This window comes from Phyllobates terribilis, unplaced genomic scaffold, assembly GCF_046119375.1.
Source record: "Phyllobates terribilis strain yellow unplaced genomic scaffold, ASM4611937v1 Scaffold_2__4_contigs__length_985480577, whole genome shotgun sequence".
Lineage (NCBI taxonomy): Eukaryota > Metazoa > Chordata > Amphibia > Anura > Dendrobatidae > Phyllobates > Phyllobates terribilis.
The window spans coordinates 26,171,189-26,315,367 of NW_027362762.1; the positions used below are offsets into that span (position 1 = coordinate 26,171,189).

General features: G+C 55.4%; 2 protein-coding genes across 7 annotated transcripts in view; both read right to left on the reverse strand.

The window, feature by feature from the left end:
* Positions 1-56,556: 56,556 nt before the first annotated feature.
* LCMT2 (leucine carboxyl methyltransferase 2) lies at positions 56,557-117,250 on the reverse strand. 4 transcript variants are annotated; one of them, XR_012264398.1, is made up of 15 exons: positions 117,120-117,250; positions 115,735-115,835; positions 115,292-115,416; positions 114,983-115,064; positions 114,558-114,756; positions 101,615-101,774; positions 97,589-97,778; positions 95,545-95,652; positions 92,256-92,352; positions 88,823-89,059; positions 88,272-88,475; positions 73,955-74,092; positions 66,546-66,733; positions 66,278-66,413; positions 56,557-56,750 (listed from the first exon to the last, which is right to left on the reverse strand). XR_012264398.1 is itself a non-coding variant. In XM_073661217.1 (15 exons), the coding sequence occupies exons 2-15, from the start codon at positions 115,750-115,752 to the stop codon at positions 56,580-56,582; spliced, it is 2,010 nt and encodes a 669-aa protein (XP_073517318.1). In that variant the 5' UTR covers positions 115,753-115,835; positions 117,120-117,250; the 3' UTR covers positions 56,557-56,579. The 4 variants fall into 4 exon arrangements, 3 of the variants coding, with proteins under 3 accessions (XP_073517318.1, XP_073517317.1, XP_073517319.1); XM_073661217.1 differs by having other exon boundaries at positions 73,955-74,052; positions 101,615-101,771; XM_073661216.1 differs by having other exon boundaries at positions 73,955-74,052.
* A 7,917-nt stretch (positions 117,251-125,167) lies between these two features.
* Positions 125,168-144,179, reverse strand: part of LOC141190376 (aldehyde dehydrogenase family 3 member B1-like) — a 320,040-nt gene continuing 301,028 nt past the window's right edge. For all 3 annotated transcript variants that reach the window (XM_073661221.1, XM_073661219.1, XM_073661220.1), the window contains 4 exons: positions 143,117-143,503; positions 138,901-139,067; positions 126,048-126,147; positions 125,168-125,740 (listed from right to left, as the gene is read on the reverse strand). In XM_073661221.1, coding sequence (XP_073517322.1) covers positions 125,547-125,740; positions 126,048-126,147; positions 138,901-139,067; positions 143,117-143,503 — 848 coding nt within the window. In that variant the 3' untranslated portion in view covers positions 125,168-125,546. The remainder of the gene's footprint in view (positions 125,741-126,047; positions 126,148-138,900; positions 139,068-143,116; positions 143,504-144,179) is intronic.

Genomic DNA, 144,179 nt, shown 5'->3' on the forward strand with positions numbered 1-144,179 from the left:
GTACAGATCCCGGTACAGATCCCTGCGGTCCCCACTGCTCCCAGTACAGATCCCTGCGGTCCCCACTGCTCCCAGTACAGATCCCTGCGGTCCCCACTCCTCCCGGTATAGATCCCTGCGGTCCCCACTGCTCCCGATACAGATCCCTGCGGTCCCCACTGCTCCCAGTACAGATCCCTGCGGTCCCCACTGCTCCCGGTACAGATCCCTGCGGTCCCCACTGCTCCCGGTACAGATCCCTGCGGTCCCCACTGCTCCCGGTACAGATCCCTGCGGTCCTCACTGCTCCCGGTACAGATCCCTGCAGTCCCCACTGCTCCCAGTACAGATCCCTGCGGTCCCCACTGCTCCCGGTACAGATCCCTGCGGTCCCCACTGCTCCCGGTACAGATCCCTGCGGTCCCCACTGCTCCCGGTACAGATCCCTGCGGTCCCCACTGCTCCCGGTACAGATCCCTGCGGTCCCCACTGCTCCCGGTACAGATCCCTGCGGTCCCCACTGGTCCCGGTACAGATCCCTGCAATCCCCACTGCTCCCGATACAGATCCCTGCGGTCCCCACTCCTCCCAGTACAGATCCCTGCGGTCCCCACTCCTCCCAGTACAGATCCCTGCGGTCCCCACTGCTCCCAGTGCAAATCCCTGCGGTCCCCACTCCTCCCGGTACAGATCCCTGCGGTCCCCACTGGTCCCGGTACAGATCCCTGCGGTCCCCACTGGTCCCGGTACAGATCCCTGCGGTCCCCACTGGTCCCGGTACAGATCCCTGCGGTCCCCACTGGTCCCGGTACAGATCCCTGCGGTCCCCACTGCTCCCAGTACAGATCCCTGCGGTCCCCACTGCTCCCGGTACAGATCCCTGCAGTCCCCACTGCTCCTGGTACAGATCCCTGCGGTCCCCACTGCTCCCGGTACAGATCCCTGCGGTCCCCACTGCTCCCGGTACAGATCCCTGCGGTCCCCACTGCTCCCGGTACAGATCCCTGCCGTCCCCACTGCTCCCAGTACAGATCCCTGCGGTCCACACTGCTCCCGGTACAGATCCCTGCGGTCCCCACTGCTCCCGGTACAGATCCCTGCGGTCCTCACTGCTCCCGATACAGATCCCTGCGGTCCCCACTGCTCCCGGTACAGATCCCTGCGGTCCCCACTGCTCCCGGTACAGATCCCTGCGGTCCTCACTGCTCCAGGTACAGATCCCTGCGGTCCCCACTGCTCCCAGTAAAGATCCCTGCGGTCCCCACTGCTCCCAGTACAGATCCCTGCAGGCCACACTGCTCCCAGTATAGATCCCTGCGGTCCCCACTGCTCCCAGTACAGATCCCTGCGGTCCCCACTGCTCCCGGTACAGATCCCTGCTGTCTCCACTGCTCCCGGTACAGATCCCTGCGGTCCCCACTGCTCCCAGTACAGATCCCGGTACAGATCCCTGCAGTCCCCACTGCTCCCAGTACAGATCCCTGCGGTCCCCACTGCTCCCGGTACAGATCCCTGCTGTCTCCACTGCTCCCGGTACAGATCCCTGCGGTCCCCACTGCTCCCAGTACAGATCCCGGTACAGATCCCTGCAGTCCCCACTGCTCCCAGTACAGATCCCTGCGGTCCCCACTGCTCCCGGTACAGAACCCTGCGGTCCCCACTGCTCCCGGTACAGATCCCTGGGGTCCCCACTGCTCCCGGTACAGATTCCTGCGGTCCTCACTGCTCCCGGTACAGATCCCTGCGGTCTCCACTGCTCCCGGTACAGATCCCTGCGGTCCCCACTCCTCCCAGTACAGATCCCTGCGGTCCCCACTGCTGCCGGTACAGATCCCTGCGGTACTCACTGCTCCCGGTACAGATCACTGCGGTCTCCACTGCTCCCAGTACAGATCCCTGCGGTCTCCACTCCTCCCAGTACAGATCCCTGCGGTCCCCACTGCTCCCAGTGCAGATCCCTGCGGTCCCCGCTGCTCCCGGTACAGATCCCTGCGGTCCCCGCTGCTCCCGGTACAGATCCCTGCGGTCCCCACTGCTCCCGGTACAGATCCCTGCGGTCTCCACTGCTCCCGGTACAGATCCCTGCGGCCCCCACTGCTCCCAGTACAGATCCCTGCGGTCCCCACTGCTCCCGGTACAGAACCCTGCGGTCCCCACTGCTCCCGGTACAGATCCCTGCGGTCCCCACTGCTCCCGGTACAGATCCCTGCGGTCCCCACTGCTCCCGGTACAGATCCCTGCGGTCCCCACTCCTTACAGTATAGATCCCTGCGGTCCCCACTGCTCCCGATACAGATCTCTGCGGTCCCCACTGCTCCCGGTACAGATCTCTGCGGTCCCCACTGCTCCCGGTACAGATCCCTGCGGTCCCCACTGCTCCCGGTACAGATCCCTGCGGTCCCCACTGCTCTCGGTACAGATCCCTGCGGTCCCCACTGCTCCCAGTAAAGATCCCTGCGGTCCCCACTGCTCCCAGTAAAGATCCCTGCGGTCCCCACTGCTCCCAGTACAGATCCCTGCGGGCCCCACTGCTCCCAGTACAGATCCCTGCGGTCCCCACTGCTCCCAGTAAAGATCCCAGCTGTCCCCACTGCTCCCAGTACAGATCCCAGCTGTCCCCACTGCTCCCAGTACAGATCCCAGCTGTCCCCACTGCTCCCAGTACAGATCCCTGCGGTCCCCACTGCTCCCGGTACAGATCCCTGCGGCCCCCACTGCTCCCGGTACAGATCCCTGCGGCCCCCACTGCTCCCGGTACAGATCCCTGCGGCCCCCACTGCTCCCGGTACAGATCCCTGCGGCCCCCACTGCTCCCGGTACAGATCCCTGCGGTCCCCACTGCTCCCAGTAAAGATCCCTGCGGTCCCCACTGCTCCCAGTAAAGATCCCTGCAGGCCCCACTGCTCCCAGTACAGATCCCTGCAGGCCCCACTGCTCCCAGTACAGATCCCTGCGGTCCCCACTGCTCCCAGTACAGATCCCAGCTGTCCCCACTGCTCCCAGTACAGATCCCAGCTGTCCCAACTGCTCCCAGTACAGATCCCAGCTGTCCCCACTGCTCCCAGTACAGATCCCTGCGGTCCCCACTGCTCCCGGTACAGATCCCTGCGGCCCCCACTGCTCCCGGTACAGATCCCTGCGGCCCCCACTGCTCCCGGTACAGATCCCTGCGGCCCCCACTGCTCCCGGTACAGATCCCTGCGGCCCCCACTGCTCCCGGTACAGATCCCTGCTGTCCCCACTGCTCCCAGTACAGATCCCTGCTGTCCCGACTGCTCCCAGTACAGATCCCTGTGGTCCCCACTGCTCCCAGTACAGATCCCGGTACAGATCCCTGCATTTCCCACTGCTCCCAGTACAGATCCCTGCGGTTCCCACCGCTCCCGGTACAGATCTCTGCGGCCCCCACTGCTCCCGGTACAGATCCCTGCGGTCCCCACTCCTCCCAGTACAGATCCCTGCGGTCCCCACTCCTCCCAGTACAGATCCCTGCGGTCCCCTCTGCTCCCGGTACAGATCCCTGCGGTCCCCACTGCTACCGGTACAGATCCCTGCTGTCCCCACTGCTCCCAGTACAGATCCCTGCGGTCCCCACTGCTCCCAGTACAGATCCCGGTACAGATCCCTGCAGTTCCCACTGCTCCCAGTACAGATCCCTGCGGTCCCCACCGCTCCCGGTACACATCCCTGCGGTCCCCACTGCTCCCGGTACAGATCCCTGCGGTCCTCACTGCTTCCAGTACAGATCCCTGCGGTCCTCACTGCTCCCAGTACAGATCCCTGCGGTCCCCACTCCTCCCAGTAAAGATCTCAGCTATCCCCACTGCTCCCAGTACAGATCCCTGCGGTCCCCACTGCTCCCGGTACAGATCCCTGCGGTCCCCACTGCTCCCGGTACAGAACCCTGCGGCCCCCACTGCTCCCGGTACAGATCCCTGCGGTCCCCACTGCTCCCGGTACAGATCACTGCGGCCCCAACTGCTCCCGGTACAGATCCCTGCAGGCCCCACTGCTCCCAGTACAGATCCCTGCTGTCCCCACTGCTCCCAGTACAGATCCCTGCTGTCCCGACTGCTCCCAGTACAGATCCCTGTGGTCCCCACTGCTCCCAGTACAGATCCCGGTACAGATCCCTGCATTTCCCACTGCTCCCAGTACAGATCCCTGCGGTCCCCACCGCTCCCGGTACAGATCTCTGCGGCCCCCACTGCTCCCGGTACAGATCCCTGCGGTCCCCACTGCTCCCAGTACAGATCCCTGCGGTCCCCACTCCTCCCAGTACAGATCCCTGCGGTCCCCACTGCTCCCAGTGCAGATCCCTGCGGTCCCCTCTGCTCCCGGTACAGATCCCTGCGGTCCCCACTGCTACCGGTACAGATCCCTGCTGTCCCCACTGCTCCCAGTACAGATCCCTGCGGTCCCCACTGCTCCCAGTACAGATCCCGGTACAGATCCCTGCAGTTCCCACTGCTCCCAGTACAGATCCCTGCGGTCCCCACTGCTCCCGGTACACATCCCTGCGGTCCCCACTGCTCCCGGTACAGATCCCTGCGGTCCTCACTGCTTCCAGTACAGATCCCTGCGGTCCTCACTGCTCCCAGTACAGATCCCTGCGGTCCCCACTCCTCCCAGTACAGATCTCTGCGGTCCCCACTGCTCCCAGTGCAGATCCCTGCGGTCCCCTCTGCTCCCGGTACAGATCCCTGCGGTCCCCACTGCTCCCGGTACAGATCCCTGCGGTCCCCACTGCTCCCGGTACAGAACCCTGCGGCCCCCACTGCTCCCGGTACAGATCCCTGCGGCCCCCAGTGCTCCCGGTACAGATCCCTGCGGCCCCCAGTGCTCCCGGTACAGATCCCTGCGGTCCCCACTCCTCCCGGTATAGATCCCTGCGGTCCCAACTGCTTCCGGTACAGATCTCTGCGGTCCCCTCTGCTCCCGGTACAGATCCCTGCGGTCCCCACTGCTCCCGGTACAGATCCCTGCGGTCCCCACTGCTCCCGGTACAGATCCCTGCGGTCCCCACTGCTCCCGGTACAGATCCCTGCGATCCCCACTGCTCCCGGTACAGATCCCTGCAGTCCCCACTGCTCCCGGTACAGATCCCTGCGGTCCCCACTGCTCCCGGTACAGATCCCTGCGGTCCCCACTGCTCCCGGTACAGATCCCTGCGGTCCCCACTGCTCCCGGTACAGATCCCTGCGGTCCCCACTGCTCCCGGTACAGATCCCTGCGGTCCCCACTGCTCCCGGTGCAGATCCCTGCGGTCCCCTCTGCTCTCGGTACAGATCCCTGCGGTCCCCACTCCTCCCGGTACAGATCCCTGCGGTCCCCACTGCTCCCGGTACAGATCTCTGCGGTCCCCACTGCTCCCGGTACAGATCCCTGCGGTCCCCACTGCTCCCGGTACAGATCTCTGCGGTCCCCACTGCTCCCGGTACAGATCCCTGCGGTCCCCACTCCTCCCTGTACAGATCCCTGCGGTCCCCACTGCTCCCAGTGCAGATCCCTGCGGTCCCCTCTGCTCCCGGTACAGATCCCTGCGGTCCCCACTCCTCCCGGTACAGATCCCTGCGGTCCCCACTGCTCCCGGTACAGATCTCTGCGGTCCCCACTGCTCCCGGTACAGATCTCTGCGGTCCCCACTGGTCCCGGTACAGATCCCTGCGGTCCCCACTGGTCCCGGTACAGATCCCTGCGGTCCCCACTGCTCCCGGTACAGATCCCTGCGGTCCCCACTGCTCCCGGTACAGATCCCTGCGGTCCCCACTGCTCCCGGTACAGATCCCTGCGGTCCCAACTGCTCCCGGTACAGATCCCTGCGGTCCCAACTGCTCCCGGTACAGATCCCTGCGGTCCCAACTGCTCCCGGTACAGATCCCTGCGGTCCCCACTGCTCCCGGTACAGATCCCTGCGGTCCCCAATGCTCCCAGTGAAGATCCCTGCGGTCCCCTCTGCTCCCGGTACAGATCCCTGCGGTCCCCACTCCTCCCGGTACAGATCCCTGCGGTCCACACTGCTACCAGTACAGATCCCTGCGGTCCCCACTGCTCCCGGTACAGATCCCTGCGGTCCCCACTGCTCCCGGTACAGATCCCTGCGGTCCCCACTGCTCCCGGTACAGATCCCTGCGGTCCCCACTGCTCCCGGTACAGATCCCTGCGGTCCCCACTGCTCCCGGTACAGATCCCTGCGGTCCCCACTGCTCCCTCCCTGCGGTCCCCACTGCTCCCGGTACAGATCCCTGCGGTCCCCACTGCTCCCGGTACAGATCCCTGCGGTCCCCACTGCTCGCGGTACAGATCCCTGCGGTCCCCACTGCTCGCGGTACAGATCCCTGCGGTCCCCACTGCTCGCGGTACAGATCCCTGCGGTCCCCACTGCTCGCGGTACAGATCCCTGCGGTCCCCACTGCTCCCGGTACAGATCCCTGCGGTCCCCACTGCTCCCGGTACAGATCCCTGCGGTCCCCACTGCTCCCGGTACAGATCCCTGCGGTCCCCACTGCTCCCGGTACAGTTCCCTGCGGTCCCCACTGCTCCCGGTACAGATCCCTGCGGTCCCCACTGCTCCCGGTACAGATCCCTGCGGTCCCCACTGCTCCCGGTACAGATCCCTGCGGTCCCCACTGCTCCCGGTACAGATCCCTGCTGTCCCCACTGCTCCCAGAACAGATCCCTGCGGTCCCCACTGCTCCCGGTACAGATCCCTGCTGTCCCCACTGCTCCCGGTACAGATCCCTGCTGTCCCCACTGCTCCCGGTACAGATCCCTGAGGTCCCCACTGCTCCCAGTACAGATCCCAGTACAGATTCCTGCAGTCCCCACTGCTCCCGGTACAGATCCCTGCGGTCCCCACTGCTCCCGGTACAGATCCTTGCGGTCCCCACTGCTCCCGGTACAGATCGCTACGGTCCCCACAGCTCCAAGTACAGATCCCTGCGGTCCCCACTGCTCCCAGTACAGATCCCTGCGGTCCTCACTGCTCCCAGTACAGATCCCTGCGGTCTCCACTGCTCCCGGTACAGATCCCTGCGGTCCCCACTGCTCCCGGTACAGATCCCTGCGGTCCCCACTGCTCCCGGTACAGATCTCTGCAGCCCCCAATGCTCCCAGTGCAGATCCCTGCGGTCCCCACTGCTCCCAGTGCAGATCCCCGCGGTCCCCACTGCTCCCGGTACAGATCCCCGCGGTCCCCGCTGCTCCCGGTACAGATCCCCGCGGTCCCCGCTGCTCCCGGTACAGATCCCTGCTGTCCCCGCTGCTCCCAGTACAGATCCCTGCGGCCCCCACTGCTCGCAGTACAGATCCCTGCGCTCCCCACTGCTTCCAGTGCAGATCCCTGCGGTCCCCACTGCTCCGAGTACAGATCCCTGCGGTCCCCGCTGCTCCCAGTACAGATCCCTGCGGTCTCCACTGCTCCCGGTACAGATCCCTGCGGTCCCCACTGCTCCCGGTACAGATCCCTGCTGTCCCCACTGCTCCCGGTACAGATCCCTGCGGTCCCTACTCCTCCCGATACAGATCCCTGCGGTCCCCACTCCTCCCAATACAGATCCCTGCGGTCCCCACTGCTCCCAGTACAGATCCCTGCGGTCCCCACTGCTCCCAGTACAGATCCCTGCGGTCCCCACTGCTCCCGGTACAGAACCCTGCGGTCCCCACTCCTCCCGGTACAGATCCCTGCGGTCCCCACTCCTCCCGGTACAGATCCCTGCGGTCCCCACTCCTCCCGGTACAGATCCCTGCGGTCCCCACTGCTCCCAGTGCAGATCCCTGCGGTCCCCACTGCTCCCAGTACAGAACCCTGCGGTCCCCACTCCTCCCGGTACAGATCCCTGCGGTCCCCACTACTCCCGGTATAGATCCCTGCGGTCTCCACTGCTCCCAATACAGATCCCTGCGGTCCCCACTGCTCCCGGTACAGAACCCTGCGGTCCCCACTCCTCCCGGTATAGATCCCTGCGGTCCCCACTGCTCCCGGTACAGAACCCTGCGGTCCCCACTGCTCCCGGTACAGATCCCTGCGGTCCCCACTCCTCCCGGAATAGATCCCTGCGGTCCCCACTGCTCCCGGTACAGATCCCTGCGGTCCCCACTGCTCCCGGTACAGATCCCTGCGGTCCCCACTGCTCCCGGTACAGATCCCTGCGGTCCCCACTACTCCCGGTACAAATCCCTGCGGTCCCCACTGCTCCCGGTACAGATCCCTGCGGTCCCCACTGCTCCCGGTACAGATCCCTGCGGTCCCCACTGCTCCCGGTACAGATCCCTGCGGTCCCCACTGCTCCCGGTACAGATCCCTGCGGTCCCCACTGCTCCCGGTACAGATCCCTGCGGTCCCCACTGCTCCCGGTACAGATCCCTGCGGTCCCCACTGCTCCCGGTACAGATCCCTGCGGTCCCCACTGCTCCCGGTACAGATCCCTGCTGTCCCCACTGCTCCCAGAACAGATCCCTGGGGTCTCCACTGCTCCCGGTACAGATCCCTGCGGTCCCCACTGCTCCCGGTACAGATCACTGCGGTCCCCACTGCTCCCAGTACAGATCTCTGCGGCCCCCAATGCTCCCGGTGCAGATCCCTGCGGTCCCCACTGCTCCCAGTGCAGATCCCTGCGGTCCCCGCTGCTCCCGGTACAGATCCGTGCGGTCCCCGCTGCTCCCAGTACAGATCCCTGCGGTCCCCGCTGCTCCCAGTACAGATCCCTGCTGTCCCCGCTGCTCCCAGTACACATCCCTGCGGCCCCCACTGCTCCCAGTACAGATCCCTGCGGTCCCCACTGCTCCCAGTGCAGATCCCTGCGGTCCCCACTGCTCCGAGTACAGATCTCTGCGGTCCCCGCTGCTCCCAGTACAGATCCCTGCGGTCTCCACTGCTCCCGGTACAGATCCCTGCTGTCCCCACTGCTCCCGGTACAGATCCCTGCTGTCCCCACTGCTCCCGGTACAGATCCCTGCTGTCCCCACTCCTCCCGGTATAGATCCCTGCGGTCTCCACTGCTACCAATACAGATCCCTGCGGTCCCCACTCCTCCCGGTATAGATCCCTGCGGTCTCCACTGCTACCAATACAGATCCCTGCGGTCCCCACTCCTCCCGGTACAGATCCCTGCGGTCCCCACTCCTCCCGGTATAGATCCCTGCGGTCCCCACTGCTCCCGGTATAGATCCCTGCGGTCCCCTCTGCTCCCGGTACAGAACCCTGCGGTCCCCACTCCTCCCGGTACAGATCCCTGCGGTCCCCACTCCTCCCGGTATAGATCCCTGCGGTCCCCACTGCTCCCGGTACAGATCCCTGCGGTCCCCACTGTTCCCAGTGCAGATACCTGCGGTCCCCTCTGCTCCCGTTACAGATCCCTGCGGTCCCCACTGCTCCCGGTACAGATCCCTGCGGTCCCCACTGCTCCCGGTACAGATCCCTGCGGTCCCCACTGCTCCCGGTACAGATCCCTGCGGTCCCCACTACTCCCGGTACAGATCCCTGCGGTCCCCACTGCTCCCGGTACAGATCCCTGCGGTCCCCACTGCTCCCGGTACAGATCCCTGCGGTCCCCACTGCTCCCGGTACAGATCCCTGCGGTCCCCACTGCTCCCGGTACAGATCCCTGCGGTCCCCACTGCTCCCGGTACAGATCCCTGCGGTCCCCACAGCTCCCGGTACAGATCCCTGCGGTCCCCACTGCTCCCGGTACAGATCCCTGCGGTCCCCACTGCTCCCGGTACAGATCCCTGCGGTCTCCACTGCTCCCGGTACAGATCCCTGCGGTCCCCACTGCTCCCAGTACAGATCCCTGCGGTCCCCACTGCTCCCAGTACAGATCCCTGCGGTCCCCACTGCTCCCAGTACAGATCCCTGCGGTCCCCACTGCTCCCAGTACAGATCCCTGCGGTTCTCACTGCTCCCAGTACAGATCCCTGCGGTCCCCACTGCTCCCAGTACAGATCCCTGCGGTCCCCACTGCTCCCAGTATAGATCCCTGCGGTCCCCACTGCTCCCGGTACAGATCCCTGCTGTCCCCACTGCTTCCGGTACAGATCCCTGCTGTCCCCACTGCTCCCGGTACAGATCCCTGCTGTCCGCACTGCTCCCAGTACAGATCCCTGCTGTCCCCACTGCTCCCAGTACAGATTCCTGCGGTCCCCACTGCTCCCAGTACAGATACCGGTACAGATCCCTGCAGTCCACACTGCTCCCAGTACAGATCCCTGCGGTCTCCACTGCTCCCGGTACAGATCCCTGCGGGGTACAGATCCCTGCGGTCCCCACTGCTCCCCGTACAGATCCCTGCGGTCCCCACTGCTCCCAGTACAGATCCCTGCAGTCCCCACTGCTCCCAGTATAGATCCCTGCGGTCCCCACTGCTCCCAGTACAGATCCCTGCTGTCCCCACTGCTCCCGGTACAGATCCCTGCTGTCCCCACTGCTCCCAGTACAGATCCCTGCGGTCCCCACTGCTCCCGGTACAGATCCCTGCTGTCCCCACTGCTCCCAGTACAGATCCCTGCGGTCCCCACTGCTCCCAGTACATTTCCCGGTACAGATCCCTGCAGTCCCCACTGCTCCCAGTCCAGATCCCTGCGGTCCCCACTGCTCCCGGTACAGATCCCTGCGGCCCTCACTGCTCCCGGTACAGATCACTGCGGTCCCCAATGCTCCCGATACAGATCCCTGCGGTCCTCACTGCTCCCGGTACAGATCCCTGCAGTCCCCACTGCTCCCAGTAAAGATGCCTGCGGTCCCCACTGCTCCCAGTACAGATCCCTGCAGTCCACACTGCTCCCAGTATAGATCCCTGCGGTCCCCACTGCTCCCGGTACAGATCCCTGCTGTCCCCACTGCTCCCAGTACAGATCCCTGCGGTCCCCACTGTTCCCAGTACAGATCCCTGCGGTCCCCACTGCTCCCAGTAAAGATGCCTGCGGTCCCCACTGCTCCCAGTACAGATCCCTGCAGTCCACACTGCTCCCAGTATAGATCCCTGCGGTCCCCACTGCTCCCGGTACAGATCCCTGCTGTCCCCACTGCTCCCAGTACAGATCCCTGCGGTCCCCACTGCTCCCAGTACAGATCCCTGCGGTCCCCACTGCTCCCAGTATAGATCCCTTCGGTCCCCAGTGCTCCCAGTACAGATCCCTGCTGTCCCCACTGCTCCCAGAACAGATCCCTGCGGTCCCCACTGCTCCCAGTACAGATCCCTGCAGTCCCCACTGCTCCCAGTATAGATCCCTGCGGTCCCCACTGCTCCCGGTACAGATCCCTGCTGTCCCCACTGCTCCCGGTACAGATCCCTGCTGTCCCCACTGCTCCCAGTACAGATCCCTGCTGTCCCCACTGCTCCCAGTACAGATCCCTGCGGTCCCCACTGCTCCCAGTACATTTCCCGGTACAGATCCCTGCAGTCCCCACTGCTCCCAGTCCAGATCCCTGCGGTCCCCACTGCTCCCGGTACAGATCCCTGCGGCCCTCACTGCTCCCGGTACAGATCACTGCGGTCCCCAATGCTCCCGATACAGATCCCTGCGGTCCTCACTGCTCCAGGTACAGATCCCTGCAGTCCCCACTGCTCCCAGTAAAGATCCCTGCGGTCCCCACTGCTTCCAGTACAGATCCCTGCAGTCCCCACTGCTCCCAGTATAGATCCCTGTGGTCCCCACTGCTCCCGGTACAGATTCCTGCTGTCCCCACTGCTCCCAGTACAGATCCCTGCGGTCCCCACTGTTCCCAGTACAGATCCCTGCGGTCCCCACTGCTCCCAGTATAGATCCCTGCGGTCCCCACTGCTCCCAGTACAGATCCCTGCGGTCCCCACTGCTCCCGGTACAGATCCCCGCGGTCCTCACTGCTCCCAGTACAGATCCCTGCGGTCCCCACTGCTCCCAGTACAGATCCCTGCGGTCCCCACTGCTCCCAGTACAGATCCCTGCTGTCCCCACTGCTTCCAGTACAGATCCCTGCGGTCCCCACTGCTCCCGGTACAGATCCCTGCTGTCCCCACTGCTCCCAGTACAGATCCCTGCGGTCCCCACTGCTCCCAGTACAGATCCCTGCTGTCCCCACTGCTCCCGGTACAGATCCCTGCTGTCCCCACTGCTCCCAGTACAGATCCCTGCGGTCCCCACTGCTCACGGTACAGATCCCTGCTGTCCCCACTGCTCCCAGTACAGATCCCTGCGGTCCCCACTGCTCCCAGTACATTTCCCGGTACAGATCCCTGCAGTCCCCACTGCTCCCAGTCCAGATCCCTGCGGTCCCCACTGCTCCCGGTACAGATCCCTGCGGCCCTCACTGCTCCCGGTACAGATCACTGCGGTCCCCAATGCTCCCGATACAGATCCCTGCTGTCCCCACTGCTCCCGGTACAGATCCCTGCGGTCCCCACTGCTCCCAGTACAGATCCCTGCTGTCCCCACTGCTCCCGGTACAGATCCCTGCTGTCCCCACTGCTCCCGGTACAGATCCCTGCTGTCGCCACTGCTCCCAGTACAGATCCCTGCGGTCCCCACTGCTCCCAGTACAGATCCCGCTACAGATCCCTGCAGTCCCCACTGCTCCCAGTACAGATCCCTGCGGTCCCCACTGCTCCCGGTACAGATCCCTGCGGTCCCTACTGCTCCCGGTACAGATCCCTGCGGCCCTCACTGCTCCCGGTACAGATCACTGCGGTCTCCACTGCTCCCGGTACAGATCCCTGCGGTCCCCACTCCTCCCAGTATACATCCCTGCGGTCCCCACTGCTCCCAGTACAGATCTCTGCGGTCCCCACTGCTCCCAGTACAGATCCCTGCGATCCCCACTGCTCCCAGTGCAGATCCCTGTGGTCCCCACTGCTCCCAGTACAGATCTCTGCGGTCCCCACTGCTCCCAGTGCAGATCCCTGCGGTCCCCACTGCTCCCGGTACAGATCTCTGCGGTCTCCACTGCTCCCGGTAAAGATCCCTGCGGCCCCCACTGCTCCCGGTACAGATCCCTGCGGCCCCCACTGCTCCCGGTACAGATCCCTGCGGTCCCCACTGCTCCCAGTACAGATCCCTGCGGTCCCCTCTGCTCCCGGTACAGTTCCGTGCCGTCCCCACTGCTCCCAGTACAGATCCCTGCGGTCCCCACTGCTCCCAGTACAGATCCCTGCGGTCCCCACTGCTCCCGGTACAGATCCCTGCAGTCCCCACTGCTCCCAGTACAGATCCCTGCGGTCCCCACTGCTCCCAGTACAGATCCCGGTACAGATCCCTGCAGTCCCCACTGCTCCCAGTACAGATCCCTGCGGTCCCCACTGCTCCCGGTACAGATCCCTGCGGTCCCCACTGCTCCCAGTACAGATCCCTGCGGTCCCCACTGCTCCCGATACAGATCACTGCGGTCCCCACTGCTCCCGGTACAGATCACTGCGGTCCCCACTGCTCCCGGTACAGATCACTGCGGTCCCCACTGCTCCCGGTACAGATCCCTGCCGTCCCCACTGCTCCCGGTACAGATCCCTGCGGTCCCCACTGCTCCCCGTACAGATCCCTGCGGTCCCCACTGCTCCCCGTACAGATCCCTGCGGTCCCGACTGCTCCCGGTACAGATCCCTGCGGTCCCCACTGCTCCCGGTACAGATCCCTGCGGTCCCCACTGCTCCCCGTACAGATCCCTGCTGTCCCCACTGCTCCCCGTACAGATCCCTGCGGCCCCCACTGCTCCCGGTACAGATCCCTGCGGTCCCCACTGCTCCCGGTACAGATCCCTGCGGTCCTCACTGCTCCCGGTACAGATCCCTGCGGTCCTCACTGCTCCCGGTACAGATCCCTGCGGTCCTCACTTCTCCCGGTACAGATCCCTGCGGCCCCCACTGCTCCCGGTACAGATCCCTGCGGTCCCCACTGCTCCCGGTACAGATCCCTGCTGTCCCCACTGCTCCCGGTACAGATCCCTGCGGTCCCCACTGCTCCCGGTACAGATCCCTGCGGTCCCCACTGCTCCCAGTACAGATCCCTGCAGTCCCCACTGCTCCCAGTATAGATCCCTGCGGTCACCACTGCTCCCGATACAGATCCCTGCGGTCCCCACTGCTCACGATACAGATCCCTGCGGTCCCCACTGCTCCCAGTATAGATCCCTGCGGTCCCCACTGCTCCCCGTACAGATCCCTGCGGTCCCCACTGCTCCCGATACAGATCCCTGCGGTCCCCACTGCTCCCCGTACAGATCCCTGCGGTCCCCTCTGCTCCCGGTACAGTTCCGTGCCGTCCCCACTGCTCCCAGTACAGATCCCTGCGGTCCCCACTGCTCCCAGTACAGATCCCTGCGGTCCCCACTGCTCCCGGTACAGATCCCTTTGGTCCCCACTGCTCCCGGTACAGATCCCTGCGGTCCCCACTGCTCCCAGTACAGATCCCTTTGGTCCCCACTGCTCCCAGTACAGATCCCTGCGGTCCCCACTGCTCCCAGTACAGATCCCTGCGGTCCCCACTGCTCCCGGTACAGATCCCTGCGGTCCCCACTGCTCCCGGTACAGATCCCTTTGGTCCCCACTGCTCCCGGTACAGATCCCTTTGGTCCCCACTGCTCCCAGTACAGATCCCTGCGGTCCCCACTGCTCCCAGTACAGATCCCTTTGGTCCCCACTGCTCCCGGTACAGATCCCTGCGGTCCCCACTGCTCCCGGTACAGATCCCTGCGGTCCCCACTGCTCCCAGTACAGATCCCTGCAGTCCCCACTGCTCCCAGCACAGATCCCTGCGGTCCCCACTGCTCCCGGTACAGATCCCTGCTGTCCCCACTGCTCCCGGTACAGATCCCTGCGGTCCCCACTGCTCCCAGTACAGATCCCGGTACAGATCCCTGCAGTCCCCACTGCTCCCAGTACAGATCCCTGCGGTCCCCACTGCTCCCGGTACAGATCCCTGCGGTCCCCACTGCTCCCAGTACAGATCCCTGCGGTCCCCACTGCTCCTGATACAGATCACTGCGGTCCCCACTGCTCCCGGTACAGATCACTGCGGTCCCCACTGCTCCCGGTACAGATCACTGCGGTCCCCACTGCTCCCGGTACAGATCCCTGCGGTCCCCACTGCTCCCGGTACAGATCCCTGCAGTCCCCACTGCTCCCCGTACAGATCCCTGCGGTCCCCACTGCTCCCCGTACAGATCCCTGCGGTCCCCACTGCTCCCGGTACTGATCCCTGCGGTCCCCACTGCTCCCGGTACAGATCCCTGCGGTCCCCACTGCTCCCCGTACAGATCCCTGCTGTCCCCACTGCTCCCCGTACAGATCCCTGCGGCCCCCACTGCTCCCGGTACAGATCCCTGCGGTCCCCACTGCTCCCGGTACAGATCCCTGCGGTCCCCACTGCTCCCGGTACAGATCCCTGCGGTCCTCACTGCTCCCGGTACAGATCCCTGTGGTCCTCACTTCTCCCGGTACAGATCCCTGCGGCCCCCACTGCTCCCGGTACAGATCCCTGCTGTCCCCACTGCTCCCGGTACAGATCCCTGCTGTCCCCACTGCTCCCGGTACAGATCCCTGCGGTCCCCACTGCTCCCGGTACAGATCCCTGCGGTCCCCACTGCTCCCGATACAGATCCCTGCGGTCCCCACTGCTCCCGATACAGATCCCTGCGGTCCCCACTGCTCCCAGTATAGATCCCTGCGGTCCCCACTGCTCCCAGTACAGATCCCTGCTGTCCCCACTGCTCCCAGAACAGATCCCTGCGGTCCCCACTGCTCCCAGTACAGATCCCTGCAGTCCCCACTGCTCCCAGTATAGATCCCTGCGGTCCCCACTGCTCCCGGTACAGATCCCTGCTGTCCCCACTGCTCCCGGTACAGATCCCTGCTGTCCCCACTGCTCCCAGTATAGATCCCTGCGGTCCCCACTGCTCCCAGTACAGATCCCTGCGGTCCCTGCGGTCCCCACTGCTCCCAGTATAGATCCCTGCGGTCCCCACTGCTCCCAGTACAGATCCCTGCGGTCCCCACTGCTCCCAGTACAGATCCCTGCGGTCCCTGCGGTCCCCACTGCTCCCAGTATAGATCCCTTCGGTCCCCACTGCTCCCAGTACAGATCCCTGCTGTCCCCACTGCTCCCAGAACAGATCCCTGCGGTCCCCACTGCTCCCAGAACAGATCCCTGCGGTCCCCACTGCTCCCAGTACAGATCCCTGCAGTCCCCACTGCTCCCAGTATAGATCCCTGCGGTCCCCACTGCTCCCGGTACAGATCCCTGCTGTCCCCACTGCTCCCGGTACAGATCCCTGCTGTCCCCACTGCTCCCAGTACAGATCCCTGCTGTCCCCACTGCTCCCAGTACAGATCCCTGCGGTCCCCACTGCTCCCAGTACATTTCCCGGTACAGATCCCTGCAGTCCCCACTGCTCCCAGTCCAGATCCCTGCGGTCCCCACTGCTCCCGGTACAGATCCCTGCGGCCCTCACTGCTCCCGGTACAGATCACTGCGGTCCCCAATGCTCCCGATACAGATCCCTGCGGTCCTCACTGCTCCCGGTACAGATCCCTGCAGTCCCCACTGCTCCCAGTAAAGATCCCTGCGGTCCCCACTGCTCCCAGTACAGATCCCTGCAGTCCCCACTGCTCCCAGTATAGATCCCTGCGGTCCCCACTGCTCCCGGTACAGATTCCTGCTGTCCCCACTGCTCCCAGTACAGATCCCTGCGGTCCCCACTGTTCCCAGTACAGATCCCTGCGGTCCCCACTGCTCCCGGTACAGATCCCTGCGGTCCCCACTGCTCCCGGTACAGATCCCTGCAGTCCCCACTGCTCCCAGTACAGATCCCTGCAGTCCCCACTGCTCCCAGTACAGATCCCTGCTGTCCCCACTGCTCCCAGTACAGATCCCTGCGGTCCCCACTGCTCCCAGTACAGATCCCTGCAGTCCCCACTGCTCCCAGTATAGATCCCTGCGGTCCCCACTGCTCCCAGTACAAATCCCTGCGGTCCTCACTGCTCCCAGTACAGATCCCTGCTGTACCCACTCCTCCCACTATAGATCCCTGCTGTCCCCACTGCTCCCCGTACAGATCCCTGCGGTCCCCACTGCTCCCCGTACAGATCCCTGCGGTCCCCACTCCTCCCAGTATAGATCCCTGCGGTCCCCACTCCTCCCACTATAGATCCCTGCGGCCCCCACTGCTCCCAGTACAGATCCCTGCGGACCCCACTGCTCCCAGTACAAATCCCTGCGGTCCTCACTGCTCCCGGTACAGATCCCTGCGGTCCCCACTGCTCCCGGTACAGATCCCTGCGGTCCCCACTGCTCCCGGTACAGATCCCTGCGGTCCCCACTGCTCCCAGTACAGATCCCTGCGGTCCCCACTGCTCCCAGTACAGATACCTGCGGTCCCCACTGCTCCCGGTACAGATCCCTGCAGTCCCCACTGCTCCCAGTAAAGATGCCTGCGGTCCCCACTGCTCCCAGTACAGATCCCTGCAGTCCACACTGCTCCCAGTATAGATCCCTGCGGTCCCCACTGCTCCCGGTACAGATCCCTGTTGTCCCCACTGCTCCCAGTACAGATCCCTGCGGTCCCCACTGCTCCCAGTACAGATCCCTGCGGTCCCCACTGCTCCCAGTATAGATCCCTTCGGTCCCCACTGCTCCCAGTACAGATCCCTGCTGTCCCCACTGCTCCCAGAACAGATCCCTGCGGTCCCCACTGCTCCCAGTACAGATCCCTGCAGTCCCCACTGCTCCCAGTATAGATCCCTGCGGTCCCCACTGCTCCCGGTACAGATCCCTGCTGTCCCCACTGCTCCCGGTACAGATCCCTGCTGTCCCCACTGCTCCCGGTACAGATCCCTGCGGTCCCCACTGCTCCCGGTACAGATCCCTGCTGTCCCCACTGCTCCCAGTACAGATCCCTGCGGTCCCCACTGCTCCCGGTACAGATCCCCGCAGTCCCCACTGCTCCCGGTACAGATCCCTGCGGTCCTCACTGCTCCCAGTACAGATCCCTGCGGTCCCCACTGCTCCCAGTACAGATCCCTGCTGTCCCCACTGCTCCCAGTACAGATCCCTGCGGTCCCCACTGCTCCCGGTACAGATCCCTGCTGTCCCCACTGCTCCCAGTACAGATCCCTGCGGTCCCCACTGCTCCCAGTACAGATCCCTGCTGTCCCCACTGCTCCCGGTACAGATCCCTGCTGTCCCCACTGCTCCCAGTACAGATCCCTGCGGTCCCCACTGCTCACAGTACAGATCCCTGCTGTCCCCACTGCTCCCAGTACAGATCCCTGCGGTCCCCACTGCTCCCAGTACATTTCCCGGTACAGATCCCTGCAGTCCCCACTGCTCCCAGTCCAGATCCCTGCGGTCCCCACTGCTCCCGGTACAGATCCCTGCGGCCCTCACTGCTCCCGGTACAGATCACTGCGGTCCCCAATGCTCCCGATACAGATCCCTGCTGTCCCCACTGCTCCCGGTACAGATCCCTGCTGTCCCCACTGCTCCCAGTACAGATCCCTGCTGTCCCCACTGCTCCCAGTACAGATCCCTGCGGTCCCCACTGCTCCTAGTACAGATCCCGGTACAGATCCCTGCAGTCCCCACTGCTCCCAGTACAGATCCCTACGGTCTCCACTGCTCCCGGTACAGATCCCTGCGGTCCCCACTGCTCCCGGTACAGATCCCTGCGGCCCTCACTGCTCCCGGTACAGATCACTGCGGTCCCCACTGCTCCCAGTACAGATCCCTGCGGTCCCCACTGCTCCCAGTACAGATCCCTGCAGTCCCCACTGCTCCCAGTATAGATCCCTGCGGTCCGCACTGCTCCCGGTACAGATCCCTGCTGTCCCCACTGCTCCCGGTACAGATCCCTGCTGTCCCCACTGCTCCCGGTACAGATCCCTGCTGTCCCCACTGCTCCCGGTACAGATCCCTGCGGTCCCCACTGCTCCCAGTACAGATCCCGCTACAGATCCCTGCAGTCCCCACTGCTCCCAGTACAGATCCCTGCGGTCCCCACTGCTCCCGGTACAGATCCCTGCGGTCCCTACTGCTCCCGGTACAGATCCCTGCTGTCCCCACTGCTCCCAGTACAGATCCCTGCGGTCCCCACTGCTCCCAGTACAGATCCCGCTACAGATCCCTGCAGTCCCCACTGCTCCCAGTACAGATCCCTGCGGTCCCCACTGCTCCCGGTACAGATCCCTGCGGTCCCTACTGCTCCCGGTACAGATCCCTGCGGCCCTCACTGCTCCCGGTACAGATCCCTGCGGTCCCCACTCCTCCCAGTATACATCCCTGCGGTCCCCACTGCTCCCAGTACAGATCTCTGCGGTCCCCACTGCTCCCAGTACAGATCCCTGCGATCCCCACTGCTCCCAGTGCAGATCCCTGTGGTCCCCACTGCTCCCAGTACAGATCTCTGCGGTCCCCACTGCTCCCAGTGCAGATCCCTGCGGTCCCCACTGCTCCCGGTACAGATCTCTGCGGTCCCCACTGCTCCCGGTACAGATCCCTGCGGTCCCCTCTGCTCCCGGTACAGTTCCGTGCCGTCCCCACTGCTCCCAGTACAGATCCCTGCGGTCCCCACTGCTCCCGGTACAGATCCCTGCAGTCCCCACTGCTCCCAGTACAGATCCCTGCGGTCCCCACTGCTCCCAGTACAGATCCCGGTACAGATCCCTGCAGTCCCCACTGCTCCCAGTACAGATCCCTGCGGTCCCCACTGCTCCCGGTACAGATCCCTGCGGTCCCCACTGCTCCCAGTACAGATCCCTGCGGTCCCCACTGCTCCCAGTACAGATCCCTGCGGTCCCCACTGCTCCCGATACAGATCACTGCGGTCCCCACTGCTCCCGGTACAGATCACTGCGGTCCCCACTGCTCCCGGTACAGATCACTGCGGTCCCCACTGCTCCCGGTACAGATCCCTGCGGTCCCCACTGCTCCCGGTACAGATCCCTGCGGTCCCCACTGCTCCCGGTACAGATCCCTGCGGTCCCCACTGCTCCCCGTACAGATTCCTGCGGTCCCCACTGCTCCCCGTACAGATCCCTGCGGTCCCCACTGCTCCCGGTATAGATCCCTGCGGTCCCCACTGCTCCCGGAACAGATCCCTGCGGTCCCCACTGCTCCCCGTACAGATCCCTGCTGTCCCCACTGCTCCCCGTACAGATCCCTGCGGCCCCCACTGCTCCCGGTACAGATCCCTGCGGTCCCCACTGCTCCCGGTACAGATCCCTGCGGTCCTCACTGCTCCCGGTACAGATCCCTGCGGTCCTCACTGCTCCCGGTACAGATCCCTGCGGTCCTCACTTCTCCCGGTACAGATCCCTGCGGCCCCCACTGCTCCCGGTACAGATCCCTGCTGTCCCCACTGCTCCCGGTACAGATCCCTGCGGTCCCCACTGCTCCCGGTACAGATCCCTGCGGTCCCCACTGCTCCCGGTACAGATCCCTGCGGTCCCCACTGCTCCCAGTACAGATCCCTGCAGTCCCCACTGCTCCCAGTATAGATCCCTGCGGTCCCCACTGCTCCCGATACAGATCCCTGCGGTCCCCACTGCTCCCGATACAGATCCCTGCGGTCCCCACTGCTCCCAGTATAGATCCCTGCGGTCCCCACTGCTCCCCGTACAGATCCCTGCGGTCCCCACTGCTCCCGATACAGATCCCTGCGGTCCCCACTGCTCCCCGTACAGATCCCTGCGGTCCCCTCTGCTCCCGGTACAGTTCCGTGCCGTCCCCACTGCTCCCAGTACAGATCCCTGCGGTCCCCACTGCTCCCGGTACAGATCCCTGCGGTCCCCACTGCTCCCGGTACAGATCCCTGCAGTCCCCACTGCTCCCAGTACAGATCCCTTTGGTCCCCACTGCTCCCGGTACAGATCCCTGCGGTCCCCACTGCTCCCGGTACAGATCCCTGCGGTCCCCACTGCTCCCAGTACAGATCCCTGCAGTCCCCACTGCTCCCAGCACAGATCCCTGCGGTCCCCACTGCTCCCGGTACAGATCCCTGCGGTCCCCACTGCTCCCAGTACAGATCCCGGTACAGATCCCTGCAGTCCCCACTGCTCCCAGTACAGATCCCTGCGGTCCCCACTGCTCCCGGTACAGATCCCTGCGGTCCCCACTGCTCCCAGTACAGATCCCTGCGGTCCCCACTGCTCCCGATACAGATCACTGCGGTCCCCACTGCTCCCGGTACAGATCACTGCGGTCCCCACTGCTCCCGGTACAGATCACTGCGGTCCCCACTGCTCCCGGTACAGATCCCTGCGGTCCCCACTGCTCCCGGTACAGATCCCTGCAGTCCCCACTGCTCCCCGTACAGATCCCTGCGGTCCCCACTGCTCCCCGTACAGATCCCTGCGGTCCCCACTGCTCCCGGTACAGATCCCTGCGGTCCCCACTGCTCCCGGTACAGATCCCTGCGGTCCCCACTGCTCCCGGTACAGATCCCTGCTGTCCCCACTGCTCCCCGTACAGAACCCTGCTGTCCCCACTGCTCCCCGTACAGATCCCTGCGGTCCCCACTGCTCCCGGTACAGATCCCTGCGGCCCTCACTGCTCCCGGTACAGATCACTGCGGTCCCCAATGCTCCCGATACAGATCCCTGCGGTCCTCACTGCTCCCGGTACAGATCCCTGCAGTCCCCACTGCTCCCAGTAAAGATCCCTGCGGTCCCCACTGCTCCCAGTACAGATCCCTGCGGTCCCCACTGCTCCCGGTATAGATCCCTGCGGTCCCCACTGCTCCCGGTACAGATTCCTGCTGTCCCCACTGCTCCCAGTACAGATCCCTGCGGTCCCCACTGTTCCCAGTACAGATCCCTGCGGTCCCCACTGCTCCCAGTACAGATCCCTGCGGTCCCCACTGCTCCCGGTACAGATCCCTGCGGTCCCCACTGCTCCCGGTACAGATCCCTGCAGTCCCCACTGCTCCCAGTACAGATCCCTGCAGTCCCCACTGCTCCCAGTACAGATCCCTGCTGTCCCCACTGCTCCCAGTACAGATCCCTGCGGTCCCCACTGCTCCCAGTACAGATCCCTGCAGTCCCCACTGCTCCCAGTATAGATCCCTGCGGTCCCCACTGCTCCCAGTACAAATCCCTGCGGTCCTCACTGCTCCCAGTACAGATCCCTGCTGTACCCACTCCTCCCACTATAGATCCCTGCTGTCCCCACTGCTCCCCGTACAGATCCCTGCGGTCCCCACTGCTCCCCGTACAGATCCCTGCGGTCCCCACTCCTCCCAGTATAGATCCCTGCGGTCCCCACTCCTCCCACTATAGATCCCTGCGGCCCCCACTGCTCCCAGTACAGATCCCTGCGGACCCCACTGCTCCCAGTACAAATCCCTGCGGTCCTCACTGCTCCCGGTACAGATCCCTGCGGTCCCCACTGCTCCCGGTACAGATCCCTGCGGTCCCCACTGCTCCCGGTACAGATCCCTGCGGTCCCCACTGCTCCCAGTACAGATCCCTGCGGTCCCCACTGCTCCCAGTACAGATACCTGCGGTCCTCACTGCTCCCGGTACAGATCCCTGCAGTCCCCACTGCTCCCAGTTAAGATGCCTGCGGTCCCCACTGCTCCCAGTACAGATCCCTGCAGTCCACACTGCTCCCAGTATAGATCCCTGCGGTCCCCACTGCTCCCGGTACAGATCCCTGCGGTCCCCACTGCTCCCAGTATAGATCCCTTCGGTCCCCACTGCTCCCAGTACAGATCCCTGCTGTCCCCACTGCTCCCAGAACAGATCCCTGCGGTCCCCACTGCTCCCAGTACAGATCCCTGCAGTCCCCACTGCTCCCAGTACAGATCCCTGCGGTCCCCACTGCTCCCAGTATAGATCCCTGCGGTCCCCACTGCTCCCGGTACAGATCCCTGCTGTCCCCACTGCTCCCGGTACAGATCCCTGCTGTCCCCACTGCTCCCAGTACAGATCCCTGCGGTCCCCACTGCTCCCGGTACAGATCCCTGCTGTCCCCACTGCTCCCGGTACAGATCCCTGCGGTCCCCACTGCTCCCGGTACAGATCCCCGCGGTCCCCACTGCTCCCGGTAGAGATCCCTGCGGTCCCCACTGCTCCCAGTACAGATCCCTGCTGTCCCCACTGCTCCCAGTACAGATCCCTGCGGTCCCCACTGCTCCCGGTACAGATCCCTGCTGTCCCCACTGCTCCCAGTACAGATCCCTGCGGTCCCCACTGCTCCCAGTACAGATCCCTGCTGTCCCCACTGCTCCCGGTAGAGATCCCTGCTGTCCCCACTGCTCCCAGTACAGATCCCTGCGGTCCCCACTGCTCACAGTACAGATCCCTGCTGTCCCCACTGCTCCCAGTACAGATCCCTGCGGTCCCCACTGCTCCCAGTACATTTCCCGGTACAGATCCCTGCAGTCCCCACTGCTCCCAGTCCAGATCCCTGCGGTCCCCACTGCTCCCGGTACAGATCCCTGCGGCCCTCACTGCTCCCGGTACAGATCACTGCGGTCCCCAATGCTCCCGATATAGATCCCTGCTGTCCCCACTGCTCCCAGTACAGATCCCTGCTGTCCCCACTGCTCCCAGTACAGATCCCTGCGGTCCCCACTGCTCCTAGTACAGATCCCGGTACAGATCCCTGCAGTCCCCACTGCTCCCAGTACAGATCCCTGCGGTCTCCACTGCTCCCGGTACAGATCCCTGCGGTCCCCACTGCTCCCGGTACAGATCCCTGCGGCCCTCACTGCTCCCGGTACAGATCACTGCGGTCCCCACTGCTCCCAGTACAGATCCCTGCGGTCCCCACTGCTCCCAGTACAGATCCCTGCAGTCCCCACTGCTCCCAGTATAGATCCCTGCGGTCCGCACTGCTCCCGGTACAGATCCCTGCTGTCCCCACTGCTCCCGGTACAGATCCCTGCTGTCCCCACTGCTCCCGGTACAGATCCCTGCTGTCCCCACTGCTCCCAGTACAGATCCCTGCGGTCCCCACTGCTCCCAGTACAGATCCCGCTACAGATCCCTGCAGTCCCCACTGCTCCCAGTACAGATCCCTGCGGTCCCCACTGCTCCCGGTACAGATCCCTGCGGTCCCTACTGCTCCCGGTACAGATCCCTGCGGCCCTCACTGCTCCCGGTACAGATCCCTGCGGTCCCCACTCCTCCCAGTATACATCCCTGCGGTCCCCACTGCTCCCAGTACAGATCTCTGCGGTCCCCACTGCTCCCAGTACAGATCCCTGCGATCCCCACTGCTCCCAGTGCAGATCCCTGTGGTCCCCACTGCTCCCAGTACAGATCTCTGCGGTCCCCACTGCTCCCAGTGCAGATCCCTGCGGTCCCCACTGCTCCCGGTACAGATCTCTGCGGTCTCCACTGCTCCCGGTAAAGATCCCTGCGGCCCCCACTGCTCCCGGTACAGATCCCTGCGGCCCCCACTGCTCCCGATACAGATCCCTGCGGTCCCCACTGCTCCCGGTACAGATCCCTGCGGTCCCCACTGCTCCCAGTACAGATCCCTGCAGTCCCCACTGCTCCCAGTATAGATCCCTGCGGTCCCCACTGCTCCCGATACAGATCCCTGCGGTCCCCACTGCTCCCGATACAGATCCCTGCGGTCCCCACTGCTCCCAGTATAGATCCCTGCGGTCCCCACTGCTCCCCGTACAGATCCCTGCGGTCCCCACTGCTCCCGATACAGATCCCTGCGGTCCCCACTGCTCCCCGTACAGATCCCTGCGGTCCCCTCTGCTCCCGGTACAGTTCCGTGCCGTCCCCACTGCTCCCAGTACAGATCCCTGCGGTCCCCACTGCTCCCGGTACAGATCCCTGCGGTCCCCACTGCTCCCGGTACAGATCCCTGCAGTCCCCACTGCTCCCAGTACAGATCCCTTTGGTCCCCACTGCTCCCGGTACAGATCCCTGCGGTCCCCACTGCTCCCGGTACAGATCCCTGCGGTCCCCACTGCTCCCAGTACAGATCCCTGCAGTCCCCACTGCTCCCAGCACAGATCCCTGCGGTCCCCACTGCTCCCGGTACAGATCCCTGCGGTCCCCACTGCTCCCAGTACAGATCCCGGTACAGATCCCTGCAGTCCCCACTGCTCCCAGTACAGATCCCTGCGGTCCCCACTGCTCCCGGTACAGATCCCTGCGGTCCCCACTGCTCCCAGTACAGATCCCTGCGGTCCCCACTGCTCCCGATACAGATCACTGCGGTCCCCACTGCTCCCGGTACAGATCACTGCGGTCCCCACTGCTCCCGGTACAGATCACTGCGGTCCCCACTGCTCCCGGTACAGATCCATGCGGTCCCCACTGCTCCCGGTACAGATCCCTGCAGTCCCCACTGCTCCCCGTACAGATCCCTGCGGTCCCCACTGCTCCCCGTACAGATCCCTGCGGTCCCCACTGCTCCCGGTACAGATCCCTGCGGTCCCCACTGCTCCCGGTACAGATCCCTGCTGTCCCCACTGCTCCCCGTACAGATCCCTGCTGTCCCCACTGCTCCCCGTACAGATCCCTGCGGCCCCCACTGCTCCCGGTACAGATCCCTGCGGTCCCCACTGCTCCCGGTACAGATCCCTGCGGTCCTCACTGCTCCCCGTACAGATCCCTGCGGTCCCCACTGCTCCCGATACAGATCCCTGCGGTCCCCACTGCTCCCCGTACAGATCCCTGCGGTCCCCACTGCTCCCGATACAGATCCCTGCGGTCCCCACTGCTCCCAGTATAGATCTCTGCGGTCCCCACTGCTCCCCGTACAGATCCCTGCGGTCCTCACTGCTCCCGGTACAGATCCCTGCGGTCCTCACTGCTCCCGGTACAGATCCCTGCGGTTCTCACTTCTCCCGGTACAGATCCCTGCGGCCCCCACTGCTCCCGGTACAGATCCCTGCGGTCCCCACTGCTCCCGGTACAGATCCCTGCTGTCCCCACTGCTCCCGGTACAGATCCCTGCGGTCCCCACTGCTCCCGGTACAGATCCCTGCGGTCCCCACTGCTCCCAGTACAGATCCCTGCAGTCCCCACTGCTCCCAGTATAGATCCCTGCGGTCCCCACTGCTCCCGATACAGATCCCTGCGGTCCCCACTGCTCCCGATACAGATCCCTGCGGTCCCCACTGCTCCCAGTATAGATCTCTGCGGTCCCCACTGCTCCCCGTACAGATCCCTGCGGTCCCCACTGCTCCCGATACAGATCCCTGCGGTCCCCACTGCTCCCCGTACAGATCCCTGCGATCTCCACTGCTCCGAGTACAGAGGAGATTCAAACAGGAGAACAACTTGCAAGTGGCCACTTTAAGTAGCTTTCTCATGATTGCATATACCTGGCTATGAAGTTACAAAACAAAGTGCTTTAGTAAGTCAGTAAAAAGTAGGTAGGAGTATTTAAAACAAGAAAATGATAAGGGTGCCCATACTTATGCACCTGTCACATTTTGTTTGAATGCAGATTGCACATTTTCTGTTCGTACAATAAACCTCATTTCAAGGCAGAAACATTACTGCGTCCAACAGTTATTACATATATCAAACTGAAATAGCTGCTGCAAAAACACCAATTTTTATAAAACATTAAGCTTAAGATTAATAGGGGTGCACAAACTTTTTCATATAACTGCATAATAGATCCCTCTGTGTGTAATGACTCTATATAATAGATCCCTGTGTGTAATGACTCTATATAATAGATCCCTCTGTGTGTAATGACTCTATATAATAGATCGCTCTGTGTGTAATGACTCTATATAATAGATCCCTCTGCGTGTAATGACTCTATATAATAGATCCCTCTGCGTGTAATGACTCTATATAATAGATCCCTCTGTGTATAATGACTCTATATAATAGATCCCTCTGTCTGTAATGACTCTATATAATAGATCCCTCTGCATGTAATGACTCTATATAATAGATCCCTCTGCGTGTAATGACTCTATATAATAGATCCCTCTGCGTGTAATGACTCTATATAATAGATCCCTCTGCGTGTAATGACTCTATATAATAGATCCCTCTGTGTGTAATGACTCTATATAATAGATCCCTCTGCGTGTAATGACTCTATATAATAGATCCCTCTGTGTGTAATGACTCTATATAATAGATCCCTCTGCGTGTAATGACTCTATATAATAGATCCCTCTGCGTGTAGACTCTAGATCCCTCTGCGTGTAATGACTCTATATAATAGATCCCTGTGCGTGTAATGACTCTATATAATAGATCCCTGTGCGTGTAATGACTCTATATAATAGATCCCTCTGCATATAATGACTCTATATAATAGATCCCTCTGAGTGTAATGACTATATTATAGATCCCTCTGCGTGTAATAACTCTATATAATAGATCCCTGTGCGTGTAATGACTCTATATAATAGATCCCTCTGTGTGTAATGACTCGATATAATAGATCCCTCTGTGTAATGACTATATAATAGATCCCTCTGTGTGTAATGACTCTATATAATAGATCTCTCTGTGTGTAATGACTCTATATAATAGATCCCTCTGCGTGTAATGACTCTATATAATAGATCCCTCTGCGTGTAATGACTCTATATAATAGATCGCTCTGTGTGTAATGGCTCTATATAATAGATCCCTCTGCGTGTAATGACTCTATATAATAGATCCCTCTGCGTGTAATGACTCTATATAATAGATCCCTCTGCGTGTAATTGTAAGGTGGCCCAGCGAGGTAGTCGTGGGCAAGCTGTAGCCCCCTCTCGCTCTGGCACCCTACAGACAATACGTGTCCTCCCTCTGAAGTGTGGCTGTGTATGTGGTGCTCTTCACTTACTTCAAGCCATCCGATCGCGGCTGTCTCCAGGCATTTCTCTTCTGGGACCAGGGCAGCAATAAGTTCAGAGGACACGAGGTTCTTAACCAGAACTTGGACTTTACTTGGGGAAGAGGAATATGTACAATATTTACAGTCAGATATAATGGATAAGCCCCGACAGGCAATCATCTCTCTCACAGGCGCTGTTAACTGCTTCAGCCCTGGCTCCCTCTTTAAGCGGAGCATCTCTGTGGCTATAATCCCTGGCCCAAGAGACTCCTCTGTATTGACAGTGACCTGGATCCGATATCTGTCCCCCACGTCTTAGCCTGGAGTCCTATTTATCTTCCTCTGCTTCCTGCAGACTAGAAGTGCCCCGTGTCCTCACTACGCTTTGATGAGTTTCTCCGGCGGGCTGACAGGACTCGTGCTCTTGTGTGGGGAGACTTGCACACTGGGATCCCACTGTCTGAGGGTACGGAGCACCCGTCTACCCTAGCAGCCCTATAGTCAGGCTGTCTGAACAATTCGCTGTCCCAACTCGTACTGAAGAATCCCTTCCTGATTCTGGAAACTAAACAGGGACTTTCCTAATATGCCCACCCTCAGTGAGCTGTCATCACAGAACTTTAACCCATCACTGTCTATAACTCTGCTGGCAGACTCAACCTGACATCTGCACCCAGAACAGTGGCATCTTGTGGCTGTTTTCAGGTACTACAGCCCAGAAGAAATTATACCAGAAACAAGCTCTATATCCCTCTAGGCTTGTTAAGGGCACTAGGTTCCACCTCTACTCTACTAACTGGACCACTAAAGCTAACCCCCTTAGCTTGGTCTACCACAGTTGGGGAGGTCTGACTTCAGGACCACTTCCTTTAACTATCTCAGTACCAAGGGAAGGCTACGCCCTTCCCCACTATTACATTCCCCGACACTTTAATGTTGGTCGTCCCTGACCACACTAAGCAATAAACATCAATCAAAAGCTATGAAATTATGTTACATTACTAAATTTTACTAAAACACTTTCAGTAAACGACTGGTCCTGAGGTCATTTTCTTGGATGGAAGACCGGCCCTTCTCGGTTAAGGGCCCCGGAACAGTAATTCAGGACAGTCCATTTTCAACTTTTTCAGAGGTACCGGTCCTCCTTGGTAAGGACCCTGGAAACGAAGTGTCCATGTCCACATTTTTAAGTCAGGTCAACACCTCAATAGCCCCCAATCCCCTCCTGGGGCTGCATTCTGAGGCACACAGTCACAGGTAACACCCTGTGAGTCTCTTTTCTTCCTGGCCCTAGCGGGGGTCACCGGTTCTTCCCGCCAGGCCGCAAGTCTCTTAGATTTGGAGGATATCCATCCTCAAGGTGTGCCTCAGCGGTTTAAATTCCAGCAGAAAAAGGCGCAACAAGCGCAACAAAAAGAAAACAAAAGTAAAAACAAAAAGAGCAGCTCTCCTGGGCACGCAACTTTTGGGTGCTGCTTAAGGCCTTCTTGGCCTAGGAGGTAGGGGAACAGTCCTCCATATTTTTTTTTTTTCAACTTAATTCAACATGGGGCACTCCGCCCCCATTGGGAAAAAGTCCCAAGAACAGGACCACATTCCGGTGGGTCCTAGTAGGAGAAGAGGTGAGAGGTCAACGGACCTTTTAGCCTACTCACTTCTTCCGGGCCTCCCGTCGCTCCTTCATGAAGGCGGCCCATGCCGCAGACGAAGGTGGCTTCCTCCATTTCCACAGCTGATCGGGGTATCTGCTAGGCCCGGGGTCTTCGTCTGAGGACGTAGCACTGCCACAACCGACCTGGGTAGGGCCGTAGCTGGTAACAGAGAAATGATGGACCTCCTGACTGGCACCAGCCTGAGTCTCTCTGGCAGTCCCTGGCTCAACTGCCTCAGCCTCTCCTGGGTGTTGTGATGCCGACCCCTTCTCTGGCACCTCACTAAGGAAATCAGCCTCCTTGTCGCTTGCGACATCCTCCTCCTCGTCGCTCACAATATCTCCCCACTGCCGCCTCCTAGGCTCCTCTGTTGGTGGAGTACTGGCCTTAGGTGGGGACAGAAAGCCTTTAGGGGCTTCCCTAGCCCAGCGCTGTTTAGCCTCCCTTTTGGCCCTCCTCTCGAAGACCTGCCGGTCCTTCTCTAGGACGTCTTCCCATTTATATGGACGGGTGACCGCAGCTGCGTACCACCCCCTTGCACATTCACATTTTACGAAGAGGACAATGTCCCCTTCACGCAGGTTGTGGAAGCTATCGGGCAGGTACTCGCTTTTGATGGCTTCCCGGCTGATAAACACCTCATGCCCAGTCCACTCCTCCTCGAGGAACCCGAATCCCTCGCAGACACGGAACTCCACAACCCGCCCCCGGGTCTGGGAGTCCTCCACTGACTCCCTCCGCGCCGCATTGGACCCCTCTAGCCAGCCTCGTAGGAAGGTGTCGGTCCACCGCCGCTGCTCCCGCGAGGTCATCGGAGGGTCGCGGGTGGCCCACTGTGGAGTTCCGTGTTTGTTGTACCTCTCTGCAGAGGGGGAATGTAGGGCCTCCAAGGCCAATGACCAGAAGCTCTCTTGCGGGGCCTTTCTTTTAGGAGGCTTCTCTTCTGCTCCGCCTCTCGAGGGCCTGAGGGCCTCTGTTGTCGCCGAGGCTGCTGGGGCAGGTTCTACAGGGGTGACCGGCCGCTGGGGCATGGACCGCTCACCTTCTCTTAGCTCCGCTGCAACGATTGCTCCGGCCCCTCCTGGGTGTTCTCCTCCCTCAGCCGAGGGGGACGACTCCTCCGGTATCCGGCTCCAGCACCACACACGGAGTTCGTGAAGCAGCAGGCCCAGCACCGGATCGAGCCTAGTGGCCCACTGAACAGCCACTGGGGGTAAAGACAACGGTTCGCGGGCAGCGCCCGCCGGCGAACGGCTTCCAGCCGCGGCCCCTGGGGTAACAATATGCGGGGGTTCCAACTCTCCGGTCTCTTGCACGCCGTTAGGCCCTGAGGCTGCCATTCTTGCAAGACGTCCGCTGCCGGATCTCCTTCTCCTGACGTGTCGGGACAGAAAATGGCGCCGGTCGCTTACCGTCCTGCGCGTCCAGCTCCGCCTCTTCCTAAGCCGGACCTCTGACGCGACCGCCGCATCACTCGTCACTCTCAGCCGCTCCGCCTTCAGCCGCGCCCCTTCTCTGTGCGCGCTGATACTCACGGGGCCGGACTGCACTTTACGCCGCGCCCTCTTCCTTACTGGACGTCCCATCCTGGGACGCATCTTCACTGCTGGGCCCATCCTTTTTCTGGCTGGAACTCGTAGGGGCTGGACATCTTTTCGCGCTCTCCGGCGCCGCCCACTCCCACGATAGGCGGTTCTTCTCCCAGACTTTACCGCCATTGTCACCATCTTGGAATCCATGCTTCGGGCCGCAAGCCTTCCAACACTTTCTCCTCAGTGTTCTGTGTCGGCTCTTCCCCGCTTTCTTCATGCGAGGAACTCGCATCCTGCCGACTACGTCAAATGACTCTATATAATAGATCCCTCTGTGTGTAATGACTCTATATAATAGATCCCTCTGCGTGTAATGACTCTATATAATAGATCCCTCTGCGTGTAATGACTCTATATAATAGATTCCTCTGCGTGTAATGACTCTATATAATAGATTCCTCTGTGTAATGACTCTATATAATTGATCCCTCTGTGTGTAATGACTCTCTATAATAGATCCCTCTGTGTGTAATGACTATATAATAGATCCCTCTGCGTGTAATGACTCTATATAATAGATCACTCTGCGTGTAATGACTATATAATAGATCCCTCTGCGTGTAATGACTCTATATAATAGAGTCATTGCCCTGACAGCACAGTACAGTGGAGGATCAGGAAGCTGCTCCTCGGACCCAATCTTTTTTTTTTTTCCCTGTGTGGAGAACAATATTTGCCCCAAAGAATTTTAAGGTGAGATGTAGTCTGCTTTATATACCAATTTTGAGTTTATTATGTCTGTGTACCCCTGTGTGGAGAACAATATCAGCTCCAAAGAATTTTAAGCGGAGATGTAGACTGCTTTATATACCACAGTAGAAAGAAAACCAATTTCTATTTTATCATGTGTTCCCCTTTGAGAACAATATCTGCACCAAACAATTAATTTCAATAGAGTATAAGTATTATAATGAGGACCGACCCCTCTTCCACTACAGCCAACCCGGCAGATGGAGACACTATCAGGAGTGTTCACATTTTATAAAATTAGGGCGTAAAACTACCAAAGTGGCATCAATTTCACTAGAGTAGTAGTATAATGGAGACAAAAACCTCTTCCACTGGAGCCAACCCAGCAGATGGAGACCCAATCAGGATTTTCCAAAAATTAACAAAGTAGCATCAATTTCACTACAGTAGAAATTGTAGAATTAGGAACGACACCTCTTCCACTACAGCAAACCCAATAGATGGAGACTCAATTAGTAGTGCTCACATTTTAAAAAATTTGAGCCTAAAACTACCAAAGTGGCATCAATTTCACTAGAGTATAAGAAATATTGTTCACATTTTAAAAAATTAGGGCCCAAAACCTGCAGCAGCAGCAGCAAGAGAAGGCACAGAATTTATATCACAGACTGCAATACCACGAGATCAATGCAGCACACTCAAAACTACAACGTCGCCTACTCTGTACAGTCTGCGATTCCGGTGCAAAAGTCCTTGGAGATCCATGACTTGTTCATCTTGATGAAAGTTAGGCGGTCTACACTTTCATGGGACAGCAGGGTGCGCTTATCATAGAATCATAGAATGGAAGTGTTGGAAGGGACCTCCTGAGTCATCTGGTCCAACCCCCTGCTCAAAGCAGGATTCACTAAATCATCTCAGACAGATGTCTGTCCAGCCTCTGTTTGAAGACGTCCATTGAAGGGGAACTCACCACCTCTCGTGGCAGCCTGTTCCACTCATTAATCACCCTAACTGTCAAAAAGTTTTTTCTAATATCTAATCTGTGTCTCCTCCCATTTAGTTTCATCCCATTGCTTCTAGTCTTTCCTTGTGCAAATGAGAATAAAGATGATCCTTCTACAATGTGACAGCCCTTGACATATTTGTAGACAGCTATTAAGTCTCCTCTCAGTCTTCTTTTTTGCAGCTAAACATTCCCAAATCCTGCAACCGTTCCTCATAGGACATGGTTTGCAGACCAGTCACCATTCTGGTCGCTCTTCTCTGAACTTGATCCAGTTTGTCTATGTCTTTTTTAAAATGTGGTGCCCAAAACTGTACACAGTATCCAGATGAGGTCTGACCAAAGAGGAGTAAAGACCGATAATGACTTCACGTGATCTAGACTGTATGCTTCTGTTAATACATCCCAGAATTGTATTTGCCTTTTTTGCTGCTGCATCACACTGTTGACTCATGTTCAGTCTATGATCTATTAGTATACCTAAGTCTTTTTCACATGTACTGTTGCTTAGCTTTATTCCTCCCATTCTGTATATGCTTTTTTCATTTTTATTGCCCAGATGTAGTACTTTGCATTTTTCCCTGTTAAAAACCATTCTGTTGGTTGCTGCCCACTGCTCCAGTTTATTTAGGTCTTTTTGAATCCTCTCTCTCTCTTCTCTAGTATTAGCTATCCCTCCTAGCTTTGTGTCATCAGCAAATTTAATCAGTTTACCCTCAATTCCTTCATCTAAATCATTGATAAAGATGTTGAACAATACAGGTCCCAGGACGGAGCCCTGTGGTACCCCACTTGAGACATTCATCCAGCTGGATGTGAAGCCATTTACAACCACCCTTTGAGTCCGATCACTAAGCCAGTTTTGAATCCACCTAACAGTTGCCTGGTCCATTGCATACTTGGTCATTTTTTCAATAAGGATGGTGTGAGATACTTTGTCAAATGCTTTGCTGAAGTCAAGATATACTATATCTACAGCATTTCCCTGATCCACCCAGTCAGTGATTCTGTCATAGAAGGAAATTAAGTTAGTCTTATCCGTCAAGACACCACCAGCAGCGCTGAAGACGCTTTCTCAGAGAACACTGGCTGCCGGGCATGACAAGATCTCCAAGGCGTGAGAGGCGAGCTCAGGACATTCATCCAATTTTGAAGACCAAAATGTTAAAGAAAAAAGAAATGTGGTCTTCCAGCAGACCTTCGATAAAATTAAGCTTTTATTAGGAACATATAAAAGCAACCATGTCACAAGGACAATACACGGGATACAAGGACACAAGACATGATAGTCCCAACGCGTTTCAGCTAAGTATTAGCCTTAATCATGGGATAAAGTCACTGTGGGACATAATGGTGTATATAGCTATGCATCCAAACATGGCTCCACCTAGACACAGATGGTAAATAATTAGTTAATTACTAGGTAGGAGTTCGATTAAAAGTGACAGGCCAGTAGAACAAAATACAGAATAAAACCACTATACTTCACTGACACTACAAAAGAAAAACAGTTATACAGAGTTTATATATATATATATATATATATATATATATATATATATATATATATATATATATATATATGAATCATGGAACAGAGTAACCTGAAAAGAGTACGAGAGTTACCTTAAATGAACAGAATTATTTAAGAAATCTGGTATTGATTTTCTACTACAACATTATCGATTCTGATTGAGAATTAGTATGAATAACGTCTCTTTGAAAATAAATATTTAATAAATGTAACTATAGGCATATACATATCTTTGTTATAATAATGTCTCATCATCATATTAAATTCTCCCCCAGAGATATTTGGAATTGCAGGAGAAAACCCGAAAAAAAAAAGGGGAAAAATGTTCTTTTTTTTTTCCTTCCTCTTTCCTTTCTTCTTCCAATTTATGTATATTGTAATATTAAGTCTTGTCTGGTGTTCAGACCTTGCGGTATTCTAGTAGCTAATCTAAAGATCCAAAAGGATTCTCTATTGAGAATTTTTCTCTTATATTCTCCTCCTCTAAAAGGTTTATAAACTTTCTATGGCTGTAAATGTAAAGCCAGACACATCTCCTCCATGTGTGCGCTGAAAATGTCTGGATAAAGACTAGCGATTAATGATTTTTGGGTTGCCAGCATCAGGGCTATTCCACTGTCGGATCAGCTCACACAGAAGCCTCCAGCTGTTAAGGATCCAGTGAGCTGATTTTTTCTCCCTTTCTCCCTTTCCTACTACTGTGGATGGTTGATCTTGCTCCCTGGCTGAGCTACCTATTGCTCATATATAATGGCTACACTACAGGAGGACCCTGATATACAGGTCAAACGTCAATGTAAATTGGCTTCTATTTTCAATACTCACACGGAGATACAACCAAACTCCACAGACAATGATTGTAAAAGTCTTATGAAACAGTTGGAGTATAAAATGAAGAGAGAAACCCGATTATGGTGGGATTCTACATTTCTTAAATCGTATATATCTAAAAATATGATCCCCCGAGGACTAAGGAGAAATAAATATTGCACCTATGCTTATTCTGGTATGTTTCAAACTGAACGGAATGATATTTTGTCGGCTTGTTCTATTAAATTAATGTCACTGATTGTTAAATTTGAGGACCAAGAACTTATTACAGTCAGAGAAGACATTAAAGACATTTGTGGTTCTCTGGATAAACATACTAAACTACTGGATTTTACCTTCTTGAATGATAAGATTAATAAAAACATTGAGAAATTGGAAAATTATATAACCGATCTAAAAAAATCTCGTGACTATTTGAATAATGAAATCTATTCCTGGAGGAAATCTGTTTTGAAACGAGAAGGGAACTTAAAGAAAAAACGACAAAGGACTGTTAGTTTTGGTAATACAGATACATCAATCTACTCCCCCTCCTCTCCATCGCATGATTATATTTCTGACACCTCATCAGATGCCAATAGTGGCTCTTCTTATGATCTGAGACCCAGAACCTTCACAAGGTCGGCTTCAAAAAACGACGACGCAGAGGGGGTAGGAAGCACAAAAAATCCAAAGAAACCTCCCTCCAAACAACGATACAGGACGGGACATTAAATTGTGAAATCTGGAACTTGTCCAGTTATATTTTGACTCAGAACCAAATGTCGATTTTATCTAAAGGTTTGAGCTTCTCACCTTCTCGGAAATTTGATTTTTTCAAAACAATATTGGATGTCAATAAGTTTACTCGTAACCTTACTGTTAAAAGTCATTTTTTCTCCATATCTAATAAAGATGAACATGAACCTGACACTCCCCGCTGCTTGGAGGATTGTCAGGACTCATCTTCATCTTTATTTAACAATACAGCTACTAACTAGAGATGAGCGTTGTTCTACTCGAACTGTTCGCCAATCTCAAATTCGAGCTGTTTTGGGCGGTGTTCGAGCCGTTCGGCGAACACGAACGATTTGAGAAAAATTCGGCTGTTCGAGGTTATGTTCGATAACTGTTCGTGCACCAAAATCATAACAGGATTTTTTCTCAGTAATGATGAAAATTAATGTTAATACGCAGTTTGAGTGTACAGCGGGGTGGGGGGAGGGGCAGGGGATGGATCTCTGCAGGAATAATGAAGATCTCCATTTTTTTTTCTCTTTCCCGCATTTGCAGTGGGGAGGTGCAATCTGTCAGCCTATCAGCAGCGCACACACGGAGCAAAGTGCTTTTTTTCATACAAGCAAGGGCATGTGTCATTGGCTGTGTATGTCACATGTCCTTGCCCTATAAGACCCAGCCATTTTCCCCGTCGCCACCATTTTCTCACTGCTGCAGCTGCGTGTTAGACGGCACCGCTGTTGCTGTGTGCGCTATACCTTGTTAATTTCAAGCCAATTTTCGCACAAATCTACAGATAGCTTGGGAGTAGGGAATAGTTGTGATTGCAGTCCTTTTAAGGACTAGGTTACATCAGTTCCTATGACTTTTATCAGGGAGGTCTGTGCTCTTAAATAGATAGGTTGTGGGAGTAAAGACTAACTGTAATTGCAGTCCTTTTCAGGACTAGGTTACATCAGTTCCTATGACTTTTATCAGGGAGGTCTGTGCTCTTAAATAGATAGGTTGTGGGAGTAAAGACTAACTGTAATTGCAGTCCTTTTCAGGACTAGGTTACATCAGTTCCTATCAGTTTTTGCCAGGCAGGTCTGTGCCAGTGCTGTGCAAGTTTTTTTCACAGCATTTGGCTGAAACTAGCAAAGCTAATCCTTTTTGGCCTATTGCAGAGTGTGTTAGTCAGTGGAGTAGCCTATCTCTGTTGCAAGATATACCACCTGTGTATAGAATACCAATTTTTTTACTGCACCTAGTGAAGTAAAATCTTTTGGGCATAGCATCATTCTATTAGTCCATCTATACTGACCTCCATCAGGTTGCAAATTCAATATAATTTTTTTCTGCATCTAGTTCTGAAAAAATATTTGGCCTTCTAGCAGTGTGTGGGATTTGTTCTATTAGTCCATCTATACTGACCTCCACCAGGTTGCAAATTCAATATAATTTTTATCGGCATCTGGCTCTGAAAAAATATTTAGGCTTGTAGCAGTGTGTGGGACTTGGTCTATTAGTCCATCTATACTGACCTCCACCAGGTTGCAAATTCAATACAATTTTTATCTGCATCTGGCTCTGAAAAAATATTTGGCCTTCTAGCAGTGTGTGGGACTTGTTCTATTAGTCCATCTATACTGACCTCCATCAGGTTGCAAATTCAATACAATTTTTATCTGCATCTGGCTCTGAAAAAATATTTGGCCTTCTAGCAGTGTGTGGGACTTGTTCTATTAGTCCACCTATACTGACCTCCATCAGGTTGCAAATTCAATACAATTTTTATCTGCATCTGGCTCTGAAAAAATATTTGGGCTTCTAGCTGTGTGTGGGACTTGTTCTATTAGTCCATCTATACTGACCTCCACCAGGTTGCAAATTCAATATAATTTTTATCGGCATCTGGCTCTGAAAAAATATTTGGCCTTCTAGCTGTGTGTGGGACTTGTTCTATTAGTCCATCTATACTAACCTCCACCACCTGTGTATGTAATAAAATTGTTTTACTGCACCTAACCCAGCCAATACTTTAGGGCTAATACCACAGTTTGGCCACTCAGCTCTGCTCGGTTCCCATCCATTGTTTTTTGTGCAAACAACTCCAGAGTTGTGAATTAGTTAACCACCAAAATGAGTGGAAAAAGGCCTGCTGCTGGTGGAAAGGGGAATAGGCGTGTTGGGAAGGGGAAAAAAGGTTGTGTCCGTGGGGTAGGTGTTAAAGCAACAGTAACATCTGCAGAAGAAAGACCATCTTCCAGCCAAACTAAGATGTCTACTTCTTTTTAGCGGACAATGTGATAAGATCCCTTTCTTACGGCCACGCCAATCGCTACAAATTCCAGATGAGGCACAAAAACAGCAGGTGCTTCAACGGATATCAAGTGCTACTTTAAGTGGGCTCTCCTCCACCTCAACTTCAACATCACAAATACTCCAGTCCTCAGAGGTGTCACCCCAATCGCACTTGCTTCCTCACAGCTCCCAAGTCTCCAGCTGCCCATCTGTGTATGGGGTAGAACAGATGGTTGAGTCTGCAGAGCTGTTTAGTCATACTATAGCCTGGGAATCAGAGGTCGGCTCCAGAGCTTCTGTGAATCCAGACGAGGAAATGATCGGCACTGATGCCCAGAATCTTTAGGAGTCGGATCCAGGACCAGAAACAGAAGGTTCTGACCATAATGTAGACCCTCGTTCCCAAACTATAACTCCTGTTGGTGGAGACAATGAGGAAGACGATGATGAGACTCAAATACCTGATTGGAGCGACAACTTTAGTTTTTTGTCAGGGCAGGAACAGGTTGGCTCTGAGGATGACGGGTGTGAGAACACACAGGGTGATGATGACTAGGTTGGAGATCCCACTTACTGTCAACCCACAGTCAGCCAGTCGATGAGGTCAGCAGAGGAGGTGGAGGAGGATGCTAGTGGCGACGAGGTCAGGTTGCGCCTTCCTGGACAGAGACGTAGTACTGGTAGCACGTCAACAACTGCATGCTCAAACACAACTCTGCCTCTGACCACAAGTCGTGGTGGCTCTTCAGGTCGCATGGGTGCTAAGCCTTGCATAGCCTGGGCATTTTTTCAGATCGATAAAGATGACCCAACTCGTGTTATCTGTAACATTTGTCAGCAAAAGCGAAGTAGAAGCCAAAAAATACATAGTTTGAGTACTTCATGCATGAACCGGCACATGGATATGAAGCATAAGTTGCAGTGGGAAGCTCACTGTGCTACAATGCGGCCTGGCCGGGCTAGGCAGGGACGCCGTTCCCCTCACCTCTCCTCTCTGTGCCCGGCGTCCTCCTCCCGCTCTGCTGGCAGCGCGCGCTGCTTCCCGGCCACTGTGCTTAGGGCGCGCGCGCTCTCCCTCTGTTAAAGGTGCCGCACGCGCCGTCCTAAGGAGTCCCCGGCCAATGGCCGGAGGACCTCACCATATATAAGGCACCTCCTCCAAAATGGAGGTGCCCGAGCAATGTTGTTGCAAAGCCTTCACTCTGCTTCAGCCCTCAGGTCCCGTTACCAGTTACCTGCCAGATTCCTGCTTGTTACCTGCCAGATTCCTGATTGATACCTGCCTGATATCCGTTTACCTGCTTGCAAGCCTGCGGTCCGACGGTCTGCCTTCCGACACCTGTCAGTCTGTCTATGGACCAGCCTGCCTGCTCACCTGGGAGCGCTCACCTGCTACCTGTCTGCTAGCCTACCTGGAGGCTCCGCCGTCACTTGCCGTGACCACCTGCCTGTCCAGAGACTCTTGCCTGCTCACCTGGGAGCGCTCACCTGCTACCTGTCTGCTAGCCTACCTGGAGGCTCTGCCGTCACTTGCCGTGACCACCTGCCCATCCAGAGACTCTCGCCCGCTCACCTGGGAGCGCTCACCAGCCACCTGCCTGCTGTGCTTCAACCCAGAGACTGTCCCTGTCACTTGCCGTGAGTACCTGCCCTTCTACCCAGAGACTGTCCCTGTCACTTGCCGTGACTACCTGCCCTTCTACCCAGAGACTGTCCCTGTCACTTGCCGTGACTACCTGCCCATCGTCCCCGGGAGCCACCCGCTTCCTTACAAGGATCGCCCTCTTGTATAGTTGCTCAGAGGTTCCGCCTCCCAGACCCGTTACAGTTTGCACGGGCCATGGAACCCGGTGGCACCCAAGCTCCCTCGCTCTCGGACCTATGTCATGAACTGTCCCGTCAGAGGTCCCAACAGGAGTCCATCCTGAGTCACCTGCGGACTGTCAACTCTCGTCTGGACACTCTGACTGCTCCACCTGCAACCAAAGCTAGTGTCATGACTCGCAACCCGGCAGCGCCGCTGCCTACCAATACCATGGTATCCTGTCCTGGACCCCGGCTTTCTGCACCTCCTCGCTTCGGAGGTGACTCCGCTCAAGCTCGGGGCTTCATAAACCAGTGCACCCTGCACTTTGAACTCTTGTCCCACCAGTTTATCTCCGACCGGTCCAAAGTGGCCTTTATCATGTCCCACCTCACGGGGGAGGCTCTGGCTTGGCTAAATCCTCTATGGGAGAGAGGAGACCCCCTGGTGTCCGACTTGCCAGCCTTTCTCACGGCTTTCCGGAAAGTCTTCGACGAACCCGGACGGAAGACCTCATCCGCATCGTCTCTGCTACGCCTCCGTCAAGGAAATCTCACCGTGGGCCAATATGCCATACGGTTCCGTACCCTTGCTTCGGAGCTGGCCTGGGATAACGACGCTCTGGTGTCTGTCTTCTGGGAGGGTCTGTCCGGCCATATTAAAGATGAACTCGCCGGTCGGGACATTCCTACAACTCTCGACGACTTAATTACACTTGCCACCCGGATTGACATCCGGTTCCAGGAGCGCGCCAAAGAGGTCACCCGTGAGAGGAGGTTTCCACGTCTAGCCCCCACCTTCCAGAAACCCGTCACTCCTTCCGTTACTCCCCAGGCACACTCACCTGAGCCTATGCAGGTCGACCAGACCAAGATGGTCAAAACCCGTCAAGACTTACGCCATGCCGAGGGGAGCTGCTTCTACTGTGGCAGTAAGGAGCACCGGATCCGTACCTGCCCGGAGAGGTCGGGAAACGCCTGTGTCTAGGATCGCTCAGAAAGGTCGTCCTAGACAAGAATAAACCCTCTCCATCTCTGCTGCTGTCAGTCTCTATCATCTGCGGGGAGAACCGTTATTTTGAACTAGCCCAACTTGACTCTGGAGCTGCCGGAAATCTCATTTCTCAGTCTCTGGTAGAGAGATACCGCATTCCCACCAAACCTCTAGCTGTACCCTTATCTGTCGCTGCCGTAGATGGGGGCCTCTTACCACATCCCATCCAACTCATCACCGAATCCATAACCCTGCAGGTGGGAATGCTGCACTCTGAGAGCATCTTCTTTCATGTTCTGCCTGGACTCTCTCACGCCCTCTTACTAGGCCTACCTTGGCTTCAGAGACATGCACCCGTCTTTGATTGGCAGACCGGAGAGGTCCTTCGCTGGGGACAGGACTGCCATAAGACTTGTTTAGTTCCCGTCCACCCTGTCCGTCCTTCTACTCCAGCCAATCTACCTGGTCTTCCGGCTCCTTATTGGTCGTATGTGGACGTCTTTAATAAAAAGGAGGCAGAGACATTACCCCCTCATAGACCATACGACTGCCCAATCGACCTGATACCCGGCGCTACTCCTCCCCGTGGGCGCATTTACCCTTTGTCCGCTGCTGAGACCCGATCCATGTCTGAATATATTGAGGAGAATCTGGTCCGGGGGTTCATCCGGAAATCTACTTCCCCGGCGGGAGCAGGCTTCTTCGTCAAAAAGAAGGACGGCTCACTCCGTCCCTGTATAGACTATAGAGGCCTTAACCAGATCACGGTGAAGAATAAATACCCCCTTCCGCTCATTCTGGAATTATTAGACAGTCTGAGGGGGGCTAGAATCTTCACCAAGCTGGACCTCCGTGGGGCGTATAACCTGGTCCGTATCCGTCAGGGGGATGAATGGAAGACGGCATTCAACACCCAGGACGGCCACTATGAATACCTGGTAATGCCCTTCGGTCTCTGTAATGCTCCTGCCGTCTTTCAAGAGTTGGTCAATGACATCTTCCGGGACCTTCTCTACTCCTGCGTAGTGGTGTACCTGGACGACATCTTGGTCTTCTCTCCGGATCTCCCCACACACCGGAGGGATGTTCGTCAGGTTCTGCTCAGGCTCAGGCAGAACCACCTCTACGCTAAATATGAGAAGTGCCTCTTTGAGCAGACCTCGCTTCCGTTTTTGGGCTACACAATTTCTCAGACTGGCCTACGAATGGATCCTGAGAAACTGTCTGCCATCGAGAAGTGGCCTCGACCAGAGGCGTTGAAGGCTATTCAGCGGCTCCTGGGCTTTGCCAACTACTACCGCCTCTTCATACCGCACTTCTCTTCCCGGACTGCCCCTATCTCTGCGCTCACCCGTAAGGGCACTAATCCCAGAGAATGGCCGCCCAAAGCAGAGGAAGCCTTTCTTTCCTTAAAACAGGCTTTCTCTTCCGCCCGGTGCTGCATCGCCCGGACGGCAACAAACAATTCTTCCTGGAAGTTGATGCCTCCTCCTCTGGAGCCGGAGCGGTACTTACCCAAAAATAGTCTTCCGGGAGAATGGTAACTTGCGGCTTCTTCTCCAAACTCTTCTCCTCTTCCGAGCGCAACTATTCTATAGGAGACCGAGAGTTATTGGCCATTAAGCTGGCATTGGAGGAGTGGCGTTACCTGCTCGAGGGGGCTCTTCACCCGGTAATAATTTACACGGACCACAAGAACTTGGCTTACCTCCAGAGTGCCCAGAGACTTAACCCGCGCCAAGCCCGGTGGTCCTTGTTTTTTGCTCGCTTTGATTTTGTTCTTCATTTTCGCCCGGCTGACAAAAACATCAAAGCTGATGCCTTGTCCCGATCCTTCCTGGTGTCTGATCTTGAGGAGGAACCTAAACACATCATCGATCCCGCCAGAGTAATGCAGGTGGCCCCCGTGAGTCTAAATCGTCTCCCTCCCGGTAAGACGTTCGTAACGGTACCTGATCGGGAGAAGATTCTACACTGGGGTCACTCGTCTAAGCTTGCTGGCCACGCCGGTCAGAAAAAGACCCTCCAGCTTATCACTACTGGTGGCCTACCCTGCACAAGGACGTAATAGACTTTGTTTCTGCCTGTGTGTCCTGTGCCCGCAACAAGGTTCCGAGACACCTACCAGCCGGTCGCCTCCTTCCTCTTCCAGTACCTGCTGCCCCCTGGCAGCATATAGCTATGGACTTCATAACAGATCTCCCTGTCTCTGCCGGTTGTACGGTCATTTGGGTGGTCGCTGACCGCTTTTCCAAAATGGCTCATTTCATTCCCCTGCCAGGCCTCCCGTCTGCACCCGAGCTGGCTAAAGACTTTATCCGCCACATCTTCCGTCTCTATGGCCTGCCCCTCCACATCGTGTCGGATCGTGGGGTCCAGTTCACCTCACGCTTCTGGAGAGCCACATGCAAGCTGCTAGACGTCACCCTGGACTTCTCCTCCGCATACCACCCACAGTCCAATGGTCAAGTGGAGCGGATCAATCAGATCCTGACCAGTTACCTCCGGCACTTCGTTAATGCCCACCATTCAGACTGGGTGGATCTCCTACCATGGGCCGAATTCTCTTACAATAACCACGAGAGCGAATCTTCCTCCAAATCCCCGTTTTTTGTAGTCTTCGGTCAGCATCCTCGGATCCCATTTCCCGTCTCCACCTCGGTGGACAATCCGGCTGCGGAATCTCTCGTTAGCGAATTTTCCTCCATTTGGGAGAGTACCCGATCCGCACTCCTTCAGTCGTCCGAGCAGATGAAAAAACACGCTGACAAAAAACGCCTGGATCCTCCACAATTCCGTCCTGGAGATAAAGTCTGGCTCTCGTCCAAGTATGTCCGGCTCAAGATTCCTTCCTACAAGTTAGGGCCTCGGTTCATCGGCCCACTGGAAGTTATCAAACAAATCAACCCTGTGGCCTATAAATTGAAACTCCCGGCCAACTTGCGGATCCCTATCTCCTTCCATGTATCTCTCCTCAAACCCGTGGTACTTAACTCTTTTTCCAAGTCTACAGGTACGCCCCCTGCTCCGGTTTCCGCTGAGAACGAGTTTGAGGTAGAGAACATTCTGGCCACCAAAAGGGTAAGAGGAAAGACCTTTTTTCTGGTAGATTGGAAGGGGTTTGGTCCTGAGGAGAGAACGTGGGAGCCCCGGGAGAACATCCATGCCCCTCTCATCCTTGATAAATTTCTGTCTGGCCTAAAAAAGGGGGGGCCTAAAGGGGGGGGTACTGTAGCGCCGGCGTCCGGGACGCCGTTCCCCTCACCTCTCCTCTCTGTGCCCGGCGTCCTCCTCCCGCTCTGCTGGCAGCGCGCGCTGCTTCCCGGCCACTGTGCTTAGGGCGTGCGCGCTCCCCCTCTTAAAGGGGCCGCGCGCGCCGTCCTAAGGAGTCCCCGGCCAATGGCCGGAGGACCTCACCATATATAAGGCACCTCCTCCAAAATGGAGGTGCCCGAGCAATGTTGTTGCAAAGCCTTCACTCTGCTTCAGCCCTCAGGTCCCGTTACCAGTTACCTGCCAGATTCCTGCCTGTTACCTGCCAGATTCTTGATTGATACCTGCCTGATATCTGTTTACCTGCTTGCAAGCCTGCGGTCCGACGGTCTGCCTTCCGACACCTGTCAGTCTGTCTATGGACCAGCCTGCCTGCTCACCTGGGAGCGCTCACCTGCTACCTGTCTGCTAGCCTACCTGGAGGCTCTGCCGTCACTTGCCGTGACCACCTGCCCATCCAGAGACTCTCGCCCGCTCACCTGGGAGCGCTCACCAGCCACCTGCCTGCTGTGCTTCAACCCAGAGACTGTCCGTCACTTGCCGTGAGTACCTGCCCTTCTACCCAGAGACTGTCCCTGTCACTTGCCATGACTACCTGCCCTTCTACCCAGAGACTGTCCCTGTCACTTGCCGTGACTACCTGCCCATCTTCCCTGGGAGCCACCCGCTTCCTTACAAGGACCGCCCTCTTGTATAGTTGCTCAGAGGTTCCGCCTCCCAGACCCGTTACACCCAGGAAGAAGTGGAGGACGAACTGATGGAAGACTCATCAGATGAGGGAGACCTTGATCACATTTCTGTTGTGCGAGGTTGGGGGGAGGGCAGAGGAAGGAAGCATGATTGTTACCTCGCCACCAACACAACAGGGACTTGGTGCTCCTGGATGCGCAAGACACGAGTGCCTTCTTTCTGCACTACCTGCAACATGACCCTCGAATTGTGAGAATTAGAAATAATCCCGACTACTGGGTTGCCACACTGTTAGATCCCCGGTACAAAAGTAAATTTGCAGAAATTATTCCTGCCATAGAAAGAGATGCACGCATGCAGGAGTATCAGCAGAGGTTGTTGCAGAATCTTACATGTGCTTTACCCCAAAACACTAGTGTTGCACGTAGTGAATCTCACAGTTCCAACTTGCCAACCGTGGGACCGTCAAGTGTTCAGCACTCAAACCATAAAAGAAACACAGTATCTGCTGGTAACATCAATTTTGCGGAATCATTTCACTACTTTTTTAGCCCATCCTTTGCAAGGCCACAGGAGACAAGAAGTCTGACACATAGTCAACGCCTAGAGACGATGGTACAGGAGTATCTCCAAGTAAACATTGAAGCCATGACTGTGTCACTGGACCCTTGCTCTTTTTGGGCTTCCAATCTGGATAAATGGCCGGAGCTCGCCACTTATGCCTTGGAGATCTTGTCATGCCCCGCAGCCAGCGTTCTGTCTGAACGTGTGTTCAGCGCTGCTGGTGGTGTGCTGACAGATAAGCGCACGCGGCTCTCCACTAATAATGTAGACAGACTCACGTTCATAAAGATGAACAAATCATGGATTCAAAACAACTTTTCTACCCCTGTGTCATCCTGGGGAGAGTAAAAGCTTGATGATTTGTTAAAATCACCTCACCAACCGTTTTAAGCTTTCAAATTACTAATCATGTTTATCTGTATCTTGGCTGGAAAATAATTTGGGCCTTGTAGTAGTGTGCAGTACTGATTCTATTAGGCCATCTATACTAAACTCCACCAGATTTAAAATTACTAATCATGTTTATCTGCATCTTGGCCGGAAAATAATTTGGGCCTTGTACTGCAGTGTGCAGTACTGATTCTATTAGGCCATCTATACTAAGCTCCACCAGATTTAAAATTACTAATCATGTTTATCTGTATCTTGGCTGGAAAATAATTTGGGCCTTGTAGCAGTTTGCAGTACTGATTCTATTAGGCCATCTATACTAAGCTCCACCAGCTTTCAAATTAATAATAATTTTTAGGTGCATCTAGCCCGGAAAATAATTTTGGAGCTCCTAGATGCGCAAGACACGAGTGCCTTCTTGCTGCACTACCTGCAACATGACCTTCAGATTGTCAGAATTCAAAATAATCCTGTCTACTGGGTTGCCACACTCTTCGATCAACCTTTTCATTTTAATAAAGAACAAAAGAAATGGTAATTTTTGAAATTATAAGCATTAGCAGGTTATTAGAAACTGAAATCAAACAGTTTTCAACTCAAAACTTTATTCTAGGTGATGTTACATTTGCACATAGGACCCCTTGTTCGAAAGGAGCTTCTGAACTCTCTCGTCCATTGAATTTGTCAGGTTTTGGATGGTTTCTGCGTCAACTGTTTTGCATGAGGACAGAATACCCTCCCAGAGCTGTTGCTTAGATGTGAACTGCCTCCCGCCATCATAGACACTCCTTTTGATGATGCTCCAGAGGTTCTCAATGGGGTTGAGGTCAGGGGAGCATGGGGGTCACACCATAAGTTTGTCCCCTTTTATGCCCATATCAGCCAGAGATGCAGATGTGTTATGTGCAGCATGAGACGGTGCATTATCATGCATGAAAATGATCTTGCTGTGGAATACACGGTTCTTCTTCTTGAACCATGGCAGGAAGTGCTGTTTGAGAAACTCCACATACATTCAGGGATCCTAAAGGGGCCGACAATCTCCCTTCCCATGATTCCAGCCCAAAACATTACTCCACCTCTTCCTTGCTGGCGCCGCAGCAGTGTTTGCATGGGGTGTCCATCAACCAGCCATCCATCTGGACCATCGAGCGTTGCACGGCACTCATCGGTGAACAAAACAGTTTTGATGTCAGTCTTCATGTATTGTTTGGCCCACTGGAGCTGTTTCTGCTTGTGTACAGTGGATAGAGGAGGTAGACAGGATGGCTTACGCACAGCTGCAAACCTCTGAAGGACCCTGCATCTTGTTGTTCGGGGGACGTTGGAGGCACCAGCATCTTCAAAAACTTGTCAGCTGCTATGACAAGGCTTTTTTGCCGCAGCTCTTTTAACCTGACGTAATTGCCTGTAGGAAAGAGTCCTCAATTTTCACTTATCAGCATGCACACGTGTGTACTGTGAATCAGCTACATACTTCTTGATTGTGCGATGATCACAATGAAGTGTCTTGGCAATGTTGATTGTAGTCATGACTTGACCTAAACACTCCACAATTTGTAGCTTCTCAGCAGCCGACACATCCTTTTTCTTTCCCATTTTGGCAGAAAATGTAGGCTGCTTAATAATGTGGGACAGCCTTCTTAAGTAGTCTTGCCTTTCATTGGACACACCTGCCAAACTAATTAGCACAGGTGTCTGCAATTGCTTACAGTGATATAAAGAGCCCTGACACACATCACCATCAATGAGTTTAACTGACAAACAAAAAAATTCTTACCTTATCACTCCTAAACACTTTTTGCATAATAATTTGGAACACAGTGTACATGTGCTTTTCCACAAAACACCAGTGGTTCACGTAGTGAATCTTACAGTTCTAACTTGCCAACCGTGGTCTGTATGCAGTTGTTCAATAAAGGGCCCAAAATTAAGATAACATAGACGGGAGAGGTCTCTATGAATAAGAATTCCTAAGTATTTGATACCCTGTGAGGGCCAGGCAAAGTTGGACTGGATGGAATCCTGTATGGATTTGGGGAGGGAGACATCGAGGGCCTCAGACTTCGCTGCATTGATTTTAAAATTTGACCATGTAACAAAGTGATCTATTTCAGCCATAACAGCAGGGATGGATATATGTGATTGAGTGGTATACAGTACAGACCAAAAGTTTGGACACACCTTCTCATTTAAATATTTTTTCTGTATTTTCATGACTATGAAAATTGTACATTCACACTGAAGGCATCAAAACTATGAATTAACACATGTGCAATTATATACTTAACAAAAAAGTGTGAAACAACTGAAAATATATGTCTTATATTCTAGGTTCTTCAAAGTAGCCACCTTTTGCTTTGATGACTGCTTTGCACACTCTTGGCATTCTCTTGATGAGCTTCAAGAGGTAGTCACCGGAAATGGTTTTCACTTCACAGGTGTGCCCTGTCAGGTTTAATAAGTGGGATTTCTTGCCTTATAAATGGGGTTGGGACCATCAGTTGTGTTGTACAGAAGTCTGGTGGATACACAGCTGATAGTCCTACTGAATAGACTGTTAGAATTTGTATTATGGCAAGAAAAAAGCAGCTAAGTAAAGAAAAACGAGTGGCCATCATTACTTTAAGAAAAGAAGGTCAGTCAGTCCGAAAAATTGGGCAAACTTTGAATGTGTCCCCAAGTGCAGTTGCAAAAACCATCAAGCGCTACAAAGAAACTGGCTCACATGAGGACCACCCCAGGAAAGGAAGACCAAGAGTCACCTCTGCTTCTGAGGATAAGTTTATCCGAGTCACCAGCCTCAAAAATCGCAGGTTAACAGCAGCTCAGATTAGAGACCAGGTCAATGCCACACAGAGTTCTAGCAGCAGACACATCTCTTCAACAACTGTTAAGAGGAGACTTTGTGCAGCAGGCCTTCATGGTAAAATAGCTGCTAGGAAACCACTGCTAAGGACAGGCAACAAGCAGAAGAGACTTGTTTGGGCTAAAGAACACAAGGAATGGACATTAGACCAGTGGAAATCTGTGCTTTGGTCTGATGAGTCCAAATTTGAGATCTTTGGTTCCAACCACCGTGTATTTGTGTGATGCAGAAAAGGTGAACGGATGGACTCTACATGCCGGGTTCCCACCGTGAAACATAGAGGAGGAGGTGTGATGGTGTGGGGGGGCTTTACTGGTGACACTGTTGGGGATTTATTCAAAATTGAAGGCATACTGAACCAGCATGGCTACCACAGCATCTTGCAGCGGCATGCTATTCTATCCGGTTTGCGTTTAGTTGGACCATCATTTATTTTTCAACAGGAAAATGACCCCAAACACACCTCCAGGCTGAGTAAGGGCTATTTGACCAAGAAGGAGATGGGGTGCTACGCCAGATGACCTGGCCTCCACAGTCACCAGACCTGAACCCAATTGAGATGGATTGGCGTGAGCTGGACCGCAGAGTGAAGGCAAAAGGGCCAACAAGTGCTAAGCATCTCTGGGAACTCCTTCAAGATTGTTGGAAGACCATTTCCGGTGACTACCTCTTGAAGCTCATCAAGAGAATGCCAAGAGTGTGCAAAGCAGTCATCAAAGCAAAAGGTGGCTACTTTGAAGAACCTAGACTATAAGACATATTTTCAGTTGCTTCACACTTTTTTGTTAAGTATATAATTGCACATGTGGTAATTCATAGTTTTGATGCCTTCAGTGTGAATGTACAATTTTCATAGTCATGAAAATACAGAAAAATATTTAAATGAGATGGTGTGTCCAAACTTTTGGTCTGTACTGTATACTAGGACATTATCAGCAAATGCAGAGCACTTGTACTCGGTGCCTCCCACCTCAATCCACCTAATATTGGGGTTATGGCGAATTGATGAGAGCAGGTGCTCCGTCACTAGGATGTATAAGAGAGGGGACAGAAGACATCCCTGCCTGGTCCCATTGGTGATTATGAAAGGTGATGAAAATGTTCCATTTATCTTCAGCCTAGATGACGTATTGCGATACAGGGCCGTGATTTTGCCTATAAAAGGGTCCCTTAGACCCCTACCCCAAGCCTTTTAAGAGTATATTATATGGCGTGCCAGGAGACTCTATGGAATGCTTTCTCAGCATCCAACGAGAGTATCTAATTACAAATTTTTAACTGCATCTAGCCCAGAAAATACTTTGTGCCTAGTAGCAGTGTCTGCTAGTCAGCGGATTATCCCGGCTGTTAAGCAAGCTACACCACCTGTAGTTTGGACACTTAATTTTTTCAAAGGAAATGCTTCGGGACCACGGGATACTCAGTGAAGAGCATCAGGAGGCACCCCAAGGCATAGGGGCTCGGACTGGCAGTAGGATGCCTTGCGGTGGACCGCCGAGCTCGATCCTTATAAAAGCTTTTTAACTGCAGCAGCTTTAGTGGACGCTACTGGAGCTGGAATTACGCGGCTGCTGGCATGAGACTTGCCCTCCAATAGATCCTTGTAAATGGATTTAAAGTGTATTCATTCAAATTAGAGAGACAATTTAAATTAAAAAGCTTAGAGCTGCCTCCACCACAGGGGGGCTCGCTCGACCCACCAGCGGACAGGCACCAGTATTGGGAGAGGGGGGCTGGCTGTCAGGGTTCAGCGCGGCTCTGGCACAAACCCGGCGACACGGAGGTGGCACGGGCAGGAGCGGACTGGCCGTGTCGGCTTCTCACTTTTTGGATTTTAGAAGGGCATGACATGCCTATATCTGTGTCTCCCCCTCCTTTTACTCCTCCACCTCTTTTCTTTTCGCATGACTATATGTACTTGTCACTTTTCCATGTGTTAGTTGTGTCTTCTGAGCAGTTTGTCAGCTTTTGGACACCTTTGAAGGTGTTTTCTATGTGTTTCTATGTGTTTTTGTTTGCCTGCCATTGGTTTTAACGGTGTTCGACGAACCGAACCGAACACTACGGGGGTGGCTCAACACTAATACTGAATGTGATTTATTTACTGAGTGTTATAATGTCTTACCTCTCAAAGAACTGCAACAGTCTATCATTCTCAGGGATCTGGAGAGTGAATCTGTTTTTCCTGATATTTCTCTGAACTCTACTTTTCATCTAAAAAATCCTTTCTTCTATCGTATAGAATCTAGACCACAGGTATTAGATTTATTCCAAGATCTAAGTGAAAAAAGACCTGGCTAAACTAGATCGAGCACCTAATATACGAACCTCTAATATAACTTTTGAGTTAGAGAGGCTCTTCAGGAATTAGATAGAAATAGAGATCTTTTAGTACGCCAAGCTGATAAAGGCGGCAATATAGTTATTATGAATGCTGGTGTTTATAAAAAACTAAATATTGAGATGTTAAACAATCAGGATATATACAGGAAAGTAGCATCTAATCCCACATCTCAGGTACAAAAAGATTTGTTGTCCCTTTTGAATGAAGGTTTACATACGGGTGCTATTACTAAAAAAATATTTGAGCATTCATATATAGAGCACCCAGTAGTACCTACTTTCCACTCATTACCGAAAGTGCATAAAAATGTTTTTCCACCTCCTCTTAGACCGATTATTGCTGGCATAGGCTCCTTAGGTGAAAAACTTGGAGCCTGGGTGGATCATTACCTCCAGCCACTCATCCCTAATATCCCAGGTTATATAAGGGACACTAGCACTGAGGTCAGTACCTTTGATACGTACACTTGGCTTCCCTCATATAACTGGCTATCATGCGATGTGGTCGGTCTGTATCCTGCCATACCTCATGTAATAGCGCTGAACTGTCAGAAATATTTTTTGCATAAATATAGTGGATATACCACTTGTATTCAAGACTTTATACTACTCTCCACAGAATTCTTATTAAAAAGTATTTTTTTTTCTTTCGATAGGGATTTTTATTTTCAGAAACATGGAGTCAGTATGGGGGAAAAATTCTCCCGTTCTCTGGCAAATATTGTCATGTCGGTATGGGAAGAAAGTTATATTTTCTCTAAGTATAATCCCTTTATAAATGATACAGAATGGTACGCTAGGTACATAGATGATTTACTACTTATCTGGAAGGGGCCATTTCCAAAGTTCCATCGTTTGTGGATTATCTCAATGGGAATGACTACAATTTGAAATTTACTTTTTGCCTTCAAAAACATACTATTAATTACTTAGACATTGTTTTATCTGGTGATGATAATACCAAAAAAATCACAATACTTCCTTATAGAAAAGCAATAGCTGGAAATACCATTTTGCAGGCTTCATCTTGTCACCTTAAACATATAATAAAAACCATCCCCGCGGGAGAATTTATCAGGATGAAGAGACCCTCCTCTAATCAGGAGATTTATACAACCGCAGTTCAATCTACCAAAAAACGACTCTTAAGAAGAGGTTACCCCAATAGATTCTTATCCAGAGCGGACAATATTGCAGCAGATATTGATAGATCAGATCTTTTAAAAAATCCCACTAGAAAAACTAGGGCAAAAAATCAGACTTCAGATAATAAAATCGATTTCTGCACCCAATATAGCCTGCAATATCAGGATATCATTAATATTGTGAGAAAATATCTACCAGTCTTAAATCAAGATCAGACACTCTGTAAAATCTTGGAGACTTCGAATATTCAATTTGTATCTCGAAAAGCAGCCACTTTAGGTTCTATTCCATCTCCCAGTCTTTTTTTGTCAGAAAAAAATCCTCTCTCGGACACTTGGCTAACACTGAAAGGTTTCTATGGCTGTGGTCACACACGCTGCATTTCTTGTGGCTATGCCCAGAAAAGCCCATCCTTTCAGTCTTACATTACTAATCAGACCTATAATATTCTTTTATGAATTGTAATACTGATAATGTTATCTACCTTGCAGAATGTTTTCTTTGCCAATTGCAGCATGTTGGTTGCATTACTGGGCCATTGAAAAAACGCATCAGGAGGCCTCTATCGGATGCTGGTAACCCAAAAATCATTAATCGCTAGTCTTTATCCAGACATTTTCAGCGCACACATGGAGGAGATGTGTCTGGCTTTACATTTACAGCCATAGAAAGTTTATAAACCTTTTAGAGGAGGAGAATATAAGAGAAAAATTCTCAATAGAGAATCCTTTTGGATCTTTAGATTAGCTACTAGAATACCGCAAGGTCTGAACACCAGACAAGACTTAATATTACAATATACATAAATTGGAAGAAGAAAGGAAAGAGGAAGGAAAAAAAAAAGAACATTTTTCCCCTTTTTTTTTTCGGGTTTTCTCCTGCAATTCCAAATATCTCTGGGGGAGAATTTAATATGATGATGAGACATTATTATAACAAAGATATGTATATGCCTATAGTTACATTTATTAAATATTTATTTTCAAAGAGACGTTATTCATACTAATTCTCAATCAGAATCGATAATGTTGTAGTAGAAAATCAATACCAGATTTCTTAAATAATTCTGTTCATTTAAGGTAACTCTCGTACTCTTTTCAGGTTACTCTGTTCCATGATTCATATATATATATATATATATATATATATATATATATATATATATATATATATATATATATATATATATATAAACTCTGTATAACTGTTTTTCTTTTGTAGTGTCAGTGAAGTATAGTGGTTTTATTCTGTATTTTGTTCTACTGGCCTGTCACTTTTAATCGAACTCCTACCTAGTAATTAACTAATTATTTACCATCTGTGTCTAGGTGGAGCCATGTTTGGATGCATAGCTATATACACCATTATGTCCCACAGTGACTTTATCCCATGATTAAGGCTAATACTTAGCTGAAACGCGTTGGGACTATCATGTCTTGTGTCCTTGTATCCCGTGTATTGTCCTTGTGACATGGTTGCTTTTATATGTTCCTAATACAAGCTTAATTTTATCGAAGATCCGCTGGAAGACCACATTTCCTTTTCCTGTTCTCAAAGAGTGCCTGGAACCAGGGCTATTCCGTTGTCGGATTAACTCACACAGAAGCCTCCAGCTGTTAAGGATCGGGTGAGCTGATTTTTTTCTCCCCTTCTCCCTTTCCTTGTTTGTCAAGACAAAATGTAAAAGGGTCCAAATCCTCCCTGATGGTATTCATATTGAGCTCTAGATACTCCTCCACCATCCTCTCCAGTCGTTCACCACGTGTCAGACTTGTACTCTGTTGTGCTGGTGCACGAGCTGGTGTAAAAAAATGTATCAAAGGACTCACAGAAATTGCTTGGGCCCCTCCTCTGCTGCTAATGTTTTGGCGTTGACGAACTGACATGCCGGAGGTTGAAATACTACAGCTGCGATGCACACTGTGCGCCTCACTCTTATCTTGGGGAAGATCTCTCTTAAGATTGCTTAAAAGCTTGTTTCGATACTCCAGCATTAGCGAGTCCCTTTCCATGGTGGGAAGCATCTGGCAAAATTTACTCTTATAACGTGGATCTAACAGAGTGGCAACCCAGTAGCCATCATTATTTTGAATCATAACTATTTGGGGATCTTGTTGCAGATAATGCATCAAGAAGGCACTTATTTGTTGGGCTTTTCCAGGTGGCCCAAAGCCAGGCTGTATTGTTGGCTGCATAACACTGATGCATGTTTCCCCCATCACCTCCTGCCAACCACGTTCAACAGAGTTGATGATCATCCTCTTCATCTTCTCACAGCTGATCGCCCATCACCTCTTCCTCCTCCATTTGTTCCTCACTAACAGTATGGCTGGTATCACCAACCCCCCTCGATCGCAGTAATCCACCGACACTTGGCATCCGCCTGTGTGACGAAAGTCTGAAACTTTGAGACATTGTTATCCCTTTTGAATCCTTTTCTTCTTCTGGGACAACCATCTCCTGCCGCACACTATTCAAAGTCTGCTCCAGCATGTAGATGACCGGAAGAGTGATGCTGATGACGGCATCGTCAGCACTAACCAGTTTAGTAGCCATTTCAAAACTGTGCAGAAGGGTGCAAAGGTCCTTAATCTGTTTCCACTCTGTAAATGTGATATGCCCCACATCCGTATTGCGTTGGCCCAAGCTATACGTCATGACATACGGCATCAGGGCTCGTTGCTGCTGCCACAGTCGCTGCAACATGTGCAGAGTGGAATTCCACCGCGTCGGCACATTGCATATCAGCTGGTTAACTGGCACTGACAAAGACCTCTGTATCGATGCAAGTCGATGACCTGAGGAGTGCGAACGGCATAAGTGAGCACACAGCTTCCGTGCTTTCTGAAGCAGCTCATCCAGGCCTGGATAGTGGCGGAGAAATCGCTGTACCACCAGGTTGAGAACGTGAGCCATGCAAGGAACATGTGTGAGCTCGCCTCGGCCTAGGACACCACCAGGTTCGCAGTTATCGCACACAGCCTTCCCTGTCTCTAGGTTCAGCGAAGACCGCCATTGCTCAAACTGAGCCTGGAGAGCTGCCCACAACTCTTCACCTGTATGGCTGCGCTCTTCAAGGCATATTAATTTTCAGACTGCCTGATTGTGGTGAGCCCTGACTGCGCAGGTGGTGTGGATTTGCTCTGCACTGTTGTCTCGTTAAGACAGGTTGAGTGCGCAGGTGAAGGCCCTAGAGGAGGTGAAGGAGGCAGAAGCAGTGGAGGAAGTGTGAAATAGAGGTTTGTTCTGCAAGCCTTGGGGATTCCAAGATTTGTGGAGCAGCCCCTTCCCCGCCTGCCCCCACAGCCACCCGTCACCCAGTCAGCGAGCTGTAACGCCCTTGACCATGCTTACTCGTCCAGGTGTCTGTGGTGAAATGCACCCTGGCAGATATAGATTTAGTCAAGGAACGGGTGATGTCTGCGACATGCTGGTGTAGCGCAGGCACAGCTTTCTTAGAGAAGTAATGGCGACTGGGCAACTGGTACTGGGGGACTGCGACGGCCATCAGCTTTCAGAAACTGTCTGTATCTACCAGGCGGAAAGGCTTTCTCATGTGTAGGATGAAACAATCTTTTACCTGACCACAACTGCAGGACCAAGGGCAGCCCGCAGTGCTGACAGAGAGGAGTACGGTGAACTGGACAAACTGGTGGACTGTGCGTGAGGTGCAGACTGAGAAACAGGTGGAGTGCTCGGTGAAAAACACAGCAGTGGGTTGTGCAGTGGGAGACCTGCGTGACAATACCTCTAACTTTGTCTCATTGCTATCAATGTGCACTATGACCGCTGGATTTCCCCAGCCCCACCCAGCAATCTGTCTATCCGATCCGCAATATGCCGTACCCGAGCACACGACACACAACACACGGTTCGGCATTCATGGTCTCGGCGGCAGATGACCCTGTCTGTCCACCTAATTATTGAGTCCCCTACTACCAACATCTGTCTGGCCTTCAATAATAGAGTCCTCTACAACCATAATCTGTCTACTCTGCCAATATCTGTCTGTCCGCCTAGCTATAGAGCCCCCTACCACTATCTGCCTGTCCCCTAATTATAGAGCATGCGAGGGTGTATACAATATGCTGGTGTCACGCACAGGTATATTCACCCACAACGCCTGAACACATCTCACAAGACCCCTGGTTGCATTGTATGAGGGCCACATACATAAAGGAGAATGAACGGTGCAGAAAATATCAAACAACAGATAAAGAAATCACTGAACCTATGTCTCCCGTGTTCTTGTGTTGAACTGTGCACTTACCAGTCTCCGTGCAGCGCTCAGGAGGGCTCGCGTGGAGGTTCGGAAACTTGTAGATAATGAAATGACCCTGGTCTAGTCTACACACCAAAAGCTGACAGGTGAGCGGTATAGAACAGCAGAGGCGTGTGTTGGACCTGTTCCAGGGCTCGGTGCACAGTGAAAAATATCATTTAATTGTGGCAATGAAAAACAAATACAAAATGATAAAAATCCTCTCATCTGTAATTTTACATAATGGATGAAACCATACACGGCAGCTCCACCACAGCCGGCTGCACATTCAGATGAGTCCCAAATGAGAAGCAGTTGCCACCTCCACCCAAAACCATTACATGCTTCCCATCCGGCAGGAGAACGGAGCTGTGTCCATGGAGCATCAGGGGCCACTCCAGCGAGGCCTGCAACAGAGAGCAAGAGGGTGACACCCGGAGACAGAAAGGGAAGGAACCTGCCAAAGCAAGAGCAAGGGCGATACTGGGGGCCGGAGACAAGGAACCTGCCAGAGGAAGAGGGCGGCATCAGGGGCCGGAGAAAAGGAACCGGCCACAACAAGAGCAAAAAAGAGGGTGACAATGGGGGCCGGAGACAAGGAACAAGCCAGAGTAAGAGGGCGGCATAAGGGACCGGAGAGAAGGAACCTGCCACAACAAGAGCAAGAGAGAGGGCGATACTGGGGGCCGGAGACAAGGAACCTGCCAGAGGAAGAGGGCGGCATCAGGGGCCGGAGAGAAGGAACTGGCCACAACAAGAGCAAGAAAGAGGGTGACAATGGGGGCCGGAGACAAGGAACAAGCCAGAGTAAGAGGGCGGCATAAGGGACCGGAGAGAAGGAACCTGCCACAACAAGAGCAAGAAAGAGGGTGACAATGGGGGCCGGAGACAAGGAACAAGCCAGAGTAAGAGGGCGGCACCAGGGAGAAGGAACCTACCAGAGGAAGATGGTGACACCGGGAGACAGAAAAGGAAGGAACCTGCTGCAGCAAGAGCAAGAAAGAGGGCGATACTGGGGGCCAGAGTCAAGGAACAAGCCAGAGTAAGAGGGTGGCATCAGGGCCGGAGAGAAGGAATCTGTCACAGCAAGAGCAAGAAAGAGTGCGATACTGGGGGCCAGAGTCAAGGAACAAGCCAGAGTAAGAGGGCGGCACCAGGGACCAGAGAGAAGGAATCTGTCAGACGAAGAGGGTGACACAGGGAGACAGAAAGGGAAGGAACCTGCCACAACAAGACCAAGAAAGAGGACGACATTGGCGGCCAGAAGAAAGGAACCAGCCAGAGGAAGAGGGCGGCACCAGGGGCCAGAGAGAAGGAACCTATCAGAGGAAGAGGTTGGAGGAGTTTTTAAACTAGAGACGGGGGGGGGGGGGGGAAACCAAGGAAATAGGTGGGATGTGAGGCAAGCAAGGGGGAAGGGGAGAAGTGAATATAATGAGGGTGGAGAGGGGGGTGGGGATAGTACAGTTAGATCGTTAGAGAAGAATAGGTTGCTAAATAACCCCAAAGTTTTATCTTGCATGCTGACCAACTCAAGAAGCCTGACCAATAAGGTGGATGAGCTGCGGGTGCTTATATCGGAGGAGAGGTATGACATCGTAGGTATAACAGAGACTTGGCTAGACGATAGCTACGACTGGGCGGTAAATTTATTAGATTATAGTTTATTTAGAAGGGACCGGAAACAGGGGAAAGGCGGAGGAGTCTGCTTATATGTAAAGTCATGTCTAAAACCCAGACTAAGGGAAGATATAGGAGAGGGAGAAGAGGGGGTCGAGTCCATGTGGGTAGAGATAGAGGGGGCAAAAAATAATAATAAAATATTACTGGGGGTCTGCTATAAGCCATCCAATATAACAGAGGAGAATGAGAAACTGCTATTAGGACAAATAGACAAAGTAGCAAAACATAATGAAGTGATTGTAATGGGGGATTTCAACTACCCGGATATTGACTGGGAAACAGAAACCTGTAGATCTCAGAAAGGAAAAAGGTTCTTGACAAATATGAAGGATAATTATCTCTCCCAACTAGTGCAGGAACCAACGAGAGGGAAGGCCGTGTTGGACTTAATATTGACTAATAGGCCTGATAGAATAACTGAGGTACAGATAGGGGGGCACCTAGGTAATAGCGACCATAATATTATCGACTTCAAAATGCCCTTCAGTAGGGTTATCAATAAGGGAACAACAAAAACATTAAACTTTAGGAGGGCGAAGTTTGATCAGCTGATAGAAAACCTTCAACTTATTGACTGGGACAAAGTTCTTAATCAAAGGAATACGAATAGTAAATGGGAAACCTTCAAAAGAATTCTGAATACTCAGTGCGAGAGGTATATACCGTATGGGAATAAAAGGGCCAGAAATAAGAGGAAACCAATATGGTTGAACAAGAACGTAAAAGGGGCGTTAAATAGCAAAAAAGAGGCATTCAAGAGATTAAAACAGGAAAACAGTAAGGAGGCACTAATGTGTTACAAGGAAAAAACGAGAACCTGTAAAAAACAAATAAAAATAGCGAAGGAGGAAACAGAGAGACGTATTGCTAGGGAAAGTAGATCAAATCCCAAACTGTTCTTTACGTATATAAATAGTAAAAGGATCAAATCGGATAATATTGGACCGATAAAAAGTGAGGAAGGCAAAATCATAGAGAAAGATGAGGATAAAGCTAATCTATTAAATCATTTTTTTTCGACAACTTTCACAAAGGAAATAGAACTAACAGGAGAAATGAGAAGTGACAAGCTTAATCCTCCACTAAGTATGACAAATCTAACCCAAGCTGGGGTACAGAAACGCCTCAGTAACATTAAAATAAACAAATCACCAGGACCTGATGGCATACACCCACGGGTACTAAGGGAACTAAGTCATGTGATAGACAGACCATTATATCTTATATTTAAGGACTCTGTTGAGACTGGGTCTGTACCACTTGATTGGCGACAGGCGAATGTAGTGCCAATATTCAAAAAGGGAGCGAAAAGTGACGCCGGAAACTAATCGGCCGGTGAGTCTGACGTCCGTTGTGGGCAAAATTTTTGAAGGCTTCATTAAAGAGGCAATTACGGAGCATCTTGATGCTAATAATCTTTTAATCCCGAACCAACATGGATTCATGAGGAATCGCTCCTGCCAAACAAACCTAATTGACTTCTACGAGGAGGTTAGCTCTCGAGTAGATCAGGGGGAACCAGTGGATGTCGTGTATCTCGACTTCTCAAAAGCGTTCGATAGCGTGCCACATAATAGGTTGGTATACAAAATGAGAATGATGGGGCTGGGGGAAAATGTCTGCAAGTGGGTAGCTAACTGGCTAAAGGATAGAAGGCAGAGGGTGGTTATAAATGGAATATACTCAGATTGGGTAAGCGTCACTAGTGGGGTACCACAGGGGTCTGTACTAGGCCCAATGTTATTTAATATCTTTATTAACGACATAGTCAACGGGATAAATAGTAAAATATCAATATTTGCAGATGACACAAAGTTATGTAAAACAATTAATACAAAAGAGGACAGTGCAGACCTACAGAGGGATTTGGATAAGCTGGGTAGGTGGAGCATTAAATGGCAAATGAGGTTTAACGAGGAGAAATGTAAGGTCATACATATGGGAAGGGAAAATGGAAGTCACCAGTACTCACTGAATGGGAAATCATTGGGGAATTCAGAGATGGAGAAGGACTTGGGCATCTTGATTGATAGCAAACTAAATTGGAGTGCCCAAAGTCAGGCGGCTGCTGTAAGGGCAAACAGGGTAATGGGATGTATCAGAAGAGGTATAGCTGCAAAGGAGGAGAACATTGTTCTTCCACTGTACAAAGCACTGGTCAGACCACACTTGGAATACTGTGCTCAGTTATGGGCCCCAATATATAGAAAGGATATAAATGAGCTTGAAAGGGTACAAAGGAGGGCAACAAAATTAATAAAGGGAATGGAGGGACTGCAATACCCAGAGAGGTTGTCAAAACTAGGACTATTCAGCCTGGAAAAGAGAAGGTTGAGGGGGGACATAATAAATGTGTACAAATATGTTAGGGGACAGTATAGAGATCTTGCCCGGGATTTGTTCAAAAGGAGGGATATTACGGTAACAAGAGGGCACTCACTAAGACTGGAAGAGAAAAGGTTTCAGCACCAGCATAGGAAGGGGTTCTTTACGGTAAGAGCAGTGAGAATATGGAATTCACTGAGTGAGGAGACGGTAATGTCGGATTCACTACACCAGTTCAAGCGGGGACTGGATGCATTTCTAGATACCAGGCAGATTTCAGCGTATACTTAAAAATAAAATAAAATAGTAGGTTGATACAGGGATTTATTCTGACTGCTGGTTTCAGAGTCGGGAGGGAATTTTTCCTCAGGTGAAGATTGGCCAAATCATTTGGGGTTTTTGCCTCCTCTGGATCAACTTTAGCAATTACAGAACTAACAGGTCGAACTTGATGGACGCAAGTCTTTATTCGGCTTTACAAACTATGTTACTATGTTAAGAGGGTGACACCGGGGGCCGGAGAGAAGGAACCTGTCAGAGGAAGAGGACAGCACCAGTGGTTGTAGAGAAGGAAACTGCCAAAGGAAGAGGGCGGCACCAAGGGCAGGAGAGAAAGAATCTACCGCAACAAGAGCAAAAAAAGAGGACGACATCGGCGGCCAGAAGAAAGGAACCAGCCAGAGGAAGAGGGCGGGACCAGGGGCCGGAGAGAAGGAACCAGCAAGAGGAAGAGGGTGACACGGAGAGGCAGAAAGGGAAGGAACCTGCCACAGCAAGCAGGGCGGTGGAGTCAGTAAGGCAAACCTCCGACTCGGACTCCATGACTCCCTCATACACGGCTCATGTTTAAGTGATAAATTTACTGCAGCACAGATTCATCTCAGTAAAGTCCGGACCCTGAGATCAGGAATAGGACGGACATTTATAGGGCATTTCATAACTTTCCCAAATCCTTACGGAAAAATATTCCCCACAAACTGCATTGAACTACTGTACCCAATTCATTATATATTTTAGGAGTCGGAGTCGGTCCATTTTATACCGACTCCAACTCCAACGCCCTGACAGCAAGAGCAAGAAAGAGGGCGACACTGGGGGCTGGAGAAAAGAAACCAACCAGAGGAAGAGGGCGGCACCGGTGGCTGGAGAGAAGGAACCTGCCAGAGGAAGAGGGCGGCACCAGGGGCCGGAGAGAAGGAAAAGGCCAGAGGAAGAGGGCGGCACCAGGGGCCAGAGAGAAGGAACCTGCCAGAGGAAGAGGGCGGCACCAGGGGCCGGGAGGCACATGCCAGAGGAAGAGGGCGGCACCAGGGGCCGGAGAGAAGGAACCTGCCAGAGGAAGAGGGCGGCACCAGGGGCCGGAGAGAAGGAAAAGGCCAGAGGAAGAGGGCGGCACCAGGGGCCAGAGAGAAGGAACCTGCCAGAGGAAGAGGGCGGCACCAGGGGCCGGAGAGAAGGAAAAGGCCAGAGGAAGAGGGCGGCACCAGGGGCCAGAGAGAAGGAACCTGCCAGAGGAAGAGGGCGGCACCAGGGGCCGGGAGGCACATGCCAGAGGAAGAGGGCGGCACCAGGGGCCGGAGAGAAGGAACCTGCCAGAGGAAGAGGGCGGCACCGGGGGCCGGAGAGAAGGAAAAGGCCAGAGGAAGAGGGCGGCACCAGGGGCCAGAGAGAAGGAACCTGCCAGAGGAAGAGGGCGGCACCAGGGGCCGGGAGGCACATGCCAGAGGAAGAGGGCGGCACCAGGGGCCGGAGAGAAGGAACCTGCCAGAGGAAGAGGGCGGCACCAGGGGCCGGAGAGAAGGAACCTGCCAGAGGAAGAGGGCGGCACCAGGGGCTGGAGAGAAGGAACCTGCCAGAGGAAGAGGGCGGCACCAGGGGCCGGAGAGAAGGAAAAGGCCAGAGGAAGAGGGCGGCACCAGGGGCCAGAGAGAAGGAACCTACCAGAGGAAGAGGGCGGCACCAGGGGCCGGGAGGCACATGCCAGAGGAAGAGGGCGGCACCAGGGGCCAGAGAGAAGGAACCTGCCAGAGGAAGAGGTCGGCACCAGTGGCCATAGAGAAAGCACATGCAAGAAGAAGGGGGCGGAACCAGGGGCCATAGAGAAGGAACCTACCAGAGGAAGAGGGTGACCGCAATTGCCGGAGAGAAGGAACCTGCCACAGCAAGAGTAAGAGGGCAACAACCGGGGCTAGAGGTAGGAGCCTACCACAGCAACAGTAAGAGGGAGACACCGGGGGCCGGAAGAAGGAACCTGCAAGAAAAAGAGGGCGACACAGAAGGCTGGGGTGACAGCGGGAGCTGGACGGAAGGAGCCTGCCACAGCAAGAGTAAGAGGGCGACACTGGAGGCCCGGAAAGAAGGAACCTGCCAGAAAGAGAGGGGGACACCGAGGGCCGGGGTGACATCAGGGGCCGGAGAGAAGAAACCAGCTAGTGGAAGAAGGCAACATAAAGGGCCGGACAAAGGGAACCAAATACACCAAAAGAAGAAGAGCGACACCGGGGGACGGAGAGTGGGTACCAGGTACAAGCACGTAGATATATGGTGATGGAGACGAGACGAGGATGGGGAGGCGGCGACGGGACTAGGATGGGGAGGCGGCGACGGGACTAGGATGGGGAGGCGGCGACGGGACTAGGATGGGGAGGCGGCGACGAGACTAGGATGGGGAGGCGGCGACGAGACTAGGATGGGGAGGCGGCAAGGAGACTAGGATGGGGAGGCGGCAAGGAGACTAGGATGGGGAGGCGGCAAGGAGACTAGGATGGGGAGGCGGCAAGGAGACTAGGATGGGGAGGCGGCAAGGAGACTAGGATGGGGAGGCGGCAAGGAGACTAGGATGGGGAGGCGGCAAGGAGACTAGGATGGGGAGGCGGCAAGGAGACTAGGATGGGGAGGCGGCAAGGAGACTAGGATGGGGAGGCGGCAAGGAGACTAGGATGGGGAGGCGGCAAGGAGACTAGGATGGGGAGGCGGCAAGGAGACTAGGATGGGGAGGCGGCAAGGAGACTAGGATGGGGAGGCGGCAAGGAGACTAGGATGGGGAGGCGGCAAGGAGACTAGGATGGGGAGGCGGCAAGGAGACTAGGATGGGGAGGCGGCAAGGAGACTAGGATGGGGAGGCGGCAAGGAGACTAGGATGGGGAGGCGGCAAGGAGACTAGGATGGGGAGGCGGCAAGGAGACTAGGATGGGGAGGCGGCAAGGAGACTAGGATGGGGAGGCGGCAAGGAGACTAGGATGGGGAGGCGGCAAGGAGACTAGGATGGGGAGGCGGCAAGGAGACTAGGATGGGGAGGCGGCAAGGAGACTAGGATGGGGAGGCGGCAAGGAGACTAGGATGGGGAGGCGGCAAGGAGACTAGGATGGGGAGGCGGCAAGGAGACTAGGATGGGGAGGCGGCAAGGAGACTAGGATGGGGAGGCGGCAAGGAGACTAGGATGGGGAGGCGGCAAGGAGACTAGGATGGGGAGGCGGCAAGGAGACTAGGATGGGGAGGCGGCAAGGAGACTAGGATGGGGAGGCGGCAAGGAGACTAGGATGGGGAGGCGGCAAGGAGACTAGGATGGGGAGGCGGCAAGGAGACTAGGATCGGGAGGCGGCAAGGAGACTAGGATGGGGAGGCGGCAAGGAGACTAGGATGGGGAGGCGGAAAGGAGACTAGGATGGGGAGGCGGAAAGGAGACTAGGATGGGGAGGCGGAAAGGAGACTAGGATGGGGAGGCGGAAAGGAGACTAGGATGGGGAGGCGGAAAGGAGACTAGGATGGGGAGGCGGAAAGGAGACTAGGATGGGGAGGCGGAAAGGAGACTAGGATGGGGAGGCGGAAAGGAGACTAGGATGGGGAGGCGGAAAGGAGACTAGGATGGGGAGGCGGAAAGGAGACTAGGATGGGGAGGCGGAAAGGAGACTAGGATGGGGAGGCGGAAAGGAGACTAGGATGGGGAGGCGGAAAGGAGACTAGGATGGGGAGGCGGAAAGGAGACTAGGATGGGGAGGCGGAAAGGAGACTAGGATGGGGAGGCGGAAAGGAGACTAGGATGGGGAGGCGGAAAGGAGACTAGGATGGGGAGGCGGAAAGGAGACTAGGATGGGGAGGCGGAAAGGAGACTAGGATGGGGAGGCGGAAAGGAGACTAGGATGGGGAGGCGGAAAGGAGACTAGGATGGGGAGGCGGAAAGGAGACTAGGATGGGGAGGCGGAAAGGAGACTAGGATGGGGAGGCGGAAAGGAGACTAGGATGGGGAGGCGGAAAGGAGACTAGGATGGGGAGGCGGAAAGGAGACTAGGATGGGGAGGCGGAAAGGAGACTAGGATGGGGAGGCGGAAAGGAGACTAGGATGGGGAGGCGGAAAGGAGACTAGGATGGGGAGGCGGAAAGGAGACTAGGATGGGGAGGCGGAAAGGAGACTAGGATGGGGAGGCGGAAAGGAGACTAGGATGGGGGAGGCGGAAAGGAGACTAGGATGGGGGAGGCGGAAAGGAGACTAGGATGGGGGAGGCGGAAAGGAGACTAGGATGGGGGAGGCGGAAAGGAGACTAGGATGGGGGAGGCGGAAAGGAGACTAGGATGGGGGAGGCGGAAAGGAGACTAGGATGGGGGAGACGGGGAAGAGACCGTGGGGGGAGACGGAGAAGAGACCGTGGGGGGAGACGGAGAAGAGACCGTGGGGGGAGACGGAGAAGAGACCGTGGGGGGAGACGGAGAAGAGACCGTGGGGGGAGACGGAGAAGAGACCGTGGGGGGAGACGGAGAAGAGACCGTGGGGGGAGACGGAGAAGAGACCGTGGGGGGAGACGGAGAAGAGACCGTGGGGGGAGACGGAGAAGAGACCGTGGGGGGAGACGGAGAAGAGACCGTGGGGGGAGACGGAGAAGAGACCGTGGGGGGAGACGGAGAAGAGACCGTGGGGGGAGACGGAGAAGAGACCGTGGGGGGAGACGGAGAAGAGACCGTGGGGGGAGACGGAGAAGAGACCGTGGGGGGAGACGGAGAAGAGACCGTGGGGGGAGACGGAGAAGAGACCGTGGGGGGAGACGGAGAAGAGACCGTGGGGGGAGACGGAGAAGAGACCGTGGGGGGAGACGGAGAAGAGACCGTGGGGGGAGACGGAGAAGAGACCGTGGGGGGAGACGGAGAAGAGACCGTGGGGGGAGACGGAGAAGAGACCGTGGGGGGAGACGGAGAAGAGACCGTGGGGGGAGACGGAGAAGAGACCGTGGGGGGAGACGGAGAAGAGACCGTGGGGGGAGACGGAGAAGAGACCGTGGGGGGAGACGGAGAAGAGACCGTGGGGGGAGACGGAGAAGAGACCGTGGGGGGAGACGGAGAAGAGACCGTGGGGGGAGACGGAGAAGAGACCGTGGGGGGAGACGGAGAAGAGACCGTGGGGGGAGACGGAGAAGAGACCGTGGGGGGAGACGGAGAAGAGACCGTGGGGGGAGACGGAGAAGAGACCGTGGGGGGAGACGGAGAAGAGACCGTGGGGGGAGACGGAGAAGAGACCGTGGGAGGAGACGGAGAAGAGACCGTGGGAGGAGACGGAGAAGAGACCGTGGGAGGAGACGGAGAAGAGACCGTGGGAGGAGACGGAGAAGAGACCGTGGGAGGAGAAGAGACCGTGGGAGGAGAAGAGACAGTGGGAGGAGAAGAGACAGTGGGAGGAGAACAGACAGTGGGAGGAGAACAGACAGTGGGAGGAGAACAGACAGTGGGAGGAGAACAGACAGTGGGAGGAGAACAGACAGTGGGAGGAGAACAGACAGTGGGAGGAGAACAGACAGTGGGAGGAGAAGAGACAGTGGGAGGAGAAGAGACAGTGGGAGGAGAAGAGACAGTGGGAGGAGAAGAGACAGTGGGATATGGGTTGACTGGCAAGTCCTCGCACTTGTCTCCTTCTAGACAGATATTACCACCTGACACTTACAGAATTGATGAGATACTCGGCGACATGCCCAGTGATCAGATCCACAATCGCCAATCCTGGTGCCGCCCGAGCATGGATCCACACCCCACCGAGCAGGAGCAGCTTCTCACCAATGACATGGGAGCTGTGTGAGTATCTAGGTGGATGAGAAGATGCCTGAAATCACACAATCTGAACATGGATTCTGCCCTACGTTTCGCAGGACTGCAGCACACCGTGGAGCCACTCCACCCTCCCACCGTGGAGCCGCTCGGCCTCTCATACTCACCTGGGTGTCAGTGGGGGAGTGGTGTGTAAATGTTCCCAGGTGAAATGAGTTTGAGTCGTCTTCAGGACAGTGATGGATCCTGAGGGGATTCCAGACGCCAAGAGACCCCCTGACAGAATGGCGCCACCTCCACGAGCGCAGGAACTGTGACTGTGACACCCTGACGGGGCAGCGCCCACAACCGGAACCTGACAACATGGAGCCTGGGTCACACTCCGTCCACATACACAACATCAACCTCAGGTCCACTGCAGAGCATCGCACATGTCACTGACTGATCTCACTGCAGAACATCATAGCACACGCCACTGACTGATCTCACCGCAGAACATCATCGCACACTCCACTGACTGATCTCACCGCAGAACATCATCGCACACGCTACTGACTGATCTCACCGCAGAACATCATCGCACACTCCAGACTGATCTCACCGCAGAACATCATCGCACACGTCACTGACTGATCTCACCGCAGAACATCATCGCACACTCCACTGACTGATCTCACCGCAGATCATCATCGCACACTCCACTGACTGATCTCACCGCAGATCATCATCGCACACTCCACTGACTGATCTCACCGCAGATCATCATCACACACGCCACTGACTGATCTCACCGCAGAACATCATCGCACACTCCACTGACTGATCTCACCGCAGATCATCATCGCACACGCCACTGACTGATCTCACCGCAGAACATCATCGCACACGTCACTGACTGATCTCACCGCAGAACATCATCGCACACGCCACTGACTGATCTCACCGCAGAACATCATCGCAAAACTCCACTAACTGATCTCACCGCAGAACATCATCGCACACGTCACTGACTGATCTCACCGCAGAACATCATCGCACACTCCACTGACTGATCTCACCGCAGAACATCATCGCACACTCCACTGACTGATCTCACCGCAGAACATCATCGCACACGCCACTGACTGATCTCACCGCAGAACATCATCGCACACTCCACTGACTGATCTCACCGCAGATCATCATCGCACACTCCACTGACTGATCTCACCGCAGATCATCATCACACACGCCACTGACTGATCTCACCGCAGAACATCATCGCACACTCCACTGACTGATCTCACCGCAGATCATCATCGCACACTCCACTGACTGATCTCACCGCAGAACATCATCGCACACGTCACTGACTGATCTCACCGCAGAACATCATCGCACACGCCACTGACTGATCTCACCGCAGAACATCATCGCACACTCCACTGACTGATCTCACCGCAGAACATCATCGCAAAACTCCACTGACTGATCTCACCGCAGAACATCATCTCACACGCCACTGACTGATCTCACCGCAGAACATCATCGCACACTCCACTGACTGATCTCACCGCAGAACATCATCGCAAAACTCCACTGACTGATCTCACCGCAGAACATCATCGCAAAACTCCACTGACTGATCTCACCGCAGAACATCTCACACGCCACTGACTGATCTCACCGCAGAACATCATCGCACACGCCACTGACTGATCTCACCGCAGAACATCATCGCACACGCCACTGACTGATCTCACCGCAGAACATCGCACACGTCACTGACTGATCTCACCGCAGAACATCATCGCACACGCCACTGACTGATCTCACCGCAGAACATCATCGCACACTCCACTGACTGATCTCACCGCAGAACATCATCGCACACGCCACTGACTGATCTCACCGCAGAACATCATCGCACACGCCACTGACTGATCTCACCGCAGATCATCGCACACGCCACTGACTGATCTCACCGCAGAACATCATCGCACACGCCACTGACTGATCTCACCGCAGAACATCATCGCACACGCCACTGACTGATCTCACCGCAGAACATCATCGCACACGCCACTGACTGATCTCACCGCAGAACATTATCTCACACTCCACTGACCGATCTCACCGCAGATCATCGCACACGTCACTGACTGATCTCACCGCAGAACATCATCGCACACGTCACTGACTGATCTCACCGCAGAACATCATCGCACACGTCACTGACTGATCTCACCGCAGATCATCTCACACGCCACTGACTGATCTCACCGCAGAACATCATCGCACACGCCACTGACTGATCTCACCGCAGAACATCATCGCACACTCCACTGACTGATCTCACCGCAGAATATCATCGCACACTCCGACTGATCTCACCGCAGAACATCATCGCACTCCACTGACTGATCTCACCGCAGAACATCATCGCACTCCACTGACTGATCTCACCGCAGAACATCATCGCACACGCCACTGACTGATCTCACCGCAGAACATTATCTCACACTCCACTGACTGATCTCACCGCAGAACATCATCGCACACTCCACTGACTGATCTCACCGCAGAACATCATCGCACACGCCACTGACTGATCTCACCGCAGAACATCATCGCACACGCCACTGACTGATCTCACCGCAGAACATCATCGCACACGCCACTGACTGATCTCACCGCAGAACATCATCGCACACGCCACTGACTGATCTCACCGCAGAACATCATCGCACACGTCACTGACTGATCTCACCGCAGAACATCATCGCACACGCCACTGACTGATCTCACCGCAGAACATCATCGCACACGCCACTGACTGATCTCACCGCAGAACATCATCGCACACGCCACTGACTGATCTCACCGCAGAACATCATCGCACACTCCACTGACTGATCTCACCGCAGAATATCATCGCACACTCCGACTGATCTCACCGCAGAACATCATCGCACTCCACTGACTGATCTCACCGCAGAACATCATCGCACTCCACTGACTGATCTCACCGCAGAACATCATCGCACACGCCACTGACTGATCTCACCGCAGAACATTATCTCACACTCCACTGACTGATCTCACCGCAGAACATCATCGCACACTCCACTGACTGATCTCACCGCAGAACATCATCGCACACGCCACTGACTGATCTCACCGCAGAACATCATCGCACACGCCACTGACTGATCTCACCGCAGAACATCATCGCACACGCCACTGACTGATCTCACCGCAGAACATCATCGCACACGCCACTGACTGATCTCACCGCAGAACATCATCGCACACGTCACTGACTGATCTCACCGCAGAACATCATCGCACACGCCACTGACTGATCTCACCGCAGAACATCATCGCACACGCCACTGACTGATCTCACCGCAGAACATCATCGCACACGCCACTGACTGATCTCACCGCAGAACATCATCGCACACGTCACTGACTGATCTCACCGCAGAACATCATAGCACACGTCACTGACTGATCTCACCGCAGAACATCATCACACACGCCACTGACTGATCTCACCGCAGAACATCATCGCACACGCCACTGACTGATCTCACCGCAGAACATCATCGCACACTCCACTGACTGATCTCACCGCAGAACATCATCGCACACGCCACTGACTGATCTCACCGCAGAACATCATCGCACACTCCACTGACTGATCTCACCGCAGAACATCATCTCACACGCCACTGACTGATCTCACCGCAGAACATCATCGCACACTCCACTGACTGATCTCAAAGCAGAACATCATCGCACACGCCACTGACTGATCTCACCGCAGAACATCATCGCACACGTCACGGACTGATCTCACCGCAGATCATCGCACACGTCACTGACTGATCTCACCGCAGATCATCTCACACTCCACTGACTGATCTCACCGCAGAACATCATCTCACACGCCACTGACTGATCTCACCGCAGAACATCATCTCACACGCCACTGACCGATCTCACCGCAGATCATCGCACACGTCACTGACTGATCTCACCGCAGAACATCATCGCACACGTCACTGACTGATCTCACCGCAGAACATCATCGCACACGTCACTGACTGATCTCACCGCAGATCATCTCACACGCCACTGACTGATCTCACCGCAGAACATCATCGCACACGCCACTGACTGATCTCACCGCAGAACATCATCGCACACTCCACTGACTGATCTCACCGCAGAATATCATCGCACACTCCGACTGATCTCACCGCAGAACATCATCGCACTCCACTGACTGATCTCACCGCAGAACATCATCGCACTCCACTGACTGATCTCACCGCAGAACATCATCGCACACGCCACTGACTGATCTCACCGCAGAACATCATCGCACACGCCACTGACTGATCTCACCGCAGAACATCGCACACTCCACTGACTGATCTCACCGCAGAACATCATCGCACACGCCACTGACTGATCTCACCGCAGAACATCATCGCACACGCCACTGACTGATCTCACCGCAGAACATCATCGCACACGCCACTGACTGATCTCACCGCAGAACATCATCGCACACGCCACTGACTGATCTCACCGCAGATCATCGCACACTCCACTGACTGATCTCACCGCAGAACATCATCGCACACGCCACTGACTGATCTCACCGCAGAACATCATCGCACACGCCACTGACTGATCTCACCGCAGAACATCATCGCACACGCCACTGACTGATCTCACCGCAGATCATCGCACACTCCACTGACTGATCTCACCGCAGAACATCATCGCACACGCCACTGACTGATCTCACCGCAGAACATCATCGCACACGCCACTGACTGATCTCACCACAGATCATCGCACACGCCACTGACTGATATCACCGCAGAACATCATCGCACACTCCACTAACTGATCTCACCGCAGAACATCATCGCACACTCCACTAACTGATCTCACCGCAGAACATCATCGCACACTCCACTGACTGATCTCACCGCAGAACATCATCGCACACGCCACTAACTGATCTCACCGCAGATCATCGCACACGTCACTGACTGATCTCACCGCAGATCATCATCGCACACTCCACTGACTGATCTCACCGCAGAACATCATCGCACACGCCACTGACTGATCTCACCGCAGAACATCATCGCACACGCCACTGACTGATCTCACCGCAGAACATCATCGCACTCCACTGACTGATCTCACCGCAGAACATCATCGCACTCAACTGACTGATCTCACCGCAGAACATCATCGCACTCAACTGACTGATCTCACCGCAGAACATCATCGCACACGTCACTGACTGATCTCACCGCAGAACATCATCACACACGCCACTGACTGATCTCACCGCAGATCATCTCACACGTCACTGACTGATCTCACCGCAGAACATCATCGCACACGCCACTGACTGATCTCATCGCAGAACATCATCGCACACGTCACTGACTGATCTCACCGCAGATCATCTCACACGCCACTGACTGATCTCACCGCAGAACATCATCTCACACTCCACTGACTGATCTCACCGCAGAACATCATCGCACACGTCACTGACTGATCTCACCGCAGATCATCGCACACGTCACTGACTGATCTCACCGCAGAACATCATCGCACACGTCACTGACTGATCTCACCGCAGAACATCATCGCACACTCCACTGACTGATCTCACCGCAGAACATCGTCGCACACTCCACTGACTGATCTCACCGCAGATCGCACACTCCACTGACTGATCTCACCGCAGATCATCGCACACTCCACTGACTGATCTCACCGCAGATCATCATCTCACACGCCACTGACTGATCTCACCGCAGAACATCATCGCACACGCCACTGACTGATCTCACCGCAGATCATCGCACACGCCACTGACTGATCTCACCGCAGAACATCATCGCACACGCCACTAACTGATCTCACCGCAGATCATCGCACACTCCACTGACTGATCTCACCGCAGAACATCATCGCACTCCACTGACTGATCTCACCGCAGAACATCATCGCACACGCCACTGACTGATCTCACCGCAGATCATCTGACACGCCAATGACTGATCTCACCGCAGAACATCATCGCACACTCCACTGACTGATCTCACCGCAGATCATCTCACACGCCACTGACTGATCTCACCGCAGAACATCATCGCACACTCCACTGACTGATCTCAACGCAGATCATCTCACACGCCACTGACTGATCTCACCGCAGATCATCTCACACGCCACTGACTGATCTCACCGCAGAACATCATCGCACACTCCACTGACTGATCTCACCGCAGAACATCATCGCACACGCCACTGACTGATCTCACCGCAGAACATCATCTCACACTCCACTGACTGATCTCACCGCAGAACATCATCGCACACTCCACTGAATGATCTCACCGCAGATCATCGCACACTCCACTGACTGATCTCACCGCAGAACATCATCGCACACTCCACTGACTGATCTCAACGCAGAACATCATCGCACACTCCACTGACTGATCTCACCGCAGAACATCATCGCACACGCCACTGACTGATCTCACCGCAGAACATCATCGCACACGCCACTGACTGATCTCACCGCAGAACATCATCGCACACGCCACTGACTGATCTCACCGCAGAACATCATCTCACACTCCACTGACTGATCTCACCGCAGAACATCATCGCACACTCCACTGAATGATCTCACCGCAGATCATCGCACACTCCACTGACTGATCTCACCGCAGAACATCATCGCACACGCCACTGACTGATCTCACCGCAGATCATCATCGCACACTCCACTGACTGATCTCACCGCAGAACATCATCGCACACGCCACTAACTGATCTCACCGCAGATCATCGCACACTCCACTGACTGATCTCACCGCAGAACATCATCGCACACGCCACTGACTGATCTCACCGCAGAACATCATCGCACACTCCACTGACTGATCTCACCACAGATCATCGCACACGCCACTGACTGATCTCACCGCAGAACATCATCGCACACTCCACTGACTGATCTCACCGCAGATCATCATCGCACACTCCACTGACTGATCTCACCGCAGATCATCGCACACTCCACTGACTGATCTCACCGCAGAACATCATCGCACACGTCACTGACTGATCTCACCGCAGAACATCATCGCACACTCCACTGACTGATCTCACCGCAGAACATCATCGCACACGCCACTGACTGATCTCACCGCAGAACATCATCGCACACGCCACTGACTGATCTCACCGCAGAACATCATCTCACACGCCACTGACTTATGTTACTGAAGAGCATCTCATCTTGCTGCTGACTGATCTCACTGCAGAATATCGCACACGTCACTGACTGATCTGACCGCAGAACATCATCGCACACGCCACTGACTTATGTTACTGAAGAGCATCTCATCTTGCTGCTGACTGATCTCACTGCAGAATATCGCACACGTCACTGACTGATCTGACCGCAGAACATCGCACACGCCACTGACTGATCTCACCGCAGAACATTGCACACATCATGTTGCTGCTGACAGACCTGAGCCAAGGACATGTCCTCCGTGTGCAGGAACACAGCCTCCTGCAGAGCGGCCGACTCCAGAGAGCGACCTCCGAACACAAACACATAGGAGCGACCTGAGGAGAAGACGGGAGAGCGCTGCTGAAATCCTCTGTGCTGCAGTGAGAAAAGAGCGACAGCTGAAACCTGCCCAGACAACATAGAAATACCCAGGGGTCTGAGAAATTAGTCTGGGGACCATCCAGTAGCAATCTCGGTAGCCGGGGGGTATGCTCGCCCCCAAGGCGCCAGGAGCCGGGGGTAAATCAACCAGGTGTCAGGAGCCGGGGCGGGGGGGGGGTCACACAGGCGTCAGGAGCCGGGGCGGGGGGGGGTCACACAGGCGTCAGGAGCCGGGGCGGGGGGGGGGTCACACAGGCGTCAGGAGCCGGGGCGGGGGGGTCACACAGGCGCCAGGAGCCGGGGCGGGGGGGGTCACACAGGCGCCAGGAGCCGGGGCGGGGGGTGATCACCCGGGTGTCAGGAGCCGGGGCGGGGGGTGATCACCCGGGTGTCAGGAGCCGGGGCGGGGGGTGATCACCCGGGTGTCAGGAGCCGGGGCGGGGGGTGATCACCCGGGTGTCAGGAGCCGGGGCGGGGGGTGATCACCCGGGTGTCAGGAGCCGGGGCGGGGGGTGATCACCCGGGTGTCAGGAGCCGGGGCGGGGGGTGATCACCCGGGTGTCAGGAGCCGGGGCGGGGGGTGATCACCCGGGTGTCAGGAGCCGGGGCGGGGGGTGATCACCCGGGTGTCAGGAGCCGGGGCGGGGGGTGATCACCCGGGTGTCAGGAGCCGGGGCGGGGGGTGATCACCCGGGTGTCAGGAGCCGGGGCGGGGGGTGATCACCCGGGTGTCAGGAGCCGGGGCGGGGGGTGATCACCCGGGTGTCAGGAGCCGGGGCGGGGGGTGATCACCCGGGTGTCAGGAGCCGGGGCGGGGGGTGATCACCCGGGTGTCAGGAGCCGGGGCGGGGGGTGATCACCCGGGTGTCAGGAGCCGGGGCGGGGGGTGATCACCCGGGTGTCAGGAGCCGGGGCGGGGGGTGATCACCCGGGTGTCAGGAGCCGGGGCGGGGGGTGATCACCCGGGTGTCAGGAGCCGGGGCGGGGGGTGATCACCCGGGTGTCAGGAGCCGGGGCGGGGGGTGATCACCCGGGTGTCAGGAGCCGGGGCGGGGGGTGATCACCCGGGTGTCAGGAGCCGGGGCGGGGGGTGATCACCCGGGTGTCAGGAGCCGGGGCGGGGGGTGATCACCCGGGTGTCAGGAGCCGGGGCGGGGGGTGATCACCCGGGTGTCAGGAGCCGGGGCGGGGGGTGATCACCCGGGTGTCAGGAGCCGGGGCGGGGGGTGATCACCCGGGTGTCAGGAGCCGGGGCGGGGGGTGATTACCCGGGTGTCAGGAGCCGGGGCGGGGGGTGATCACCCAGGTGTCAGGAGCCGGGGCGGGGGGTGATCACCCAGGTGTCAGGAGCCGGGGCGGGGGGTGATCACCCAGGTGTCAGGAGCCGGGGCGGGGGGTGATCACCCAGGTGTCAGGAGCCGGGGCGGGGGGGGTCACACAGGCGTCAGGAGCCGGGGCGGGGGGGGTCACACAGGCGCCAGGAGCCGGGGCGGGGGGGGGGCAGGGAATCACCCGGGTGTCAGGAGCCGGGGCGGGGGGTGATCACCCGGGTGTCAGGAGCCGGGGCGGGGGGTGATCACCCAGGTGTCAGGAGCCGGGGCGGGGGGTGATCACCCAGGTGTCAGGAGCCGGGGCGGGGGGTGATCACCCAGGTGTCAGGAGCCGGGGCGGGGGGGGTCACACAGGCGTCAGGAGCCGGGGCGGGGGGGGTCACACAGGCGCCAGGAGCCGGGGCGGGGGGGGGGCAGGGAATCACCCGGGTGTCAGGAGCCGGGGCGGGGGGTGATCACCCGGGCGTCAGGAGCCGGGGCGGGGGGGGGATCACCCGGGCGCCAGGAGCCGGGGCGGGGGGGGATCACCCAGGCGCCAGGAGCCGGGGCGGGGGGGGATCACCCGGGTGTCAGGAGCCGGGGCGGGGGGGGGGAATCACCCGGGTGTCAGGAGCCGGGGCGGGGGGGGGGAAATCACCCGGGTGTCAGGAGCCGGGGCGGGGGGGGGGAATCACCCGGGTGTCAGGAGCCGGGGCGGGGGGGGATCACCCGGGCGCCAGGAGCCGGGGCGGGGGGGGATCACCCGGGCGCCAGGAGCCGGGGCGGGGGGGGCAGGGGAATCACCCGGGTGTCAGGAGCCGGGGCGGGGGGGGGGGGGGGATCACCCGGGTGTCAGGAGCCGGGGCGGGGGGGGGGGGAATCACCCGGGTGTCAGGAGCCGGGGCGGGGGGATCACCCGGGTGTCAGGAGCCGGGGCGGGGGGGGGGGGGGGGATCACCCGGGTGTCAGGAGCCGGGGCGGGGGGGGGGGATCACCCGGGTGTCAGGAGCCGGGGCGGGGGGGGGGGGGGATCACCCGGGTGTCAGGAGCCGGGGCGGGGGGGGGGGGGGGGGGAACACCCGGGTGTCAGGAGCCGGGGCGGGGGGGGATCACCCGGGTGTCAGGAGCCGGGGCGGGGGGGGGGAATCACCCGGGTGTCAGGAGCCGGGGCGGGGGGGGGGAATCACCCGGGTGTCAGGAGCCGGGGCGGGGGGGGGGAATCACCCGGGTGTCAGGAGCCGGGGCGGGGGGGGGAATCACCCGGGTGTCAGGAGCCGGGGCGGGGGGGGGGGGGGGGGCAGGAAATCACACAGGTGTCAGGAGCCGGGGCGGGGGGGGATCACCCGGGTGTCAGGAGCCGGGGCGGGGGGGGGGAATCACCCGGGTGTCAGGAGCCGGGGCGGGGGGGGAGAATCACCCGGGTGTCAGGAGCCGGGGCGGGGGGGGGGAATCACCCGGGTGTCAGGAGCCGGGGCGGGGGGGGGGAATCACCCGGGTGTCAGGAGCCGGGGCGGGGGGGGGGGGGGCAGGGAATCACACAGGTGTCAGGAGCCGGGGCGGGGGGGGATCACCCGGGTGTCAGGAGCCGGGGCGGGGGGGGGATCACCCGGGTGTCAGGAGCCGGGGCGGGGGGGGATCACCCGGGCGCCAGGAGCCGGGGCGGGGGGGGGGATCACCCGGGCGCCAGGAGCCGGGGCGGGGGGGGGCAGGGAATCACCCGGGTGTCGGGAGCCGGGGCGGGGGGGGGGGGATCACCCGGGTGTCAGGAGCCGGGGCGGGGGGGGGGAGGGATCACCCGGGTGTCAGGAGCCGGGGCGGGGGGGGGGAGGGATCACCCGGGTGTCAGGAGCCGGGGGGGGGGGGGGGGATCACCCGGGTGTCAGGAGCCGGGGCGGGGGGGATCACCCGGGTGTCAGGAGCCGGGGCGGGGGGGGGGGGGGGGAACACCCGGGTGTCAGGAGCCGGGGCGGGGGGGGATCACCCGGGTGTCAGGAGCCGGGGCGGGGGGGGGGAATCACCCGGGTGTCAGGAGCCGGGGCGGGGGGGGGGAATCACCCGGGTGTCAGGAGCCGGGGCGGGGAGGGGGGGGGGGCAGGGAATCACACAGGTGTCAGGAGCCGGGGCGGGGGGGGATCACCCGGGTGTCAGGAGCCGGGGCGGGGGGGGGGGGGGGGGCAGGGAATCACACAGGTGTCAGGAGCCGGGGCGGGGAGGGGGGGGGGGGGCAGGGAATCACACAGGTGTCAGGAGCCGGGGCGGGGGGGATCACCCGGGTGTCAGGAGCCGGGGCGGGGGGGAGGAATCACCCGGGTGTCAGGAGCCGGGGCGGGGGGGGGGGGGGGGGGGGGGGCAGGGAATCACACAGGTGTCAGGAGCCGGGGCGGGGGGGGATCACCCGGGTGTCAGGAGCCGGGGCGGGGGGGGGGAATCACCCGGGTGTCAGGAGCCGGGGCGGGGGGGGGGGAATCACCCGGGTGTCAGGAGCCGGGGCGGGGGGGGGGAATCACCCGGGTGTCAGGAGCCGGGGCGGGGGGGGGTGGGGGGGCAGGAAATCACACAGGTGTCAGGAGCCGGGGCGGGGGGGGATCACCCGGGTGTCAGGAGCCGGGGCGGGGGGGGGGAATCACCCGGGTGTCAGGAGCCGGGGCGGGGGGGGAGAATCACCCGGGTGTCAGGAGCCGGGGCGGGGGGGGGGAATCACCCGGGTGTCAGGAGCCGGGGCGGGGGGGGGAATCACCCGGGTGTCAGGAGCCGGGGCGGGGGGGGGGGGGGCAGGGAATCACACAGGTGTCAGGAGCCGGGGCGGGGGGGGATCACCCGGGTGTCAGGAGCCGGGGCGGGGGGGGGGATCACCCGGGTGTCAGGAGCCGGGGCGGGGGGGGATCACCCGGGCGCCAGGAGCCGGGGCGGGGGGGGGGGATCACCCGGGAGCCAGGAGCCGGGGCGGGGGGGGGCAGGGAATCACCCGGGTGTCAGGAGCCGGGGCGGGGGGGGGGGGGATCACCCGGGTGTCAGGAGCCGGGGCGGGGGGGGGGAGGGATCACCCGGGTGTCAGGAGCCGGGGCGGGGGGGGGGAGGGATCACCCGGGTGTCAGGAGCCGGGGGGGGGGGGGGATCACCCGGGTGTCAGGAGCCGGGGCGGGGGGATCACCCGGGTGTCAGGAGCCGGGGCGGGGGGGGGGGACGACACCCGGGTGTCAGGAGCCGGGGCGGGGGGGGATCACCCGGGTGTCAGGAGCCGGGGCGGGGGGGGGGAATCACCCGGGTGTCAGGAGCCGGGGCGGGGGGGGGGAATCACCCGGGTGTCAGGAGCCGGGGCGGGGAGGGGGGGGGGGCAGGGAATCACACAGGTGTCAGGAGCCGGGGCGGGGGGGGATCACCCGGGTGTCAGGAGCCGGGGCGGGGGGGGGGGGGGGGGGCAGGGAATCACACAGGTGTCAGGAGCCGGGGCGGGGAGGGGGGGGGGGCAGGGAATCACACAGGTGTCAGGAGCCGGGGCGGGGGGGATCACCCGGGTGTCAGGAGCCGGGGCGGGGGGGAGGAATCACCCGGGTGTCAGGAGCCGGGGCGGGGGGGGGGGGGGGGGGCAGGGAATCACACAGGTGTCAGGAGCCGGGGCGGGGGGGGATCACCCGGGTGTCAGGAGCCGGGGCGGGGGGGGGAATCACCCGGGTGTCAGGAGCCGGGGCGGGGGGGGGGAATCACCCGGGTGTCAGGAGCCGGGCGGGGGGGGGGGAATCACCCGGGTGTCAGGAGCCGGGGCGGGGGGGGGGGAATCACCCGGGTGTCAGGAGCCGGGGCGGGGGGGGGGAATCACCCGGGTGTCAGGAGCCGGGGCGGGGGGGGGGAATCACCCGGGTGTCAGGAGCCGGGGCGGGGGGGGGGAATCACCCGGGTGTCAGGAGCCGGGGCGGGGGGGGGGAATCACCCGGGTGTCAGGAGCCGGGGCGGGGGGGGGGAATCACCCGGGTGTCAGGAGCCGGGCGGGGGGGGGGCAGGGAATCACACAGGTGTCAGGAGCCGGGGCGGGGGGGATCACCCGGGTGTCAGGAGCCGGGGCGGGGGGGGATCACCCGGGTGTCAGGAGCCGGGGGGGGATCACCCGGGTGTCAGGAGCCGGGGCGGGGGGGATCACCCGGGTGTCAGGAGCCGGGGCGGGGGGGGATCACCCGGGTGTCAGGAGCCGGGGCGGGGGGGGGGAATCACCCGGGTGTCAGGAGCCGGGGCGGGGGGGGGGAATCACCCGGGTGTCAGGAGCCGGGGCGGGGGGGGGAATCACCCGGGTGTCAGGAGCCGGGGCGGGGGGGGGGAATCACCCGGGTGTCAGGAGCCGGGGCGGGGGGGGGGGGCAGGGAATCACACAGGTGTCAGGAGCCGGGGCGGGGGGGGGATCACCCGGGTGTCAGGAGCCGGGGCGGGGGGGGATCACCCGGGTGTCAGGAGCCGGGGGGGGATCACCCGGGTGTCAGGAGCCGGGGCGGGGGGGGATCACCCGGGTGTCAGGAGCCGGGGCGGGGGGGGATCACCCGGGTGTCAGGAGCCGGGGCGGGGGGGGGGAATCACCCGGGTGTCAGGAGCCGGGGCGGGGGGGGGGAATCACCCGGGTGTCAGGAGCCGGGGCGGGGGGGGGAATCACCCGGGTGTCAGGAGGCGGGGGGGGGGGGGGGGGGGGGGGCAGGGAATCACACAGGTGTCAGGAGCCGGGGCGGGGGGGGGATCACCCGGGTGTCAGGAGCCGGGGCGGGGGGGGATCACCCGGGTGTCAGGAGCCGGGGCGGGGGGGGGATCACCCGGGTGTCAGGAGCCGGGGCGGGGGGGGGATCACCCGGGTGTCAGGAGCCGGGGCGGGGGGGGGATCACCCGGGTGTCAGGAGCCGGGGCGGGGGGGGGGGGATCACCCGGGTGTCAGGAGCCGGGGCGGGGGGGGGGGGATCACCCGGGTGTCAGGAGCCGGGGCGGGGGGGGGGAATCACCCGGGTGTCAGGAGCCGGGGCGGGGGGGGGAATCACCCGGGTGTCAGGAGCCGGGGCGGGGGGGGGAATCACCCGGGTGTCAGGAGCCGGGGCGGGGGGGGGGAATCACCCGGGTGTCAGGAGCCGGGGCGGGGGGGGGGGAATCACCCGGGTGTCAGGAGCCGGGGCGGGGGGGGGGAATCACCCGGGTGTCAGGAGCCGGGGCGGGGGGGGGGAATCACCCGGGTGTCAGGAGCCGGGGCGGGGGGGGGGAATCACCCGGGTGTCAGGAGCCGGGGCGGGGGGGGGGAATCACCCGGGTGTCAGGAGCCGGGGCGGGGGGGGGAATCACCCGGGTGTCAGGAGCCGGGGCGGGGGGGGGGGGGGGGGCAGGGAATCACACAGGTGTCAGGAGCCGGGGCGGGGGGGGATCACCCGGGTGTCAGGAGCCGGGGCGGGGGGGGATCACCCGGGTGTCAGGAGCCGGGGCGGGGGGGGGATCACCCGGGTGTCAGGAGCCGGGGCGGGGGGGGGAATCACCCGGGTGTCAGGAGCCGGGGCGGGGGGGGGGAATCACCCGGGTGTCAGGAGCCGGGGCGGGGGGGGGGAATCACCCGGGTGTCAGGAGGCGGGGCGGGGGGGGGGGGGGGGGGGGCAGGGAATCACCCGGGTGTCAGGAGCCGGGGCGGGGGGGGGGGGGGGGGGCAGGGAATCACACAGGTGTCAGGAGCCGGGGCGGGGGGGGGATCACCCGGGTGTCAGGAGCCGGGGCGGGGGGGGATCACCCGGGTGTCAGGAGCCGGGGCGGGGGGGGGATCACCCGGGTGTCAGGAGCCGGGGCGGGGGGGGGGAATCACCCGGGTGTCAGGAGCCGGGGCGGGGGGGGGGAATCACCCGGGTGTCAGGAGCCGGGGCGGGGGGGGGGAATCACCCGGGTGTCAGGAGGCGGGGCGGGGGGGGGGGGGGGGGGGCAGGGAATCACACAGGTGTCAGGAGCCGGGGCGGGGGGGGGATCACCCGGGTGTCAGGAGCCGGGGCGGGGGGGGATCACCCGGGTGTCAGGAGCCGGGGCGGGGGGGGGATCACCCGGGTGTCAGGAGCCGGGGCGGGGGGGGGATCACCCGGGTGTCAGGAGCCGGGGCGGGGGGGGGATCACCCGGGTGTCAGGAGCCGGGGCGGGGGGGGGGGGGGATCACCCGGGTGTCAGGAGCCGGGGCGGGGGGGGGGGGGATCACCCGGGTGTCAGGAGCCGGGGCGGGGGGGGGGGGAATCACCCGGGTGTCAGGAGCCGGGGCGGGGGGGGGGAATCACCCGGGTGTCAGGAGCCGGGGCGGGGGGGGGGAATCACCCGGGTGTCAGGAGCCGGGGCGGGGGGGGGATCACCCGGGTGTCAGGAGCCGGGGCGGGGGGGGGGAATCACCCGGGTGTCAGGAGCCGGGGCGGGGGGGGGGAATCACCCGGGTGTCAGGAGCCGGGGCGGGGGGGGGGAATCACCCGGGTGTCAGGAGCCGGGGCGGGGGGGGGGGAATCACCCGGGTGTCAGGAGCCGGGGCGGGGGGGGGGAATCACCCGGGTGTCAGGAGCCGGGGCGGGGGGGGGAATCACCCGGGTGTCAGGAGCCGGGGCGGGGGGGGGGGGGGGGGCAGGGAATCACACAGGTGTCAGGAGCCGGGGCGGGGGGGGGATCACCCGGGTGTCAGGAGCCGGGGCGGGGGGGGATCACCCGGGTGTCAGGAGCCGGGGCGGGGGGGGGATCACCCGGGTGTCAGGAGCCGGGGCGGGGGGGGGATCACCCGGGTGTCAGGAGCCGGGGCGGGGGGGGGGATCACCCGGGTGTCAGGAGCCGGGGCGGGGGGGGATCACCCGGGTGTCAGGAGCCGGGGGCGGGGGGGGGGGATCACCCGGGTGTCAGGAGCCGGGGCGGGGGGGGGGGGAATCACCCGGGTGTCAGGAGCCGGGCGGGGGGGGAATCACCCGGGTGTCAGGAGCCGGGGCGGGGGGGGGGAATCACCCGGGTGTCAGGAGCCGGGGCGGGGGGGGGGAATCACCCGGGTGTCAGGAGCCGGGGCGGGGGGGGGGGAATCACCCGGGTGTCAGGAGCCGGGGCGGGGGGGGGGAATCACCCGGGTGTCAGGAGCCGGGGCGGGGGAATCACCCGGGTGTCAGGAGCCGGGGCGGGGGGGGGGAATCACCCGGGTGTCAGAGGCCGGGGCGGGGGGGGGGAATCACCCGGGTGTCAGGAGCCGGGGCGGGGGGGGGAATCACCCGGGTGTCAGGAGCCGGGCGGGGGGGGGGAATCACCCGGGTGTCAGGAGCCGGGGCGGGGGGGGGGGGGGGGCAGGGAATCACACAGGTGTCAGGAGCCGGGCGGGGGGGGATCACCCGGGTGTCAGGAGCCGGGGCGGGGGGGGGATCACCCGGGTGTCAGGAGCCGGGGCGGGGGGGGGATCACCCGGGTGTCAGGAGCCGGGGCGGGGGGGGATCACCCGGGTGTCAGGAGCCGGGGCGGGGGGGGATCACCCGGGTGTCAGGAGCCGGGGCGGGGGGGGGGATCACCCGGGTGTCAGGAGCCGGGGCGGGGGGTGATCACCCGGGTGTCAGGAGCCGGGGCGGGGGGTGATCACCCGGGTGTCAGGAGCCGGGGCGGGGGGGTGATCACCCGGGTGTCAGGAGCCGGGGCGGGGGGTGATCACCCGGGTGTCAGGAGCCGGGGCGGGGGGTGATCACCCGGGTGTCAGGAGCCGGGGCGGGGGGTGATCACCCGGGTGTCAGGAGCCGGGGCGGGGGGTGATCACCCGGGTGTCAGGAGCCGGGGCGGGGGGTGATCACCCGGGTGTCAGGAGCCGGGGCGGGGGGTGATCACCCGGGTGTCAGGAGCCGGGGCGGGGGGTGATCACCCGGGTGTCAGGAGCCGGGGCGGGGGGTGATCACCCGGGTGTCAGGAGCCGGGGCGGGGGGTGATCACCCGGGTGTCAGGAGCCGGGGCGGGGGGTGATCACCCGGGTGTCAGGAGCCGGGGCGGGGGGTGATCACCCGGGTGTCAGGAGCCGGGGCGGGGGGTGATCACCCGGGTGTCAGGAGCCGGGGCGGGGGGTGATCACCCGGGTGTCAGGAGCCGGGGCGGGGGGTGATCACCCGGGTGTCAGGAGCCGGGGCGGGGGGTGATCACCCGGGTGTCAGGAGCCGGGGCGGGGGGTGATCACCCGGGTGTCAGGAGCCGGGGCGGGGGGTGATCACCCGGGTGTCAGGAGCCGGGGCGGGGGGTGATCACCCGGGTGTCAGGAGCCGGGGCGGGGGTGATCACCCGGGTGTCAGGAGCCGGGGCGGGGGGTGATCACCCGGGTGTCAGGAGCCGGGGCGGGGGGTGATCACCCGGGTGTCAGGAGCCGGGGCGGGGGGTGATCACCCGGGTGTCAGGAGCCGGGGCGGGGGGTGATCACCCGGGTGTCAGGAGCCGGGGCGGGGGGTGATCACCCGGGTGTCAGGAGCCGGGGCGGGGGGTGATCACCCGGGTGTCAGGAGCCGGGGCGGGGGGTGATCACCCGGGTGTCAGGAGCCGGGGCGGGGGGTGATCACCCGGGTGTCAGGAGCCGGGGCGGGGGGTGATCACCCGGGTGTCAGGAGCCGGGGCGGGGGGTGATCACCCGGGTGTCAGGAGCCGGGGCGGGGGGTGATCACCCGGGTGTCAGGAGCCGGGGCGGGGGGTGATCACCCGGGTGTCAGGAGCCGGGGCGGGGGGTGATCACCCGGGTGTCAGGAGCCGGGGCGGGGGGTGATCACCCGGGTGTCAGGAGCCGGGGCGGGGGGTGATCACCCGGGTGTCAGGAGCCGGGGCGGGGGGTGATCACCCGGGTGTCAGGAGCCGGGGCGGGGGGTGATCACCCGGGTGTCAGGAGCCGGGGCGGGGGGTGATCACCCGGGTGTCAGGAGCCGGGGCGGGGGTGATCACCCGGGTGTCAGGAGCCGGGGCGGGGGTGATCACCCGGGTGTCAGGAGCCGGGGCGGGGGGTGATCACCCGGGTGTCAGGAGCCGGGGCGGGGGGTGATCACCCGGGTGTCAGGAGCCGGGGCGGGGGTGATCACCCGGGTGTCAGGAGCCGGGGCGGGGGGTGATCACCCGGGTGTCAGGAGCCGGGGCGGGGGGTGATCACCCGGGTGTCAGGAGCCGGGGCGGGGGTGATCACCCGGGTGTCAGGAGCCGGGGCGGGGGGTGATCACCCGGGTGTCAGGAGCCGGGGCGGGGGGTGATCACCCGGGTGTCAGGAGCCGGGGCGGGGGGTGATCACCCGGGTGTCAGGAGCCGGGGCGGGGGGTGATCACCCGGGTGTCAGGAGCCGGGGCGGGGGGTGATCACCCGGGTGTCAGGAGCCGGGCGGGGGTGATCACCCGGGTGTCAGGAGCCGGGGCGGGGGGTGATCACCCCAGGGTGTCAGGAGCCGGGGCGGGGGGTGATCACCCAGGTGTCAGGAGCCGGGGCGGGGGGTGATCACCCAGGTGTCAGGAGCCGGGGCGGGGGTGATCACCCAGGTGTCAGGAGCCGGGGCGGGGGGTGATCACCCAGGTGTCAGGAGCCGGGGCGGGGGGTGATCACCCAGGTGTCAGGAGCCGGGCGGGGGGTGATCACCCAGGTGTCAGGAGCCGGGGCGGGGGGTGATCACCCAGGTGTCAGGAGCCGGGGCGGGGGGTGATCACCCAGGTGTCAGGAGCCGGGGCGGGGGGTGATCACCCAGGTGTCAGGAGCCGGGGCGGGGGGGTGATCACCCAGGTGTCAGGAGCCGGGGCGGGGGGTGATCACCCAGGTGTCAGGAGCCGGGGCGGGGGGTGATCACCCAGGTGTCAGGAGCCGGGGCGGGGGGTGATCACCCAGGTGTCAGGAGCCGGGGCGGGGGGGTGATCACCCAGGTGTCAGGAGCCGGGGCGGGGGGTGATCACCCAGGTGGGGTGATCACCAGGTGTCAGGAGCGGGGGGGTGATCACCCAGGTCAGGAGCCGGGCGGGGTGATCACCAGTGTCAGGAGAGAGATGGGGTGATCCCCAGGTGTCAGGGTGATCACCCAGGTGTCAGGAGCCGGGGCGGGGATCACCAGGGGTCAGGAGCCGGGGCGGGGGGTGATCACCCAGGTGTCAGGGAAGCCGGGCGGGGGTTGATCACCCAGGTGTCCAGGAGCCGGGGCGGGGGGTGATCACCAGGTGTCAGGAGCCGGGGCGGGGGGTGATCACCCAGGTGTCAGAGCCGGGGCGGGGGGTGATCACCCAGGTGTCAGGAGCCGGGGCGGGGGGTGATCACCCAGGTGTCAGGAGCCGGGGCGGGGGGTGATCACCCAGGTGTCAGGAGCCGGGGCGGGGGTGATCACCCAGGTGTCAGGAGCCGGGGCGGGGGGTGATCACCCAGGTGTCAGGAGCCGGGCGGGGGGTGATCACCCAGGTGTCAGGAGCCGGGGCGGGGGGTGATCACCCAGGTGTCAGGAGCCGGGGCGGGGGGTGATCACCCAGGTGTCAGGAGCCGGGGCGGGGGGTGATCACCCAGGTGTCAGGAGCCGGGCGGGGTGATCACCCAGGGTGCCAGGAGCCGGGGCGGGGGTGATCACCCAGGTGTCAGGAGCCGGGGCGGGGGGTGATCACCAGGTGTCAGGAGCCGGGGCGGGGGGTGATCACCCAGGTGTCAGGAGCCGGGGCGGGGGGTGATCACCCAGGTGTCAGGAGCCGGGGCGGGGGGTGATCACCCAGGTGTCAGGAGCCGGGGCGGGGGGTGATCACCCAGGTGTCAGGAGCCGGGGCGGGGGGTGATCACCCAGGTGTCAGGAGCCGGGGCGGGGGGTGATCACCCAGGTGTCAGGAGCCGGGGCGGGGGGTGATCACCCAGGTGTCAGGAGCCGGGGCGGGGGGTGATCACCCAGGTGTCAGGAGCCGGGGCGGGGGGTGATCACCCAGGTGTCAGGAGCCGGGGCGGGGGGTGATCACCCAGGTGTCAGGAGCCGGGGCGGGGGTGATCACCCAGGTGTCAGGAGCCGGGGCGGGGGGTGATCACCCAGGTGTCAGGAGCCGGGGCGGGGGTGATCACCCAGGTGTCAGGAGCCGGGGCGGGGGGTGATCACCCAGGTGTCAGGAGCCGGGGCGGGGGGTGATCACCCAGGTGTCAGGAGCCGGGGCGGGGGGTGATCACCCAGGTGTCAGGAGCCGGGGCGGGGGGTGATCACCCAGGTGTCAGGAGCCGGGGCGGGGGGTGATCACCCAGGTGTCAGGAGCCGGGGCGGGGGGTGATCACCCAGGTGTCAGGAGCCGGGGCGGGGGGTGATCACCCAGGTGTCAGGAGCCGGGGCGGGGGGTGATCACCCAGGTGTCAGGAGCCGGGGCGGGGGGTGATCACCCAGGTGTCAGGAGCCGGGGCGGGGGGTGATCACCCAGGTGTCAGGAGCCGGGCGGGGGGTGATCACCCAGGTGTCAGGAGCCGGGGCGGGGGTGATCACCCAGGTGTCAGGAGCCGGGGCGGGGGGTGATCACCCAGGTGTCAGGAGCCGGGGCGGGGGGTGATCACCCAGGTGTCAGGAGCCGGGGCGGGGGGTGATCACCCAGGTGTCAGGAGCCGGGCGGGGGGTGATCACCCAGGTGTCAGGAGCCGGGGCGGGGGTGATCACCCAGGTGTCAGGAGCCGGGGCGGGGGGTGATCACCCAGGTGTCAGGAGCCGGGGCGGGGGGTGATCACCCAGGTGTCAGGAGCCGGGGCGGGGGGTGATCACCCAGGTGTCAGGAGCCGGGGCGGGGGGTGATCACCCAGGTGTCAGGAGCCGGGGCGGGGGGTGATCACCCAGGTGTCAGGAGCCGGGGCGGGGGGTGATCACCCAGGTGTCAGGAGCCGGGGCGGGGGGTGATCACCCAGGTGTCAGGAGCCGGGGCGGGGGTGATCACCCAGGTGTCAGGAGCCGGGGCGGGGGGTGATCACCCAGGTGTCAGGAGCCGGGGCGGGGGTGATCACCCAGGTGTCAGGAGCCGGGGCGGGGGGTGATCACCCAGGTGTCAGGAGCCGGGGCGGGGGGTGATCACCCAGGTGTCAGGAGCCGGGGCGGGGGGTGATCACCCAGGTGTCAGGAGCCGGGGCGGGGGGTGATCACCCAGGTGTCAGGAGCCGGGGCGGGGGGGTGATCACCCAGGTGTCAGGAGCCGGGGCGGGGGGTGATCACCCAGGTGTCAGGAGCCGGGGCGGGGGGTGATCACCCAGTTGTCAGGAGCCGGGGCGGGGGGTGATCACCCAGGTGTCAGGAGCCGGGGCGGGGGGTGATCACCCAGGTGTCAGGAGCCGGGGCGGGGGGTGATCACCCAGGTGTCAGGAGCCGGGGCGGGGGGTGATCACCCAGGTGTCAGGAGCCGGAGGGGGGGGGGGAATCACACAGGCGCCAGGAGCCGGGGGGGGGGATCACACAGGCGCCAGGAGCCGGAGGGGGGGAAAATAACACAGGCGCCAGGAGCCGGAGGGGGGGAATCACACAGGCGCCAGGAGCCGGAGGGGGGGAATCACACAGGCGCCAGGAGCCGGAGGGGGGGAATCACACAGGCGCCAGGAGCCGGAGGGGGGGAATCACACAGGCGCCAGGAGCCGGAGGGGGGGAATCACACAGGCGCCAGGAGCCGGAGGGGGGGAATCACACAGGCGCCAGGAGCCGGGAAGGGGGGGGATCACCCAGGCGCCAGGAGGTGGGAAGGGGGGGCGGGATCACCCAGGCGCCAGGGGCCGGGAATGGGGGGGGGGGGATCATCAAGGCGTCAGGAGCCAGGAAGGGGGGGGGATCGCCTAGGCGTCAGGCGTCGGGAACTGGGGGGGGTGGGGGGGAATCACCCAGGAGTCGGGAGCGCTCTGTTTGACCTCTCGTTACTCTACCGTGTTAATTGACAGATCAGCGATTCACTGTTCCTCACCGCAGAGCGAGACCTCTGTGGCCGTGTGCCTCCAGCGCCTGAGCTCCGGTAGCAGATCGTGCCGTGCTGTGGTCACCGCACCAGTGGCTCCGTCATATACGAGGATCTGAGCATCAGCAGCTGGACGAGAGGGAGAGAAACGACCACCAAGAACCAAAAGGCCTCCGCTCCCCAGAGGGGTCAGCGAGTGCAGGAGACGACCATCTAAGAGGAAAGAGGAGGCCGGACCCCATAAGCATTCACCCACTGCACTCAATGTACCCCGCCAATCCCTCCTCCGCTAATTGCCACACCGCCAATCCCTCCTCCGCTAATTGCCACACCGCCAACCCCTCCTCCGCTAATTGCCACACCGCCAACCCCTCCTTCGCTAACTACTCCTTTAATTATCCCTCCTCCATCAAATACTTGAGGCCTCAAGGCCTCCGCCAGTTACCCCACCATGTACCCCTCCTCCACCAATTACCCCACCACCCATTCCTCCTCAGCCAGTTACCCCACCGTTATCCCCTCCTCCACCCATTCCCATAATAACCACAATTCCTAGTTACCCCATTGGCTGACTGTCGCCTCTCTGTTCCAGACATTGTGCTCCTGTAGTAACAGATGGACATCTCTTAATCTTTGGTGTTTGCCATTTCCTTCCCCGAAACCACCAGTAGTAATAATGAGCCGCGAGGAAATCAAACAGGAGCGATGACCAAATCGACGTAAACCAAGGACTGATGGTGACTGAGGTCTCGCCACAACAGCGCCACTACAGGCCGGAGGGGGAAGAACACTGAGGACTGAGAAGGAAACAGAAGGCAGATAACCGGCAGCAATCCAAAGAAATAACAGATGTAGATGGTTTGAGGAGCTGCCCACTTTCTAAAGACTGAGACTTTTCCAGCACGGAGCACCGTTTCCGCCGATATTATTATTGTGTTATTAGAGATTGCCGGCTCTGTTTTATTAATGCTTTGCTTGCTCCTCAGTTTATGTACACTAGTTTTACTTGTAAAGTGTCCAGGATTCCCGTAATCTCATCAGTATCTCAGGAGCCTTAGATCATTGTCCAAGCAGTGAATAGGCCCATTGTGTGAGTGTTGATTGTGGACACAGTGGAGCCGTCACCTCAGGGGGTCTTACATGCAGTCTCAGGTGAAGGCTCCTGGAATATTCTTCATTGTGGCAGCAAAAAGTAAATGCTTAAGGGGGAGGGTGTCATCACTTCTGAGCCCAGGGAGAAAAAAAAAAAGATGTGTTTTAGTGAGGAGTTGTGTGGAAGGACATCGAAGGAATAGGAGGGAGACTGTGGTTCTGGACCATGAATGGATCGATGGGATATGGAGATCAGTACCAACTGGGCACGATAAGCGTGCTACAGAGTGGATAGGTCGTTGGATATAAACTTTCTTGAAGGATTGTTGCTGCTGGATACCTGTGCTATCATTGTTTTATCTGCCGTCTGGAGGATCACGGACTGTGGCTACAGACTATACAGGCTGGAGATATGAAATCTGAGGGCCAACCAAAAGTTGGGAGACAGTGAGTATGGCCTGATACAAAGCCAGTGGAACTACTGATCCCAGGTTGGAAACTTAAGGACTGAGAGAACTGGATTTTGGACATTTACCTGGAATTGCTTTATTACCATGGATGTAAGGAATAAAATATTGCTGCATCGTTAACCTGCCGAGGTGATTACTTACAACCCACAACCTCAGAGCTTCACAGATGGATATCCCCCCCTACCGATAAAGATGGTGACCAGACCAAGAAGATCCCACTACAGATAAATATGGTAGCTGGACACAGGAGATCCCCCCTACTGATAAAGATGGTGACTAGACCGAGAAGATCCCCCCTACAGCTAAAGATGGTGACTGGAACGAAGAGATCCCCCTACAGCTAAAGATGGTGACTGGAACGAAGAGATCCCCCTACAGCTAAAGATGGTAGATGGTGACTGGAACGAAGAGATCCCCCCCTACAGCTAAAGATGGTGACTGGAACGAAGAGATCCCCCCCTACAGCTAAAGATGGTGACTGGAACGAAGAGATCCCCCTACAGCTAAAGATGGTGACTGGAACGAAGAGATCCCCCTACAGCTAAAGATGGTGACTGGAACGAAGAGATCCCCCTACAGCTAAAGATGGTGACAGGAACGAAGAGATCCCCCTACAGCTAAAGATGGTGACTGGAACAAAGATCTCCCCTACAGATAAAGATGGTGACTGGAACGAAGAGATCCCCCCCTATAGATAAAGATGGTGACTGGAACAAAGAGATCCCCCCCTACAGCTAAAGATGGTGACTGGAACAAAGAGATCCCCCCCTACAGCTAAAGATGGTGACTGGAACAAAGAGATCCCCCCCTACAGCTAAAGATGGTGACTGGAACGAAGAGATCCCCCTACAGCTAAAGATGGTGACTGGAACGAAGAGATCCCCCTACAGCTAAAGATGGTGACTGGAACGAAGAGATCCCCCTACAGCTAAAGATGGTGACAGGAACGAAGAGATCCCCCTACAGCTAAAGATGGTGACTGGAACAAAGATCTCCCCTACAGATAAAGATGGTGACTGGAACGAAGAGATCCCCCCCTATAGATAAAGATGGTGACTGGAACAAAGAGATCCCCCCCTACAGCTAAAGATGGTGACTGGAACAAAGAGATCCCCCCCTACAGCTAAAGATGGTGACTGGAACAAAGAGATCCCCCCCTACAGCTAAAGATGGTGACTGGAACAAAGAGATCTCCCCTACAGATAAAGATGGTGACTGGAACGAAGAGCTCCCCCCTACAGCTAAAGAGGATGAATAGACCGAGATCCCCCCTACAGCTAAAGATGGTGACTGGAACGAAGAGATCCCCCCTACAGCTAAAGATGGTGACTGGAATGAAGAGATCCCCCTACAGCTAAAGATGGTGACTGGAACGAAGAGATCCCCCCTACAGCTAAAGAGGATGAATAGACCAAGATCCCCCCTACAGCTAAAGATGGTGACTGGAACGAAGAGATCTCCCCTACAGCTAAAGATGGTGACTGGAATGAAGAGATCCCCCTACAGCTAAAGATGGTGACTGGAACGAAGAGATCCCCCCTACAGCTAAAGAGGATGAATAGACCAAGATCCCCCCTACAGCTAAAGATGGTGACTGGAACGAAGAGATCTCCCCTACAGCTAAAGATGGTGACTGGAACGAAGAGATCTCCCCTACAGCTAAAGATGGTGACTGGAAGGAAGAGATCCCCCTACAGCTAAAGATGGTGACTGGAACGAAGAGATCTCCCCTACAGCTAAAGATGGTGACTGGAAGGAAGAGATCCCCCTACAGCTAAAGATGGTGACTGGAACGAAGAGATCCCCCTACAGCTAAAGAGGATGAATAGACCAAGATCCCCCCTACAGCTAAAGAGGATGAATAGACCAAGATCCCCCCTACAGCTAAAGAGGATGAATAGACCAAGATCCCCCCTACAGCTAAAGATGGTGACTGGAACGAAGAGATCTCCCCTACAGCTAAAGATGGTGACTGGAATGAAGAGATCCCCCTACAGCTAAAGATGGTGACTGGAACGAAGAGATCCCCCCTACAGCTAAAGAGGATGAATAGACCAAGATCCCCCCTACAGCTAAAGATGGTGACTGGAACGAAGAGATCTCCCCTACAGCTAAAGATGGTGACTGGAACGAAGAGATCTCCCCTACAGCTAAAGATGGTGACTGGAAGGAAGAGATCCCCCTACAGCTAAAGATGGTGACTGGAACGAAGAGATCTCCCCTACAGCTAAAGATGGTGACTGGAAGGAAGAGATCCCCCTACAGCTAAAGATGGTGACTGGAACGAAGAGATCTCCCCTACAGCTAAAGATGGTGACTGGAAGGAAGAGCTCCCCCTACAGCTAAAGATGGTGACTGGAAGGAAGAGATCCCCCTACAGCTAAAGATGGTGACTGGAAGGAAGAGCTCCCATTTGCTGCTATATTGGTACCTGTAGATCCAGAGAGGGGCCGCAGTGCTGGAGCGTCCGCCAGGTCCCCTTGTGATGCCACCAGGATGAAGTAATGAGAGCACTTCAGATGCAGCTCCTGTAGGAGTATATACAGCTGTGTTAACGGTGTGTGCTGATCTGACTGCAGGGACCACCACCCAAAACATTAGAAAGGCTGTCCTACTCCAGACAGAGGAGAGAGGGCGCAGAGACCCCTCGTGGAGACACGAGTGTCCGTGTCTTTAGAAAGACCGCATGGACCAGGGCTCATACCACCCAACGGCTGCACTTGTTTCCCGTAGGCAGAATTCTACTCTGACAACACAGGATGAGGGTAACAGACTGCGGTAATAATTACATATAGCACAGTCCTAGCAAGTACATAAGATGGTGCAAATGACAGACTCACCCTTCCGCTGGCTCGCCGAGAATTAGAACATCTTCGTCTTTTGGCTTCCAGAGCCAACTACCCCAACCAGTAGCACCCACAGAGAGGAGGTAGCGACAAATTTAGGAAGCTGACAAAGTCCATTGAGGTATGTGGCCAGGTGACCTGATTGTCCCAACCTGGGTTCTCCAAACATCTCCATGGGTTCAGTGATGGGCAGTGGATCAAATCTGTATTCCTCCAGTTGGAGCCATGGTGCCTTGGCTGCTGTCCTCTAGAGTCTCTCTGTAGAAGGAGAGCAGTACCTTTTTATACCCACAGCTGTCCTTCAGGCCATTATCCACAGGTTTGGGGGGAGGTGGGAGGAGGTCATCTCTCATTGTTCAAGTATTCAATTAACCTGAAAATTTTGTCCTTCAATGTTCGCAGAACAAGCTGCATTGACTGATAGAATAGGTAGTCAGCAAGCATTAACCAAATTATTAAATATTGTTCAATTAAACTGTGCCTTTGTCCCTCAAGGATAGCAAAACAATAAGCTGCAAGGACTGATACAATAAGTAGTCAGCAACCTTCCAACAAATGAACAAACATCAATTCAACCTACAATAAGAGTCAATGTTCAGTCTCATATGAACAATAGCTCATGTCTCTAGGCCTACTGAATGATAATATGCCCGGCATAATTAAGAATAAACACTGTCATCACATTCCTTTCCCCTCTTAATTAGCCAGACATGATAGGCTTCAGATTATTCTTCTCCACTTGTCGGGACAGCCCATCAGCATTTCTTTCAGCACAGAAACGAATGTAAGGTTGGACCTTCATGAGAATGAAACTTTGAATCCTCCAGTTTCCTCAGAGCATATTCCATGTCTTCCTTGCAAATAAATTTCACAAACCCCATTCCGTCCTTGGGTACATCAGAATAGAAGACATCTCCAACTTCTCGTATATGACCTTTCAGATCCTGCCAACTCCCTGATGGGGGAAGCCCTGAGACGAGAACTCTGTATTCAGTTCGCTAGGAAGGGGGTCCGTTCCTCCTGCGGGGTCCTCCACACCCTTCCCCTTGTCCCCAGGCTGACCTGGGAAACTCCACACAATCGACACAATCGAACTGAACTCATATCCATTGCAATCACACACGGAGTCCACCGCAACTTGTCGTTCCTGAACGATGCCAAATGTGAACGGTGTGGCACCGCCTCCCACAATTCTTCAGCTCAATGGTCAGACTAACTTAATTTCCTTCTATGACAGAATCACTGACTGGGTGGATCAGGGAAATGCTGTAGATATAGTATATCTTGACTTCAGCAAAGCATGTGACAAAGTATCTCACACCATCCTTATTGAAAAAATGACCAAGTATGCAATGGACAAGGCAACTGTTAGGTGGATTCATAACTGGCTTAGTGATCGGACTCAAAGGGTGGTTGTAAATGGCTTCACATCCAGCTGGATGAATGTCTCAAGTGGGGTACCACATTTTAAAAAAAGACATAGACAAACTGGAGCAAGTTCAGAGAAGAGCGACCAGAATGGTGACCGGTCTGCAAACCATGTCCTATGAGGAACGGTTACAGGATCTGGGAATGTTTAGCTGCAAAAAAGAAGACTGAGAGGAGACTTAATAGATGTCTACAAATATCTCAAGGGCTGTCACATTGTAGAAGGATCATCTTTATTCTCATTTGCACAAGGAAAGACTAGAAGCAATGGGATGAAACTAAATGGGAGGAGACACAGATTAGATATTAGAAAAAACTTTTTGACAGTTAGGGTGATCAATGAGTGGAACAGGCTGCCACGAGAGGTGGTGAGTTCTCCTTCAATGGACGTCTTCAAACAGAGGCTGGACAGACATCTGTCTGAGATGATTTAGTGAATCCTGCTTTGAGCAGGGGGTTGGACCAGATGACCCAGGAGGTCCCTTCCAACTCTACCATTCTATGATTCTATGAACTTCTTCAGCTGCTTCTTCCGCTTCAGGCTTCGGGTTCCAATACCACCAACAACTCCTGGATTCAGGCTACTTGGGACTGAGTATTTGATTTCAGACTGCCAATGGATCCTTGATTTGGCAGGCAGTTCAATTCCTCTTGGTCAAACTCGCCGTCGTCCACGATGTTCTGGGCATCCCAGAGGACCAACTCCTAAATCAACTCCGACTGAGTGTCGGTGGCCCTGTATTCGAATTGTCAAAGCTGGCACAACTCCTGTAGTTGCAGTTTCCTGTTGAAGTTGTATATCCACTCTGGTCCTCTTCTCAAGGCCAAGCTGGTGGGGTTGGACATGGTAGCGTCCGAAACCTGCTGTGTATTTCTCACCTAAGATCTGATGGGTAGATCTACCTGCCTCCCTGATTGTGGAGCCCTTGGACGGTGTCTATGAACACCAGTCCGCTGCAGCTCCCCCGGATCAGCTGGGCTGAGTAAAATCCCACCACTGCCACAAAGTCTGGAGACAAGGGTCAGTGGGTGCTCTCGTCCGCTGGCCAGGCTGTCTTCAGAAAGACTGCATGGACCAGGGCTTGCCTCGTCCACTGCCCGCTACCCTCGGCACAACCTCTGCCATCGTACTCACTCGCCCCAGCCTTCTGGCTGTCGCCCCAGCCTCCTGCTCTCCTCCCTTGCCCCAGCCTCCTGCCCGCGTCCTGGCCACCGCCCTCCTTGTCTCCCATCCTCCTCACTCGCCCCAGCCTTCTGCCCGCCGCCCTCGTCTCGCGCCCTCCTGTCTGCCACCCTTGCCCTGGCCTCCTGCCCGTTGCCCTGGTCTCCCTTTCACCATGAGCACACCTGATTGCTGTATAATTCCAGGAATCTTCATGATGAAGCAGAGGACACCTGCACAGCTGCAATCCAGAACATCAGTTACATAAAAAGTGAGGAACTCACCTCAAACTCATCAAACGGTTCCAAAGAATCAGCGCGCAACTTCTCTGCCCAGGGGACACAGGACTCAGAGAATTCATTCATATCAAGCACCCGACACCGCTGCCAGCCCTGGAGGAAGACATGGTATATACACCGTGAGAACACAGCTTGGAAAGACCCCGGGTCTCCCGTGAGCCGAACAATACTCAGACAACACAGGGTGATGGTAAAACAGTGTGGTAATACTATACTGAACCACAAAACAGGCAATAACATATAGAACAGTCCTAGCAAATACACAAGATGTTGCAAAATTACACAGTCTCACCCCTCTGCTGGCCCACCTGGGAATAGATAAGTTGTAAAGTTGGGACTTCCAGGGCCAACTACCTCAACTAGTGGCCCCCCGCTTTTGGCGGGCCTCCACAGAGAGGAGGTAGCGGCAAGCTTAGGAAGCAGACAGTCCACCAAGGTACAAGGCCAGGAGACACGTGGGTCCCACCCTGGCCTCTCAGAGTTTTGATGGGGCCAGATGACCGGCTGGTCCCAATCTGGCTTCTCCAAATGTCTCCATGAGTTCCAGGCGACCGGAGGGTTCCACCTGGCAACCCCAAACAACATAACCATGGGGACATGTGACTTCATCATCCCAACCTGGTCTCCCCAAAAGTATCCATGGGTTCTCTGATGGTCAATGAAGCAGATCTATAACCTTCCAGTCAGGGCCATATACCCTTAGACCGGAATCATGTAGAATTCATATCTGTGTCTCTCTGGATAAAGCCATGCTACCAAGCTGATGTCCTGAAGAGTCTTTCTGATTCTCCTTCCAACAGGATAGAAATCACTTTTTATATTTACATATGTGGCTAAGGTCATCAGTCACTGTTCGAGGGGGAAGGAAAGGAGCAGGGCTCACTCAAGTCTCATTGTTTGAGTAATACCCCTGTTAATCCCCCCTCTCGTGTAAATGAACTAGCTGATTTAGTACAATATGCAATTAGCATTGTAACAAACATCATTCTTCCCAAACACTGAGTCACTGTACTTCTTCACCAGCCACAGAAAAACACATACATTCACAAGTCAGCACAAAACACAAAAGTGGATTTCTCTTGGCTTAACAAATCTAGATGTCTGGCTAATTAGAAGCTGTTTTGTCACACAGCTCCTACCCACAGACCTCACAGATGGCACCGGTGGGGGGCACAGACTGCAGAACAACACTAAAAGCAGGGAAGTGTAATGATATATTTTTTCACCTCCTTATTTTGTAAACTCTTCACCTATAAACCTGACGCACGCAGAGAGACCGCACCGGCCCCGACGCACGCAGAGAGACCGCACCGGCCCCGACGCACGCAGAGAGACCGCACCGGCCCCGACGCACGCAGAGAGACCGCACCGGCCCCGACGCACGCAGAGAGACCGCACCGGCCCCGACGCACGCAGAGAGACCGCACCGGCCCCGACGCACGCAGAGAGACCGCACCGGCCCCGACGCACGCAGAGAGACCGCACCGGCCCCGACGCACGCAGAGAGACCGCACCGGCCCCGACGCACGCAGAGAGACCGCACCGGCCCCGACGCACGCAGAGAGACCGCACCGGCCCCGACGCACGCAGAGAGACCGCACCGGCCCCGACGCACGCAGAGAGACCGCACCGGCCCCGACGCACGCAGAGAGACCGCACCGGCCCCGACGCACGCAGAGAGACCGCACCGGCCCCGACGCACGCAGAGAGACCGCACCGGCCCCGACGCACGCAGAGAGACCGCACCGGCCCCGACGCACGCAGAGAGACCGCACCGGCCCCGACGCACGCAGAGAGACCGCACCGGCCCCGACGCACGCAGAGAGACCGCACCGGCCCCGACGCACGCAGAGAGACCGCACCGGCCCCGACGCACGCAGAGAGACCGCACCGGCCCCGACGCACGCAGAGAAACCGCACCGGCCCCGACGCACGCAGAGAGACCGCACCGGCCCCGACGCACGCAGAGACCAGGGTCAGCTCTGGGGAACGAAATAGCTCTTACAGGGAATACAAGGGGCCAACGTACCTTCTGCAGAAATCTCTGCTCCTGGTCCTGGAGCCGTGGGAAAACACACACTGAGCGCAGAGCAGAATTCAGGGACTCAAAGTGACTGACCATGACCCGTCCAAAAGCATCATCAGGAAAAAACTGCTCATACAGCACAAAGCGAGAGCAGAAGAAACGGCGTCCTGCCCAGCCAATCACATCCTCCGAGCTACAGAGGAAAGAGCAGAGATAAAGATAAAATGGTGAGATCGAGAGCAGAAGAAACGGCGTCCTGCCCAGCCAATCACATCCTCCGAGCTACAGAGGAAAGAGCAGAGATAAAGATAAAATGGTGAGATCGAGAGCAGAGGAAACAGCGTCCTGCCCAGCCAATCACATTCCCAGAGCTACAGAGGAAAGAGCAGAGATAAAGAGAAAATGGTGAGATCGAGAGCAGAGGAAACGGCGTCCTGCCCAGCCAATCACATCCCCCGAGCTACAGAGGAAAGAGCAGAGATAAAGAGAAAATGGTGAGATCGAGAGCAGAGGAAACGGCGTCCTGCCCAGCCAATCACATTCCCAGAGCTACAGAGGAAAGAGCAGAGATAAAGAGAAAATGGTGAGATCGAGAGCAGAGGAAACGGCGTCCTGCCCAGCCAATCACATCCCCCGAGCTACAGAGGAAAGAGCCGAGATAAAGATAAAATGGTGAGATCGAGAGCAGAAGAAACGGCGTCCTGCCCAGCCAATCACATCCCCCGAGCTACAGAAGAAAGAGCAGAGATAAAGATAAAATGGTGAGATCAAGAGCAGAGGAAACGGCGTCCTGCCCAGCCAATCACATCCCCCGAGCTACAGAGGAAAGAGCAGAGATAAAGATAAAATGGTGAGATCGAGAGCAGAAGAAACAGCGTCCTGCCCAGCCAATCACATCCCCCGAGCTACAGAGGAAAGAGCAGAGATAAAGATAAAATGGTGAGATCGAGAGCAGAAGAAACGGCGTCCTGCCCAGCCAATCACATCCCCCGAGCTACAGAGGAAAGAGCAGAGATAAAGATAAAATGGTGAGATCGAGAGCAGAGGAAACAGCGTCCTGCCCAGCCAATCACATCCCCCGAGCTACAGAGGAAAGAGCAGAGATAAAGATAAAATGGTGAGATCGAGAGCAGAAGAAACAGCGTCCTGCCCAGCCAATCACATCCCCCGAGCTACAGAGGAAAGAGCAGAGATAAAGATAAAATGGTGAGATCGAGAGCAGAGGAAACGGCGTCCTGCCCAGCCAATCACATCCCCCGAGCTACAGAGGAAAGAGCAGAGATAAAGAGAAAACGGTGAGATTGAGAGCAGAGGAAACAGCGTCCTGCCCAGCCAATCACATTCCCAGAGCTACAGAGGAAAGAGCAGAGATAAAGATAAAATGGTGAGATCGAGAGCAGAGGAAACGGCGTCCTGCCCAGCCAATCACATCCCCCGAGCTACAGAAGAAAGAGCCGAGATAAAGATAAAATGGTGAGATCGAGAGCAGAAGAAACGGCGTCCTGCCCAGCTAATCACATCCCCCGAGCTACAGAGGAAAGAGCCGAGATAAAGATAAAATGGTGAGATCGAGAGCAGAAGAAACGGCGTCCTGCCCAGCCAATCACATCCCCCGAGCTACAGAAGAAAGAGCCGAGATAAAGAGAAAACGGTGAGATCGAGAGCAGAAGAAACGGCGTCCTGCCCAGCCAATCACATCCCCCGAGCTACAGAGGAAAGAGCCGAGATAAAGAGAAAACGGTGAGATCGAGAGCAGAAGAAACGGCGTCCTGCCCAGCCAATCACATCCCCCGAGCTACAGAGGAAAGAGCAGAGATAAAGAGAAAACGGTGAGATCGCGAGCAGAGGAAACAGCGTCCTGCCCAGCCAATCACATCCCCCGAGCTACAGAAGAAAGAGCAGAGATAAAGATAAAATGGTGAGATCGAGAGCAGAGGAAACGGCGTCCTGCCCAGCCAATCACATCCCCCGAGCTACAGAGGAAAGAGCCGAGATAAAGATAAAATGGTGAGATCGAGAGCAGAAGAAACGGCGTCCTGCCCAGCCAATCACATCCCCCGAGCTACAGAGGAAAGAGCCGAGATAAAGATAAAATGGTGAGATCGAGAGCAGAGGAAACGGCGTCCTGCCCAGCCAATCACATCCCCCGAGCTACAGAAGAAAGAGCAGAGATAAAGATAAAATGGTGAGATCGAGAGCAGAGGAAACGGCGTCCTGCCCAGCCAATCACATTCCCCGAGCTACAGAGGAAAGAGCCGAGATAAAGATAAAATGGTGAGATCGAGAGCAGAGGAAACCGCGTCCTGCCCAGCCAATCACATCCCCCGAGCTACAGAGGAAAGAGCAGAGATAAAGATAAAATGGTGAGATCGAGAGCAGAAGAAACGGCGTCCTGCCCAGCTAATCACATCCCCCGAGCTACAGAGGAAAGAGCCGAGATAAAGATAAAATGGTGAGATCGAGAGCAGAGGAAACAGCGTCCTGCCCAGCCAATCACATCCCCCGAGCTACAGAAGAAAGAGCCGAGATAAAGATAAAATGGTGAGATCGAGAGCAGAGGAAACCGCGTCCTGCCCAGCCAATCACATCCCCCGAGCTACAGAGGAAAGAGCAGAGATAAAGATAAAATGGTGAGATCGAGAGCAGAAGAAACGGCGTCCTGCCCAGCTAATCACATCCCCCGAGCTACAGAGGAAAGAGCCGAGATAAAGATAAAATGGTGAGATCGAGAGCAGAAGAAACGGCGTCCTGCCCAGCCAATCACATCCCCCGAGCTACAGAAGAAAGAGCCGAGATAAAGATAAAATGGTGAGATCGAGAGCAGAAGAAATGGCGTCCTGCCCAGCCAATCACATCCCCCGAGCTACAGAAGAAAGAGCCGACATAAAGATAAAATGGTGAGATCGAGAGCAGAAGAAATGGCGTCCTGCCCAGCCAATCACATCCCCCGAGCTACAGAGGAAAGAGCCGAGATAAAGATAAAATGGTGAGATCGAGAGCAGAAGAAACGGCGTCCTGCCCAGCCAATCACATCCCCCGAGCTACAGAGGAAAGAGCCGAGATAAAGAGAAAACGGTGAGATCGAGAGCAGAAGAAACGGCGTCCTGCCCAGCCAATCACATCCCCCGAGCTACAGAAGAAAGAGCCGAGATAAAGAGAAAATGGTGAGATCGAGAGCAGAGGAAACGGCGTCCTGCCCAGCCAATCACATCCCCCGAGCTACAGAAGAAAGAGCCGAGATAAAGAGAAAACGGTGAGATCGAGAGCAGAAGAAACGGCGTCCTGCCCAGCCAATCACATCCCCCGAGCTACAGAGGAAAGAGCAGAGATAAAGATAAAATGGTGAGATCGAGAGCAGAGGAAACCGCGTCCTGCCCAGCTAATCACATCCCCCGAGCTACAGAGGAAAGAGCCGAGATAAAGATAAAATGGTGAGATCGAGAGCAGAAGAAACGGCGTCCTGCCCAGCCAATCACATCCCCCGAGCTACAGAAGAAAGAGCCGAGATAAAGAGAAAATGGTGAGATCGAGAGCAGAGGAAACGGCGTCCTGCCCAGCCAATCACATCCCCCGAGCTACAGAGGAAAGAGCAGAGATAATGGTGAGATCAGAGGAAGAGAAAAGCATCTACTACACGGGGCCATTGCCTGCTAACAAGGTAACATGAGCACAGCTTCCCAGGGTAAACAACTCCAGATCCTCCACGAGATCCCGCTTCACTCAACTGTAGTCGTCACCAGGGAATCTGGCAATGCTCGACCAATGCAAGGTCAGGATGTACCCGTCTACCCCATGACCTCAGCATGACCATCTGTTCCAAGATCACAATCTAAATGACCACTAAGAGGGCCCCCCCACAGCAAGTACCCGGGTCTCTGTGGCCCCTCCAATCCTATCAGCCATAGCGAAGGCTCAGTGTAGAAGATAGGAAAGCACTAAAATCAATGGAGGAAATCAGTTCCTAAAATAAGGTTCTTACAAGGAGGACAGGGTGGACATGGAGTCAAGAGATCAGTGCAGGCCACGTACCGTGCAGGATCCATGTAGCACAGCACCACTTCTGCCAGGATGAGAGTGGGACAATCCCATCTAAAACCAGCCCCCTCCAATGCGGAGTCCAGCGACACAACATCACAGAGATCCACCCCGATAAGTCGGTAGTCTTCTGAGTCCAGGACAATGGCATCTACTAATGCAAGATTGACATCAGAATTGGTCCCTCTTCATGACCAGCGGTTTTAGAAAATGCCAATTCCAATCAAGCTGGGGCGATGTGTAAAACGTCCAGAAATCCAGAGTGCAATGAACTGGAAATCTCTGATCTCCACATTTTATCACACCGAACAGGACATTTCTCCACCCAGAAAGTCAACTCATTATGAAACCGATGGCAGCAACACATGGACAGGGTTATGAGAAGGTTGGAAAAGTAATTGGCACTAATGAAAAACAGTTGGAGGGTTAATGTTCAACTAAACACATGAATGCATATGAGAAAAGCATGTGAGAGGCAGAGTCTTTCTGCAGCAAAGATGGTCAGAACTGCGAACTGCATCCAAAAAAGGTGGCACAATTAAACAAAAATGTTCCTCAATGTAAAATTACAAGACTTTGAATATCTATCGTCTACAGTAGATGATATCAGAAGCTTCAGAGATTCCGGAGAAATCCATGTGCACAGCGGACAAGGCCAACGGTCAGTATTGGAGGCTCGTGATCTCGGCCCTCAGGTGGCACGGCACTAAATACAGACATGAATCACTGCATGGGCGCAGGAATAATCCAGGCCTTCACTCCTGAACTACAAGACATCACCTCTACTGACCTAAAACCACAAGGGCTCGGTGATGCCTACAGTGAAGCACGGCGGGGGCCTCGGTGATGCCTACAGTGGAGCACGGCGGGGGCCTCGGTGATGCCTACAGTGAAGCACGGCGGGGGCCTCGGTGATGCCTACAGTGAAGCACGGCGGGGGCCTCGGTGATGCCTACAGTGAAGCACGGCGGGGGCCTCGGTGATGCCTACAGTGAAGCACGGCGGGGGCCTCGGTGATGCCTACAGTGAAGCACGGCGGGGGCCTCGGTGATGCCTACAGTGGAGCACGGCGGGGGCCTCGGTGATGCCTACAGTGGAGCACGGCGGGGGCCTCGGTGATGCCTACAGTGGAGCACGGCGGGGGCCTCGGTGATGCCTACAGTGAAGCACGGCGGGGGCCTCGGTGATGCCTACAGTGAAGCACGGCGGGGGCCTCGGTGATGCCTACAGTGAAGCACGGCGGGGGCCTCGGTGATGCCTACAGTGAAGCACGGCGGGGGCCTCGGTGATGCCTACAGTGAAGCACGGCGGGGGCCTCGGTGATGCCTACAGTGAAGCACGGCGGGGGCCTCGGTGATGCCTACAGTGAAGCACGGCGGGGGCCTCGGTGATGCCTACAGTGGAGCACGGCGGGGGCCTCGGTGATGCCTACAGTGGAGCACGGCGGGGGCCTCGGTGATGCCTACAGTGGAGCACGGCGGGGGCCTCGGTGATGCCTACAGTGGAGCACGGCGGGGGCCTCGGTGATGCCTACAGTGGAGCACGGCGGGGGCCTCGGTGATGCCTACAGTGAAGCACGGCGGGGGCCTCGGTGATGCCTACAGTGAAGCACGGCGGGGGCCTCGGTGATGCCTACAGTGAAGCACGGCGGGGGCCTCGGTGATGCCTACAGTGAAGCACGGCGGGGGCCTCGGTGATGCCTACAGTGAAGCACGGCGGGGGCCTCGGTGATGCCTACAGTGAAGCACGGCGGGGGCCTCGGTGATGCCTACAGTGAAGCACGGCGGGGGCCTCGGTGATGCCTACAGTGAAGCACGGCGGGGGCCTCGGTGATGCCTACAGTGAAGCACGGCGGGGGCCTCGGTGATGCCTACAGTGAAGCACGGCGGGGGCCTCGGTGATGCCTACAGTGAAGCACGGCGGGGGCCTCGGTGATGCCTACAGTGAAGCACGGCGGGGGCCTCGGTGATGCCTACAGTGGAGCACGGCGGGGGCCTCGGTGATGCCTACAGTGGAGCACGGCGGGGGCCTCGGTGATGCCTACAGTGAAGCACGGCGGGGGCCTCGGTGATGCCTACAGTGGAGCACGGCGGGGGCCTCGGTGATGCCTACAGTGGAGCACGGCGGGGGCCTCGGTGATGCCTACAGTGAAGCACGGCGGGGGCCTCGGTGATACCTACAGTGGAGCACGGCGTGAGCCTCGGTAATGCCTACAGTGGAGCACGGCGGGAGCCTCGGTGATGCCTACAGTGGAGCACGGCGGGAGTCTCGGTGATGCCTACAGTGAAGCACGGCGGGGGCCTCGGTGCTGCCTACAGTGAAGCACGGCGGGGGCCTCGGTGCTGCCTACAGTGAAGCACGGCGGGGGCCTCGGTGATGCCTACAGTGAGACACAGCAGGGGCTCATTCATGCCTACAGTGAGACACAGCAGGGGCTCAGTGATGCCTACAGTGAGACACAGCAGGGGCTCAGTGATGCCTACAGTGAGACACAGCAGGGGCTCAGTGATGCCTACAGTGAGACACAGCAGGGGCTCAGTGATGCCTACAGTGAGACACAGCAGGGGCTCAGTGATGCCTACAGTGAGACACAGCAGGGGCTCAGTGATGCCTACAGTGAGACACAGCAGGGGCTCAGTGATGCCTACAGTGAGACACAGCAGGGGCTCAGTGATGCCTACAGTGAGACACAGCAGGGGCTCAGTGATGCCTACAGTGAGACACAGCAGGGGCTCAGTGATGCCTACAGTGAGACACAGCAGGGGCTCAGTGATGCCTACAGTGAGACACAGCAGGGGCTCAGTGATGCCTACAGTGAGACACAGCAGGGGCTCAGTGATGCCTACAGTGAGACACAGCAGGGGCTCAGTGATGCCTACAGTGAGACACAGCAGGGGCTCAGTGATGCCTACAGTGAGACACAGCAGGGGCTCAGTGATGCCTACAGTGAGACACAGCAGGGGCTCAGTGATGCCTACAGTGAGACACAGCAGGGGCTCAGTGATGCCTACAGTGAGACACAGCAGGGGCTCAGTGATGCCTACAGTGAGACACAGCAGGGGCTCAGTGATGCCTACAGTGAGACACAGCAGGGGCTCAGTGATGCCTACAGTGAGACACAGCAGGGGCTCAGTGATGCCTACAGTGAGACACAGCAGGGGCTCAGTGATGCCTACAGTGAGACACAGCAGGGGCTCAGTGATGCCTACAGTGAGACACAGCAGGGGCTCAGTGATGCCTACAGTGAGACACAGCAGGGGCTCAGTGATGCCTACAGTGAGACACAGCAGGGGCTCAGTGATGCCTACAGTGAGACACAGCAGGGGCTCAGTGATGCCTACAGTGAGACACAGCAGGGGCTCAGTGATGCCTACAGTGAGACACAGCAGGGGCTCAGTGATGCCTACAGTGAGACACAGCAGGGGCTCAGTGATGCCTACAGTGAGACACAGCAGGGGCTCAGTGATGCCTACAGTGAGACACAGCAGGGGCTCAGTGATGCCTACAGTGAGACACAGCAGGGGCTCAGTGATGCCTACAGTGAGACACAGCAGGGGCTCAGTGATGCCTACAGTGAGACACAGCAGGGGCTCAGTGATGCCTACAGTGAGACACAGCAGGGGCTCAGTGATGCCTACAGTGAGACACAGCAGGGGCTCAGTGATGCCTACAGTGAGACACAGCAGGGGCTCAGTGATGCCTACAGTGAGACACAGCAGGGGCTCAGTGATGCCGACAGTGAGACAGCAGGGGCTCAGTGATGCCGACAGTGAGACAGCAGGGGCTCAGTGATGCCGACAGTGAGACAGCAGGGGCTCAGTGATGCCGACAGTGAGACAGCAGGGGCTCAGTGATGCCGACAGTGAGACAGCAGGGGCTCAGTGATGCCGACAGTGAGACAGCAGGGGCTCAGTGATGCCGACAGTGAGACAGCAGGGGCTCAGTGATGCCGACAGTGAGACAGCAGGGGCTCAGTGATGCCGACAGTGAGACAGCAGGGGCTCAGTCATGCCTACAGTGAGACAGCAGGGGCTCAGTCATGCCTACAGTGAGACAGCAGGGGCTCAGTCATGCCTACAGTGAGACAGCAGGGGCTCAGTCATGCCTACAGTGAGACAGCAGGGGCTCAGTCATGCCTACAGTGAGACAGCAGGGGCTCAGTCATGCCTACAGTGAGACAGCAGGGGCTCAGTCATGCCTACAGTGAGACAGCAGGGGCTCAGTCATGCCTACAGTGAGACAGCAGGGGCTCAGTCATGCCTACAGTGAGACAGCAGGGGCTCAGTCATGCCTACAGTGAGACAGCAGGGGCTCAGTCATGCCTACAGTGAGACAGCAGGGGCTCAGTCATGCCTACAGTGAGACAGCAGGGGCTCAGTCATGCCTACAGTGAGACAGCAGGGGCTCAGTCATGCCTACAGTGAGACAGCAGGGGCTCAGTCATGCCTACAGTGAGACAGCAGGGGCTCAGTCATGCCTACAGTGAGACAGCAGGGGCTCAGTGATGCCTACAGTCAGACAGCAGGGGCTCAGTGATGCCTACAGTCAGACAGCAGGGGCTCAGTGATGCCTACAGTCAGACAGCAGGGGCTCAGTGATGCCTACAGTCAGACAGCAGGGGCTCAGTGATGCCTACAGTCAGACAGCAGGGGCTCAGTGATGCCTACAGTCAGACAGCAGGGGCTCAGTGATGCCTACAGTCAGACAGCAGGGGCTCAGTGATGCCTACAGTCAGACAGCAGGGGCTCAGTGATGCCTACAGTCAGACAGCAGGGGCTCAGTGATGCCTACAGTCAGACAGCAGGGGCTCAGTGATGCCTACAGTCAGACAGCAGGGGCTCAGTGATGCCTACAGTCAGACAGCAGGGGCTCAGTGATGCCTACAGTCAGACAGCAGGGGCTCAGTGATGCCTACAGTCAGACAGCAGGGGCTCAGTGATGCCTACAGTCAGACAGCAGGGGCTCAGTGATGCCTACAGTCAGACAGCAGGGGCTCAGTGATGCCTACAGTCAGACAGCAGGGGCTCAGTGATGCCTACAGTCAGACAGCAGGGGCTCAGTGATGCCTACAGTCAGACAGCAGGGGCTCAGTCATGCCTACAGTCAGACAGCAGGGGCTCAGTCATGCCTACAGTCAGACAGCAGGGGCTCAGTCATGCCTACAGTCAGACAGCAGGGGCTCAGTCATGCCTACAGTCAGACAGCAGGGGCTCAGTCATGCCTACAGTGAGACAGCAGGGGCTCAGTCATGCCTACAGTGAGACAGCAGGGGCTCAGTCATGCCTACAGTGAGACAGCAGGGGCTCAGTGATGCCTACAGTGAGACAGCAGGGGCTCAGTGATGCCTACAGTGAGACAGCAGGGGCTCAGTGATGCCTACAGTGAGACAGCAGGGGCTCAGTGATGCCTACAGTCAGACAGCAGGGGCTCAGTGATGCCTACAGTCAGACAGCAGGGGCTCAGTGATGCCTACAGTCAGACAGCAGGGGCTCAGTGATGCCTACAGTCAGACAGCAGGGGCTCAGTGATGCCTACAGTCAGACAGCAGGGGCTCAGTGATGCCTACAGTCAGACAGCAGGGGCTCAGTGATGCCTACAGTCAGACAGCAGGGGCTCAGTGATGCCTACAGTCAGACAGCAGGGGCTCAGTGATGCCTACAGTCAGACAGCAGGGGCTCAGTGATGCCTACAGTCAGACAGCAGGGGCTCAGTGATGCCTACAGTCAGACAGCAGGGGCTCAGTGATGCCTACAGTCAGACAGCAGGGGCTCAGTGATGCCTACAGTGAGACAGCAGGGGCTCAGTGATGCCTACAGTGAGACAGCAGGGGCTCAGTGATGCCTACAGTGAGACAGCAGGGGCTCAGTGATGCCTACAGTGAGACAGCAGGGGCTCAGTGATGCCTACAGTGAGACAGCAGGGGCTCAGTGATGCCTACAGTGAGACAGCAGGGGCTCAGTGATGCCTACAGTGAGACAGCAGGGGCTCAGTGATGCCTACAGTGAGACAGCAGGGGCTCAGTGATGCCTACAGTGAGACAGCAGGGGCTCAGTGATGCCTACAGTGAGACAGCAGGGGCTCAGTGATGCCTACAGTGAGACAGCAGGGGCTCAGTGATGCCTACAGTGAGACAGCAGGGGCTCAGTGATGCCTACAGTGAGACAGCAGGGGCTCAGTGATGCCTACAGTGAGACAGCAGGGGCTCAGTGATGCCTACAGTGAGACAGCAGGGGCTCAGTGATGCCTACAGTGAGACAGCAGGGGCTCAGTGATGCCTACAGTGAGACAGCAGGGGCTCAGTGATGCCTACAGTGAGACAGCAGGGGCTCAGTGATGCCTACAGTGAGACAGCAGGGGCTCAGTGATGCCTACAGTGAGACAGCAGGGGCTCAGTGATGCCTACAGTGAGACAGCAGGGGCTCAGTGATGCCTACAGTGAGACAGCAGGGGCTCAGTGATGCCTACAGTGAGACAGCAGGGGCTCAGTGATGCCTACAGTGAGACAGCAGGGGCTCAGTGATGCCTACAGTGAGACAGCAGGGGCTCAGTGATGCCTACAGTGAGACAGCAGGGGCTCAGTGATGCCTACAGTGAGACAGCAGGGGCTCAGTGATGCCTACAGTGAGACAGCAGGGGCTCAGTGATGCCTACAGTGAGACAGCAGGGGCTCAGTGATGCCTACAGTGAGACAGCAGGGGCTCAGTGATGCCTACAGTGAGACAGCAGGGGCTCAGTGATGCCTACAGTGAGACAGCAGGGGCTCAGTGATGCCTACAGTGAGACAGCAGGGGCTCAGTGATGCCTACAGTGAGACAGCAGGGGCTCAGTGATGCCTACAGTGAGACAGCAGGGGCTCAGTGATGCCTACAGTGAGACAGCAGGGGCTCAGTGATGCCTACAGTGAGACAGCAGGGGCTCAGTGATGCCTACAGTGAGACAGCAGGGGCTCAGTGATGCCTACAGTGAGACAGCAGGGGCTCAGTGATGCCTACAGTGAGACAGCAGGGGCTCAGTGATGCCTACAGTGAGACAGCAGGGGCTCAGTGATGCCTACAGTGAGACAGCAGGGGCTCAGTGATGCCTACAGTGAGACAGCAGGGGCTCAGTGATGCCTACAGTGAGACAGCAGGGGCTCAGTGATGCCTACAGTGAGACAGCAGGGGCTCAGTGATGCCTACAGTGAGACAGCAGGGGCTCAGTGATGCCTCCAGTGTGACAGCAGGGGGCTCAGTGATGCCTCCAGTGTGACAGCAGGGGGCTCAGTGATGCCTCCAGTGTGACAGCAGGGGGCTCAGTGATGCCTCCAGTGAGACAGCAGGGGGCTCAGTGATGCCTCCAGTGAGATACAGCAGGGGCTCAGTGATGCCTACAGTGAGATACAGCAGGGGCTCAGTGATGCCTACAGTGAGATACAGCAGGGGCTCAGTGATGCCTACAGTGTGACAAAGCAGGGGCTCAGTGATGCCTGCAGTGAGACACAGCAGGGGCTCAGTGATGCCTACAGTGAGACACAGCAGGGGCTCAGTGATGCCTACAGTGAGACACAGCAGGGGCTCAGTGATGCCTACAGTGAGACACAGCAGGGGCTCAGTGATGCCTACAGTGAGACACAGCAGGGGCTCAGTGATGCCTACAGTGAGACACAGCAGGGGCTCAGTGATGCCTACAGTGAGAGAGCAGGGGCTCAGTGATGCCTACAGTGAGAGAGCAGGGGCTCAGTGATGCCTACAGCGAGACACAGCAGGGGCTCAGTGATGCCTACAGCGAGACACAGCAGGGGCTCAGTGATGCCTACGGTGAGACACAGCAGGGGCTCAGTGATGCCTACAGCGAGACACAGCAGGGGCTCAGTGATGTCTACAGCGAGACACAGCAGGGGCTCAGTAATGCCTCCAGTGAGACACAGCAGGGGCTCAGTGATGCCTACAGTGAGACACAGCAGGGGCTCAGTGATGCCTACAGTGAGACACAGCAGGGGCTCAGTGATGCCTACAGTGAGACACAGCAGGGGCTCAGTGATGCCTACAGTGAGACACAGCAGGGGCTCAGTGATGCCTACAGTGAGACACAGCAGGGGCTCAGTGATGCGTACAGTGAGACACAGCAGGGGCTCAGTGATGCCTACAGTGAGACACAGCAGGGGCTCAGTGAGGCCTACAGTGAGACACAGCAGGGGCTCAGTGAGGCCTACAGTGAGACACAGCAGGGGCTCAGTGAGGCCTACAGTGAGATACAGCAGGGGCTCAGTGAGGCCTACAGTGAGATACAGCAGGGGCTCAGTGATGCCTACAGTGAGACACAGCAGGGGCTCAGTGATGCCTACAGTGAGAGAGCAGGGGCTCAGTGATGCCTACAGCGAGACAGCAGGGGCTCAGTGATGCCTACAGTGTGACAAAGCAGGGGCTCAGTGATGTCTACAGTGAGACACAGCAGGGGCTCAGTGATGCCCACAGTGAGACACAGCAGGGGCTCAGTGAGACACAGCAGGGGCTCAGTGATGCCTACAGTGAGACACAGCAGGGGCTCAGTGATGCCTACAGTGAGACACAGCAAGGGGCTCAGTGATGCCTCCAGTGAGACACAGCAAGGGCTCAGTGATGCCTACAGTGAGACACAGCAGGGGCTCAGTGATGTCTACAGTGAGACACAGCAGGGGCTCAGTGATGCCTACAGTGAGACACAGCAGAGGCTCAGTGATGCCTACAGTGAGACACAGCAAGGGCTCAGTGATGCCTACAGTGAGACACAGCAGGGGCTCAGTGATGCCTACAGTGAGACACAGCAGGGGCTCAGTGATGTCTACAGTGAGACACAGCAGAGGCTCAGTGATGCCTACAGTGAGACACAGCAGGGGCTCAGTGATGTCTACAGTGAGACACAGCAGGGGCTCAGTGATGCCTACAGTGAGACACAGCAGGGGCTCAGTGATGCCTACAGTGAGAGAGCAGGGCTCAGTGATGCCTACAGTGAGACACAGCAGGGGCTCAGTGATGCCTACAGTGAGAGAGCAGGGCTCAGTGATGCCTACAGTGAGACACAGCAGGGGCTCAGTGATGTCTACAGTGAGACACAGCAGGGGCTCAGTGATGTCTACAGTGAGACACAGCAGGGGCTCAGTGATGTCTACAGTGAGACACAGCAGGGGCTCAGTGATGCCTACAGTGAGGCACAGCAGGGGCTCAGTGATGTCTACAGTGAGACACAGCAGGGGCTCAGTGATGTCTACAGTGAGACACAGCAGGGGCTCAGTGATGTCTACAGTGAGACACAGCAGGGGCTCAGTGATGCCCCCACATCCCCTCTGGATCCCTCTCCACATTTGACCCAGTCACAGAAGACGAAGTCTCCAGGCTCCTCTCTTCTTCTCATCCCACCACATGCACCACTGACCCCATCCCCTCACATCTACTCCAGCCTCTTTCTTCAGTCGTCACTAATCACCTAACTAAAATCTTCAACCTCTCCCTCTCTTCGGGTATCTTCCCCTCCTCCTTCAAACACTCCATCATTACAAAAGCCCTCTCTTGACCCTTCCTGCACAAACAACTACAGACCAGTCTCCAATCTTCCCTTCATCTCTAAACTCTTGGAGCGCCTGGTCTTCTCCCGCCTTACCAGCCACCTCTCCACTCACTCTCTTCTAGACCCATCACAGTCCGGCTTCCGCCCTCTACATTCTACAGAAACTGCACTCATCAAAGTAACCAATGACCTTCTGACAGCAAAACGTAATGGTGACCACTCTCTGCTCATTCTTCTTGACCTCTCTGCAGCCTTTGACACCGTTGACCACCACCTCCTACTCTCTATGCTTCACTCAATCGGCATAAAGGACACTGCTCTCTCCTGGTTCTCCTCCTACGTATCTGACGGCTTTTTCAGTGTTTCGTTCGCTGGCGCCACTTCTTCCCCCCTTCCTCTCACTTTTGAGGTTCCTCAGGGTTCAGTCCTTGGCCCTCTTCTCTTCTCTCTCTACACGGCCCCAATTGGACAGACAATCAGCAAATTTGGTTTTCAGTACTATCTTTATGCTGATGACACACAACTATACACCTCATCCCCTGACCTTACCCCCGCTGTACTACAGAACACCAGTGACTGTCTGGCTGCAGTTTCTAAAATCATGTCCGCGCTCTATCTGAAACTCAACCTCTCAAAAACTGAACTTCTTCTGCTCCCGCCGTCTACTCACCTCTCTAAATCTGACATCTCTCTCTCTGTGTGTGGCACCACAATAACGCCGAGCCAGCAGGCGCGTTGTCTGGGCGTTGTTTTGACACCAATCTTTCCTTCACCTTCCATATACAATCTCTTGCCCTCTCTTGTCGCTTGCACCTGAAGAACATCTCTAGAATCTGCCCCTTTCTCACCTTGGAAACAACAAAACCCCCTCACTGTTGCCCTGATCCACTCCCGCCTTGACTACTGTAACTCTCTATTAATTGGCCTCCCCCTCACTCCATCCTTAATGCTGCAGCCAGGGTCATCTATTTGGCTAATCGTTACTCAGACTCCTCCGCTCTGTGTCAGTCATTGCACTGGCTGCCCATGAATTATAGGATCCGATTTATATTGCTTGTTCTCACCCACAAAGCTCTCCACGGTGTGGCACCCCCCTACATCTCCTCCCTCATTACAGTGCGGCGCCCCTACATCTCCTCCCTCATCTCTGTCTATCGGCCTACCCGTTCTCTACGCTCTGCAAGCGACTTTCGACTAACATCCGCACTAATCCGTACCTCCCACTCCCGGCTTCAAGACTTCTCCCGAGCTGCACCTATTCTTTGGAATGCTCTACCCCAAGAAATTAGGATGAACCACAATTTACACAGTTTTAGGTGCTCCCTAAAAACACACCTGTTTAGGGCGGCTTATCACATTCCCTAATCAAAGTCCTTTTATATTCTCATAGCCCATTCCTTATTTCTCCAAACATAAGTCTCCACCCAACCAAAAAGCACTAGATACTGGCTGGTGATGAGCTCATGCAGCCTTTATCTATCCCTCATCCCCTCAAGATGGCTGGACCATCCTTGTAAATAAGCCATTGTACTTTGTGTCACCCCCACCTCATTGTAGATTGTAAGCTCTTACGAGCAGGGTCGTCATCATTTTTGCTGTAATTATTGTATTATCTTTAGCTGTTACTTATGACTGTTGTATATGAACCTCTGAATTGTTAAGCGCTGCGGAATATGTTGGCGCTATATAAATAAAGATTATTATTATTATTATTACAGTGAGACACAGCAGGGGCTCAGTGATGCCTACAGTGAGACACAGCAGGGGCTCAGTGATGCCTACAGTGAGACACAGCAGGGGCTCAGTGATGCCTACAGTGAGACACAGCAGGGGCTCAGTGATGCCTACAGTGAGACACAGCAGGGGCTCAGTGATGCCTACAGTGAGACACAGCAGGGGCTCAGTGATGCCTACAGTGAGACACAGCAGGGGCTCAGTGATGCCTACAGTGAGACACAGCAGGGGCTCAGTGATGCCTACAGTGAGACACAGCAGGGGCTCAGTGATGCCTACAGTGAGACACAGCAGGGGCTCAGTGATGCCTACAGTGAGACACAGCAGGGGCTCAGTGATGCCTACAGTGAGACACAGCAGGGGCTCAGTGATGCCTACAGTGAGACACAGCAGGGGCTCAGTGATGCCTACAGTGAGACACAGCAGGGGCTCAGTGATGCCTACAGTGAGACAGCAGGGCTCAGTGATGCCTCCAGTGAGACACAGCAGGGGCTCAGTGATGCCTCCAGTGAGACACAGCAGGGGCTCAGTGATGCCTCCAGTGAGACACAGCAGGGGCTCAGTGATGCCTACAGTGAGACACAGTAGGGGCTCAGTGATGCCTACAGTGAGACACAGCAGGGGCTCAGTGATGCCTACAGTGAGACACAGCAGGGGCTCAGTGATGCCTACAGTGAGACACAGCAGGGGCTCAGTGATGCCTACAGTGAGACACAGCAGGGGCTCAGTGATGCCTACAGTGAGACAGCAGGGGCTCAGTGATGTCTCATTTGCTTTGTTTGGCACTAATAAACCTATAGTGTGTGGAGCAGAAGATGGATTGAGGTATCAGGAATCACATCATCCTGTCTTCTGTGAGGAGCTGACGCTTGGACATCCTTGGATTTTCTAACAGGACAATGATTCCAGTAGCTCACAGTCCATGAATGCTTCTTATCAGGAGAAGTTCTGGAAGATTCTGGAGCGGCCGTCAGAGCCACTTGAGCCACATACAAAAACATTTGGTAGGACGTGAAGGCGGCTGCAGCAAACTCAAGAATATTAGTGAGGTACAGGCCATTGTCCGTGAGGAATGGGCTAAGATTCCTCAGGTGCTGCTAGAAGCAGGTTAGCAAGAGGGGCTCTCCGAAGTAGGAAAGGCACTGGTCATTAAGGGGTGACTAATCCTGAGACTAAAGGAGTCAGTAAATGTGATATTTTGTGCTGAATTTGGATAAAGCAGTTGTTGTAGGAGTTGTGAATAACTTGTAAAGTAACCACAGCAGAAGGTCACACCCAAGAGAAACGTGACAACTGAGGAGACTACAGACAGACGGACAATCCATGTCCTCCCACACGTGCGGCCACCTCCTCTGCTCATCGCACATGGATCGTGTAACAACTAAGAGGAAAGGAGGGGCAACGAAGAAGAGAAGGTCGGGAGTCCGGGGACACAGCAGACGATGCTCTCTCCAAAGCCCTACAAGACCACGAATACTTACAAGAGTCCCACTGTAAGGGGAGACAGACAGCTGTGAACATGGCGCTATTGAGACCCCGATATGGCTGCTCTCCACACCAGTGTCTCCTCTCCCTGACCGACCATGGAGGTACACTCTAAACCATGGCTCTCCTAAAACAATTCCTAGCAAACTCTGCTGCCCCACAGGAGTTGTAGTGGAGACCACTGATAGACACTCACCTTCTTTCCCATTAGAAGCCCCAGGGGGCGTCAGATTCTTCAGCAGACTCCTCAGAGCCTCGGTCTGTTCAATCAGGAGACGTTTCCGCTGAACCACTGCCGGGAAGTCCACCTCCCAAATACATGTGGATCTGAGTCCACCCGTCCTCCCACACGTCCGGAAGTAGAGAGAGTCAAAGCCACAGCCAAGGCTGAGCACCTGAAAGATTAACATTGCCAGACGACGGCCCAACGCGGACGACGGCCCATCAGAGCGACGTTAACAATCCAGGAGCACAGCGGTTACTCCAGCAGGAGAGGTGTCCTCACAAAGTAAAATCAAGAGAACAGCTCTGGCTTTAAGTGCAGAAACATAACAGAAAAAAAAAAAAGAAATAGGGGGAGAAATAGGGCGAGAGGGGTGTATTTTTGGGATTGCCACTTACCTGCCTATGGGGACAAGCTGCCGTGTCCTGGAGGAACTCGAGCAGACAGTGGGTGATGGCCTGAGCCCGGACACAATACCCCCTGGGGGACATGAGACACAGGTCACCAGGGGGACATGATCCATATATTCTACTAATTCCCTGTGACCTAGTGGAGAGACCTAGATATGTGGCTGATTAAGTGGTGACCATGGCGGGACGTGGCCTTGCTATCTGGTTTATGAAATGTCATCTGCGATATTGTGCAGATTAGACTCGGGGGTGCAATGCCTTTCTCCACTATTCAGACACCAGACATGGGGGAAGCACCTGTGGATGAGCGGAGATCTCCTGCATGTTCGGCTCACAAAATATTTCTGAAATTCATCATTGAAGTATCTCCTGGAGATGGCGGAGACCTTACTGAGGGTACTGAAGTCATTAGTGCTCTGGACCTGAGGAGAACACAGGGATAAGTACTCAAGTAAGGAGAACACAGGGATAAGTACTCACTCAACAATGAACACAAGCCGATCCTGGGAGGATGACGAGCCCACCGGTCTCAGAGCGGCCCAAAGCTGGAAGTGTATAAGTGACAGGACCCCACATAGAACCAGTAACAAGACCACAGGGCAGGTGGTAGCACTGCGGCGGTCCTGGGATCCACATCACATGGCAGGTCACAGACTCCCAGAGGAGATCACAAGATCCCGGGGTAATGTGTAGGCCAGGAGCTCCCCTCATCATAGAAGACATCAGACCCCAGAACTCACACACGTATCGCTCTTCATGCTCCGCGTCTAGGCCACCTCCAGGGACTGTCAGCAGCGCTGACGATCGGAACCTCTGTGATCACCACACAATCATCTGATCGCTGGCAAGACATCGGCACACGAGCAACGTCAGATGGAGAAAAGAGTTACCGGGAAGAAGAGATACAAGTGAGTGCGAGAAAAGCAGTGAGGAGCCGAAATACAACCTGCAACAGGCAGTGACGGGCGCCACTCCACACGCCCCCGAGCAATACAGCCCCCCGACGCGCACCCGAGCAATGCGGCCGCCCCCCGTGCCCGAACAATGCAGCTGTCCCACGCGCGCCCGAGCAATGCGGCCGCTCCCCGTGCCTGAACAATGCGGCCGCTCGCCCGCGCAATACAGCCGCCCCCCGTGCCCGAACAATACGGCCGCCCCACGCGCGCCCGAGCAATGCGGCCGCTCCCCGTGCCTGAACAATGCGGCCGCTCGCCCGCGCAATACAGCCGCCCCACGCGCGCCCGAGCAATGCGGCAGCCCCACGCACGCCCGAGCAATGCGGCCGCTCCCCCGCGCAATACGGCCGTCCCCCGAGTCTGAGCAATACGGCAAACATACTAAGACGCGCCCGGGCGGACGCACTGCTCAGACGCGCCGGGGCGCACGCACTGCTCAGACGCGCCGGGACGCACGCACTGCTCAGACGCGCCGGGGCGCACGCACTGCTCAGACGTACAGGGCTGGACGCACTGCTCAGACGCGCAGAGGCGGACGCACTGCTCAGACGCGCAGAGGCGGACGCACTGCTCAGACGCGCCGGGGGCTGGACGCACTGCTCAGACGCGCCGGGGGCTGGACGCACTGCTCAGACGCGCCGGGGGCTGGACGCACTGCTCAGACGCGCCGGGGGCTGGACGCACTGCTCAGACGCGCCGGGGGCTGGACGCACTGCTCAGACGCGCCGGGGGCTGGACGCACTGCTCAGACGCGCCGGGGGCTGGACGCACTGCTCAGACGCGCCGGGGGCTGGACGCACTGCTCAGACGCGCCGGGGGCTGGACGCACTGCTCAGACGCGCCGGGGGCTGGACGCACTGCTCAGACGCGCAGGGGGCTGGACGCACTGCTCAGACGCGCAGGGGGCTGGACGCACTGCTCAGACGCGCCGGGGGCTGGACGCACTGCTCAGACGCGCCGGGGGCGGACGCACTGCTCAGACGCGCAGGGGGCTGGACGCACTGCTCAGACGCGCAGGGGGCTGGACGCACTGCTCAGACGCGCAGGGGGCTGGACGCACTGCTCAGTGTCAGCGCCATCAGGAGGCGTCTGTGGGAAGTGTGCTGAGCCAGGACCTCAGCCGTACAGCCCAGAGGCGCCGTCACCGCACGGCTGTGACCGCCAGTTACCGGTGTCTCAGGAGGGGCCGCGTGCAGGACGCGCCGGTCACCGGACTGTGTAACAGCGTCAGGTCAGTACAGAACTGCACGTGGAATCACCGGAAGTGACGTCCCAGGTCCTGTGTGTACATGAGTCATGTGATTGGCCATAAAGCATTATGGGACGTCAGTCTGGATGGCGCCATAGCGTGCGGACATCTTATGGTTGGCAACAGAGAGACCAGAAGAGCGATTGTGTAATGTCATCTGCTGGTGTCTATGGGGGGCGACACTCATAGAGTGCTGTGGCACATGGAGGAGCCTGCAGGACAATAACAATCATTTATATAGCACCATGTCAGGGACCACCACAGCGAGGACGCCGGGGAGGTCACGCGATATCTCACCGTGCCGTCACGCTGTCAGTCTTTCGTCCGGCGTCGCGACCAGCGAGAGACGGGACAGAAGAGGTGATGAGGACACAGGATTACAGGACTATACTATATGGAGGGCTGATTGTGGGGGACCATCATACTATATGGAGGGCTGATTGTGGGGGACTATCATACTATATGGAGGGCTGATTGTGGGGGACCATCATACTATATGGAGGGCTGATTGTGGGGGACCATCATACTATATGGAGGGCTGATTGTGGGGGACCATCATACTATATGGAGGGCTGATTGTGGGGGACCATCATACTATATGGAGGGCTGATTGTGGGGGACCATCATACTATATGGAGGGCTGATTGTGGGGGACCATCATACTATATGGAGGGCTGATTGTGGGGGACCATCATACTATATGGAGGGCTGATTGTGGGGGACCATCATACTATATGGAGGGCTGATTGTGGGGGACCATCATACTATATGGAGGGCTGATTGTGGGGGACCATCATACTATATGGAGGGCTGATTGTGGGGGACCATCATACTATATGGAGGGCTGATTGTGGGGGACCATCATACTATATGGAGGGCTGATTGTGGGGGACCATCATACTATATGGAGGGCTGATTGTGGGGGACCATCATACTATATGGAGGGCTGATTGTGGGGGACCATCATACTATATGGAGGGCTGATTGTGGGGGACCATCATACTATATGGAGGGCTGATTGTGGGGGACCATCATACTATATGGAGGGCTGATTGTGGGGGACCATCATACTATATGGAGGGCTGATTGTGGGGGACCATCATACTATATGGAGGGCTGATTGTGGGGGACCATCATACTATATGGAGGGCTGATTGTGGGGGACCATCATACTATATGGAGGGCTGATTGTGGGGGACCATCATACTATATGGGGGCTGATTGTGGGGGATCATCATACTATATGGAGGCTATTTGTAGGGGACCATCATACTATATGGAGACTGTTTGTAGGGAACCATCATACTATATGGAGGGCTGATTGTGGGGGACCATCATACTATATGGAGGGCTGATTGTGGGGGACCATCATACTATATGGAGGGCTGATTGTGGGGGACCATCATACTATATGGAGGGCTGATTGTGGGGGACCATCATACTATATGGAGGGCTGATTGTGGGGGACCATCATACTATATGGAGGGCTGATTGTGGGGGACCATCATACTATATGGAGGGCTGATTGTGGGGGACCATCATACTATATGGGGGCTGATTGTGGGGGATCATCATACTATATGGAGGCTATTTGTAGGGGACCATCATAATATATGGAGGCTGTTTGTAGGGAACCATCATACTATATGGAGGGCTGATTGTGGGGGACCATCATACTATATGGAGGGCTGATTGTGGGGGACCATCATACTATATGGGGGCTGATTGTGGGGGACCATCATAATATATGGAGGCTGTTTGTAGGGAACCATCATACTATATGGAGGCTGTTTGTGGGGGATTATCTTGCTATAGGGAGCTGATTGTGGGGGACCATCATACTATATGGAGGGCTGATTGTGGGGGACCATCATACTATATGGAGGGCTGATTGTGGGGGACCATCATACTATATGGAGGGCTGATTGTGGGGGACCATAATACTATATGGAGGGCTGATTGTGGGGGACCATCATACTATATGGAGGGCTGATTGTGGGGGACCATCATACTATATGGAGGCTGTTTGTGGGGGATTATCTTGCTATAGGGAGCTGATTGTGGGGGACCATCATACTATATGGAGGGCTGATTGTGGGGGACCATCATACTATATGGAGGGCTGATTGTGGGGGACCATCATACTATATGGAGGGCTGATTGTGGGGGACCATCATACTATATGGGGGCTGATTGTGGGGGACCATCATACTATATGGAGGCTATTTGTGGGGGACCATCATACTATATGGAGGCTGTTTGTAGGGAACCATCATACTATATGGAGGGCTGATTGTGGGGGACCATCATACTATATGGAGGGCTGATTGTGGGGGACCATCATACTATATGGGGGCTGATTGTGGGGGATCATCATACTATATGGAGGCTATTTGTAGGGGACCATCATACTATATGGAGGCTGTTTGTAGGGGACCATCATACTATATGGAGGCTGTTTGTAGGGAACCATCATACTATATGGAGGGCTGATTGTGGGGGACCATCATACTATATGGAGGGCTGATTGTGGGGGACCATCATACTATATGGAGGGCTGATTGTGGGGGACCATCATACTATATGGAGGGCTGATTGTGGGGGACCATCATACTATATGGAGGGCTGATTGTGGGGGACCATCATACTATATGGAGGGCTGATTGTGGGGGACCATCATACTATATGGAGGGCTGATTGTGGGGGACCATCATACTATATGGAGGGCTGATTGTGGGGGACCATCATACTATATGGAGGGCTGATTGTGGGGGACCATCATACTATATGGAGGGCTGATTGTGGGGGACCATCATACTATATGGAGGGCTGATTGTGGGGGACCATCATACTATATGGAGGGCTGATTGTGGGGGACCATCATACTATATGGAGGGCTGATTGTGGGGGACCATCATACTATATGGAGGGCTGATTGTGGGGGACCATCATACTATATGGAGGGCTGATTGTGGGGGACCATCATACTATATGGAGGGCTGATTGTGGGGGACCATCATACTATATGGAGGGCTGATTGTGGGGGACCATCATGCTATATGTGGGGGACCATAATGCTATATGGGGGCTGTTTGTGGGGGACCATCATACCATATGGGGGCTGTTTGTGGGGGACCATCATACTATATGGAGGGCTGATTGTGGAGGACCATCATACTATATGGAGGGCTGTTTGTGGGGGACCATCATACCATATGGAGGGCTGTTTGTGGGGGGACCATAATACCATATGGAGGGCTGTTTGTGGGGGACCATAGTACCATATTGGAGGGCTGTTTGTGGGGGACCATAATACCATATGGAGGGCTGTTTGTGGGGGACCAACATACCATATGGAGGGCTGTTTGTGGGGGACCAACATACCATATGGAGGGCTGTTTGTGGGGGACCAACATACCATATGGAGGGCTGTTTGTGGGGGACCAACATACTATATGGGGGCTGTTTGTGGGGGACCAACATACTATATGGGGGCTGTTTGTGGGGGACCATCATACTATACGGGGGCTGTTTGTGGGGGACCATCATACTATATGGGGCTGGTTGTGGGGGACCATCTGTCAGGTAAAATGTATTTTTGTCCCAGTTTTAAAAATGTTGAAGGACAGCCAGAGATGTCTTCTATCTCCGCCCCCTGTCCATTTGGAAGGGACCTACATAGAACTCACTCTTGCTTCCCCCAAACCGCCATAAAACCTCAGCCAAGAGCAAGCATGCTAGTCTGCACTGGAATTCCCCTACAAAATCCTATTGTGCAACTCTACAAACTTTTAATGTTGAGTTTAATAATGCACATGACTGTCACAAACACAGGGACCACATTTTTGAGATGTTCACCTTTTTCCAGTTATGATGGTATATCTTGCATAACTGGGAAACCAACGGAAACTCAGGAAATGGGTTCTGAGCTTCTGAACGTCATAGAAATATCATATTTGATATCAATCTTAGCAAATATTGGCGATGGCAAACATGATGTATCCATCTTGGATGTGGGACCCCCCCATACCAAGATATGAAATATGAAGGATTTTTATGTCTTATGTAGCTGGGTGGGTTCACAAAACCGAGCCCTCATGTGAGGTAAACAACATGGGTGTATCCTAGTGTTTCGCCCCCCTTACTAAAAAGCAGAACGGCCATTTTGGCTCATTCTTACCCCGGGATGTCAGACGCATGCACTCCTCGCTGCGTGGAGGAATCGCATCTAATTTCCGGGGAGCCCCCCCCTTCCCCACACAGAATCTGAGACCATCACCTCGTGGCGCAGGTTTTGCTATTATTTACCCCCTTTTATTTTAATAACTGTTTTATGCATATATGTAAATTGTCTCTTTTATAATATCTTGTATATCTTTTGTAAACACTGCCAACTTTCGGCAGTAAATCATTATTATTTACCAGCTTCGTTCTTCTTGTCCTATGTCAAGCAAACACGTTCCTCACCCGCTAATTCACGTTACCTAACGGGTACCCGATCCACCTGTTAAGCGATCGGTGGTGGCAGTATACCAGTATTTGTGATATTGTGGTTTGAGGGTGGCTGGATTGAGGTATACCGTACAGACCAAAAGTTTGGACACACCTTCTCATTTAAATATTTTTCTGTATTTTCATGACTTTGAAAATTGTACATTCACACTGAAGGCATCAAAGCTATGAATTACCACATGTGGAATTATATACTTAACTAAAAAGTGTGAAACAACTGAAAATATGTCTTATATTCTAGGGTCTTCACAGTAGCCACCTTTAACTTTGATGACTGCTTTGCACACTCTTGGCATTCTCTTGATGAGCTTCAAGAGGTAGTCACCGGAAATGGTCTTCACTTCACATGTGTGCCCTGTCCGGTTTAATAAGTGGGATTTCTTGCCTTATAAATGTGGTTGGGACCATCAGTTGTGTTGTGCAGAAGTCTGGTGGATACACAGCTGATAGTCCTACTGAATAGACTGTTAGAATTTGTATTATGGCAAGAAAAAAAGCAGCTAAGTAAAGAAAAACGAGTGGCCATCATTACTTTAAGAAATGAAGGTCAGTCAGTGTGAAAAATTGGGCAAACTTTGAAAGTGTCCCCAAGTGCAGTTGCAAAAACCATCAAGCGCTACAAAGAAACTGGCTCACATGAGGACCGCCCCAGGAAAGGAAGACCAAGAGTCACCTCTGCTTCTGAGGATAAGTTTATCCGAGTCACCAGCCTCAGAAATCGCAGGTTAACAGCAGCTCAGATTAGAGACCAGGTCAATGCCACACAGAGTTCTAGCAGCAGACACATCTCTACAACAACTGTTAAGAGGAGACTTTGTGCAGCAGGCCTTCATGGTAAAATAGCTGCTAGGAAACCACTGCTAAGGACAGGCAACAAGCAGAAGAGACTTGTTTGGGCTAAAGAACACAAGGAATGGACATTAGACCAGTGGAAATCTGTGCTTTGGTCTGATGAGTCCAAATTTGAGATCTTTGGTTCCAACCACCGTGTCTTTGTGCGACGCAGAAAAGGTGAAGGGATGGACTCTACATGCCTGGTTCCCACCGTGAAGCAGGGAGGAGGTGTGATGGTGTGGGGGGGCTTTGCTGGTGACACTGTTGGGGATTTATTCAAAATTGAAGGCATACTGAACCAGCATGGCTACCACAGCATCCTGCAGCGGCATGCTATTCCATCCAGTTTGCGTTTAGTTGGACCATCATTTATTTTTCAACAGGACAATGACCCCAAACACACCTCCAGGCTGTGTAAGGGCTATTAGACCAAGAAGGAGAGTGATGGGTTGCTACGCCAGATGACCTGGCCTACACAGTCACCAGACCTGAACCCAATCGAGATGGTTTGGGGTGAGCTGGACCGCAGAGTGAAGGTAAAAGGGCCAACAAGTGCTAAGCATCTCTGGCAACTCCTTCAAGATTGTTGGAAGACCATTTCCGGTGACTACCTCTTGAAGCTCATCGAGAGAATGCCAAGAGTGTGCAAAGCAGTCATCAAAGCAAAAGGTGGCTACTTTGAAGAACCTAGAATATAAGACATATTTTCAGTTGTTTCACACTTTTTTGTTAAGTATATAATTCCACATGTGGTAATTCATAGTTTTCATGCCTTCAGTGTGAATGTACAATTTTCATATTCATGAAAATACAGAAAAATCTTTAAATGAGGTGTGTCCAAACTTTTGGTCTGTACTGTATATACGTCCTGTCACATCACGTGCCACAATAGGCGACATAAATTAGAGCAGCTGCGCCCTTTTGCTTATCCTCGGTCAATACCGTGTTTGACCAGCAGGATAAGGGGGTGCCAGGGGGCTGCGAGGTCTGACCAATTGTTTTCGTGACACCATCATACTATATGGGGGCTGTTTGTGGGAGACCATCATACTATATGGGGGCTGTTTGTGGGGGACCATCATACTATATGGGGGCTGTTTGTCAGGGGATCATTATACTGTATGGGGGCTGTTTGTGGGGGACCATCATACTATATGGAGGCTGTTTGTAGGGAACCATCATACTATATGGAGGCTGTTTGTGGGGGATTATCTTGCTATAGGGAGCTGTTTGTGGGGGACCAACATACTATATGGGGGCTGATTGTGGGGGACCATCATACTATATGGAGGGCTGATTGTGGGGGACCATCATACTATATGGAGGGCTGATTGTGGGGGATCATCACACTATATGGAGGGCTGATTGTGGGGGACTATCATACTATATGGAGGGCTGATTGTGGGGGACCATAATACTATATGGAGGGCTGATTGTGGGGGACCATAATACTATATGGGGGCTGTTTGTGGGGGACCATCATACTATATGGAGGGCTGTTTGTGGGGGACCATAATGCTATATGGGGGTTGTTTGTGGGGGACCATCATACTATAGGGAGCTGTTTGTGGGGGACCATCATACTATAGGGAGCTGTTTGTGGGGGGCCATCATACTATAGGGAGCTGTTTGAGGGGACCATCATACTATATGGAGGCTGTTTGTGGGGGATCATCATACTATATGGAGGCTGTTTGTGGGGGATCATCATACTATATGGGAGCTGTTTGTGGGGGACCATAATGCTATATGGGGGCTGTATGTGGGGGACCATAATGCTATATGGGGGCTGTATGTGGGGGACCATAATACTATATGGGGGCTGTTTGTGGGGGACCATAATGCTATATGGGGGCTGTTTGTGGGGGACCATAATGCTATATGGGGGCTGTATGTGGGGGACCATAATGCTATATGGGGGCTGTATGTGGGGGACCATAATACTATATGGGGGCTGTTTGTGGGGGACCATCATACTATATGGGGGCTGTTTGTGGGGGACCATAATGCTATATGGGGGCTGTTTGTGGGGGACCATAATGCTATATGGGGGCTGTATGTGGGGGACCATAATGCTATATGGGGGCTGTTTGTGGGGGACCATAATGCTATATGGGGGTGTTTGTGGGGGATCATCATACTATATGGGGGTGTTTGTGGGGGACCATCATACTATATGGGGGTGTTTGTGGGGGATCATCATACTATATGGGGGTGTTTGTGGGGGATCATCATACTATATGGGGGTGTTTGTGGGGGACCATAATGCTATATGGGGGCTGTATGTGGGGGACGATAATGCTATATGGGGGTGTTTGTGGGGGACCATCATACTATATGGGGCTGTTTGCGGGCGACCATCATACTAGTGTCATTCCCTGACATCCTGGTGGCAGCTATGGCATCTGTGTGATCTCCCTGTTGTTATCCTTGACAATAATGGAGAAAGGTTGAACTTGATTGACCGAAGTCTTTTTTTCAACCTATATAACTATGTAATTATGATAGACCCTGATCCTGCTGCTGTTGGGATGATAAACGCTTATTATGGTTCTGTAGGGCATGGATAAACCCCAGACAAAACATTCTGTAGACATTGTCCTCAACAATGACACTGACGTCTTTTTGGTTGTTATGTGAACCAATTACAGAGGAGCCACTTGCCATATCTGTCTTGGGTCACTTACTTTTCTCTTTATTATTAATAATAGAAGAAACAAATAGAAGAGAAACCATTAAAAAGAACGGAGAATGGGAGCAAGAAGACCGGAGGCAGCGGGCAAGGGAACCGGAGGCAGGTTGCAAAGGGGACCGGAGGCAGCGGGCAAAGGGGACCGGAGGCAGCGGGCAAAGGGGACCGGAGGCAGCGGGCAAAGGGGACCGGAGGCAGCGGGCTAAGGGGACCGGAGGCAGCGGGCTAAGGGGCCGGACTGTTGGTCTGGAGAATGTGCTTGGAGGCAATGGTGGAATGTCCTTCTTCATGATGTCCGTTTATTCTAGGTCACATTACAGCACAGGAGGACTTGCGCTTTGTTTCTGTGGAGTATAAGATGAATCCCAGACGGCTCTCGTTGTATGGTGGGTAGCGGATCTCATTTAGTTTTTCACGTCCATCACTGCGCAGGAGGCAGGCACGGTGATGAGAAAAGGTGTCAAAGCTGAACTTGCCATGATACTTGCCCATGCCACTATGTCCTGGAAGATAAAGCCAGCAGATGTGTTAGTTACCATTATGTAATAAAGTGTTAGATCCTTCACTCCGTGCTCGGGGTGCGGCCACTGCACACACGTTGTTTCATCACCGGTCTAGCTATATTCCTTCATTCTTGGTCGTATGAAATGTGTTTGACGTTATTTCAGACACATTAATGGTGCGATTGTAGATCTATGTAATGTGCACAGTAAGAAACTCAAGCGTCGTCCTCTGCTCTGTGCAAGAAGGACCTTCAGCAATCTGTGCTGCCTGCACCAAAAGTAGAGAAATAGAAGACAAGGCACTTACCAACCCCTCCAAATGGCAGACTGTGAATGGTGTTGTGCATGATGCCGTCATTAGCACAGAAGCCGCCGCTGCTCGTCCTGTCCAGAAACTGGTGAACGATCTGTCAAGTAAAGTGCAGACAATTACCAGCAATGTCAGCGTCCTGGAGTGTCTGTACTCTGCTCAGACACGTGCAGTGACGAGCGTACAAGTATCCTCCACCTGGGACTTACACCTCGCAAACATCTACTCCGTCTCACTGCATGTTCTCCCTGCTGTTATCCTTCACACTGGTGGAGACAGGCTGAACTTGATTGACCCAAGTCTTTCTTCAACCTATATAACTATGTACAGTCATGGCCAAAAGTATTGAGAATGAGACAAATAGTAATTTTTCCAAAGTTTACTGCTTCATTTTTTGTAATGGCAATTTGCATATACTCCTGAATGTCAAAGAGTGATCAACTTAACAGCAATTACTGTACTTGCAAAGTTAATAGTTGCCCAGAAAATGAACTTTAACCCCCAAAACACATTTCAACATCATTTCAGTCCTGCCTTAAAAGGAGCAGCTAACATCGATTTAGTGATTGATCCATTAACACAGGTGTGGGTGTTGATGAGGACAGGGCTGGCAATCAATCAGTCATGATTAAGTAAGAATGACATCACTGGACACTTTAAAAGGAGGCTGGTTCTTGGTATCATTGTTTCTCTTCAGTTAACCATGGTTATCTCTAAAGAAACACGTGCAGCCATCATTGCACTGCACAAAAATGGCCTAACAGGGAAGAGTATCGCAGCTACAAAGATTGCACCTCAATCAACAATCTGTTGCATCATCAAGAACTTCAAGGAGAGAGCTTCCATTGTTGTCAAAAAGGCTCCAGGGCGCCCAAGAAAGACCAGCAAGCGCCAGGACCGTATCTTAAAACTGTTTCAGCTGCGGGATCGGACTACCAGCAGTGCCGAGCTTGCTCAGGAATGGCAGCAGGCTGGTGCGAGTGCTTCTGCACGCACTGTGAGGCGGAGACTCTTTGAGCAAGGGCTGGTTTCAAGGAGGGCAGCAAAGAAGCCACTTCTCTCCAGAAAAAACATCAGGGACCGACTGATATTCTGCAAAAGGTACAGGGAGTGGACTGCTGAGGACTGGGGCAAAGTCATTTTCTCTGATGAATCCCCTTTTCGATTGTTTGGGACATCTGGAAAACAGCTTATTCGGAGAAGAAGAGGTGAGCGCTACCACCAGTCTTGTCTCATGCCAACTGTAAAGCATCCTGAAACCATTCATGTGTGGGGTTGCTTCTCAGCCAAGGGAATTGGCTCACTCACAGTCTTGCCTAAAAACACAGCCATGAATAAAGAATGGTACCAGAATGTCCTCCAAGAGAAACTTCTCCCAAACGTCCAAGAGCAGTTTGGCGCCCAACAATGCCTTTTCCAGCATGATGGAGCACCTTGCCATAAAGCAAAGGTGATAACTAAATGGCTCATGGAACAAAACATAGAGATTTTGGGTCCATGGCCTGGAAACTCCCCAGATCTTAATCCCATTGAGAACTTGTGGTCAATCATCAAGAGACGGGTGGACAAACAAAAACCAACAAATTCTGGCAAAATGCAAGCATTGATTATGCAAGAATGGACTGCTATCAGTCAGGATTTGGTCCTAAAGTTGATTGAGAGCATGCCAGGGAGAATTACAGAGGTCTTGAAGAAGAAGGGGCAACACTGCAAATATTGACTTGCTGCATTAATTCATTCTAGCTGTCAATATAAGCTATTGGTCCTCATAATATGATTGCAATTATATTTCTGTATGTGATATAAACATCAGACAAAGACTAATAAAAAGCAGAGGCCAGCAGATCATGTGAAAATATAATTTTGGTGTCATTCTCAAAACTTTTGGCCATGACTGTAAATATGATAGACCCTGATCCTGCTGCTGTTGGGATGATAAACGCTTATTATGTTTCTGTGGAGAATCGATAAACCCCAGATAGACATTGTCCTCAATAATGACACTGACGTCTTTTTTTGGTTGTTGTGTGAGCCAATTGCAGAGGTAAAATTGGTGAATTGTACATAAAAATATATATATATATATATATATATATATATATATATATATATATATATATATACAGAAATGCATGATTTGCGCACAAACAATGCGCCCCACTGCACATACACATATATACCGTGCGTGGAGGTATACATGTGTGCAGACTGGCAGCGCTCCAGTGCATGCAGCCATGGATTGTAATGGCAGAAGGCATACACATGTGAGCAGAATAAAAACATGTTCACACATACAGGTATCACGTCATTTGGCCATCTATATGCAGAGCAGCTGGGTCTTCACCGTGCACTGGATGGCGACTCTCAGTTGTTGTCCTTCAGATGCTCGTCCCCTGGAGCCAAACCAGCAAAATTCCACTGATCGCTCTCAACTATCAAGACAAAGTGGAAATCTAAGATGCCCGTAGGACATGGTCCCGTATCCGGTAAAACGGGCACCATTTAATAACCTATGTCCTTCAGCAGCCAATTATCAGCTACAGAGACAACAGGTCTGCTGAGTATTCATGTCTGGAGGCAAGAAATGTGAAAAGCGAATTCATCCATATTTCCAGAGCTGAGCACCAAATCCCGAGCTTCGGTGCTGCCCATCGTACCCGATCTATGTCGCACAATTTGTCAGCTGTGTTCTGCTGCTAAGGAAACCTCTGCGAGATAAATTCATGGAGGAGCCAGAGCAGCAGAGTGGCCATGCTACTGAACACCCACAGGCCATGCACACCAGACGGTTGTTGGGCTGACGGTGCTTTGGCCCATCGTTCAGCAGACAGACTTCTCAGTCGACTCTCCCATACACAGGAGCACTCCTTCCGCCGAGCACTCCTGTGTTCTCTATGAGAAAGTCACCGACTGGCATGTCAGCCTGTGGCTTATCAATGTTATCGACAGTCCAAAAGCAGACATGCACGACTGAAATCTCTCCCATCAGTCATCCGGCGCCCTCATACACATTAGGTTATTGGCCAAACCCGTTTATATCAGCAGGTTCAGCCGACTTAAATTTAATGTGTATGGCAGGCACAAGTCTCAGCCTGACAGCCATTGACAGCCCTGTTCTACAGATGGTGGACTAACAAGAATTGGGCGCTATCTGTTCCCTGTTAACATGGACAAATACATACATTCCCCAAACCAAAACTGCAATGAAAACTACAAGGAAACCAAAGGGGGCTCATTCGCTACCCAGCGGGGAACAGGACGACTCTACCACTAGATAATGCTTTACAAAATATGGCAAAAGCCATGGCAGATATTCTACCACAAGCAATGGACACAACCTCAATCCATCCAAGCCTCTCTGAATCGTAGCTCAAGAAACAGTATAAAAGAATCTTGGATGTGGGGGAAATGGTAGTAGAGATGGCAGATTCTCTGCAGTCTGTAAACTCAGACATACAGGACAAAGCACAAAAGCTCCATTGTCTCACAGAACTGGGTGGCCTTGAAAATCGCAGTTGTCGAAATAACTTATGACTAATAGGAATGCGAGAAGCAGTCAAACATCTCGCATCCATTCAGCTCCCGCGCCTTACAGCTCTCAGATACTGTCATTGTAGAAAGAGCTCATGGCCTCAGGCCAGACCGGCAAAATTCCACCGATCGCCCACAACTGGTCATTTTTACACTACTCAAGACAAAGTGAAAATGCACACTGCACATAGGAAATTCTCCCGTATCCAGTTCTATGGTCACTTATAAATATTCCTAGACTTCTGTGCATGTGTCTCAGCAAAGAACAAGGCCTTCTCCCTGTAAGGATATGTATGAGAAGTCGGTCCTCTTCTTTACCCGGCTAAACTCAACGTATCACTAAATTGGAGGTTCCAAGTCTTCGACCATCCAGCTACTGCCCCAAACAAAACTGCATGGTCTCTCAAGAGTCTTGTCACCAGTTAAATGAACATGGATGACAAATGGAAGGTGTCCTCTATGGAGGCTGACTATCCTTCTGAAAGTTTATTATAAAGGTTTATACACTAAGTATTGTACAGAGTTGGGTAATTCACCCGAGGTGTATTTTTCATATAGACCCTCAGACTGTAAAACCGCCGTTTTCCACTCATCACTAGAGATGAGCAAATGTTTCAATATTCAGTTCGGATTACGATAGTCGAATCTGCAATATTCGCTGATTTATTCATCGAATATTCGCCGAACATTACCAAACGCCCAGGCGGGAGGAAATTTGAGTTTCATAACACATATTTCAACTGGAGAGGTATTAGCGGCCTGCTATGGCCACAGGTACTAATGGAGGTAATCAAGGTAGGGAGAGAGGCAAGAGGTCCGGTCATCTTAGTTATACAGGCCGGGGGAAAAGACCTAGGTCATCACAAGAGCGTATAACTAATGGCAATAATGAAACTTGACACTGAGCGCTTCAGAGAATTTTTCACAAAACTAACTATAGTATGGTCAGAGATTGTGCCGATAGCGGTATGGCAAGGTGCGCGAGACATCACGGCCATCGAACGGACAAGGCGGGTAATAAATATTCGGATGGCAAAATTTAGAAGAGACAGAGGCGGTGTAGTGATACAACACGGACAACTGGAAGGAGATAAAGCAGGCCTCATACAGCCCGATGGTGTTCACTTAATGGATATTGGACTGGACATATTCCTGTCAGGACTCCAGGACGGAGTGGAACAAGTGTTAAGAGTGATGGATGGGGGTTAGAGTCCTGCATACGAGTACGCAGGATCCTCCGTGGCCTGGAAATAGAAAGGACATGTTGGAGAGTTACACTTGTTAGCCAACTTGCCGGTGTGGAGACCCAGGGCATGCTGCAACAAGCTGAATTATTTTAGAAATAAAATGCCTTTCTAATGGAATGAGTATAAAGAGTTAATAAAGCTGTGACCGATCCTCACCTATCCAGTTGTAAGAGTTACATTATTGTATTGTCACGGAAAGGGGGGCGGTAGGGGGGCTGAGCGTCTGGGTTTGGTTGGGGTCCCCACAGTCTGCCTAGGCTAGATGCATTTAAAAATTCTTATTAGATACACAGGCGGTGCAGCTTGCTTCGCAGCTGGGCTACTACGCCCAAAGTATTGCCTAGGCACACCACCAGCAGCACTGAACACACATTCAGAGAGAACGCTGGCTGCAGGGCATGACAAGATCTCCAAGGCGTGAGTGGCGAGCTCCGCACATTTTTCCAGATTGGAAGCCCAAAATGAGCAAGGGTCCAGTGACACAGTCGTGGCTTCAATGTTTACTTGGAGATACTCCTGTACCATCGTCTCTAGGCGTTGACTATGTGTCAGACTTCTTGTCTCCTGTGGCCTTGCAAAGGATGGGCTAAAAAAGTGGTGAAACGATTCCACAAAATTGCTGTTACCAGCAGATACTGTGTTACTGTTACGGTTTGAGTGATGAAGACTCGACAGTCCCACGGTTGGCAAGTTAGAACTGTGAGATTCACTACATGCACCACTGGTGTTTTGTGGAAAAGCACATGTAAGATTCTGCAACAGTCTCTGCTGATACTCCTGCATGCGTGAATCCCTTTCTATTGCAGGAATTATTTCGGCAAATTTACTTTTGTACCGGGGATCTAAGAGTGTGGCTACCCAGTAGTCAGGATTATTTCGAATTCTGACAATTCGAGGGTCATGTTGCAGGTAGTGCAGCAAGAAGGCACTCATGTGTCTTGCGCATCCAGGAGGACCAAGTCCTTGTTGTGTTGGTGGCGAGGTAAGAATCATGCTTCCTTCCTCTGCCCTCTCCCCCCAACCTCACACAACTGAAATGTGATCAAGGTCTCCCTCATCTGATGAGTCTTCCATGCCCATCGCCAGTTCATCCTCCACTTCTTCCTCGGCTCCTGCACCTTCCTTAACAGTTTGGCTGCTACCATGCGCCCTGGTTAATCCCTCTCCCCCACCCTCCCATGCCTGCCGCCTTGGTGCTGCCGACCGTCTGGACCTTGGAGATGTTATCCCTTCCGCATACGACTCCTCCTCTACTTCCTCCACCTCCTCTTGTCCCACCACCTGACTCTGAATTCTGTTTAACGTGTGCTCCAGCATGTAAATCACCGGAATAGTCATGCTGATAATGGCATCGTCGTCAGCACTAAACATCTTCGTCGCCATTTCAAAACTGTGCAGAAGGGTGTGTGGCGCCCCTGAGAGTTCAGTCGCCACAGAGGTACTGCGTCTCACCCAGAGGTGTGGTATCTCACCCTCAAGTAAGGAAGGAGTATGGCTCGGGACCCTAACACCTGCATCCAACACATACCCACAGTGGGGGTAGGGCGAGATTGCTCCTAAGGGAGAGCACAGTCCCAGGTCCCTAGCTGGCGGGAGGGTCCTATGTAGTGGGTGTGGGTTGAGCTTAGGGGAGCACATGATAGGGAGAGTATAAATAAGAAGCCATCTTAGAAAGAGCAAGCCAGTCAGAGGAGGAAAAGTGACAGGAGCAGAGGCTCGGCATGAGCTCTGCTCCGGAGGCGGGCCTAGCCTGGGAGGCCCAGGACTGAAGGAGATAAGAGAGGAGTGGGAGCAGGAAGGCTCCAGGAACCGAAGGGACCCTAGGGCTACGGGCCGTGCAGAAGGCCACCCGTACTCCCGCTGCTACCAGGAGGTAGAGGGGTCAGGCCAGATAAGGGGAACCGGTCCCTCAACTAGCGGAGAAACAGCAAGGCTCAACTAGAAACCGGAGGCTGCAGCATTTCATGTACTGCAGGCCAAAGTCCACACCAGTCTCACTAAGAAGGTAGCCACATAGGACCCAGGGGACGGAACACACGTCGCCCGCCAAGGCCCGAGGATACCGGATAGAAGTGTCACTGGGTGTGAGGTGCAGGGAGAAGGCCAGAGAAAGGACACACAGAAGGGGGTCCTGCTATGTACTCCGAAGCTATCTGGGGGTGGACTGAGCCCCTCACTGAGTATGCACAGCACGACGGGGGAGATTGCTCTGGTACCTGTAATCTGGACTGCAACAACTGTGAGTAAAGATCTTGGGACGGCATCACACGGACTCTGTGTTCATTACTGACTCCCTGCACTACAACCACCATCATCCACCCACACTGCCCTGAAGCTACACTCTTCCTGTGGGGAGTAATAATACCATTGCTGCAAAACCACCAGCTTCAGAGGACTGTTCCGCAGCGGCGGCCCCTTTGGCCGCACTCCACAGGTGGCGTAGTCGGACATTATAAAACCAATATATACAAATTACCCTTGGATTGACAGCCCTGGGTCACGAACCAGGTCACCGCCACAGTGACTACAACCCCCAGCGTCTACCGGCCCGGTTCCGGGTACCCCACGGCCCAGGGGGTGCGTCAACTTCATAGGTCCCTGATTTGAGACCACTCCTGCAGCGTGATTTGCCCCACCTCTGGATCTCGTTAGCCCAGGCTATACGTCAGAACGTATTGCACCAGGGCTTGTCGGTGCTGCCACAGTCGCTGCAACATGTGCAGAGTTGAATTCCACCGTGTCGGCACATCGCATTTCAGCCGGTGAACTGGCAGGCCCAACGACTTCTGTAGAGATGTAAGTCGTTGAGCTGCGGGATGCGAACGGCGGAAGTGAGCACACAGCGACCGTGCCCTCTGCAGAAAGACATCTAGTCCGGGATAGTGGGCTAAAAATTGCTGGACAACCAGGTTCAACACATGAGCCATACAAGGCACGTGTGTGACATTGCCCCGGCGAAGGGCCGCACCCAGGTTTGGAGCATTGTCGTACACGGCCTTCCCTGATTGCAGGTCCAGTGGAGACAACCATTCATGAAACTGGGTCTCGAGGTGACCACAACTCCTCAGCTGTGTGACTCACATTTCCCAGACATTTCAAAGTAAACACCGCCTGATGACGTTGAGCCCTGCTTCCAGCATAGTAAGGAGGTGTGCAGGATTCCTTCTGCACAGTTAGAAAGCTTGTGGCATGACCAGACAGGCTTTGGGTGCAGGTGGAGGACCGAGAGGAGGTTGAGGAGGCAGAAGCAGTGGAGGAACTTCTAGAGAAATAGGATTGATGTACAACTCGTGGGGATGGCAAGACTTGGACAGCAGCCCCTTGTCCTGCTGTCACCATTGTTACCCAGTGCCCAGTCAGCGACATGTAGCACTCCTGTCCATGCCTACTCGTCCAAGTGTCTGTGGTGAAATGCACCCTGTCACACACAGAGTTTCTCAAAGTAGCGGTGATGTTGTGTGCGACATGCTGGTGGAGCGCAAGCACACGTTTCTTTGAGAAGTAGTGCCGACTGGGCATCTGGTACTGGGGCACTGCGACGGACATAAGGTCTCGAAAATCCTATGTGTCCACCAGGCGGAAAGGCAGCATTTCTGTAGCCAACAGCTTGCAGATGGTGAAATTCAACCTCTTAGCTTTGTCATGGCTAGGACGAAATGGTCTTTTACTTGTCCACATCTGAGGGACCGAGGGCTGGCTGTTGTGCTTAGACGGGGTTCAGTAGGGTGTCCCCGGCAAACTGCCGGTCTGTGAGGAAGATGCAGACAGAAAAGTTAGGTTGTCTTGATCCAAAGGTGGTGCTCTCGATGGCGGAGAGCGCTCAACACCAGCTGGTGTTTCCACTTCCAAATGAAATGATGACCTGCCAATCACACTGGCTGTTGCGGGTAAAGAGGTGGCAGGTCTGCATCCAAAAACATGTGTGACTGCTGTCCCCCCAGTCACAGAGGATGAAGAGGCCGCGGATGCACAAGATGGGGCAGACGGTTGTTGGCCCGGCCCGCTAGGCCGCATTGTAGCACAGTGAGCTTCCCACTGCAACTTATGCTTTATATCCATGTGACGGTTCATGCATGAAGTACTCAAACTATGGATATTTTGGCCTCTACTTAGCTTTTGGTGACAAATATTACAGATAACACGAGTTGGGTCATCCTTATCGATCTGAAAAAATGCCCAGGCTATGCAAGGCTTAGAGCCCATGCGACCAGAAGAGCCACTACGACTTGTGGTCAGAGGCAGAGTTGTGTTTGAGGATGCAGTTGTTGATGTGCTTCCAGTACTCAGTCTCCGTCCAGGAAGGCGCAACCTAACCTCGTCATCAATAGCATCTGTGACGCCCAGCTGCGCTTGGTATCACAGATCCTAGAAGAGTGCATTGATGGAATCCTCCACAAGAGCCCCCCATAAACATTCACACATCTCCACCTTCCACCTCAGACCAACAGAGGGAGCCCGTTAGGGATATAAATAGGGAAGGTGGAGCTAGGCAGTTCAGTTCCTCTGAAGAGTTCCTGCAGTAGTGAAGCCTAAGAGAGGTCAGTCTGCAGTGGAGCTCCGTCTAGTCTAGAGAACTCAGTTAATAGTTCACCAGTGGAGCACGAGGCTACTGCTAGCCCAGTTAGAGCTTAAGGTATGCCGGCGCCATAAGATCGGTGAAGCGCGACAAGCTGCCGTTAGTGTGTATAGCCTAGTGAGGGCCCGAGTAGGCAAAAGGCGAGTGGAGAGTTAGTACATAGGGGGCAGAGGAGCTTAACCAGCTCACCCCGAAGCATTTACCGGACACCGGATCCGAGCTTACCAGGATCTCTATGACCCAGTAAGGCATAACCGGAATCCCTGGAGAACTATAAGTCCCAGGATCGCTAAGGTGCTGATACGTAACAGAGCCAGGAGACGCTTAGGCCCCGCATACTGGGAGCGTGAACTCCAAGACAAGGCCCTACCACAAGGTCAGCCAGCGCAGGACAGAGACAAAGTTAGGCCTAGCTCCAGGCAGGTCAGAAACTTACTACGCAGAGGCAAGAAACAGGAGGCCCTACACCCGCTCATTGGGGAGGATCCTGATGTGCACCCTTCACCCTACAGTGCTCCGGGATGTGCCTGAATTTCCACCAGTAAAAGGTACTGAAGTGACTACCGAGTCCGTTCCCGTTCTTGCTCTGACCCAGCTGGGTCTCACCTGTCCTGCATTCCCCATGCATACGCTTTTCTGAGGCCTAGCTCCACCTGTGGGGAGCTATACCATCGAGCTGCCTTATCACCGGCCTCAGTGGACTGCTGCAGCGCTGGTGCTTCTCACCAGATACCACAGGTGGCGTCACAAACTCTTATAAAATTAACAATTATCCACCCTTTTAAAGAGTGACCCCAGGGTACGGGCTCGGGAGCTGACCACCGCGACATCCCCAAGGCCAGGCAAAAGCCCGGGTACGGAGTCACCCCATCCCCTGGGCTAGTCACATCCTCCTCCACATCCTCTGCTGACCTCATCGACTGGCTGACTGTGGGTTGACAGTAAGTGGGATCTCCGACCTCATCATCATCACCCTGTGCGTTATCACACCCGTCGTCCTCAGAGCCAACCTCTTCCTGCCCTGACTGAAAAGTCAAGTTGTCGCTCCAATCAGGTATTTGAGTCTCATCATCGTCTTCATCATTGTCTCCACCAACAGGAGTTACAGTTTGGGAACGAGGGTCTACATTATGCTCAGAACCTTCTTCATCTGGTCCTGGATCCGACTCATAAAGATTCTGGGCATCAGTGCAGATCATTTCCTCGTCTGGATTAACAGAAGCTCTGGAGCAGACCTCCGTTTCCCAGGCTATAGTATGAGTAAACAGCTGTGCAGACTCAACCATCTGTGTTACCCCATACTCAGACGGGCAGCTGGAGATTTGGGAGCTGTGAGGAAGCAAGTGCGATTGGGATGACACCTCTGAGGACTGGAGTATTTGTGATGTTGAAGTTGAGGTGGAGGAGAGCCCACTTGAAGGAGCACTTGATATCCGTTGAAGCACCTGCTGTTTTTGTGCCTCAATTTGTAGCGATAGGCGTGTCCGTAAGAAAGAGATCATATCACATTGTCCACGAAAAGAAGTAGACATCTTAGTTTGGCTGGAAGATGGTCTTTCTTCAGCAGATGTTACTCCCCCCCCACCGCGGGGGGGCTCGACCCACCAGCGGACAGGCACCAGTATTGGGAAAGGGGGGCTGGCCGTCAGGGTCCACCGCGGCTCTGGCACAAACCCGGCGACACGGAGGTCGCACGTGCAGGAAATGACTGGCCGTGTCGGCTTCACACTCCAGCGTAGTCCCTCTTCCCACTCGCGCCCATAACCTCAAAGGGATGCGCAAGCGGCTTTTCTTCCCAGGGCTGTTCCCCGCCCAGCAGGAACGTGGGGGAGCTCAGGTCGGCCTTCCACTGTACTCCCTTACCTCCCTCGCCCTCTTTCCTTCTTCCGTTCTCCATCTAACCCCTCGGCTCTGTGGTGTCCGCTCTCCCTCCAGCTCTCTCCTTCTCACAGGTGGACTACCACGTGTATTCACACTGTGGTGAATCTTTTGGGCCCAGGCATAAGAAGTTGTTGAGGTAATGGATAATATGTGCCCCCTTAGAAACGTCCATGACCACCCATTCGAGGAAGCAACTAAACGCCTCAAATAGTGAGCAGGATCTGGAGCACCCCATGGGCAAACAGCGATCTATATAGTATGCTCCTTCCCAGAAGCAGCCCAATAGGTGGACACTATTCGGAGGCACAGCTAGTAAGTAACCGGAACGCCGCATCAATGTCTGTTTTGGCCATTAGGGTGCCCCTTCCCAACTTCTTGATCTGCCTGATTGCCTTGTCAAAGGATGTACAGTATATACTACTGTACTTGGTTCCGCGTCGATGTTGTCGTTTACGGACCTGCCCCTTGGATATGACAAATGGTGGATTAGTCCGAATGTATTGGGTTCCGTTTTTGGCACAACTCACAACGGGGATACCACTATGTCTTGTAAGGAAAGTGTTCTGAATGGAACCGCCATTCTACTTAAAGATATTTCTTTTTTTAATTTTCTTGTCACGACGTCTGGGTGTTGGTAGGCTGATTTTAGATTTTTACTCCAGCCTTTCTTGATTTTAGAAGAGCATGACATGCCTATATCTGTGTCTCCCCCTCCTTTTACTCCTCCACCTCTTTTCTTTTCGCATGACTATATGTATTTGTCACTTTTCCATGTGTTAGTTGTGTCTTCTGAGCAGTTTTTCAGCTTTTGGACACCTTTGAAGGTGTTTTCTATGTGTTTCTATGTGTTTTTGTTTGCCTGCCATTGGTTTTAACAGTGTTCGAAGGTTAGGGTTAGGGTTCGGCGAACATACAGGTGTTCGACGAACCGAACCGAACTCGAACACTACGGGGGTGGCTCAACACTATTTGCAAGGAGGTACGCAATGGTTGCCTAGAACCCATGGAGACATTTGGAGTTTCCAGGAGGGACCCACCGGTTGCCTGGCCCCATGGAAACTCTCGGAGAGGCCAGGGTGGGACCCTTGGGTCTCTTGGCCTTGTACCTCGATGGACTGCTAGCTTCCTAAGCTTGCTGCTACCTCCTTTCTGTGGGGGCGGGTACACCAGAAGTGGGAGACCACTGGTTGAGGTAGTCGGCCCTGGAAGTCTCCAAAGTCGCAGCTGTTCAATCCCAGGTGGGCGGGAAGGAAGGGTGAGACTGTGTAATGTTGTACCATCTTGGGTATTTGCTGGGACTGTTCTATGTGTTTATTGTCAGCTTTGTGGTTCAATAAAGTATTTCCACACTGTTTTGCCATCACCCTGTGTTGTCTGAGTAGCCTTATGCCCACAGAAGACCCCAGGTCTTCACAGGTGGGTTTCTCCATGATGTCTAAAAATAATCACTGCTTGCATACCATTACTCTTATTACTGGGGCCCACAGTGACATGACTGGAGTGAAGCATATGGTCCAGCATGGCCGGCCAGAATGGGAATCAGCTGTACAAGCTAGTTGCAGACAACACCATCCCAAGTCTAGGACATGGACACAAACAGACACAATGGACTCACCTGCGAGTCGGATGAGAAGATGTATGCAGCCAATGGCTTTTCTCTATCATTTATAAAGTTAATTGCTTCATCAAATCCAGAAACTATGAAGACAGGAAGAATTGGGCCAAAGATCTCTTCTTGCATAACTGGGTCTGATTCCTTGACATCTACAAGGATGGTGGGGGCTGCAAAACAAAAGAGTGCAGAGTCAATGAGGTTTACAACAAGCTTGCACTATGAAGAGGAGAAGATTAAATTCCAGGCCAATTGTTGACAAGAGAGTCCACCACAATCATCTGAGCCAAGCATGCACATCCAGAAAACCGTAACCCTCTGTAATCACAGGACCTATGGTCTTACAAGGTGTGACTACACAGCATTTATTCTTAATTATGCCAGGTGTATTTTCCAGTAGTCAAGAGACATAGGTCATTATTCATATGAGCCTGAATGATGACTCTTGAATTGATGTTTAACCTTGGGAGACCAGGATGCAGGGTAACAGAACAATTGATGTTTGCTAAAATGTTGATTACACATTGAATAAGTCTATAAAATATGCAGATTGATTGAATACTTGAACAATGAGAGTTGACCTCATCCCACCTTCCCTCTGACCTGTGGATGATGGCCTGAAGGACAGATGTGGGTTTAAAAAGGGACCTCTATCCTTCCATAGAGAGACTCTCTACAGAAAAGCAGCCAGGGAATGATGGCTCCAACATACCGATTTGACACTCTACAGGACGCCAGCTTAACCCCTTAACAACCTAGGGATTTTCCGTTTTTGCATTTTCGTTTTTTGCTCCCCTTGTTCCCAGAGCCATAGCGTTTTTATTTTTTGGTCAATATGGCCGTGTGAGGGCTTATTTTTTGTGGGATGAGTTGTACTTTTAAATGCCATTACTATTTTTACCATATCGTGTACTGGAAAACCGGAAAAAAATTCCAAGTGTGGTGAAATTGCATAAAAAATGTAATTCCACAGTCTTTCTTTTTCTTTTTTCTTTCCACGTTCACTATATGCTAAAACTGCCCTGCCATCATTATTCTCCAGGTCATTACGAGTTCGTAGACACCAAACATTTATTGCAATGTTGCGACGACCAAAAAAATGTAATTCTGGCGTTTAGAATTTTTTTCTCGTTACGCCGTTTACCGATTGGATTAATTCTTTTTTATATTGATAGATCGGGCAATTCTGAAAGCGGCGATACCAAATATGTGTATGTGGGGTTTATTTTTTATTATTTTATTTTGAATTGGGCAAAGGGAAGTGATTTAAACTTTTATATATTTTTTAATTTTTTTAATAATTTTTAAAAACATTTTTTTACACTTTTTGCTTGCTTCTATACTCTCCATAGGAGACTAGAAGCAGCAACTGTCTGATCGCCTCTGCTACATAGAGGTGATGAGCAGATCACCTCTATGTAGTAGAAATGCTCCTGTACTATGAGCGCCGACCACTAGGTGGCACTCATAGCGATCAGTACATGACAACCACTGGGGTCTGCTGCAGACCCCGGGTTGCCATGCCCACCCATCAGTGACCTGCGATCACGTGATGGGATCACCGATGGGCGGGGTAAGTGACCCGCTTCTGGCGCGGCGCTATTAAATGCCGCTGTCAGAGATTGACAGTGGCATTTAACTGGTTATCAGCCGCGGGTGGATCGCGATTCCACCTGCAGCTGTTGTGGGCACATGTTAGCTGTAAGAATCAGCTGACGTGCTCGGTTCAGTGCGGGCTCAGCGCCGGAGCCCGTGCTGAACCGGGGGTGATGGCATGGGGCGTACTAATACGTCCCAGGCCAATAAGGGGTTAAGAGACCACGGCCCCGGCTTGAGGGATACAGATCAGCTCCATTTACCATTACCGAACCCATGGAGATGTTTGGAGAAGCCAGGTTAGGACCATAAGGTCACCTGGCCCCATGGACACGTATAGAGAAGCCAGTTGGGGACCATCCGGTCACCTGGCCCCTTGAAGATGTTTGGAGAAGCCAGGCTGAGACAATCAGGTCACCTGGCCACGCACCTCAATGGACTGTAACCTTCCAAAGCATGTCGTTACCTCGTCTCTGTGGATACCTGACAAAAGCGGGGTGCCACTGGTGGGGTTAGTCGGCCCTGGAAGCCCCGAAGTTGCAGGTGCTCTAATCCCTGTGAGCCAGCGGAAGGGTAAGACTATGATTTGCACCATCTTGTGTATTTGCTGGGACTGTTCTATATGTTATTGTCTGTTAGTGGCTCAATAAAATATTGCCACGCTGTTTTAACCTCACCCTGTGTTGTCTGAGTAGTATTCTGCCCATGGGAAAGGAGTGCGGGCGTTCTGTGGGATAAGCCCTGGTCCATGCGGTCTTTCTAAAGACAGCCGGGCCAGCAGACGAGAGCACCCACTGACCCTCGTGTCTCCACATAAGGTTGGTAAAAGAAATGGTCACCCACTTCCTTGTTCCTAAATTTTTGACAAACAATGGGGAGCAGCATATTACTCTCCTGTCACAGCTCAGGTACCGGACCTTGTTTCCTTACCTTATGGCTCCCTTTGTGCTAGTTCCTGCCATATTACTGTGGTAACCCATCAAAAGGCTTTGAGAGATGATGTCAAAGATGTTTATGGCTGACTCAAACAGCCTTTCTCTTAGCAGCCATGTGCTGTCTGAGTATTGAGTGTTGTCAGTAGAGCCATTTGCTTACCGGGAGTGGTCTTCCACTTAGCTTAAGCTCCAGCCTAATTGTCTGCTACTGCCGACTGTCATTCAACTACAAATGTTTATTTCGAAGCACAGTTCAGCTTACCCATGTATAGGTAGTCCTCACCTATCTCACAAGTCAAGTTTAGAATTACCAATTGTTCTCGGCACTGATCACACTTCAGTCACTGTACTCAAGGTAACGCATCACAGCTAGCTTGTTTCCAGTTTGCCTATATATTTTTGCTAATTATGTGTGAACCTCACTGCTGCAAGTAAGAATAAGTTGTCAATACTTTCCTGCTATCCTAATGTTAAAAATTCCCTTGGCACAAGTTCTTGTTTGTACATATCTGTGCTATAAACCATAACTCTGCTAGCAAGTTACCAGATAGTGTATTACTCCTGTGTGTAACACAATCATGAATCAGTTGCCTATAAATTACTGCCTGACTGCTATTAACCATTAGGCAGATACTATTTATGGACTGTGAATACATCTACTCTTCCCGTGTGTAGACCTGACCTGTTGCTTCTTGCTCCATTTGTCTGCCATACTGCATGCTCTGCTGTTGTGGTTCTCACTGCGCCACATGCCGCCCAGCAAAACCAACTGCTCCTTCACCTGTAGCCTGCGCTGCTCACCTAGATCTACGGCTTAGAGAATCCACCTCCTTAGGTGAGACCCTCAACACAGCTAAATGAGCGACAGCTTCACCCTAATAATAATGTAATAATAATTTTTATTTCTACAGCGCCAACATACTCGGCAGCACTTTGCATCACAGAGGAGACTTGTACAGACAATAAAGACATTACAGAGTAACACATACCTCAGATTCCAAAAGGAGTGAGGGTCCGGCTCACAAGCTTACACCCAACCTAATGCAACAATCCATCCAAATTCTGCCCCTACCAGCTTGCCCCTTACACCCATGACCATTTCCATGCTGGAGTTGCAGGGTCCTAACCTGATTGACCTCCTTTCCTCAGATTCTTCTGTTTCTTCCATCTCCTAGTCTTTACTTCATATTGAAGATGCAGCTAGGTCTTCCTTCACATAGGGCATGGACCTCGCCATTTATCTATATACCCTGGGCGAGGCAAAGTGGCTAGTTGGTACCCACCTGAAACCCATCTCACAGGGCACATGCCCCAGTAACAGTACTAGGAGCGATCCTACCTCAAGACCATCCACAGACCGATTCTGGGGTGCAGATATCACACACAGGGGTGTAGCTGGGAGGGTAAAGGGAATATGCCCTGTGTGGCCAGTGTCAAGGCCCATCACATAGTCACTTTATTTTGACCAGGGCTTTTAGTTACAGGGCTAGCGGCAGCCAATAAAGTTTTGCCTTTAGTAAAAGAAAGCTGTAGATAGGGCAGAGTGAGATGTATCGGTCAGGCAATGCTCCCTGGGAGTGCCACCTAATGGAGCTAGCCAGCCAATGATAGGTGGCACTAGAGAGCAGAAAGGCTAATATGGCTCCAATCTGATCGGCTCTGATCACACAGATTATTCAGATTCTCACCAATATATTTTTCAGATTCGTCGGTTTGTCCGCCTGTCACAATCTTCCCACAAGTCAGTAGAGCTGATACTCGCTTAAAATGCCGGTTACTGATAATCCGACCCAGGTCAGGGGACTGTTTAGGGTCTTCCCCATAAAATTCATGAATGGTGGTCTTCAGGGCACTCAGCAGCTTCTCCTTGATGTTGTCAGAGCACAGAATATAATCTGGAGCCAGGCACGTCTGACCAGCATTAAAAAACTTCGCCCATGCGATGCGTCGCGCTGCGTTCTTCAGGTCACATTCATCATGGACATAACATGGATTCTTCCCACCAAGCTCCAGGGTCACCGGCGTCAGATGTTTGGCTGCAGCTGTCATTATAATCCTTCCCACATTAGGGTTCCCTGCAAAGAAGGAAGCAGAGGAGACATGGACAACCTGAATGTCCCTGGAAATCAGGAGCCAAGATGAGAAGACAGAAAAATAACCATATATTCGTAAGGTACATTGTGAAAAACCACTCTAAGCAAAGTGAGGTCCCAAAAATAGGACGCAAACCTTTTCCTGGGATACTGGGAGAGGTGTTTGTTTGGTGATGCGGGGGCACAGGCCGCCGACTACGTGCAGTGTTGGCTGCGATGTATTGATGATCTTTTTATTATTTGGCACGGTACTGCTTATGAACTGGAGCAATTCATGGACCTACTTAATGATAATCCCTTTAATATCAAACTGACCTTTCAATATAGTGTGAAAAAAAATGATTTTTTGGATATCTCTCTTGAGATAGATGAACGGGGATATATTCAAACTGACGTCTACCATAAGTCTATGTCGGTGAATGCACTATTACATGCTGATTCTGCACACAATGCCTCTATGATCAGGGCTGTCCCAGTTGGACAATTCCTCAGGATGAAGCGGATATGCTCCTCTGAGGCGAGATTTGAGGATCAGGCCATAGACCTTACCCGGCGCTTTGCAGAGAGAGGCTATAGCAAGCGATGTGTGAAACAAGGGTATAGGAGAGCAAGGGTTATCCCACGTAACAAGTTGTTGAGTTCTACAACAAAATCAAAG

What these genes read in the sequence shown, in the direction of transcription:
- LCMT2 (XM_073661216.1), bottom strand. An exon ending in CAGCTTGTCCCCATAGGCAG is followed by an intron (nt 114,757 to 114,982) that starts GTAAGTGGCAAT and finishes TTAATCTTTCAG; the next exon opens with GTGCTCAGCCTTGGCTGTGG. An exon ending in AGGACATGTCCTTGGCTCAG is followed by an intron (nt 66,734 to 73,954) that starts GTCTGTCAGCAG and finishes CCATGTTGTCAG; the next exon opens with GTTCCGGTTGTGGGCGCTGC.